Raw genomic sequence first — 144179 nt, forward strand, 5'->3', positions numbered from 1 at the left:
GTCGCAGGGCCATGCCCGCCGGGCCGGGCGGCTGGTCTTCGGCTGTCCCCGGCCGGCCGTGAGCGAGCTGTCTGAAGCCTCCTGCGACGCAGGGGCACCAGAGAGCAATTCCAGACCCGGGTTTGGATAGAGGGAAGAAAGACAAAAGAGAAACGAGGATGGGTGATGGGGGCGGGGGGGGGGGTGGGGAGAGGACAGAAGAGAGAAAAGAGAAGCGAAAAATTCGACAGGGGAGAGGAGGCCGCCAGTGCGGTGCACAGCGGGGAAGGGAGCCGTGGGAGGGAGAAGAGGAGCTAGCGGCGGCGGAAGGAATGCGCGGGGAGAAGGGGCTGAGGAAAAGGAGAGCAACGCACAGACAGGGTCCGAAGTGACCTGGAGTGCGCGCGTTCCCTGAGCACACGCCACGGCCCGAAAGGACAAGCGCGTAACGCTCAGCCCCCTCGCCGCGCGTCATGTCGCCGTGCTGTCGCTCAGGTCCGGGGCCGCCAGCGTTCCAAGCGCGCCTCGCAGTCCGCGCTGCACGTGGGGTCGCCCCAAGCCGCGCGCTCTCCGAACCGGTCAAACACGGTTCCTCGGCGGCCGCCTACAGCCCCGCACTTGCCTGGGGACAAATAGAGTCCCCGTTGTCCTGGGAGCGAACGCCGCGCTCCTGGACCCGGGACCCGGCCCGTTGCGCACCGGGTCCCAGCACCGTCCGCGCCCGGGGGAACCCCTCGGACGTGGCGCCGGGCGGCGGTGCCTGGGCTGAGCGGGGAGCCGTCCCCGGTCCCACGTCCTGACGGGAGACAAGCCGCAGGCTCACGCCGCGAAAGCAGGGGAGCGTGCTTGGGCCCAGCGCGGCGACCCCAGGGCCCTGTGGTGGGACGCTGAACCGCCTCTGCGTGGAGAAGGCGAATAAAAGAAAACATTTTTAAATGCAGAGGAGGGGAGCCAGGCAGGGCCCGCACAAACACTTCGGGACTGAAGCTCCTCAAAGACGCGTTGCGGGCCACGTCTAGTGCTAGGCCACGACTCGGCCTATTAATTTCTATTTTCTCCAAGTGCCTATTCTCCAGGTGTGGCCCTCCCGAGTTTAATCGCCGGCCCGGGCGCGCGCGCAGACTTGCTTCCGCGGCTACCCGGTCCCCGGGCACGCAGCTTCGCGGAGAGCTTGCAGAGACTCGCGGCCGCTTCCAGGTTGCGAGCCGCGAGAAAACGGCACCCCGGAGAAGGCCGTCCGCGTCTATAATGCTCAATGTTTCTACCGTGCGTTTTCCCTCCAGCCCCGTGCACGCCAATTCCGAGACAAAATCATGAAAACGGGCGCGCACCGGGCGGCTCCCCGCGACTGCCGGGCGCGGCGCAGGCAGCGGGAGCGGTCCCGGGCGCGGAGGCTCGGCGGGAGTCCCCTTCACCCAACAATTCCCATTGAAAACAAAAGTTCGTACAGATTTCAATTGAGACACACTCAGAGATGAGGAGACCGGAGGAAGAACGCAAACCACCCAGTAAGCACGTGTCTTCGCGGCTCCCCGAACCCTATCGCGCCGCGAGGTGCCGGGGAATGAAAGCCGCTTTGCCGGGAGGTTCGGGCTCTGGAAGCCCGAATGGGGCTGACTGCCCGAGGTCCCACTGGCACCGTGGAATCGCGCTGAGCTGGCCCTTTCCGCCGAAGCAAAACGTTTTACAGAGTTTAGACATAAAAAAGAATGCACGCTTTTATTAGTTACTTTTTTGCAGTTTATTATTGGGGTAACGGACAAAGCCAGGGTCATTTATGGTTCGGGATCTTGGTGGGGCGGTCAAGTTTGCAACCGCGGCGCAAACTCCCCCCGCGCGCTGCCAGCGCGCGGCCTCGGCGCGGGCCCCGGGGCTGCGAGCGGAGGGAGCGGAAGCTGCGGTCCTCGGGGTATGGTCCACGTGGGGCGGAAGAAAGACACAGCGGTTCTCGGGGGGCACCGGCGTTGTGGCCCGCAGCCTCGGGAGCCTGGAAAAGGATTCGACTTCTTCCTAGGAAGAGACCTGGACGTGCCCACTCGCCGGGTTGCAGGCGTTAAGTACCGGGCGGTGGCAGGATGGGCGCTAAGGTGCGCGCGGCGGATGCTGACCCGAGGAGCGGCCGGCCGAGGCCTGGGCCGCGGGCGGGGACGGCGCGCGCTCCCCACACCGCGCGCGCACACGCACGCGCGCACCCCGGCACACACACCTGGAGCTTGTCCCAGGAGGGGGGCGGGGAGGAGAGCCAAAGCGAGTGTCTTAAAATAGAGGCAGGCAGAGGAGCGCGAGACACCGAGAGGCGGGAGGAGACGAGTGACAGCGAAGGGGCACGAGGCGCGCCGGTCTGCGCGCGGGTCGTACAGGCGGGCGGGGGTGGGCGCCGACGCCCCTCGGCACGCACTCGGCACCCGGCCCTGCAGGAAGCGCGCGCTGATTGACAGCTGCGTTGTTCCAAAAAGGCTCGTGGAAGATGCTGATCTGCGGGTGGGTCTAGACGCGCAGCAGGCGCGCCCAGTGCCCGCTCCCCTTCGCCCGCTTCCCGAGCCCCGCAGCCTCCCCGCTGACGAGGAGCGGGGTTGAGGCCCCCGCCGGCGCGCCAGCCCCGCGACCCCGGCCGGCCAGGCACTCGCAGCCGCGCTCGGGCCGGCGGGCGCTCACCCCGGCTCACCATGCACTGCCACGCCGAGCTGAGGCTGAGCTCGCCCGGCCAGCTCAAAGCAGCCAGGCGGCGCTACAAGACTTTCATGATCGACGAGATCCTGTCCAAGGAGACCTGCGACTACTTTGAGAAACTTTCCCTCTACTCTATGTGCCCGTCGCTGGTCGTGCGACCCAAGCCCCTGCATTCCTGTACGGGTAAGACGCCCCGCTGGGGGATAAGTAGGCTGCGGTAGCTTTCACGCCCCGTGTCGGTCGCCTCTGTTTTCCTACCTGAGGGCGAGCGGAAAGGGCCAAGGGATTCTGTCCCTACACCCCTGCAAGGGGCCTAGACTCGCCAGCCAGCGGTGGGCATTGCAAAGGCGTCTGCAACGCGGCCAGGAAGGGCCAGGCAACGTGTCGATCGCACGGTTGGAGATAAAGGCAGCAAGGCCCTAGGAATGGGCCGTCCGTGCAATGCCTGGTTGTCCTGCTGGGAGGAGAACGCTTCCTCCTTCCTGGCACCGCTGTGGTTTTCGGTCAGAAAGTTCAAACTTGACCTGGTTCAGCGCCTAAATTGTTTCAGGAAGTGGTCTTGTGGGTTTCCACTTGAGCTTGGCGGCCTTGCTTTTCACCTTGAGTTAACTTGTCCAACCTCCTACTGTCTCCACTGGGAATTTTACAAGTAAATCACATCCCGAGGTTCTCAAAAATCCCGAATTCACTGAACTTTACTTAAAATGACCCCCCTCTGGAGAGGTAGTTCTGGAGTACGTTGGGTTTGTGGCACAAACTAAAGAGGTCAACCCCGCTTGTCTTAAGTGACTAAAAACAACAATTATTATAATTTTAAAAATCCTTAAATCTATTTTCCTTTCTCCACAGAACTGAGACCGATTGGAAATACAGAAAACTTAATAAATATATCGAAAAACTTGTAGGTTTATGTAGAAAGCCCAAAGTTACTTTAGAAACTTTGGATGCATTAAGAGAGCTCCAAGTTTCATAGTGCCTTGGCATTAGAATTTAGGCTATGGAAACTTAGGTATAGCAAAAAAAAAAAAAAAAAAAAAGAAAGTTGAGCAATTTTTATCAAAAAAGTTATTGACCGTGATTTCCAGTAAAGGTAAAGATGTAATACTTCCAAACCAAAATAATATATTTTTTTGAGGTTATGTTTGTTGCATGCGTGGCATGAAATAAGTTAATTAAGTTATACTTATTTTGAAAAAGTAAAAGACATTTTGAAAGACATTTTTGGAACATTCAGGCCAAAAGCTGCTAGTACATAATGCTCAGAATCCTATATTTTTTCTTGGTTCCACTGAAGGTCTCTATAGGATAAGTGATAATTATATAATAAGTACATACAGTGAAGGTCTTTTAAAATCAAGTTCCTACATATATTAGGTTATGAAATGAATATCATAGTTCAGTTACGACTTTTAAAAGTAAAATTAGCCTGCAGGGTGGAATTAGGCCTGATATCCTGTAACAAGTCTTTTAGAGGGATATCATGGGATACCTTGAATTTTAAAAACCAAGAAATATGTGAAACAAAACATTTTATGAACAAGATAGATATCCTTAATGTTGATATTTTTATACTTGTGTGTCTGCCATGTGTGGACCCTTGGATGATAAGGATACTTCAAAATGTACATGGAAAGATTTGTGTAATCTTTCAATTCTATTTTTTGGTGAGCTTTTTGAAGTACCCTCATGTATTGAATACACATGAGGAGAAGTAAGCTGAATCTTGTTTTGAGTACAAATAATCATTTGCTACAATAACTCAAATCTCTTTAAGGAAAAAGGATCTGTTTCAATCATAAATCTCAGTGCACCCTGCTCAGACATTGCATATGGAAGGACAAAATAGAACAACAGCTTCTAAGCACCTGGGAATAGCCTAGTGCTGTCAGAATGTTCAGTGACTTTGTGCCCTGCAGTAACTTGAAGGCAGCTTTTCCTGTTTTATAGGATTCACAGAATTGGATCATAGAAGAAAACATGCCAGAAAAAGAATAATAAATAGCCTCAGAAAATAGTCATCGAGTAGTCGAGGCTGAGAAAGTTCTCCATTTTATTGAAACTTGTGTGGGAAATAAGGAAAAAAAGATTCATATGTGGTTTTGTGAGTATTAAAAGTAAGTTCCACATATATCATGGACTAAAGTTTTGCTTAGTCTTGAGTTTTCAGAAGTTCATTGATGGTTTGCAGCAGAGGGTGGTGGTTGGCAATGGTTTTCTTGCCCTATTATTCCAGTGCTTTCTTCCTTCAGATTGTTCTTTTGAAAACATGTCATGATTTTGTTCTATTTGAGAGTTAAAGTATAGAAACTGGGATTTTCCAGTGGAATTAAACCCATAAAAACTGGCTACAATAGTCCATACTTTCAGATCATAAGCCTTCAGTGGGTTTACAATTACAGTTAAAGCCTTACGTGTATTAGATCATGGGAATCCCATTAGTGACTACACAGGGGTTTTGCAGATACCATAGTTTCAAAGCATTTTTTTGTTTTTAACAGTTAAGTTTAGGATCAAAAATCTTAGATTGGATGAATGTAATCTTTTCTTTTTTATTAATTAAAAAAAAGTTGCTGGTATCCATAATGAAACAATAATGTGTGTGTGTGTGTGTGTGTGTGTGTGTGTGTGTGTGTGTGTGTGTTTGTGTGCGCACGCTGGATAGAGGTAAGTGTTTAGCGCTTTTGGTGGAACCAATGCATGAAAAGGTCAAATCAAGTGAAAGGCATGAACTGAAATTAAAGTTACTGAACTTTCTCATCTTTTTCTTTGCTGATTTAAGGTTTACATAGCTGTAACAGAAGTGAAATGTGTTAGGTAAAATAAGGAAAACTAAGATTTAAAATTTTCTCAAAATTAAGAAAAGTTACCAGCACACACAATAAGTACATGAAATCAGGTTGGAAAGGATAAGCATTTAAAAGACCTGTACATAATTAAGCAGTTCATGTTGTTTAGATTTAGTAATCCAAATGTCAATGTATGATAACAAATCTACTCAGGCAGAAGAGCATGTATTCAAGTAAAGTAAGAAATGGAAATATTTTTCATCAGTCAGATAATCAGTAATTTACTATTAGACACTCTAACCTTGATGGCATACTTACCTTCAAAAAATTATTGTTTAACAGACTCATTCTTATTATAAATGCAGTAGTTTTAGTCCTAGAAAGTTGTCTCTAAATTTCTTTGTTTTCCAGTAAATCTCCTTAGTTACCTAAATTGAGAAATCCTTTCCTTTTAAGCCAAACTAAATCAAAGTTTATCATTAAATTTAAAATAAAATTTAAGAATTAAGCTCAAAAAAAGCTTCCATTTGAAGAAAGTTTGTTATTCAGACCTTTGTTTAGGTGTGGAATATGTTTAGAATGAATGTAGTATATAACATGTTTTTATATCTTACTTATATTTAAATCTGATAAGAGTAATCCCCATTCACAATGGAAATAGGTTGCCATTTAGAAATTGGTAACAATCTCTCATTAACATTAGAATGTTGACAGTGATTGAAGGCTAAAAATGAGATGCATTTTATGATACCATAAATACTATTTAACTTTAGGGTGCACTGTTTTCTTTTTCTGGTTGTGATTAATGTTTCTTGGTGGAAAAGTCATTTGACGAAAGCTGGATTTTCAGGATGGAAGAGATCCCAGAAGTATCGGCAGTCATTTTTGAAGGCGCTGCCTTTCAGTCTTTTCTTTGGAAACAGGCAGTTTCTGAATTTGAGGGGTGTTTGGGAAAAATTGGTAACTTGCTTCACAAAAACAAGGATATAACTACTCTAAGAGTTTTCATATAAGGATACTGATAAACGAAGCTCTGGTGCCAATGACTTATACGTTTATACATTTGCATGTGCACATTTGGGGGGAGGCGAGCATAGATATTTGGACATTTTATAACCTGTGACCAGTATGTGACTTATTATTCTACCAAGATTTGTCATCTGACTCCTTTCCCCTTCTCCAGCAGAATAGTCTGTTGAATCTCTCTGTGACCTTCAGCGGCCGTTTCTATAGTGCTGAAGGTTGAGTCACAGAGCTGGAAGGGGTCACGGAGATCATAGACCAATCTCCCCGGATAGAAGATCCTTTTTGCATAGTTCCAGGGTCACATCAGTGGTTCAGCATAGTTTCAGTCCACTCTCTGTGCCACTGTCTTTCCTGTTAGGGTACTCAGAAATCAGGAAGGCCTTTCCAACTTGGTTACACACCCAGGATAAACCCGTGCGGTCACACCCAGGGGACAGTCAAGCAGCCAATTAAAAGGGGCATTTGGGGAAGGGTGTTTATGTTAGGAGGTGGCATTGAGAACACTTTATCTTTTGGTGGGTCCAAGAGAAACAAGTTTTGGGAAGTGGTGTCCTTGGGTGCATTTTTATCACAAAGATTGGGTGTCATCCTAGTGAAAAATTAAACGAAATATGGATGTGTACAAAGACTTTTTTGGGAGTTAGGGAGTTACTACTTCTGCTTTGTGGAGTTGACTGTGGTGATTCTCCAAATCTCAGTTCGGTCTTTGGTCTTTTAGTCGGAGACCAAAACCCATAGGATCTTGGGAAACAGAGAGCTGGTCACTGGAATGTTAATGGAGAAATGTAAACTAGGGTCTGGGAAAATGATCGTTATCAATAAGCATTTGTATTTTTGCCAGAGCCACATAGGCTTTTATTAGCAATTACTCATAACCAACTGCTTCTCCTGTTCCCATTCTAAGGGTAAATAAATCAAAGGATGCACGGGATCTCGGACTCATCCATGGTCAGAATATATTTGGAGCTGAGCCTTTTTGGAATCCTTCGCTTTTATCTCATTACTCCTTAAGTTCTATAACTCCACTGTTCAGTAGAAACGCCAAAGGGTTTCTTAGGAATCACTTTTAACTCATGAATGGGTCATTGGTAGTTCTTCTCTGGCTCTGATTTTCTTAATAGCAAATGGAAAAATAATTAGAAATTTTGCTCAGAAGTTGAACTGCCTCTCCAAATGTCTGTAATCTTCAGTATCATTTAATTCCAAAAATATTTATATTTGCTTGATGATGGCACTGTCATTGAGTCCATTATTTTTAAGCGTATTCTAAATCTTGACTATCAGTTGAAGTGTTTTAAAAATCTCTCTAAACTGCTTGTAGAACCACTGCCAACCCCCTTTTTGTTGTTCTCTAGAGTGTGTGATGGGCAGTTTGGAATTGGGAATGGGGAACATTGTGACAGTTTAATGCTTTTGCTTACCATGTGGAGTTTTCTCTTTGAACTCCACCAGCTGAGTTGTCAAATTAACCTTGTTAAGTACAACTCAAATGAAACCGTGTTAACTCTTCTATGGGGCCAATTTCCCACAGATATACTAGCATTCTTGCTGGTTGTACTTCTGGATTGAAGACTGCGTTTGTGATATGAGCATGGACAGTATGAAGTTGTTAGTTCTAGCATACCCTAGGAATCAGTGACCAGAGGCTTAAGTTTAACACTTCTCAGGAATCTATATGAAAAGCAGTAAGGATGCAAAAGGTTGTTTAAATTGTAAAGAGAGATCAAAAGGAAAAAAAAAAAAAAGAAAGGGATAGGGAAAAAGAGAAAGCATTGGCCTTGTAGCACAGTGTCACTCAGAATGGGGGCACAGGCACAGAAAGGTGGCTTCTAGAATTCTCTTGTCAGTCCATGCATAGGAAATGGCTAAAGTTGATAATACTTAGACACATGCTGGGGCCCCTTGAACGGGTGAGACTCAGAGCCTGCCCGGCATGTAGCATTCACTGTGGAGCAATAAATGTTAAGCATTCTGAGGTGTTGTTTGCACTTTGTTTTGAGGTCAGGCAGGAGGAGGAACAGAGATGAAAAGCTAGGTCGGTCAGGTGGTCTGAGGCACCCTCGTTTGTATTAAGCTTGTGAACTTTTGTGGGTGTTGTGGAGCCTGCCCTGCTTCGGAATCGAGTTGATTGATGCAAAGTTTGTGGGGCCTGTGGCTAACTCACTGGCACTTCTTGCCTGGAGCGAGCTTCTAACAGGGGCTGCAGGGATGTGGATGGGTGTGTAGATTCCAGCCTCCTTTTGTATCCTCTTTGGGAGTACAGTTTTACACTCCAGTCTTGTGGAGTTAGTGTTTCTAGTGTGGCTTAAGAAGAGATGGTCTCACAGCTGGATTAGCTGCCGTCTCCCCAAGAACATGCTAAAGCCTGCAAGTGCCCGCAGAACGGTCACGAACCACACCACTGCAGGCGACACTCTTCTCTTGGAAGCAGCACAACAAAGAGAAAAAGAGAAGGATGGAGGGTTTTCACGTGAAGACTCCACCGGGCCTGCCTCGTTGGTGTCTGCCTCCGTTTTAGCTGCTGGAGAAGTTAGAATGGTGGTTTCTCCCTCCACTACACGGATGACAGAATTAAAATTAGCATTAAAATTTATTAACAATTGGGTTCAGATCAGGACCTTGTACAAACTTGGTGGCATTAACAAAATAAGTACTTTCCAGGAAGAGAGGTGTTCTGTTGTTTGTTTGTTTTTGAACCAGAAAACCTTTGCAAACCCTCAGGATTTAATTTATTTTTATTGCCTTTTAATAACAGAAAAAGAAAAGTCTTGTTAAATGCTCTAAGAAAAAACACAGTTAATTTTCCATTACAATGTCTAATTACTCATCATCTCCAGGACATTTTTATATGGCAGTTTAACTTCTTGAAAGTGGAAACTTGGCACACATTTAAGGAAGAAAGCCGTGCACCCAGATAGATATCAGAAGATGGTCTAATTATATTTGGGCTAGAGTCGAATCTTACGTATGATTGCTGTGAAGTAGAGAAGGGGAGAGAGAGCCTCTGTCCGTAGTCAGGGGGAGTCTCTGGTTTCTTTAGCGCCAGTTGAAATTGAATCCAGAGGGAGATGGTTCTGAGCACAAGGTGACGGACAAGGGCCTCTGAGAAGTGCCCCTGCCAGTCACCAGTTGAAGCTGATGTCAGGTCTACTTGATAGGCCTGGAGGGAAGCTATGTGTGCTTCCTGACTCAACTGGCAGAGTTCACAAAGATGAGCACAGTCTTCCTTCATGGAAGGGACAAAGGGCGACAGAAGAGAAGCCAACCTGGGAGCCTATCAACACCAAGTCCAAGCAGAGACACTTATGGGACTCTTTTTTTTATTGCATCTCTTCAGCTTATCAACATGTCCTTAGGAACATGTTCTTCTGGATATTGGAGATAGATAAGTGTTTTCACTGAAATATTTCATTGAAGAAGATTGGCTGCCATCTAGGTGATGTCAGTGTGCTTTTGGTCATTGTGTTTTAGAAAAAACACCTTATGTATTTGATAAATGATATGATGATTGTCCTTTTGTTTGTTCAAAGATCACTTATGATGTGGGGAAATGGAGTCTTGGGCCTGGTGGGATTTTATGAATTCATTGCTGTCTTTCTGTCCCCGGAAATACCTGGTAATGGTAGGTCCCTGATACCAATTAACCTGCCAGCCTCCACCACCCATCTCCCCCTTTCCTAGAGTTCTTTGCACATTGCTAAGTCATTTCATAAACGAGTTCACAGTCACACGTGCATTGAAGGAAGTGTAACTTTGATGTTTTAGCTTAAGCAGTATCTAGGGGAGTAGGCTTTGTGCATTTCCCTAATGGTAACCTATAAACAGTGGAGTACTGATATTGTCTTCTTGTCTTGGGGAGATATCCTGTGTAAGGAGAGTTGCTAAATCCTCTTTCTGAGTCCTGCAGTATTTATCCAAAGGGAGCTAGAAACTTGCGAGAAATGCTAGAAAAACTTTGTACTCTGAACGTTCCTATTCACATGCATAACAGTAATAGTAATAGTGGCCTTTTTTTTTTGATTGCCGAACATGTAATAGGCATTGGACTAAGTGCTTTTTGATCAGCTTCAAAACATCCCTAACATACGTATTATTATCTCCACTTTACCAATGGGGAACCTGGGACATTAAGTAAGTTTCCCAAATTTGTAGAATATATTGAGATCTCTTACAAAGCAATAAGAAAAAAGGCAAGTAGAAAAATGGGCAAAGGCTACAATCAGGCAGTTCATAGAAAGGAAGATCTAGATGGCCAGCAAACATGAAAGAATGCTCAGCCTCACTGGGAAAACCCAGGAAAACCCACATTAAAATGATATACCATTTCATACCCATCAGATAGACAGATATTACAGAATCAGACAATATCAGTTGGTGGCAAGGATGTGGAGCAACAGATATTCTCAAACATTGATGGTGGGAGTGTTATTTGGTATGATTACTCTGGAAAGCAATTTGGCAACACCAGGTAAAGCTGTAGAAATACATGCCTCACAGTGGAGCAGAGCCACTTGTGTGTATGTGCCTTGAGAAATCATTATATTGTGTGCAAAAGGACACGTAGGTAAGAGTGTTCATTTCTGTGTTGTTCAAGTTAGTGAAAAATCAAAAACAATCTAACTGTCCTTTCAGAAGGAAAAAGGATAAAATAAATATGTACTATATTCATTTAATGATATTCTGTGCAGTGATGAAAATAGATGAACTAGATCTACTTGTGTTGATATGGATGAATTTTAGAAATACAATGCTGAGAAAAACCAACATGTGTATTCATACCTATAGTCTGACACCATTTATATAGTGATTGAAAACATGCAAACTAATACTACATACTATTTAGGGAGGCAGGGGCATGGGATTTGGGAGCACTACCCATAGGTTTTTTTTTTCCTGTGTAATAATTTATTAAGAAAAAAAGGCCTAATGCCAGTAAATATGACAGAGCATTACAGTGTGACAAAACTTGGTCATGGGTACACAGATGTTTGTGACATTATTCTTTGTACTTTTCTGTATATTTGAAACTTTTCTTAACATAAACATTGGAAAGTGACAGTATGAGAGACCACACATACCCATGAAACTCTTAATGTTGTGGGACCTTTTTTTTGATGGCTTTCTTGATAGCTTTTCTATCCTGAAACAGAAGCTTTTAAATACAGAACTTGTTGTGCACTTTATAATTAGACCCATGTACAACTCACACTCAATCACTGTGGCTTCTGAAATTGGCTATTGAATCTTCCCAGCCTTCCCTGGCTGGTTGGGGGTATGACTTATCACCAAGATAATTGTTGTTCCCCCAGTAATGCTTTAGCATGTGAGTAAGTGGTCTTGGAGTTGGGTGCCCACTCTTTAAGGAATTACCGGTGAAGTGTTTGGTTCCCCCCACCCCCCACCCCAAATACACAGCAATGATCATGTGAGGGAGAGTTGTTAGGGTTTTTTTTTTTTTTTTTCCTTTTACGTAATGATGTTTAAAATCATAATAAACTGATACAGTGACATGCTGCCCTTGGTTTTTGACCAGCGGTCCATTGGTATTGACAATTTAATTTAAAAATTTGTCTAGGGATGGCTGTGATTGAATACCAAACAATCTAAAAATGTTAAACAGTAGCTTCTTAGCAGGGAAAAATAATGTTGATATCGGCATATTTTCTGTCCGAGTTCTCTTTATATTCTTTAACCGTGATTTGATTCAAAAACTTTGCTCAATGTGTGGTATCAGGGATTGTTGGAAGGGACAGGCCATTACTATGGTGGTTCCACTGAGAGGTGTCTGTTACCAGTAATAAATGGTTGTCCTGTTGTTTGGAGGAGTTAACCTAGAGCACATTACTCCGTAATGACAACTGTGGTGGCAGATGCTTTATTCAGCCTATCTTAACAGCCAAGACATTTCTCTTTTCTCTGCAAAATGGACGCAGTTTAGAAATGTTGCTTTTAGACATTTTTTGCAAAAATGTGGCCTCTTGAGAGCTCTATCTTCTGTGTCCCTCCAGAGAGAAAATGCTCCTTAGTGTGGTGGAAACAGTTTGTACAGTAAGAGTTTGCCAAAGTGTTTCGCCTCCCCAGACTGCCCCTCTCTGCCTAAATAAATACATAAGCAGAGAGACACATATTTCAAAGCGCTCTGGGGCCCTTGCCCCACCCAGACCTATAGCCAGTGTCCCTGCACTTTCTTCAGTCCTTGGCTGTGCGGCCACAGTCAGCAGGAATGAATGACCACCCCTAGAGGATTGTGGCCAAGTTGGGTGTGACTGAAAGGCTGGTGACCCTGTCAGATGTGTTGCCAGCACACAGACTTTCATGGGTGGCGAGAGAAGGTCGTGCATTTGATCTTACCTATACGGTTGTGCACGATGGCTGCGGTCAATTAAAAGGGCAGAAACTTTCACTTGTTTTGCTCTGTTGACCTCCTGGGTCTCTCCAGTGATACTTTATTCCTCATAAATGGACTAGCCAGGCTTGGGGCTGTGAATGGGGGAAACATTATCAAGAAATATACTCCAAAGAGCTGCCGTGCCACTTTATAAGTAAGAAAACACTGCGGAGAGCTTCTTCCTGCAATCCATGACAGTCTGCTCACTGGCCACGAATCTGATTAGATCCACTTTTGAATCTTCTCTTTGGAACTACTTGGGAAAAGACAAGTGAAGATTTAGGATATTTAGGGTAAATTTTAAGCAAGTTTCACGGAGGGAAAAAGGAAGATACTTTAATATGGTTCCAAACTAAGTCCTTTCTTTTTCATGAGTAAAATTTTTACTGAAATAATTGGTAAATCACCCCAGACGAGATTTTTGGGGGAGGGTGTTGTTAATTTTGTTATCCCTGGATATCATGGTAACTCATTAATGCTCTTAGCACATTAGACAGCTGTGTATATTGGAAGCATGTTTTCAATCATCAGTTTAGAGCACAGCATAAAGGAACATCTATTAGAATGCTAGCTTTTTGTTTTTCTGCTGGAAGGTTGGGCCTATGGCAGTTAGAACAATTAGCTGCCTAAACAGACTATGTTGCACTTTTTAGGGATCTGCAAAATAGAAATAACAATCATAATAAATGGTAGCTTTGTGCCAGGCACAGCACTAGGCACTTGTACACATAAAGGCTGTGAAATAGTTATTATTACCACCACTTTTCAGGTGAGGAAAGGGAAACTAAGAGAGGTGAAGAAATGGCATCAGGGCTCACGAGTAAGTGGCAGAGTTGAGATTGGAACACATGTCTGTCTCTTTCAATATGAAGTTCTGTATTATATGTGATTATATGAAAATAGGCAAATGTAGATTAGAACTCAAGCCTGTCCCTTTACATATAGGCTCCATGATATATTTATGTAAAGTCCAATTAATGTGCCAGCTCCATAGGACTTTATTTTGAACCTGTCAACTCCTTTACACATATTTATAATATTTAATGTGTGTCAGTGGTCGCTCACGTCCTGTGATGACTTGGGTTTCTAAATGATTCCAGAAAAATTCCAAGAGGCAGCGGGATTTTTGGAGGAAGAGAGGTCCTTGGGAGATTGTAGACCTGTTGCCGTTGGCCAGTTGACACTTAGTTTATTGCTTCTGGATATTGGTGTCCTTGTCTGCGTTACATTCGCTAAGACTCTGGTCCCTGCGCCTCCATGAGCTGCGATTCTTTGGAACTTTTCTGGGAAAGTCAAGGGTGGAATTCCCATTCATTCATTATTATGAGCTAGAGAGAAAATGCTTAACAACTAAAAGCCAACCAAGTGTCTTGAAAGTTAATCAAGACTTAGAATATTTTTCATGGAATACTCATTATTAAGTTAAATGGAAAAAAAATTTAAAAGCCTGGCCATTTATTTGTCATCACATAAATAAAAGAATAAGAGACTGTTTTTTTTTTTTGTTTTTTTTTTTTTTTTACATTATATCTGGCTGAGCTGGGTGAGTTCTGGGAATCTCTGTTATTAAAAACTTTCTCTGTGATTACAATGAAAAGTCAAGTTTAAGAACCACTGTAGTGTAGATAACAGCTTAAAGATGAGACTGATGTCATTTGTACCCGCGACTCAAATGTATGACACCATTTAGTGGAGTGATCCTGGTGCATAGGTTTTTGGTCAGACGGTCCTGCGTTTGTCTGTATTTTATTGTCTGCATGACCTTAGGCAGTCGCTTAACCTCTCTGACACTCAGTCTCCTCATCTGTAAAATGAAGATGATGATAACTACATAATAGGGTTAGTTGTGTAGGTTAAGTGAGATAATGTATATAAAGCTCTTAGCATAGTTCTTGGCAACAAAGTGCTCAGTAATTGATAGCGTCTATTAAAAATAATTACTTATAATAATAACCTCATCTTGGTTGACTGAAGCACAGCCTTTAGGGAAAGATTACTCTTATTGGTGAATTAAAGTCAAGAAAAATTAAACATGTTTAAGAAACCACTTTACTCCAGGGTATTCTTCTGGGTTTTGTCATTGTACTAGCTGCCTTTTAGGGCCCTTTGCAACCTGGGTGGTCCGTGAGTTGTTTGAGTTCAAGTCTTCATGAATAGGTATGTTTCGTTCTTCCCACGTTTCTGTTTTATAATGTGAATTCAGAATTTTGTAAGTTCATAAATGAGTGGCACAAACAGGTCCACACTATAGCATCACAAAATGTGCCTTGTGCCTTTATTTTTTATGAGTGCTGCTCAGGATTAATTGCCCCTAGGAAATGTTTCATCATGCAGCTGAAAGTATCTCAAGGACTGTTTTAGAAAGTGGCAGAAATTCTCAACAAGAAGTTTGATTTCCTTTCTTCTTTGAAGAGTACAGTTAGGGATAGTCTTTTCTTTTAGAAGAGAATAAGAGCATTCTTATTCTCTTACTTCAGAGCATTGAGAGAGAAACACAACTCGATGGAGATGATGTTTTCTAGTTAGGTGATGTGGGAAAACGTAGCAGTTTGAGGGCCAACCATGTTCCTGGTGTGATATTGGGCCTATGATTCAGAGTGAGTTCCAAATGAGGCCCTGATTTTACAACTTTTACATTGCTGGTGGGGCTAGCTTATGATCACATTTTAAGTGGTAATGACCATCGTTCTGCATGGAGTTTTCTGGTCTGATCGCGTCAACTGACCGCTTGATGTCTTATGAAGTCTAGTATCTGCTGATGAAATACTGTAATTGGTGAATCCTTTCCACAGTGTGAGAAAAATTCTCTTGAGGAGGAGTTCTCACCTTCTGTGGTATGAAGGAAGCCTCAGTGAACAGGGTGGTACCTCTCGCTGTCTAACCATTTATAATGATAATTCCTACAAGCAAACTAGTGACCTCATCCAGGTTCAGTGGTAGGTGAGGCCAGGTGGAAGGAAGCAGGTGGGATAAGACATGTGATGTGTCATCTTGGCTACAGCAGAGTAGGATTTATTTGTGAAGAGTGAGAAAACTGACTTAAGTCCCCTGAACCACAGAGTCTAAATTTTCTGAAGTGTTGAAATAGGACTCAGTAGGAGATATTGATCTTTGGCAGCTCGTTGCGAATATACTATTAAACCTATGGATTCAGAAACACAAAGTGCATGTGTTTGTGTTCCTGTAGGAGGGAAATGGGCAGGAATGAGGTGGGGGGTGGAAAGGAATGTTACTGAATGGAGAACCAGGAGTCAGGGCTAAGGAAACAAGTTAGTTTACTGAAACATGGATCCTTAGATGCTTGCTCAGTATTTGTTGTCCGCAGGGGAAAAACGTATTTAAAAACAAGAATGGAATATTTCATTTTGGAAATGGCCGTGTGAGTACGTGCTTACTTTCAGAGGCGTTCCTCATAACTGACAGCAGTCAGTGATTTCTGATTGGGCAATGGCCTGCCCAGCCACACATTTAGCCCAATTATCATATATATTAACAATGCATTAAAGAATTTCATCATCCTGGGTCACAAAAGATCATTATGATTGTATTATAATACAGTCCTGGTGTCCACACAGGGCCTCACAGGAAGTTGTGTGTACTCCATGTAAAGAGGCAGTGTGGGAGCAGGTGCAAGCTATAAGTCCTACCAGAAACCTCTCTTTTTGGGCCCTTCACTGACTCGTTCAGTGATGTATCAGTGCCTCAGTTTCTGCTGTTGACAAAACAAGACCTACCTCCTTAATGTGTTGGGGAGGAGTAACTGATTAAGGAATATTAATGTACTGCTTTGAAAAGATAAAAATATGATGAACATGCAGAGAATTAATGGGAGAGAAGCTGTGTGGTCTCCAGACAGCTAGACAACTAGTGTAGACAACTAGACAACTAGACTAGGGATTGACTAACTCTGGCCCACCACCTATTCTTCTATTGCCACGAGCTAAGAATGTGTTTTACATTTGTAAATGTGAGAAATATATTTCTTTTCAAAAAATCAAAAGAATATTTCATGACCTGTGAAAATTATATGAAATTCCGATATCAGTGTCCATACATAAAATATTTGGAGAGTTTGCCAACCCTTGAACTTGACTATTGGAAGCAGGGTTCCTCAGTTGTGAAATAATGTTATTACTGATCCACAGCAAATGATGTCATTCAGACCGAAAAACACCTGCTTTGATCCAGCATAGACTAGGGTTCTGTTATCATCCTGTGGTGTGTGAAAGGCTTGAAAGAGGGGGTCAAGTGGGGAATTTTGCAAGGATTCTCTTAAATTGAAATCAGGCTCTTGGGTCTAAGGATAGATTTCCAGACCTTTCCAGAAATAATGCAAAGTTTTTCTGCACTGAGAGAGAGGTCAAAAATATTTACAGTAAAGTGGTTGAGACTCAGTAAAGTGGTTTTGGGACTTACTCTTTGCTGCTCCAATTCTCACTGGATTTCCCAGAGGGAATCTGAGGATGACAGCTGAGAAGAGGCTGGGAGTATCAAAATTGCTGACATTTTTCAGTTTGAGAGTTGAGTAAAAGTTTATGTGCTTCTTAATTGACTTTAACTTGTTGCCCATCTCTAGAAATAATAATAATAATAATAATAATAAAAGCTATGCAATCACATTACCACAGCCCGACCCGGAAGGGGTTTGCATACCCAGTTAAAACACTTAATTGTGACCACCCATTCTGCTGTGGAAATTCACATCTACGGGCCTTTGCAGTTTTCATCTACTGAAGGTCAGGAGCTTCCAGACCTTCACCTTAACCAAGAACAAAGCATGATTCTCTAGGTGCCTCGATTGCTCTCTTATCTAACATTTAGGTACTTGGTCAGGGTGAGACAGCCTTTGAGCTAAAGAAGGCCCTTGGAGAGTGGCAGATGTAAAATTAATCTGATGTGGCTACAACTTCCTAGCACTGTTGGGTTTACTCAGCCAGTAGGCTGAGAACCGTTTAGATTTAGCCCTTTCCACAATGGAGTTGGAGAGATACAAGCGGAAGGTCAATTAATTTCAGAGGAAGAAATTAATGTTGGCAGGTAAAATTCTATCTCAGTGTGGTACATGCTACTCCTGACAATCTTACTCCAAATCAAAGATGATGTTCATAAAACAATTATGACAATTATAAACACATATAACAGCAGACACTTGTATAATAATTATGTTCTAGGCACTGTTTTGAATGCCTTGCATGGATTAACTTATTTAATTCTTACCATAATCACATGAAATACTATTATTTTTCTCAATAGACGAGGAAATAGACACAGTGAAAGAGGTAAGAGAGAGAGACCTCTTTTCTGAAGGGATAGTGTAGAAGAGGAAAGGATATAACATTCCGGGTTGTATAGAGGTGAACTATATTAAGAGATAATCTCTGGTGTCTACAATGATAATATTAAAAAAAAATTCAAAAAATATGAGTGGAGGAGCAGAGAACAAACCCAAACCATGTCACACTTAGAGAACTCTGTTGTGTAATTTGGAGCTTGGGCTCCTGAAGAGTTTCTTATTTTAAAAAGTCTGGTGCGGGGTACAGAGTAAATCCTCGGTTTTATATATATATATTTTTTTAATTCTGATTTTCTTTTGTTATTACTGATTTGATTGTCCTTATCTAGTTCTTTATTTCTAGGCTACATAGGCCTGTCCCTAGAATGATTCGGACGTCTTACTTTTCCACAGCTATAAAGTCCTGACATGGCTGAAGTCCTAGGGAATGTATTAGTGTCCAAATTTGCAAAGTAAGTTAATGACAGGGACACATTCAATATTTTATCCGTTCTGCTTCACTGCCTTAGGTACTGTTCCACAGTGGATAGGATTTAAATAAATGTTATCTTGACTGTTCATATTTTTAAAATTAAATATTAAGTAGGTAAAAATATTTATGAAATATATGTAGGATACAAAGAATATCAATATGATGAACACTTATGTATACCCACCACCCTGTGGAAGACAAAGAGCATTTTTTCTGGGGTTGTCCGTGTGGCCCTCTCTGACACCGTCTCCTCCTTCCTCGGCTTGGAAGTCACCGGTTTCTCAGTTCTCCGTTCCTCCTCTGCTTTTCTCTGTAGTTTTGCCATATGTTGTATCCTGAAATTATAATTGCTTAGCTTTGCTCGTTTTTGAACTTTATGTAAATGGCATCACACTGTAGGTATTTTTTGTGACTTGCTTTTTCACATGGCAGGACATTTCCACGATTCATATTTGCTGTCGTGTGTAGCTGCAATTCACACATTCTCGTTGCTCTCTAGTGTCCAGTGTATAAATATACCTCTCTCTGTTTACCAAAAGTCCATTTTATTGTGGACTTTTGGACTGTGTCCAGTTACTATTATTATAGATACTGCTGTTTTGAACGTTCTTGTTAAGTCCCTTTTTTAAAAACCAATGAGCAGGAGGACTCATTTGCATATAATAGGTTTTCTATGAGAAGGACAGTCCTACGTTTTAATGAAAATTATATCTACTCCTTGCACAGATAGACATAGTTTTTATTTTGGGATACATACCACCTATTAATTGGGTTTATGTTTAGTTGCTTTTTTTTTTTTTTCCAGAGCTGAACTATGATTTATTTTATTTTCTAAAGCAAATCAAGGCATTCATTGTATAAATTACTGGAAAATAAATCTTCCCAATTTAACAATAAAAAGTTTTATAAATATTTTAAGAAAACCAAATTAAAAATATTAAATAATTTTAGAATGTGAAGTACTTTCTTCTCTAAATTAAACATTAAATAAGCTTTTCATCCAGAGCAACAGACAAAAAATATTGCATTATAGAGGTAAGATGGTCTCTGCCTCACTCGTGTTTATTTGTAGTTTGGGAAAGAAATTTTTATTTCTAACATTTTTTTAGCTTAAAATGATAGACCTTAAAAACCTTTTGAAATTGCCTGCAAAGTTATACGAAGGCATAAAGGTTTAGGGCAGGCAAAAGTCTATAGTCTACACAGCTTTTTTTTTTTGACTAGAAAGAAAACCAAAGCCGTAAATTACTCAACCAAGATCACACCAAGCAATGCTATGCCTTTTAAATTCATCTTCTCTAACATACCTGTACGAATCTGGAGCTGTATTTCTAAATTTGAAGCCACAATATAATACTGTTGTCGTAATAATATTGTTTGCTTCAGTGCCTCTTAATTAAAATTATTTAATGTGATTTGGAAAACAAAATCGCTAATAAAATCTGCAATGACAGTTTGAGATTTGATTTTTAAAGTTGCTTTTCTCCACCCTATTGACTGTGCTGAGGCTAAAGAGATTTTGTTTAGTTCCCATAGCTTGGCTTTGGCATTGACAATATTTCCATTGTCTTACAACTCAGCTGTCGCCAGTGGTGTTCGAAGATGAGCTCTAAGCTTGAAGGATCCTGCTGTTGTGTCAACAAATAATGGCACAGGGATCTCTCCAACAGCTTGTCCACAAACTGTCCTGGGGCTTTCCCTCTTAAGGAAGCAGCAGCTTTGCAAGAGAGATCTTAACCGGGTCATCTGGATTAGACTGGGTTAGTGGGCAGTGAGTTCCATGCATTTAGGCCCGGGTGTGAGGCTTTTCATGTTCTTGGAATCTCCCCTGGCCCTCCCCACCACACCCCTCCAGTGGCACATCCATGCCCCATCCTGAAATAGCCATGGTTCAGCATGGAAGAAATTCAGTCCCCTAATCCCTTGTGAGCCAGTGAGCTCTGCATTTGCCAGGGGGTGGGCTTGGACTTTTTCTCCTTAAGGAGAATCTCTGAATGCTTCAAGAAGTCTGTTTTAAGAACATAATAAGAACACAACTGGATTTGGAGTTGGATGGTGCAGATTTGGCCTCCAGCTCTGCTGCTCAGCTCGGTGACTTGGGCAGGCTGCTGTGCTTTTCTCTCCTCAACTGTGAAATAGGTATAACAACACCTGTATAGGTTCCTGGGTTTGCAGCGGAGATTGAATGAGCTAAATCTCCTGAATCTTATGTGGACAAAAGATTTTACCTCTGAAATAAACTTTTTAAAAATTCTACACGTTTCTCTATGTTTCCGTAGAAAGCCAGGGAACACAGTCTGCAGGAAGCTGGAGGTGTTGGTGATCGCTGGATGCACACACAGCTGGCCCTCTCTCTCCTGTGCCTGGCAGCTCGCTTCGTTTGCCTGTCTCTCCGGGGGCTCTGAGCTTCCTTCCTTCAGGCAGGGATTGTGCCTTCTTCATCTTCGTGACCCTAGCACCTAGCATATTTTTGGGACTTAATAGGTGCTAAAAACTATGGTTTTGAAACTTACTAAACTGTTCAGAATTGTCTCTGCCTGGTATTTCTTTACGGTACTTTTCATACTGTATGCAATATGTTTTTCTCTTGCTCAACCTCTCCCTTCCTTCTCTGCACAATTGAACTTTCTCCTGTGTTGGGATCACCCTGACCCTTCTCCGTCTGCAGTCTTCAGATGTTGCTGTTCCTACCCCCCACCCTACCTTTTTTGGGGGGGGTCTAAGTATTTATAATATACAACTTGTCACATTTAGCTAGTAGACTATATTATCTGGAATGATCTGCTCCAGCTTGAGAATTCTTAAATGTAAGGCCTTATTTATAGATAGTAAAGTGTCTGCCTTTTTTTTTTTTTTAATTCTAAGTTCATTGTACTTCATCATGAGGGATAATGGTTCATTTCAAGTTAATCTATGAGACTAAAGTGTAACCTATTTGGGTGGGGGGGATAAGGGCTTAATGACAGCTGTTAAACAGTGCATAGCAACGCTTCACAACAGCTTAAACATGAAAAAGGAATTGGAGTAATAGAATATGCTGGAATTTGATGACACTGAGAACTATGGACGTGGGATTTGAACTTGCGGTTGTAGACAATGACTGTGTCTCCTAAGACCTGAACCCCTGAACCTTTAGCACCACGTTCCCTCAGAACAAAGGCAGGTGGAATTACCAGCAAGGGTCCCTCTTACCCCATGTTGCACATTATTTGGTCCTTTCTTAAGTTAAACTTCCATAAAATAGAGACAGGGTAGTTCTTGCCACCTTAGTGTCCCATAAAGTTGATGATAAGAATAATTTCAAAGCCTTTTAAAACTTTCAGAGATGAAAAGCCTAAGAAACTGGAAGAATTCAGTCACCTAATGCACTTAGCTGGTATGAAACATCTTTTCATGAAAGAATCTGTCCTACGCTAGCAGATATTGGAAAATGCCCTAAAAATGTTTATAGCATCATTTGAGAGTGCTGACCCATTTGGAAATAAAATAATGAGCTCCCTTGCTTCTTTTTGTGCATAGGAAATTGTATAGGTGGCTGTAATTTTTTTCGATTTTAGACAAAATCAGACTAAACAAGTTTATCAAAAACTTATTGTGTCTACATTAAAAACCTTAGTCAATTAAATTTAACCCTTAAATGATGCACTGATCCGCACTAAACATTCTGATTAAAACAAAGAAAAGCTAACAGCCCTTATTGTTTCAACTAGAGTTCATTAAAAGAAATTATTAAGCCCTTACCCCCCAGGCTCTGTGCTAGGACTGGAGAGATGACGGTGACATGAGCAGCAATGTCCCTGCTCTCATTCTTGGGAGAGATACAGATGAGTTGTGCAGTTACCAGTACAACATCGTGTGACAAATTCCATGGTGGGGGAAGGTGAGTGCAGAGTGGCACCTAACCCAGACTGGGACTTGGGGGAGCAGTTAGGGGCCCAGGGAAGGCAGCTTCTGAGCTGAAACTTGCATGATAAGCAGGAGGCTGAGGGAGGGATGCTCCAGTGGAGGCAGAACATTTCTAAAAGAGCACCTTCTCCTGAATGCTGTAATGAATATAATTGAACACTTTTTGATGGTTGAGGATCTCCTGACCTTCAGCGTAATTATTTTTATCACCAGTCTTTCTATAGTGCTGTAGATGTCATTGTGTGAGATGTCATAGATTAGTAGTGATAACACGATCTCAAATGCGTCTTTATAATCCAACCTAATATTTGGGTAGTAGAAGCATAATGTACATTGTTACAGTAATTGCGTATTTTTGTAGTTTTTGAATCCTGACTTATTGTTGCTTCCTAAATTCATAACTTTTTCCCCTTTTCATCATTGCTGCCTTGTAGGGTCCAGTATTATCCTTGTCTCTTGATAAAATTAGGGCTTCATGTTTTACCAGGAATACAGGCTCATTTTATGTACTGCGTTTACTTCTAATTTTTAAACGAGCTCCTAGAGTGACATGGGTAAGTTGTTTCCTTCTTTTGAGTTCTTTCTCTCTTTTCTGAACAGAGATTTCATGCTCATTGGAGAAGTACTTGGAGATTCTTAAATATCAAGTAGGAAACTTAGGAAGACACGAAGTATAATTATGTATGAATGTTTGCCTCTTCCAAGAAGATGCTCAATAAATGTTTGCTGAAATAGATTTAATTGAGAGTTTAAACATTCATGGTTCATGGCAAAGCCTTACAATAGTTGTAACAGGTGAAACAAAAGCCAAAAAACAAAAAAAACCCTCATTGCTGTTGCCATTGGAATTTTAGAGTTTCATGTCTGTGTTCTGGTTCATACATCATTTGTTTAGCTGAGTTTATCAAAATCATTTGGTTAGCTGAGTTTATCAAAATTCTCCATGGGAGGTCAGGAAATATTTTAGTATTGTCCAATACTTTGTATAGGACAAACACTGTATAGTTCAGCACTGTTGGTAAAAGCTGAGTTTGATTTCAGTTCCTATAGTTGGCTTCTGAAACCTCAAGAGAACAACTAGCTGTGATGAGGTACTGAGAGAAAGGGTCTATATAGCTATGAATTTGCTTGTCCTCGAAAGGCTGAGGATACCTGTGTTTTGTTCCTCTGTAGCACAGTGGCTCAGAGAAAATCATGCTGCACTTTTTACTTTACCTCCTCATACTACCATTTTGTGATTGCAATTCAATTCTAGAGATTTTGTCAGAAAGAGAAAAAGCATAATCACTCTTCTCAATAGCTGTTCAAGGTATATCATGACAGGCTATCGATATGATGGTCCTGTGGATCAGCTCAGGTCTGCCTAGTAGATTAGCCCATCAGTATTTGTAACATGTAGAGCCTCAGCTCTGTAGGCTTTCCTGGAGCGTAGTTGATTAGACAGCTTTTATTTGGATTACTGTGCTCATGGGAGGACCTTCAGGTTGAGCAGAGGGGCAGAGTGGGATGACGAATGGTCTGGAGAGCCAGCAGAGCACCTCTGGCTTTCAGCCTCTTCTCTTGAATCCAGGTTCTTTGATTAGAATCACAGACTCTAGAGTTGAAGGTATTTACTTATGACCATTCATCGAGGAAGCACCTTCACCTGGAAGACATAGAGGCTTAAGTCGGCTCTGAAAACATTCACTGAGTGCCTTTTTGCCAGGTTGAGGAAGCAGCTATAAAGATAAATGATCCCCCCAAAGAATTCGCTGAGTAGTAAAGGGACCCAAACATACAGAAGTCATTTTAAACACTCTGGAGAGTGCATGAAAGAGGAAACAAGCATGGAGGCCTGGAACGAGTGTAGAGCCGGGAATTTAGCCTAGTCCGTGGGGGACAGCAGGAAGAGGCTGGGGAAGATTTTCTGGATGAGAGAACCTGAACTGAGTCTTAAAGGTTGAATAAGAATTACAGAGGAATGAGACTCCTGGGATGAGCAGGGGACATTCTGAGAAGAGGGAAAGATGCAACCAAAGATAAAGTGGCTTGAAACAGCATAGTGTGTGTCTGGGAACTACGGGCGGGCCAGTATTAATTGAATGTAAAGTATAAAGGGAAGGTGTTGAGAGGTGAGATTGGAAAGGAGGGGACCCATGCCATGGAGGCTTTATTCTGGAGGCTCTCAAGAATCACTGGAAGGGTTTCAGCAAAGGAATAACATAATTGGATTTGGGTTTGGGGGAGAATCATTGTGAAGGATGACTTTGACAGGGACAAGACTGAAGGCAGGGGAGCCCATTAGGAGGCCGTTGCCATCCTCCAGGCAAGAGACGATGAACCGGGGCAGTGGTGGGAGTGGGTCAAGGACGGAGCCTTGGGAAATCCCAGCATTTAATGAGCAGGAGAGGATTAGGAGCCTAAGCCAGACCCCAGTCAGAGAGAGAAAAGAAAAAGCAGAAAAGAGTGTCAAGAAGAGGATTTCAAAAGGAATGAGTAATCAGTGATGTTAAATATAGCTGAGGGATTTAATTAGCTAAAAGTGTCCAGAGTGGTGCTACTGAGAGTGTGTCCGTGGACCAGCAGCACCTGGGAGCTTGTTAGCAGTGCAAACTCGTGATCCACACTTAGAGGCATAGTCTGGGTGTGGAAATGGTTGTTGATGACTTTGACAATTCATTTCCATTGGGATGGGGGACAGAATCAACATTGCAGTCAATTTAGGGGTCAATGGGAAATGAGAAAGTGGAGCTAAGAAACGTCTTGCAAGAAACGTCACTAATGTAGGAAAGAGAGGAACTGTTAGAGACAAATATAAGTCAAGAAAACACGTTTGTATGGGAGAGACTTGGTTTTGGCTTAAGGAAAGTAGAAAGATTGAGGTTTATGATGAACTTGGTTATGATTACAGGTCCTGGAGGAGAACAGAGGAGTGGGGGAAAAAAGATTACAATAAAGTGGCTTTATTTCTTTAAATTATTTTTAAAAATTTAGGCTTCAATAAGTTGATCATGCAGTTTTGTGGTTAGAAAGAGGTTGTATTGATTATAGATTGACATATGATGTGTAGAAACGAGATAGGAAGAGCTACTAACTCTAGCCTGCTGTTTATACATAGTGGTGAATGCAGGGTCGGTTCATTTAACCACAATTATCCAGGGCACCTTGTAGATAAAGGCTTGTGATGAGTGAAGCAAGCATTTAAAGAAATAAAGGCCAATTTCTAGCACACGTGGTTGACAATGTTTTGTTTTTGCAGAACAAACAAATGTGCAGAAGATATAACTGTCCCTGCACAGAAGTGTGTGAGCCAGTGTGAACCGTCACGGTGCCAGACGGTGTGAAATGACTGCTGCTCGGAGCCCTCACATTCAGCTTTCAGTTCTGGCTCTGTCTCAGGCTTCTTTGAGAAACATCACTGTTGGAGGCACAGACCTTGTTTGAATTCTCAGTCCCTCGCCTCTTAGAGTGTTAACTTGGGCCAGTTATTTAGATACTCTGAGCATTTATTTCTTCCTCTCTAAAAAAGGCACAATAATATCTGCTACGCAAGATTATTATGGTGATTAAATGAAAACGTGTGTATGTAAACTGTCAGGTGTACCGTTCTAGTATAGACATGATAAGCACTCACCGCTGTTTGAATGAGTCAGTGAATGGATGTAAAAACTAGCACTTGACTAGGCAGTTTGTTTAATATTGGAATGTTGGGATTTCCCCATTTGTAAAACAGGGCTAAATGAAAGTGCCCTTCCATTTACAGGTTTTTTTGTTGTTGTTGTTTTGTTTTTTTAATTTATTTTATTTATTGAATCAAAATTGATTATACATATTTTGGGGGTTGAACATTGAGATATGTTGATTAAATCAATATTACTAGCATATATATTGTTACAAATCGTAATTATTCTTTATGCTCCTTGTCCAATCTCTCCCCTTCCCCCACTCCCTCCCTCTCCCCACTCTACTTACCCTGGATTTCTTCTCTCCTTCTGAAAGAATAGTGGTTACTCTGTTAATTTGTTGCCTAGATGATCTGTCCAATGCTGAGAAATGTGATCAGGTCCCCCAATATAGAGCAGATGCTTCTTCTGTCACTCTGAAATGGGTTTTGTGGAAAGAGACATCCTCTTCTTTTCTTTGTCTCCGCTGGTGACTCTTCTTGTGTGAATGCACTCCAGTGGTTGGCAGACCATCTGCGTGATGGTTGTGGCGTCTAGACGCTTTTGCGTCAGCCATGGTTATTGTGGTGGCTGTGGTGGGCCACCCACGTGGAGGTGATGTTTTTGGTATGCTTCTTGGCACTGGAGGTATGCGTGGTTGTGGGGTGTGTTTGGTCCCCTTCTTCATGCCTCTGGTCTTCTGGACAGGCCCCAAGGCTCTGGCACCATGTGCCTGGTTGTGGGAGGGGTGGCCGGTCCCTTTCTTGATGCCTTGGGTCACCACGTGAGACCCAAGGTGCTGGCACAGTGTGCCTGGTTGAGGGAGGACAGTCTGGTTGCCTTCTCCATGCCCTGGGTTTCTGAGCAGGCCCCAAGGCACTGGTGCCATGTGCCTGGTTGTGGGAGGAGGGTCCGGTCCCCTTCTCCATGCCTTGGGTACCCAGGTGGGCACCAAGGTGCTGGCATTTTGTGCCTGGTGTGGGAGGAGGGCCCAGTCCCCACTCCATGCCTTGGGTCCCCGCGTGGGCCCCGAGGCACTGGCATGGTGTGCCTGGTTGTGGGAGAGAGGTCCGGTCCCCTTCTCCATGCCTCAGATCACTGGGCAGGACTCAAGGCTCTGGCTTGGTGTACTTGGTTGTGGAAGAGAGGTCTGGTCCCCTTATCCATGCCCTGGGTCCCTGGGTGAGCTCCAAGGTGCTGGCATGTTGTGCCTGGTTGTGGGAGAGAGGTCCAGTCCCCTTCTCCGTGCTCTGGGTCCCTGGGTGGGCTCTTAAGTGCTGGAATGTTGTGCCTGGTTGTGAGAGGGTGGTCCAGTCCCCAACTCCATACCCTGGGTCCCTGGGTGGGCCCCAAGGTGCTGGCTCAGTGTGCCTGGTTGTGGGAGTGTGTCTGGTCCCCTTCTCCATACCCTGGGTCCCTGGGCAGGCCCTGAGTTGCTGGCGTGGTATGCCTGGTTGTGGGAGGAGGGTCCAGTCCCTGGCTCCATACCTTGGGTCACTGGGTGGGACCTGAGGCACTGGCGCAGTTTGCCTGGAAGTGGGAGTGGGGTCTAGTCCCCAGATCCAAGCCTCTGGTTCCCAGGCAGGCCCCAAGGTGCTGTTGGTGTGCCTGGGCCAGAACTAATTTTTGTCCTTTGCTTCTAACACAGGGGAACTTCCTGTGGGAATCAGTACTTAAGTGTGTGGTTGTTTAAATTGCTACTTTGCTGCTGTTTCCCTAGGGAAGGCTTTTTGTGCAGCTCAGGGTTTAATGGTTGACCTTATAGGTACTTCCGGCTCTCCAGAGACCCAGTGGATCTGTGTTCTGTAGAATCACTGATCTGGGTCTGAGTCTTTTCATCAAACTGCACTCCATGTAATTCTATATTCCTGACCACTCTCCTTGGAGTGGTCCTTTGCTGATTGGGGGGCAGGTCGGCTGTCCTTGCTGTGTCCCAGTGTTCTCCCAGTGTTCCCATCTTGCCCACTGCCCATGCTCCGAACACTTCCCATGGGATGAGCCCTGCCCAGTCCTTTGCGTTGACTCACCGGCCTCTGAATGGCTCCCTTTTTTCAGTTGTTCTGGCTCCTCGCTCCTGTGTAGGTCCACAGGAACCCTATTAGTGGTCTTGCTGTCCTGGGGGCCGCCAAGGCCCTCTTCTCTCCTGCTGCCTCCAAGTAACTCCATCTGAAGGGCACAGCTGCAGCTTCTGCTGGCTCCTGCTCCATGTGCTCATCAGCTCCAGCCTTAAAGCAGCTGTGGCCCAAAATGCTCAGAGCAGCGTTTTCTTTCTGTCATCGTAGTTTCTCCTGCCTTCATGAATTCCGTAGGTCTCTCCTCCTCTTCCCCTGAGCTCCAGCGGCCCCAGCTTGGCTGATGTTACATTTTTATAGTTGTAAATTTGGTTGATTTGTGGGAGAGAGTGATGCTGGGAACTGTCTATTCCACCATCTTGACCAGAACTCCCCCATTTATAGGGTTTTATAATGAGAAAAATGAGCTACTTATGAAAACACTTTTATGAAATTTAATGTTTCAGAGGTTAAAGGAATAATTTCACTATGTTTATCAATCCTGAAGAGATTTCAGTGGTCAGAGGGTTAACTGGTTAACTCCTTTGGTCTCAGGTTCCCAGTAGATCCTCTAAAGGAGAAATCAGTTAATCAGTTAACCAACTGCTAACTGAATGCCTAAAGTATGTCAGATACCATTGTAGACACTTGAGGGAGATCCAAAATGAACAACAACAAAAACCCCATAATCAAGTCCTTGTCCTCAGTGAGCTTAAAGTCTATCAAAAGGTAAGTCATTCCAGGAAGGATGGGATTAGACCTAGTGAGGAGCCAGACAGCAAACAAATAAAGAGGTTGTTCAGAGGAGGAGGGCAGCACTTGCAGACCACTTTTCTATGCACATGTGTATTTGGAGAAATCAGGTGGAATCCTAATGTTGTCCTTGGAATAAGGTGCAAGATGGCCTCACCTGCAGCTGCTGCTGTACGGAGCTCGCAGTTCAAATGGGCTTTCAGCCTCTGCAGGCTCCTTAGTCAGCAGCTAGCTGTTTGGAATGGTGGCACTGTCATTTGTTTACTTAGAAGTTGCGTCTTCCTTCCCACTGTCTCTCACCTACAGAATAGGCGGTGGGAAAAATAGAAGTGAATATAGCAGAGCAGTGTTGCACACATAATATTTTGTCATGGAAATTGGGTGATCCCTGCACTGGATCTGGATCTGTCTGTGGATATGATTCCCAGCTCCTTCATGAGGCTGCTGCCAGGTTCTCAGCCTTCCCTACCCCCCTCAGGCCTCGGTCCTCCCTCAGCACCCTGGGAGTGGATCCCCAGCCAGTAGTAACGGTGCCAGGCATACCCGGCGACCCCCTATGACTGTCCATTTTATGTTTCCCATACAACTGACTGGCATTTCCTGCCATAGATTTCATGAGGAATTGCAGGTGTCTGGACATGAAAGCAGTCGCTTAGCCCTCACCCTGCTTCTTGCTGAGAGGAGCCCTTGGTTGCTTCCATTGCAGTTGGAGGTTGGATTAAATGGCAGTGCATGCTTTTCTGAAGGCACGGAAAGGTAAGTGGGTGTAAGGACAGCACTGAAACAAGGGACTGGACTGGAAACCCACTCTAAATAATGATTCAAACAAAGATTGCATGAGAGATAATCCAGTAACTGTTGTGCCATGAAATTTCCAAAATAAGAACTATTGAGACCCATAGCCATACATGCTACACACAGCCATTTTTGTGACAGTTCTGATTGCTATTGCCACATCCTAAAGTGAGCCCCAGTCAGCATGCAGAGGTCAGCGAGGGAGGCCGCAGGCTGGTGTGAACAATGCACCATTCACAGTTTACAAGGGCAGGCCTGTCTCCTGTGCCAACCAAAATGGTGCTGGGAATCAACAGCTCTGTGTGGTGACATTGAATCACCGTGCTTCAGATGATTAGAGCCAATTAAGAGGGTGACACCTCGTAGAGATGGGAAAGAAAACACAGAGGGTATCAATTTTTTCTCAGTGGCCCAAGAGAGAAAGCAAGTGTTTGCCATCTGCCGACTTCCCAAGTCCACTTGCAGATTGCTGGATAACCTTTAGTTTGTCAGTTGACCTTTCCAGACTCCCCCCTCCCCTCCTCAGCCCCCTGTACACCCTTCCCCCACTTGGTTCATAAAACAACAAGGATGCAACCTGCTTGGCGAGAGTGATGTTGTCTTAATAAACCTGGTAGGAGATGCTTTTCTCTTTCGAGAGACTTGCCGGAATCTGATGTTTCACTCCCAGGAAAACACAAAGCCCGTCCATTTGGTGTGAGCAGTGAAAGGGGGGCTCCAACAGGTGCTGCTGCAAGCTCTCCTGCGGAGGGGTGCTCCGAGGGATCATCCTGTTTTGATCTTTGCTCAGATGGAAGGCTTGAGTGGAGTGTTCTCTCAGGCCGGTTAGGGGACTCTTTGATCTCGCTGTGCCTAATAGGCAGAACTCTCGTCTCTGTTTCCTCTAAGGACAAAAATAAACAGAGAAGCTGAGTTTGTGAACAGCTGCATAAACAATGCAATTTGGAAGTATGCAAAAAATACGTGGGTTATATATACATTTGTACATGTATCCCCTTGATCCGTCTTTTGCATCCTTGTGACCATTGCTTTATCTGAGAGAGATTTCCATCTGATGCGATGAAATCTAGTCCCTTTTAATGCTCTGAGGGGTTTAAGCCTCAGATAATTTGGGCAAAAGCATTTCTTTCCCCTGGACATGGATCAGTTCTGAGACATTCCAACTAGAGCAAAGTCAAGTAATCCTCCTGAATATGCCAAGAGTAGGCTGCTCACACTCTAGAGGGTGGGTAACTGGAGTTGATTTTGGGGCAGATGTGATGAGTTCACACTTGGATGTTAGAGTTTGCAGGTCTGAAACCAAACATTTTTTTTTTCTACCCCTCCCTCCCAAGAAGCTCTTTCATTTATTTAATGGGATCCCGTTGGCCTCCTCACACAGGCACTGAGTTCTGGAATATCCTTCATTTGTCTCCCTTACACCGCTGCTGATCAGTCTGCATAAAGCCTGTGTCTTTTTTTTTTTTTTTTTGGTCTGTCTCTTCATAAACACTCTTAATTCAGGCCATTATTACCAGAACTAGTATAACAGTTTCCTGATTGGTAATCTAACTTTACATTTAAAGATTATAGATAAAATTCAATTCTTTGTCAAATTGAAAGCTCAGACATGTCCTTTGGGCTCTCAGGAGTAGAAGAAACAGTGACTTTCAAAAGGCAACAGAGGTTACAAGTTTAGGAATTCTGTTTTGCATTCTAATGCTTGTCTCTTCTTATCTCATGACTTTTCCTCCTTAACCTATCATGCATTTTTTTGTATTCAAGCCTCTGTGGTGATGTCCCCTCTACGTAGATGCTTGCATGCCTCCCTTCTGCCAATCGCAGTCCTCCCTGATATTCAGAGTCCAGCACATTTGCCATTGCCTTCCCTGGACACTCCAGGCAGGAGTGTTCACTCCCTTGACTGAATGTCTAGAACGCTTATATTCTTTATTCCACATTTATTGACTGCCTTGCTTTATAGGTACCTATATACATTACTTATCTATCTCCTTACTAGATTACGAATTCCTGGATGAAGAGCCTTTTTTTCTTAAACACATTTGTTACCTGCACAGCATAGCATAGTTCCTTGCATATGGTAACTCCAAATCAACACATGTAAAAAAAAAGATGGTACTAAACCATGATAATCACACATGCATCTGATATCCTTTGTGCTTATTATTTTAAGCAAATGTTTAAGGAGCTCTTCATTAATAAAAATCACACAGATCTTATTTAATTCTCACGGTAATCCTGCAGTATAGTTATTACTTTTGTCTTTATTTCACAGTTTAGAAAAACAGGGCTACCCAACTTGTTAGTGGCTGAGTCTGAACTCAAATTCAGGTCTGTCTGACTCGAAAACACACATTCATATTCCTGGGTGATGTTCATATTTCTGGGGGCATTCATCATCCCCCAGGTGACCTATCTGGAGATACAAGTGAATAAAGCACAGTTCCTGCCTCCCAGGAGCCTTCAGGGAGGTGCGGTGGTGGACCCGTGAGCAGCAGTTGCACTGCAGGGATGTAGCTGCTGCAAGAGGGGCGGCGCCTGTAAAAGCAGGAGGAGCACAGGGGAGAAAGGACAATGCAGGCGCCTCACAAGTGTTATGAACTAATATTCGAAAAGGGACGTGGAGAGGGTGGATACACAGTTGTTCACTGTGCTGGGCTAACCAGCCTCAATAGCAACTGAATCTGTAACTGTCCCTTTTTAGGGTCTTTGCTCAGGCGAGCCTGCATTTCAGGGTAAACTATGACATTGACCCTCAGACTTCAGATTCACGTAAATTAAATGATGGATAATTAGAGAGAAAGAGGGACAGAGATACCATTGGAGAGACTAAAGAAGTATATAGTACTTATAGGAATTTTTTAAAAAACCAAGTAAAAGAACTCAACTGTGAGTTTCCTGTGTTTTTAAGTATCCAAGCTGTGGAGAAAAACCAAGGAAGCACTGAGTGGGCATCTAAAGAGAAAAGCTGACAGAAGGGATGTTCTAGGATTTGCTCGGCACGCACCTCTCTGCGTTTGTTTGCTCAAGTGTAGACTCTCCGAGTCCTAGAGCTTGCTGGATGGAACCTGAAGAGTCACTTGGTTTAACCTCCCCCCTGGCCGGTGGGGAAGAGGACAGCTTCCTATGCCCTGCTCAGTCACATTAGGCCGAACTCCTCCATCTTCACTTAACATATTCAATACACCTAAGTGGAGCACCTATTTTGTGTCTGATGCTATTTACTGGGGATGCAAGGGTGAGTAGAAGACAGCTTTTCCTCCTCTTGGTGCTCATAGTCTAGTTCTGTCAGCAGTTCCTAAGATGACGTTGTTTCTAAAACTCACCCTGTTCTCAGCTCCCTGTTCTGGAGAGTCAAGGCTCATTTAAAGCCTAGCTTCAAAAATTGGACCCAATGCTCTGTGTTTTGCACTTTTGTTAACAAAGCCTTAGCTTAGGTTAGCTCTTCTTGAACTTGACCTTCCCAAATCCCACCTTTCACCCCTCACCACTCCATAGACAGCTATTAAATCAGATATTTTTCCATGTTATACACGTTTAATTGATTTATAAGTAAACCTTGAATATCTGCTAAATATTCAGCCTTCTACTAGATGTGGTTTTTCAGATACAGCCCTTAACTAAGATGCAGTTTTTGAATTCAGGTTCAGTGTAGTAGGAAGGACATATATAAACAGAAATTACCAATATAGTGTGCTAGGTGCTGGGGTAGAAGTGTATGCAGGAAGCCGTACAGTCACAAAGGAGGGACACTTACCCCTCGCTTGCAATGGAAGAGAGCAGGGAGAGAGTCAGAGGAGCATTTCTGGAGGATCTGGTGCTTCTGTTAAGGCTTGGGACATAAATAAAAGCTCACCAGGTGCAGAAGGAGGGCCAGGCAAACAGAACGGCATTTGTAGGAGCATGGGGCCTGAAAAGGTCCGGGGTGTTTGGGGGACTGGACGTATGACTAGAGCAGTCGGTTCAATGACGAGGAAGAAGCTAGAGATCTGGGTAGGGCTTTGCATATCCCTGCTAAAGAAATGAGATTCTTTTGTGAAAGTCATTGGAAGACATATTTAGATCTGTTGATTTTAGCCCATTGCCAAGCCTTAAAAATTCTGATTATGTTATCTAAAACACTCCTTTTTTTGGTGATGTGAGAAAATTTGGTAAGAATACCTTTTCTGTTTCTAGACAAATTTTAGATAAAAATACTGAAAAAGGAATAATAAAACAAGGACTTAGGCCCCTAACAAACCTCAGAAGATAGCCATTAACCACGTGCATGTGGACGGCCAGCAAGTGGCACATAGGTCCCCCGTGCCAGCTGGCCCTGCCTGACCGGGCCCTACCTGTCTCCCCAAACTGCTGTTGTGCATCATTCGCACCCGCCTTGCTCTTCCTAGAATGTACTAAGTTTTTCAGCCTTCAGATTTCCTCCAAAATGTCTCCTCTTCAGAGACCCTATCTACCTCGGCCTTCCTGCCCCCCAACCTTCCCCAGATATTCTCCATCACTCAACTCTGCTTATTTCTTTCATGGTACTAACCAAGTTGTGATTATATATTTGTTTATTGAACTGTTTGTTTCTTTTCTCTCTCTCTCTCTCTCTCTCTCTCTCTCTCCCTCCCTCCCTCCCTCCCTCCCTCCCTAACTAGACTGTTAGTGTCCTGAGAATAGAGACCATATTTATTTTTGTCTAGCACAGGTGCTCAATGCATATTTTTAACTGCTAATTATTTGAGAAGATTTTGATATGAACACCCATTGAATATGACTCAACATTAACCCTAGGAAATGGGCAGTGACCTTTGATTAGCACTTAGGCTAATCAGAAGGGAGTTGTATTCACCATCCAGAATCTGGAGTGACATAGAGGGTGGGGCCAGGAGATACAGGTGTGGAAACACAAGAGCTCTCAGAAAAGTCAGGAAGCTCTGAGTGACCTCTCTCGCCCTTTACTAACTTACTTTTCTTTTCTTTTTTTAAAAAATTAAAATATAGTGGAATTGCTTCCTCACCTCTCAAAGGACAGCATGTTCTGGAATTTAGTGTTCTCCCTGGAGGAGCGTTTGTATTTTTCGTCCTGCCTTCCTTTCTCTGTTTTGTGTTTAAGGATGTGAGAGATAGTGTGTTCTATCTACTAGTCTAGGCATGCTATGAAAAAGTATAGGAAATGAGCACTTGCTTTCGGTGAATTCTTCAGTTTACTAATCATCTTTTTTTTTTTTTTTTTAAGCTTAAGTGCTATTTTTAAAATTGTTCTAGAATCCCTACCATCCACACCACACCCCAGGGGCTTGTAGTCAAGTTGACTAAACCGTAGACTTGTTTTTCTTTTTTGAAAACAGGAACATCTCTTTAGTTGCTGCAGTGACAAGTGAACGTACTTGCTGGGGTAACTGCTGCCCATTCTCCATGTGCAGAATTGATAACTTTGGAAGAGGTGGTTAAAGTTAAGTTCTGCTTTAGATAAACTTATGCTGTAATCATATCTTTTATTATGGTATCAAAAGCACATGTGACCTTTAGAAAGTTTTAGGACTTTATTTCTATCCTTAGTTTTCTTTTTTTGTTGTTGTTGTTGTTTTTTCGTGACCGACACTCAGCCAGTGAGTGCACCGGTCATTCCTATATAGGATCTGAACCCGCGGCGGGAGCGTCGCCGCGCTCCCAGCACAGCACTCTACCGAGTGCGCCACGGGCTCGGCCCTATCCTTAGTTTTCTAAAATTTTAGAATAAGTATGTGCTTTGGTGAATCATTTTTCATTCATTGTTAAGGGCATCTGGTAGATCCATATAATTTATCTTCAGTTTAGAAACATTTTATTATATTCTTTTTTTTTTATAATTTCCTCTATTCCCTTTCCTTTTTTCCCCTTTTTGGAATTTCTGTTAATTGGATATTGTAAGTCCTGGATTGATCCACTAATTTCCTTATCTTTCTCTTCACATTACTTTGTACCTTCATTCTGCCATGTACTTTTATATAACCTTCAACAAGTTATTTAACTTCTCTAGGCCTTAATAGACTCATCTATAAAACGGAGGTGTTGATGGTACCTTGTTATAAGGATCAAATGTAAATGTACATTTACAAATAAATATAAAATGTTTAGAACAGCACCTGACACTATTGTTAATGTTACTATTATTTTCGACAAATTTGTGTTTTTGTTTACTATGATTAATATTATATTCTATATCCTTGTGCTTTTAACCTACTTTTTATGTTTTTCAACTTTATCTTCTGTTGTCTATTTTCAAAATTCAACTATCATATTTTTATTTTCCAAAAGTTCTTTCTTGTTCTCTAATTGTTTCTTTTTTTAGTAGCAACCAATTTCATGAATACAGTATTTTTTCTCATCTCCGAGGACGTTAATGATAGTTTTCTTTATAAATGTTTCTTCTACTCCCTGAATTGTCTCTGATCACACCAATTTCCTTCCCCCCCCCCCGTTTGTTTGCTTTCTCTTTCATGTTCAAAGCTTTCCTCAAGTGTTTAGTGACTTGGACTGTCTCTTCCTCCACAGGAATGAAACTCTAAGATACTTATTGGAGGGGTGGGTGGGGGTGTGTGCACACCCTGTTGGCAGTTTAATTGGGGGACCCATACATAGCAGTGCCAGTAGATCTTTTGCTGTGGCCATTTGGTTTCTCTGGAGTAGAATCCCCCAACTTTCTGCTGGCAGGTGGGCAGAGATATGTGTCTCCTTCTGGGATGTCCATTGAACTCCTCTGCCCTCTGCTGTGCCCCACTCTGCCTAGTCCAGAGCCTCTTTAGGTCTTGAACTGTCAAAATCGTGTTCTCTTCACAGTGTATGCTGTGTGGCCACATTATAGACAAGCCTGAATTATATAACAAGATTCTCTCCAAGGTCATTCTTGGACAGGCTTGAAATAGGTCTGTAACACACAGACTTCACATCTCTCTGTTGGTGTTCTGGTGTCCCCCATGTTGAGCAAAGTGTCTAAAGTGTAGCAGAGAGTGGGTATAACTGAGAATGACATGGACATGATGAAGTTATGCTCAGTAAATAGCACTTTTACTGAGTGGAGCTATGCTTATATGGCAATTCTGTAACTGAATTGTGGGTTAAGGAACTAGGTAGGTGGAATCAGATAGAGAACCATAAGAATTGGGATGGAGCCCGTGTGAGGGAAAGTTTAGCGAAAATGGGTTTATTAACCCAGAGACAGGAAGACTGGGTGTCTTCATGATAGTCCACAAGCATGCTGCTCTGGGTTGACTGAATTGTTTCCACCAAAGTACATATATTAGAAACTTAATCCCCATTGTAACTATTGAGGGTGGGAAATCCTATTATGGTTATTGTAAGGTGGAGCCTTGAAGAGGTGATGAGATTGTAGAACCGTGCAGTAGTGAATGGATTAAAAATGGTGGTCAAGGGCGTGGTTCTGAGGGCTTTCAAAGAAGAGTGCGTGAGGAGGTTACTCTCTGCTCTCTCTGCTATGCCATTTTTGCAATGTGATAACCTGCCACAACTGAAGTCACCACCAAAGATAGCCTTCACCAGATGTATTCCCTGGCTTTGGACTTCCTAGCCTCTGAAACTGTAAGCAGTAAATTTTGTTTTCTTACAAAGTATCCAGTTCCAGGTATTTTGTTATAAGCAACAGTAACAGACTAATACGCAGGCCAGTCAGTAAATCAACATGAATCTGCTGATTCGGAATTTGTGCATGGTGATGAGTTACTTCTCCAGGCCCCACCACAGGCCAATTCAATCAGAACCTCTAGGACAAGCATGGGAATTATTATTTTTCAAAAGCTCCCAAGGTCGTTTTAATTTGCGACTGAGATTGACACTAAGGCATGGAGTCTGTGTGGAAGAGAATCAGATATAAAATAGGACTTTTGTCCTTTCAAGGTGCTTGGTTGAAGCTTGAAACTTAATGTGATAATATAAGGTATTTATAAGTGCCAGAAGTAGTTTATAGACTATATGTAGATGAGCTTGGAATAGGGAGATAGTTTGGTACTTGCGGTAGTTAGGGATTATTAATTGAGTACCACTTATGTGCCCAGCTCTGAAATAAGTTCTGAAAAGAATACAAAGGAGAATAGCACACAGTTCATGTTCTCGAGGAACTTATATTTTAGGTAGAGGAAAACAAAAATAACAAGCTTGAAAAAAACAGAGCTAGTTGCTGCTAAGTTATGTTTGGAAACTTAAGTGCAGTAGGAATTTGAAGAGGTATTCTTAGCTATAGTTGGAAAAAGTTTCTAGTTGCAGGCAAAATTTGAATTTTGCTTTAAAGACCTGCAAAGGATTAATTTAATTTAGAAAGCAAACAATGCACCCATGCTACTTCCCAGGCACTGTGCTAAAAGCATTTTCGTGGATTATCTCATGAGCTATGTGTTATTATCATCTCTGTTTTATAGGTGGAAAAAACAAGTCTTACTGAGGTTAAAGAAATTTGTCAAAAGTCTTCGCTAGTTATTAAGTGGTGGAGTTAAAGTCTTCCAGAGCAGGGCTATATGGCTGGTGAGTCTGTAGGACAAGGGTGAGAGGAGAGAGGCCAAAGTGGGGAAGGGTATTTCATAGACATTGAATAAGTGGCAGGTTAGGTTGGGCAGATACTTGATTGGAAAGATGAGTTGGGACTTCAGTCCAGGGGTTTTGACTACCATTTTGTGGAATTTAACGTTATCTTCTGGGCACTGGGGAGCCTTTGAAGGTTTTTGAGGCACGGAGTGCAATGGTGAAAAGTATTCTTTAGGAAGACCGTAAAGTCTGGAGACATGGAGACAAGTTAAAAAATGGTCTCAGTGGTCAAAGCATGAAGGCTGAGGGGCCTGAGCAAGGTGGGTGATGCAGGAATGGGAAAAGATGGGAAAGTGTCTGGTACTTTGGAGAACAACAACTGTTCTTTGTGTCCAGAGAGAGCAGGGCGTGTGGGAATGGACGGCACCTCGGGGTTATTTAGGTCTGATACCAGTTGAACTTCCTTTACATCACAGTAAGGAATGGAGGTTTTGGAGTAGAGAATGTATATTCTTTGGAGACTTTTGAGAAAAAAGGCAAACGGTGATTTTTCTAAAATTACATAAGTGCTGACTACATTAGTTTTAGGTTTGCAAGGGTTGTGTGACCTTTGATTCAGGTCAATTCTGGATATGATTTAATTTAGGCCCTGTGACTAAGCTATTTTATAGGGCTTATCGAAGAGTTTTGAGATAAAGGGATTACTTAAGTACTGCAATCTTTGATTCTAATGTCGGACTCTGGTAATACTTCTCAGCATGCCAATAAACTTTCTCATTTCCCTGCTTTCTTTTGTTTAGTAGTAATTATAGTTACTAGGTTGAGTACCGATCTTTCTTGAACAACTTGAGGCCTTTCTCTGCTGAATGAGGTCTTCTCTAAATCTTGGATGAAAAACTTCCACAAATCCTTTCTGTAGGCTTTTGTAACACTGTATTTATACCTCACCCTTCTCTTCAAATCATATGTTAGCACAACATGCAGATTACAGCAATAGGGAGAAGCAGGGAGTGAATCAGAGTCTGTTTATAGCTCTGTGTTTAGAGTCATGTGTTTGCTTAACAAAACCCTTACGCCTTGATTACTAGTGTCAGAGGTATGTGAAGATACTACCTGAGCTAGCTGTGAGAAATTCAATTACTAATGATTTTCGTAAGGGCTAAAGAGTTTAGGCCAAAAATAATTAAAGTGAACAATAGCACTGTCAACAAAGCTCCCAAATAATGAGATAGCAATTAATGGGTGAATGGGCTCATTGTTCTTTTTGGCTCTAGGCATTAAACATCTCATTTTAAGCCATGATAAGTAGTACAATAGTACAGTTTATGCCTTTCTTTAATAATTTAATTTTACTTTTATTTTTTATTTAATCTTAAATCTTTTATTTTAATTTAAAAATTAGATGACCCCTCCCCCCTTTATAAACTTTGTGAGCAATAGTGGTTTTGGTACTTTTTAACTTTCTCGGTTCACTCCCTATAAAGGGCCCCATAATTAGGCTCTTAATAAGTGTTTTGATGGGGTTAATGATGATGATGATGAGTTTTAAATGTGCTCCTGTTGCCTAGTGAGACAGACTCTGTTGTTTCTGTGACTTCCCTGTGTGGGGTTAGCCTGGCCAATTGTTCTCCTCATGGCCTCTTTCCCCTTTTAGCCCCAGAAGCATCAGGAAAAGCCTTTCACCTTATTTTTTTCAGCAAAGCCTGCAGGATGCCATGGGAAATGCTCTTACAGAACTATGCCAGGCAGCAAGCTTTCTTTCCTCCAGCTGTCCAGAGATTTCAGATGAGCAACAGTGGTGGCTGTGCTGGGCCCATTGGCTAACTTAGTTGTAACTTGTCAATTAAATGCGTCTCCTGCTGCCTTCAGCATCTTTTACTTCTCCCCAAGAAAGACGAGATGCTTGCAGACCATTTCCCAGATCACAGAGCATTGGGTCCTGAAAACTTTTGGCACCTTTTTAGGAATAAACTGTTGAAAGAGTTGTAAGCTGGAGAATGAATGTATCCTTCATTGCACAAGATGTGTTTAGAAAAGACATATATCAAGACTTGGTTTAATAAACTCCTCTCCCCTACCCCCAACTTTCCTTTGTGTCCTCCTCCTGAAGAAAAGATGGCAACATGCCATCTTAAGTCTGATCTGAAGCCATACATGACCCTAGATAATTTTGAAGTAAATTGATAGCTTAAGTCCCACTGATTTCTTTGTATCTTCCAAATGGTACTGTCTCCAAATGGTACTGTTTCCTATGGCTCTCTTGTGACCTGGGCTTTTAGCTCCCTTCTTAGGCTCCTCAGAGTCCATGCCGAGAAAGACTCACCCAATTGCAGAGATGTAGATTTCTTTAGAAATCCCATGTCCTTCATTTTATTTTGGTCTCTTATAGGAGGTTTATTTTTGTCTCTTATAGGAGGGGCTGGATTGGATGGGCTGGCTGTTCTTGGTGTGGGTACTTGAAATGCAAGACCTCTGCATCTGGTCTGCAGGTGGGTTCAGTGCCGGGTCTGGTACATAGAATAAGTCTGAATGTGCTTTTTAAATCTTGACACTGTGACTCTTGAGTTCTGCCATTTCATCCTGCATTGTTTGAGTTCTGGGTCCTAGATTGTTTATCCAGCCTTGACAGATGGGTGACACTCAGTATTTGTTGTGGAGAGAAGAGGGTGTGGCTAGGGGTGGAGGCGGGAGCGTTGGTTAAGAAAGACTAGCAAATATTAGTGTAGTGAGAAGTAGGAGGAACAGGGCTTGGGTATGGAAAAGTTTTGCCAAGTCTCTTCCTACAGAAACTTTCTCAAATTTCTCAGGAGAAATAGTTGTTCAGTGTTTCCAATTATCTTTGGCTATGATGCCCACAGAATTTTGAAACAGTGTTTATAGCTCCTTGCTAGTTTAGGATATTAAGAAATTATGGAGTCCATCAAAAATACTTGGAGTTGATATGTTGGGGCTGATTATTTCCCCTTTGAACTCTGACCAGCCAGAAGCCCTAACCAATAAGTAAGTGGGCTAACAAGTTGTCAATGCTAGTTTATATTTAATTACTACCTTAGAAAAGTTACAACTTGAATCTGATTCTAACAATTTTATTATATGCCTCTAAAAACGTAAAAGATCAACTGGTTCTTCCTCTCCTGGGATGGATGGCTTCCACTGAGATTCTGGCTTGGTATAATTTGGCTGCTGCTTGAGGCTATTTTTGGAACTTTTGGAGTATCCTAGGAGTATATCTATGCAGTGTCTTTATTTTAACTTTAAAGGACATTACAGCACTCCTCCGTACTGAGTTGTGGGATACTAATGTGGACACCGCCAGATGGGAGAGGAACGCTGTTCTGTCCTGACTCTCTCTCAGCTCCACTTCCCGGGACAAATATTACATTGATGTGCGATAAGAGAGGGAAGGCTGGATCTGTCCTGAAGGGGCCAAGTGGACAGCTGGATGGCATGCCTGCAGGCTTGGGCCGTGAGAAGAGAGCCAAGGCCTGATTAAAGGGACCCACAGGGCATGCACCTGCACAGCAGACTGCATGTTTAAACTCTTGTCTTTTGGGGCCTAAAGGTTGCTTTTGTCAAAAAATCCTCTTTCTATGCTGAATCTGAATAGCAGAGCTGAATATGCATTGTAGTTGTTGGAGGGATATGGGTCTATTATAGAACCAGACTGTGTCTATACTGGGAGTTATTCTTGGTGTGGGAACTGGGTTTCCTAATGTTGACAGCAAGAAGGGAGATGTTCTGGGAAGGCTTGTGCTAGTCTAGAGGTCCCCTGTCAGGTACCAGCCTACATTTGTGCTGCCCTTTTCAGTTTATAATAGCGCCTATAAAGTGAAATATGTCAGATATTAATTACATTGACATAATTTTCATAAACTTTATAAATTTCCGTTTTCTGATAAAATTTCAAAACTTATTCCAATATTTCTCTTATTAAGTAGGCAGAAGTGATTCTAACTTTCAAAATATGTATATACTTATTTTAAAAATCTGGGCTTTGAAAGAATCTTGGTAAAATTCTACACTGCTGTTTATTGACTTTATTTTTTGTTGTTGTTCTTGAGTGAATGACAATTTTTGAGCCTGTAATCCTGAGTTTAGAACCTAGTGAGGAGAGGAAATGTTTATTTGCTTTTGCATTTAACTTTTCTACAGCATTTGGTAGCTTGTTAACTTCTGGGGAAGTAAATTTGACTTAAGGGGAACCCACAGTGTGTATATAGATATAGATATAGACATATGTCTCTAGGAATAATGGTTGCAAGTCTCTATGTCTCATGTGGTCAATGGGGAAATGGTTCATGGAAAATGAGAAAATACCTGAGCAGCTGGCTGCAAATCTGAGTTCTTTGCCCATGTGTGTGCCTTGGCTCAGCTCTTTGGACTTGGTAATGGGGTCATTATTTCTGTGTTAGAAGGATTTCAGAATGTCATGTTATTGCAACTCAAGCCGTTCCCCAGGAAACATGACTATTTGCTGTCTTCTTACCTGGACTGGAACCAGAGTGCCATCTTTGTCCCTGCCAGGGCAGAGGCAGAGCCTCTTCAAATAGGGCCTCCTTTCTCTTTTAGAAATCTGTGAACTTCACTGGTTTTTCTGTATGTGGGAACATACATAACTTTCTTTGGTGTATATATTTCTGTAGTTTTAAATTTTCTACATTAAAACATATTGCTTCCTATCAGGAAAAAAATTAATGTGATCTAAGAAGATATGAAAATATATCCTTTGACTTCCTCTTTCTTTTGGGAATTGGGCACCATGTCGTGAAAATTATGGGAGCCTTGAGATAAGTTTGAACTATTCTTATGCCATATAAGCTGACACCTGGCAGAGCCAATTAACACACCCAGAAGAAGCAGAAGGTTTTGACTGTGTCTGAATATTCATTGATTGCCTGGCGCACTAGACATCAGAAAGTCCCTGGTAAGCTGTATTTTCAAATTTTGGAAGGTAGCATGGTATAATTAAAGGAGCAGGGCCATGAAAGAAACGGACTTCTGTTCAAATCCCAGATACGTGACCTAGTCATTGGATAATTTTTGCAAGGAGTAGAAGAGGTATGTGTGTTCACAGTCTCGCCCATGGTGGTGCTCAATAATCTTTGCTTCCTTTTCCCCCTCCCTCTGTGCATTGTCTTGAGATTAGGAGTGGAATTTAAGAGACATGAGATTGACTTAGTGGCTTATCGAGCCTCTCTTCTTTGCAGAGATTGACCCTTCCTAAGGCCCCCCCCCCCACAAAGGGTGTGTTATTATCATTGTTACCTCCTAGTGAACAAATCGGTGTGTGGGCCAGTGGCTTGCAATGCAATCAAAGATCTACCCTTACTTTCCTCCTCTCTTCCTAAACTTACATTAGCCCCACTTAGGAGAAATTTCCAAGCAGTAGTTTTTTGGATTGGCTGATAATACATCAGATTATTAGCTGTGAATTTCTGACACACTCGCTTTCAGAAAAACAGATCACGTGCAGGATGAAAATAAAAGAGCCTGTGGCTAAATAGTGCTCAGCGTTTTGGTATCTCTTGCCTAGAAAGGCAACATGGTGATGGGAATAGAACATTTGTCCTCTCCTCTGGCGGTCTCAGTTGTGTTCCCAGTTCAGACATCAACTTTCTGTGTGACTTTGTTTGATGCCCTCTGCCTTATCCATCAAAGGCCAGGTTAGAAGAAATAATCTCTGTGTTCTGGTGTTCAGTGTGTCATTAACTATAAATCACACAGCCTCAAAGTCTTAATTGTGCATGGTGGGAATTATGCAATTACAGTCTTTTGCCTTTAGTATAGTCATGCACCTCATAACAATGTTTCAGTCAAAGATGGACCACCTATATGACAGTGGTCCCATAAGATTATGATGGCTATACCATATAGCCTAGGTGTGCAGTAGGTTATGCCATCTAGATTTGTGTAAGTACACTATATGATGCTCGCACAATGACGAAATCACGCAATGATGCATTTCTCAGAACATGTCTTCATATATAGAATGTTAAGTGACACATGGCTATAGTTACAATCTGGATCACCTTTGAGGATATCAGATAAGTAAATAGTTTATCACCCCACTTCCTTGTGAACTAAGAAGATTTAGTAGAGCTGGAGAAGTTTATATGCATGTACTAACATTCTTGTTCTTTGCACAGTTGTTTAATTCAGCTAATATTTAGTTGATACTTTGTGCAAAATATGGGAAGCACACTGTGGGAGACAGAAGTATAACGCAAAGACTTTAAATAGAATTGGGAAATATGAGAGACGCATTATCCCTTAGTGTGTTATTACTCATAAAATCATTGCATCTTTGTACCAAAAAGGGACCTTAAAAATCATCTAAGTCCTGCATTTACAGAGAAGGAATGTTCAGAGAAAGAGAGGCCTTATTGTGGACTGAAGTCTGAGCATGCTTAATGGAGTTATTGAGGGTAGAGCTGGATCTTAATGGACAGGATTTGGCTCAGTGCAGAGACAGGACTTTGCTGTAGGGAGCAACTGTGTTTGGTCCCGGTTGGCCTGTTGGGTACCATGATCTGCAGGATGGATGTTCACTGTGTTGCAAAAGCTTACTGCTTTTATTCCTATTGTTATCCCTTATTATGGTAGCTTTCAAGAGCTAGACTGAGACATGTGTAAATATTCATGTCTGATGTATAAAGTTCCCATGACTGGAGATACACTGGTTGCCACTTGATCTTGATGGCTTGACTAAAAGAGAACAAGAGAGGAACTCTTTTATTCTACCCAACAAGATTCTTCCATCAAACACTGAGCATCTCTTTCCTCCTCACTTCAGTGGGGTAAATTCCTCTAAAGTTTGAGTCTTTTTGGCAACTGACTGCATTAGCAGCATAGCCTTAAAAGGGTACACTTTTACCAGAGAATGATGGGATACCTAGAAGAGGAGATTTAGGAGATTTATCTGTAGATATCATGACTGCCTTCATGACATTGAAATATCCCAATGGCACTGCCCGTGTGGTGCATTGACTATATTTTTGGCCCTTACCAGACACTGGTTTGCTTGAGAGCGCTCCAGGTTAAAGACTTGCCTTCATGTTCCAGCGGACAGCTCTCCACGCTTGTCTTCACTCAGCAGAACCAATGTCAACATCAGAAATTCCTTAAATATTCTTCAGTAAGGCACAAATGCCTTTTCCTCTATTTTCTCTACTCCTGTGTTTTTTGGTTTTGCTTTTTTTTACACTTAGCATTTGGCAAATTTGTATACTTTTACGTCAGCTTACCTTAAACTTTCACCTTTTTATTGCTTGCTATTTTTCTCAGATTGGAATCTCAGCTAATCTCATCCTTAGAATCTCAGTTAAATGCCACTCTTTCAAGGGAATCCTGACTGCCTATATTTGGTTAGATCCTCCTGCTGAGTACTCTTTATAGAACCATGAATTACTTCAGTTTTAATCATCTGCCATCCTGGTTAGACCATAAGCTGGGCAAGGACCTGGTCTGTCTTGTATATTGTTTTATCCCAAATTGTGGGCAGAGTTTCTATACTAGGTATTCCATAATTCATTGAATTAAACCAAATTTTATTCTCTTTTATCCCACTTTGATTTTAATCCTGTGCAATTAAGGCAAGCAATAGAGATATTTAAGCTAGGATCAGAATGTGTAGGGGGAAGAATGAAATCAGACTGGGTTTCATTTTGGCGTAAGATGTTCTGAGTTTGGCGTATGTGTTCTCCTTCTGCATTGTCAGGGGCTTGCCTGTGGACCAGTTGGGGAAAGGGAATCTCCCGTGGCTTTTTCTGGAAACTGCCCAGTGCACATCTTCCCAGCCTGCCTCATGGAGATTCCTGTATCATGAATATGGGTCTGGAAGTGTCAGAGGAGGGGAGAAGGTTTCAAAACTTATGTCTAAAAATTTGTTACTGAGTGACCTTGTTGAAAGTTTATCATTCTTGAAATTCCCTTTGGCCATTTTCATTGGCCGGTGAAAATGTTGTCTTCTGCTTGTGCTGCTGATTCTTGGTCTTTTACGTCTGTCTCTTCCACTGGTTCTATTTCCTTCTCCAGCCCTGTTAATGAAGGTGTGCCCCAAGGCCCAGTCTTCATCCTCTGCAGTTCCTAAATCTTTCTTCTTGGGAGATGAATTCTACTTTCAACCCTTCAGGTCCAGTTCTGAGTAAACCCTACACATACATCTCAGAGCCCTTCTTGGGTGTTTGGGGGTCTGATGGTCACCTCAAACTGTAAGCCTCATCTTTTCTCCCCAAACATTCCCACACTGCAGACTTGCAATTTCTGTCCATGGTGCTCCAAATGCAGAAGTCACTGCCAAGGTCTTGAGTCTTCCTGCGCCTGTGTGTCTGCCTCTCTTCTCTCCACCCCCATCAATTGGTTTCCCAGATCCTGTTGGGTTTTCCTTGGTAGCCTCTGGAATTCCTTCCTTCCTTTCCTCCTCTTTTCACAACTCATCCTGCTGCTAGGCATCGTACTCTAGAACCCAGCAGTCTGTCCCACCCTGTGGTTCCTGTACCCCTCAGCATTTACCACATGCTTCTTTTCCTATGTACCTTTCAGTTTGGTGCCTCATTTTCTGAGTTGGATATTTAGCTTCTTGAGGGCAGAGATCAGAACTTGCTTCTTTTCCTGTCTCTACCAATTAGTACAGAGCTGAGGAGCTGTTTAGTGGAGTTCTCTGATGATGATGACGACAGTGAATCAGAGCATTCCTCCTAGTAAACTTGGTGGAGACTCTTCTCCCACACACACCGGGACCCCAGCTAGAAATTACTGAGCACAAGGTAAGAGGCAGGGGATGGATTAGGTTAGCACCAGAAAGCAGGGTTGTGACTTCTTAGTGAATGGAGGCATCTGTAAGGTATGCAACATTAGCTGGGTCTGCTAAATTGGGTGTTTGAGATCATTGGCGCCTCTTTTGGAATAGTTTGTCCTTGTCTTTCATACTTATTATCCATGCAATCCTCCAGTAAGCTTGCAGAGAAGTATTATCATTGCCATTTTTAAAGAACAGAAGCTTTGAAGTATGCTTGACCAAGGCCAGAGAGCCCAGTGGTGTCAGAACCATATCTTGAGCCCTCATGTCCTGATTCCAAGTAAAATCAGCTCAATAAGTCATGGAGTTAAAAGCCAGGAAGATGTGCTCTTTGATTTTGTCCTCACGAAGTTTGCAATCTCGTGAGAAACAGGTGGGTAAACAACTTACCTCTTAATGTAAGTTTTGAATTGAGTGAGGATGGTGAAGGACACAAACAAAATGCGTGGGTGCACGAAGGTAGGAGTGATTAATCCTGTCTTTGTACTAAACAGCAGCTGCTCTGGGCAGCTTGCCACCAGTGAGTGCTTGTGAGGTGTGGAGGAAAGCGGGTGTGGGTGGGCACAGAAAGCACAGTGGCTAGGAGAAAGACCACGCCATTTCCAGTGTGTTCCTTAGCTGCTGGGTGGATGATGACCACATTACGTGCTGTGACATTTTAGGCAGCATAGGGAAGGTCCATAAACCATCTGCCAGGCCACCTTAGTTGATCTCAGTCAGCTCCAGCGCAGCCAGTGTTTTTGTGGGCATCTACGGTTTTGATGACATTGCAGGTTGCCTGCGATAAGACTGGAAAGGTGGCATGGTGCCGTCAGCCTGCCATCACAGTTGCTCTGATGTCCTTTGCTTATTTTCCAGACTTTCTTCATTTTTCCAAATCCTCCAAATGTTTTTTCCCCATTCCACCTCTCTGCCTTTTATTTTTCAACCTTTGGGAACGTTCTTAAGCTTTTATTTAACTAGATGGCGATTCCAGAGTCTACATCATGACAATCTCATACAGATTTTGAAATAAATTTATTCCATGTTTCTAATTCATTTGCACTTCACACATCAGAATGCCCTCTCTCTCCCTTTTTTAAAATGAGGTGGTTGATGGCTAAGTTGGCCTCTTAAAGCATTTTCTCTTTTCTTTGGTCACACAAAACCATAACCTGTAAAGAGTGTATCTATTTCATTCACTCTTTCTGGGCTAGAAACTTAGTGTATTTCAAAGTTAAAAGGCCACTCAGAGCCTCTTTAATAGTTTCCCTCTCTCTATCCCCTCTTCTCCGTGCTTCCATACATGCGTCTGCATACATAATCATGAGCTTTCATGTCTGGTTACCACTGACTGTCAGTGCACTTTCCTCAGCTTGTTCTCGGCATAGGATGGGGCAAAGGAATTTTAACCCCCCCAGATCTGTTTCCCCTGCAGTTTTTGGAATTGCCTTTGGTTCTGTCTTGTGTCCCCGTAGCTCCATCCTTCCTTGCCTGTTACTAACCTTGAGAAGGGCTGTGCCTTGGGATTCTCAAGCTGCTCTGTAAATTTTTTTCTAACACGTCTGCAAAACCAAAGTAACTGTTTCTGGAGTCTTAGTAGTTCTTAGGAGGGGGTCCGGCCAGGTTAGCCCTTCCACTGATTGCTCTGACATCACTTGCTGCTATCAGTCTCTGTACATGGCTGCAAGGGCATTTGAAGACCTCCACTGGGCAAACAGAAACTGGCACTGTGGTGTTGCCGAATCCTGCTTTGCACATGAATGCACAGAGGAGAAGGAGATAGCATGCAGAGTTCATGAGCAGGTTTGCTTTCCTGATAAGGAAATTAATCTGCAGTAATTTGGCTCAGTCACAGAGCATCAAGCAACTAAAGTGACGGAGGGAAAGAAAGGCAGCTAATAGCAATCAGATGCCCCTGGACACCTCACACACATCAGTGCATCTAATCCTCACAGTCATCTATGAGGGAGATCTGTTATTGGTGTGACTTTGTAGATGAGGACACTGAAACTTCGAAAGTTTTGGTAATGTGTTCAAGGTCACTCCTTGAGTTAGTGGTAAAGGTCCTCTTCTTTCTACTACCCCAAATTAGCAGCCAGTTGGTAGGAATGGGAGCCTAGGGGAATCATTCGGTGTGGGAGATGTTATGATGATTCCTAGGAAACTCAGCTGTTGCTACCAAGTTGTTCCACTGCGTCTCTTTCGGGTTATCTGAATACAACTGTACCAATGTCTGTGCGTGTATGTCTCTCTGAAGCTTTTCGTGCATAGATAGGCCACACATTCCTGGAACATAAATCAGTCAAGCAGGCAGCTTAGAGATTCTTATCCACTCAGACCTTTTGCCCTTGCTTGTGTCAACCGGAAATGCGGGTGTGGGGAGTCAATGTGGGGACTGGTATGTTGGAGCAATGGGCGAGAAGCCCACAAGAGGTGTGTAGGAGCAGAAATTATTCCCTGGGGATTCTGCTCTGAGGCTCAAGTACAGCCATAGCTGGAGGGGATTGGCTTCTGCCATGAAAGAGGACTTATATTGAAGAGATGCACCAGAAATCAGTAACCCTGGACTGTGCATGTGTGTGGCCCAAGCATGTTCACATGCATGAGCTTACAGACAGCTTGCAGAATGAGCACAACTGAAAATTTTGTTTAGCCTACCGAATGTTCCACATCTCCTCAGACTCTCTGGATGTCCCCTGGCATGAGCCAACCACTAACATACGCAAGTTTTCTCATCCAAAAACAGACTCTCAAAAAGGCCAAACATTGGAGGGAAGTTTCTAGGCAGTTATGTGACATACATTCTATAGTGAAACAGTGCATTAAGGGGATTGGTTGAAGAAAAACAACTATTAGAAAATGCATTCAATGCAGTCACGTTTACACTCCTTTTGTCAACTAAAAATGTGTTTGTTTAAACAGTGTCTTTTGTTGATTACAGTCATCACTCCCTCTCAGTAGCAGATAATGTGCTGGAGTTTCACAAGTGTATGTAAATGATCCACGGTGGCAGGGCAGCTGTCTTCAGTCAACTTTCACATAGTGATAATTCTCACGAAAAGAGAAAGAATACCTTAGGCTTATATATTATTGGCCTTCTCAGTAACCAAAGTACCTCCTAATGTATGCATTAATTTCTAATTTTTTTCTCCATTTTTAAAACTAAATTTGATTTTTAGCCAAAATATAGATAATGGTTAGACTATTTCACAGTACTTTTGTGAGAGTCCAAAATGGTGGTGAAATGAAAGCTCTGAGCCAAGACTGTTTTTGTTGGTAATCGGGTCATATATTAAAACAAGAAAAGACAGCAAGCAGCTGGTTGACGTATATTCTGTCTCACTTTTCTGCTGCCCATGGGTTTGCCTTTCAGGAGATCCAGTGCTTTGTAGCACACACATTACCCACCGACTCCCATTCCAGCAGTGCATGTTCCTCCTGAACCTTTTGAGACACATGTCTCAAAATACCAAGAACTCAAGACAGTGCCTCACTGCAGTTCTGTTTATTTACAGTCATGGCCCTTTAGAGGCCCAAAACATTTCGCAGCACCACAGAGGTTTTGTGTGTGCACCTCCGACTTCAGGTGCTCTCAGCCAATGCCAAATTTTCATCAGGACATTGGGTCAAGATTTTCAAAATAATAGACTTTGGTGATTAGGAGGTTGCCTTAAATTACTATCATTGGTCAGAAGTTGTGGTGTTTGTTTTGTCCTTTTGTTTTTTAATGAAGGTTTTCATTAGGCTTAAGCTGTATGGAACCAAATTGCATAAATCCTCAAAAGCCATTTAAAAATAACCAGCAATTGCTTTTCAACCTACCAGAGGACAGGATCGTCAAAAGAATCGTCTTTCCCTAAATTAATCTGTAAGGTTAGTGTAACTCTAGTCAAGTTTTTAGTGGGATCTGCTTTTTTAGAGCCTAATAAGTTGATTGTCAAATTCAATTAGAAAAATAAATTAATAACAATAGCAAAGAAAATTTTGTAAAAAAAAATAAAGAGGAGAGACTTGTTCCACCAGATAACAAAACTCCCTAAAAACCCACAATCATTAAAGTGGAGTGATCCTATAATAGGATCATATATTAGTTCAGTAAGACAGAACAAAGTCCAGAAATACCCATATATACATACTATAACCCAAATATAAAGGTGCTTCAAAAAGTTCATGGAAAAATAGAATTAAAAGATTATATGAATCTTTCCATGAACTTTTTGAAATACCCTCATATTTCCAGGGCCCCATATGACCCATTGTATGTACAGAATTATATTCAAAGACAGCAGAAATCTGACTATAGAATCCTTGAAAATGAAGATCTTTATTCTAGTTTTTCTTAAAGGAGTATATTCATGGATTTTACATAGTAGGTCCCCTAAAATGTTTCCCAGAAAGCCTCTCTAAATAGCCTTCATGCTTCCCAAAGTTGCAGACTCATTGTAGCCTCTAAAAATGTGCCCCCCTCTCTCTGGTCCACATGATTTCCTGACTCACGCCTCACCCCCCCTCCCCGTTGCAACCACCCCACAGAGGGCAGCCCTTGGGAAGGGTCATTCTTTTCCCAGTTTGGATGCTTTTCTAGAGAGCAGAAGATTTTTAGAATTCTGGTGATGAAAATTCCCCAGCAGATTCCCAGAATTCTGATGAGCAAAAATTCCTAACTTCATTTCTTTGGGAATTTACTATGTCTTAAATCTGGCATTCTAAGTCACTGGACTAGTCAATATATGGTGTTAGGTTGTTGGCTATCCATTTAGAAAAAATAAAGTGACATATTTATATTCTACAAAATAAACATTTTGTAACTGTACAATAGATTAACATTTATTAATAGATTTGGAATATATGTATGTTTGTGTGTACACAGGAACAATTCATTAAGTTTATCTCTAAGATTGGGGTTGAAAGTGGTGAGGGAAGTCTTCTACTTTATTTCTGAGTTGTTTTAAATTTCTTTTATAACAAATATGTGTTATTTTGGTAATAAAACAAAATAGTTAAGATATTTGTTAGTCATTTTTCATTTATTTAAAAATTTTTTTAAAAATGTGTCTTCAGTAAAAATGCACTACAATGTGTCTACCACAATCAAGATACAAAACAGTCTCATCACCCTCCTACCCTCTCTCCCAGTTTCCTTGTGCTACCCCTTGGTACTCAAACTCTTCCCCCAACCTTAACCTCTTGCAGTCACTTATCTGTTCTGAATCCCTAGTTATGCCTTTTCCAGAATGTCTTAAAATGGAATCTTTCGAGTCTGGCTTCTTTCACTTAGCATAATGCATTTGGTATTCATCCACATGTTGTGTGTATCAATAGTTTGATCCTTTTTGTTTCTGAGTAGTATTTCATTGTATGTTTGTGCCACAGTTTGTTTATCCGTCTCCATTTGAAGGACATTTGGATTGTTTCTAATTTTTAGTAATCACTAATAACACTGCTACAACATTTGCATACAGGTTTTTGTGTTTTCTTTTCACACCTAGGAGCAAGTGTGTTGGCTGTGTTTAACTTTATAAGAAACTGCTCAACTCTCTTTCCTGAAAGGTTCTACCATTTTGCATTCCCACCAGCAATGTGTGAGAGTTCCAGTTGCTCCACATCCTCATCAGCACTTGATAGTGTCAGTTTTATAAAAAATTTTAGAACATTCTAGCAGATGTGTAGTGGTATCTCATTGTGAGTTTAATTTGCATTTTCCTAATGACTAATAATCTTAAGCATCTTTTCATGTGCTTATTTGCCATTGTAGATCCTCTTTAGTGAAGTTACTGGGTTAGTCAAACTTCTACTCATTTTTTATGGTATTATTTTGAAATTGTTGAACTTTGAGAGTTCTTTATGTATTATGGAGACTAATCATTTGTTGGGAGTGCAGTTTGCCGCTATTTTTTCCCAGCCTATAGCTTGTCTTTTCATTTTCTTAATAGTATCTTTTACAGAACAAAAATTGTTAATTTTGATGAAGACTAGTTTTTTGCCTTTTTAAAAATGTGTCAGGCTTTTTGTGTTGTAATTAAGAATTCTCTGCCTAACCCAAAGTCACAAAGATTTTCTCCTATGTTTTCTTCTAAAAGTTTTATAGGTTTGTATTTACATTTAGGTCTTTGATCCATTTTGAGTGAATTTTTAAAAATAATTTATGAGGTATAGGTCAAGGTTCATTTTTTCTTTTCACAAATATATGTCTAATAGTTCCAGCACCACTATTGAAATGACTATCATTTCTCTCCATTAAACAGTATTTATTTTAAATGAAAGAATGTGATTCAACCTAGCATGAGAACTCAAACATCTTCTACCATAAAGGGAGAAAATTCCTTAGACACTTTGATTCAGAAGTGACTGAGTCTCTTTTGCCCAAGAGGATACCCACAATATTTGTTTAACTAGCAGTGTCATAAAACTAACTATATTTTATACTCCATTGCTGGGATTTCTAAATTGTTTTTTTTTCTCCAACTTTTTAGGAGAATTTTAAATATTCTTGGGTTCTCACCCAATCCTGCTATTTGCTCAGTCTTTTCCATCTCAGTAAAGGGCATCATCATTACTCCAGTTGATAAGACCAAAAACCCAGACATCACCAGGCAACTCTCTCTCTCAGTCCTTCAGGTTCTTTCAACCCTGACAGTAAAATATACTCTGAGTCGGACCACCTCTCACTGCCACAGCCAACACCTCTCTGGTCTAGAATATGGCCTTGCCTCCTCGTTGGTGTCTCTGCCTCTACACCTGCCCCTGCAGTCCGACCTACACACAGAATCCATAGGAATTGTTAAAGACATGAATCAGATCATGTCCTTCCCTAGCTCAAATCTTGCCAGTGGCTTTTCATCAATCCTGAATAAAATCTAAATTATTTGCCCTGGCCTACGAGACCCTCTGTGATCTGGCTCTAGCAGATCTCACCAAATTTTTCCATCCCAAGACTTCTTCCCTTGATCACTCTGCCTTTTTCCTGTTCTTTGAATGCAAACTTACTTCCCCTTTCGGGCTCTGCACATGCTGGTGCTTGGCCTGGGCTGCTTGTCCCTGTGTCTTCTCAAGGCTGTCCTCTGCACGAGGTACTTACCTGCTGAAAGGTCACCTTTGTGAAGAGGCCTTCCCTGACCCCTCTATCTAAAAATACCTGGCCTGTTCTATCTTCACACTTGACTGTATTTTTCTTCATGGAATTTATGGCTACCCACTTTTATGTTATATATTTACTTGTTTATTTGTTTGCTGTCTGCCTCTGCTACTGGAAGGTGGGACTTTATATTCACTGCCACATCTCCAGTTTCCAGAGCACAGAATAGGCCATAGTAGATGCTCAGTGAGTATCTACGGCAGGATTGAATACAGGGTTAAATACACGGAATTTCTTTTCACTCTATTTCACTCCTATCCATTCCTCAGAGGTTATCACTGTTAACAGTTTGGTACTAGCATTCAGGGTTTTAAAAAAATGCGTTTATAAATGCAGACACAGATTTTTTTTTTATGACAATGCAAATTGTTTTGCACCATGCTTTTCCCTCTTAATAATATATTTTAGTTATTTTCTCTTATTAGTTTATCTATCTATATCAGTTTATATAGATATTTCTTTTTAATGTTTACATTGCAGTCCCTCCTGTAGGTGTATCACTATTTAATCGTTTTCCTATTGATAGATAAGTGGGTTATTTCCCCTTGTTCACTGTGATAAACAAGGTTGTGGTGAATGTGCACATTACATAAATCTTTATACATGTGCAAATGGAATTAGACTGTGCAATTGCCTGTCAGTAACTTGATAAGTATTGCTTAGTTTGTCCTAAAGGTTATGTTGTTTTATACTCCCATCGACAATATGTGAGTCCCTATTCCCCATATCCTTGCCAGCACTAGGTATTACCACACTTTCAAAATATTATTCAATTTTTGGTAAAAAAATGTTTAATTCTCCCACAAATGAGAAGGTTTGATAAAAGGCCTTATTCACAGGTAGGTAATTAGCCATTTCCTATACCAATAGGCTTCTGAATTTCTAGGTTATAAATTAGCCTGCTAAATAAAGATACTCCTTTTTGAAAGAAATGGCAGGATTAAAGGAGTAAAATGATTTGAGATGAGAAACATCTTATGCCTGTTTAAGAAGCTTTCAGACACTTTTTCAAGAAGTATCATTTCATAATGTGTCCTGGGAGATCCAACACCCCCCAGGTATCCTAATTTTCTTGCAATATAATGTCATTCCCAGATGCTGGGTTTTTTTTTTTTCTTAAAAAGAATCCGCAATACAAAACCTCAAGTGTTAGAGTTGGCTAGAGAATTAGTGGAAGTTGTAGCACTTGGTGATTTATTGTTTTTTAACAGCTTTGTGGTTTCTGCTGGGCCTTGCTGAAGTATACTCAACACAAAAGAGACGTTATCTGTTTTAATAACTAGGACTAAGGTCCAAAACAGAGGCCTGGGAATGAATAAGAAGAGAAATGGCAGTCCAGAGAAGAGAGCCAGAACACAAGGAGCCCCTGGTGCTCCTGTGACGTGAGTCTGCTTGAACCCACAGCTCGCATGAGCGCCAGCTGACTCCGAGGTCTGGCTTATGGTCACCTGTCAGGGCCGAGGCACAAAGGGCAGCCCCTGGTTCTTCTCTGTTTTCATCAGTCATCGAGTGGTGGGATGAGAGGTACTTTTGTGGCATGAGTGTACTAAAGTACAATGGATTCTTTGAATTTATCTACTCTTACTCACTGTACTGATGACAAAACTAAGGCCCAGAGAGAGAAAATGATGTGTGGAGGTAATGATCAAGACATCTAAAATCTGATGCTATTGAATAATGAAAGGAAAGAACTCTTTTACCTGAACTTAACAAATCAACAGATTCTTGAACAGAAAAGTACTCTTGCCTTGAAATTCCTAAAGCAGGAGCAGCAAATAACTGACGTGTACCACCGTAGCCCTCTCCTGCTGCACGCCCTTGGCAGACATTGCTCCTCAACCTCAGCACTCTTTCCTCAGCTGGGCTGGGAGCCACTCTCAGAACCCTCCTTAACACAGTGCTGTGGACACCAGTCCTAACTGATCTGAGTTTTCGTGTGAATGAAAATCTGTTTGCCCCCCTCTTCTGAATGATGTATCCACGTGATTCATGACATAGTGACAGGAGCACTGGACTTCAAGCCGGAAGAACTTGGTTTGACTCCTGAATCTGCTTTTTTCCTAGTTGTATCATCATAGGCAAGTCACTTAACCTTTCTGGAACTGTTTGCTCAGCTCTGAAATGAGAGAGTTGAGTTAAATAATCCCTAACTATCCTTCTAATGAGAGAGTTGAGTTAAATAATCCCTAACTATCCTTCCACCTCTGAAAAATGTCGTGATTCAAGTTGCATAGACATCTCAGGAGGAACTCATAGTTACAAGCATGTCTTTCTATAAAGACCACAGGCAGTTCTCAGGAGGTTTGAATATTACAGATCTATTTTGGATTTCTGAAGTGTGTGTCTCAACCTTTTTCTGACTACTACTTTTCATCTGTTCAATCCCATTAACCCATATCCCTGAAAGCAGAATATGGAGATTCAGGAGGGAGAGAGAGGGGGAAGATTCACTTAAATCCAAAGGATTTGCAGAAACCTCTTCTTGGCTATGGGGCTTGAATGTCTTTGCACACCAAGCTGAGCAACTCCCCTGTTGCCTGCCCACCCTGCAGCTGTGGGTCTCCAGTAGCTGCTGCATCTTCCCCGTCCTCCATTTATACCTCTTGTTGGGCAGCTTCCACCCCTGCTCCAGGTGGTGACTGCCTCCCCATTTGTCTTCCAGGCTCCCCTTCCCTTCGGGCATATCCTCTCCTCTCGGTGATCACGCGACAGCCCACGGTCATCTCCCACCTGGTCCCCACCGCCCCTGGAATTGCCCGGGCGCTCTCCCACCACCCGGCCGCCGAGGCTGCATCTGCTGAGACCCCAGGCAGTGAGGCTCTAGCCAGCAGCGAGTCGGAGACGGAGCAGCCCGTACCCCGGCAGAAGAAGCCCCGTCGAAGTCGCACCATCTTCACTGAGCTGCAACTCATGGGCCTGGAGAAGAAATTCCAGAAGCAGAAGTACTTGTCCACCCCAGACAGGTGAGGATGTGAGGAGCAGACGCTCACAGTTAAGGGCCTTGGGAGGGAAGACTCCTTTTGTTCTCAGTGTGGGACGTGGGACCACAGAGGACTGTTTTAGTGATGTGCGACACTATGGCAGGAATCTACTCCTTGGTGCAGGTTGTCTCAACCTTGGCTTAACAGAACCCAGCCCTCATGAGCCCGTCATGTTAGCCCCAGGAGCCTGCCTGTGGCTGAGCTATACTCATCGCCGTGCCTCCATATTTCACCGAACCCCTCCCGCATGACAAGCCAGGTGAAGTTTAGCCAGTGGTTGCCCAGGCTCCCAGCTGGGAAGCAGGATGGATGTGGAAAGCACTCACACTGAGGGTCAGATGCAGTGGGACTAGATCTCGAATTGGGACCTGTGATCTTCTCAGTCTTCTTCCTACCCTCCTGATTTCTAGCTGACACAGTTTGCTGGCCTGGCCCTTGCTTGGAAAGGGCTCGGTTGATCCAGTTGAGGTGTCAGATGTCTCAGTGAGTTGGATGGATAACGAATCAGAACCGCTTGGCTGAGGCTCAGGAGGACCTGGATGAGTCCCTTCTCTGAACCCCTTGAGTCCCGGTGGGGGAGTTTGTGGCTTTTTCCTCAGAGTCTACAATACCCTTTCTTTAGTTTACTGTCTTAACTGCAAAATAGGCAGGAGTGTGTGTCTTGCTTTTTTCTTTCAAACTCACTCTGGAGATGGCTGAGCTAATGTGTGAACCTATATATTGGGGAGATTTTCCAGGCCCTTTTTTTCTTCTTGTCCATATCAGCTTTGACCCAAGTCCTATCAAAGAGAAAGAGAAAGAAATTCAGATGAATCTCTGGAGCTATTTAGTAGCTGTGCAATAAATATTTAAGTGAGAGAGGAGTCTGCAAATCACCAGCTAAAAGGGAGCTTGTTGATTTAATGAAGCAGGCACTATTAGCTGTTTGCTGAGGGCCTTCTGGGTGCTGGGCACTATGACAGGGGTTACAGGTCTAGAAAGTAATGGACAGGGCCCTGCTCTGGAGGACAGCATGGGACGGAATGACTACAATAACAACAACACAGTGAACTGGGTACGGGTACCCGTATGGTGCTGAGGGCCACGGGAACCGAAGATCCTGTTGAATATGTCAGATGGGGTTAGGGAAGACTCCCCAGAGGAGTGGACACACAGAGGGAATGGCATGCAAAAGGCACGGAAGCACATCTCACTGGGCGAATTGAGGGAACTGCAGGTGGTTGGGTTGTCTCAGCTCAAGGTGTGAACAGGGAGGTGGTGGAGAGGAGGCTGAACAGGGGCGAAGGCCTCTCATGCCTGGCTGAAGAATGTGCACTGTGTCATTTAGGCAGTCTGCAGCCATGAAGAGCCGGAAGAAACATGACCAGACTTACATTTAGGATCTTCTCTGGTGGTGCCATGAATGATTGATTAGGCAAGAGATAGAGCAGGGAACCATTAGGATAGTCACCAAAGACCTGAGTTCAGATGGTGACAGTGGCACTAGAGAGGGGAGAAGAGATGGGAGGACAGCGTTGAAGAGGGAGTGGACAGAATTGACGTTGGAGGAAGAAGAAGAGAGTTTGGAATTTTGTGGCTCCTGGGCTGGCCCACCAAGTATATGTATATAGGGATGCCATTCACTGAAGTCAGAAGGTGTGGACAGAGTGGCGTGGGTGGGGAGTGAGTGAGTTCTGTCTTGGATATGGGCATTTGGCTGGACACTGGAGACCTGTGATTAATAGCTGTGATCCCCAGGATTTAAATGGCTGTTTTGATGCCCCCAGCATGTAGTTGTGCAGCCAGGTGGAGTGGTTTTATGGGTCTTGTGGTGGTATGTCGAAACAGCTTCGCACACATGGGTGAAATTTTAGGCTTATTTTTCAGAAGTCAGAGAGTATTTTTTACAGAAATGTTAGTTCTTAATAAATCTCCTGGGGCTTCCTGATACCTGCCCAGGCATCTCTCAGGTGACCTACACAGGATTGATTCACTCGCCTGGGGAGGAGGACACCATCTGGCTGGCATCGAAGCTGCTGCCTTAACCCGCCCTCTCAGATGTTCCTCGCCTCGGTACGTGACCAGGGCCATGAGCACTCCCTCCTCCCACAGCTCTCGGCCGCCTCCTCTGTGTTTGTTTTTCAGTTTCCTAGGTGACCCATTTAAGTGAATATGCAGAGAAGTGAGAATTTGTAACGGTGGCAGGTAATGAGAGAAAGCCGATGACAGTGAAGTGTGTTTCTATAGCCAGCGTGAGTCAGGGATGCATTTTTCCCAAGTGAGCTAACGCCACTTGCTAAGGCAGCGGCAGAGCTGTGAACTGAACCCTTCCATTGACTAATGCACCTGATGGCCTCGGGTGAACCGGGCTGTGGAAGCAGCTGGAGCCTGGGGAGGACCTGTCTCCAGGGAGGCCTAGGAGGCCAGGAGTCCGTGGGAATGCCCCCTGGGGTCTTGGTTCTTAATGAGTGACTGCTTGGGAAGCAGTGCTTCATTAGTGGGAAGAGCTAAGTGCTGTCAGCACTGGGAATTATGGGCTTCAGTCTGTTCATCACGTTCCATAAAACGGTCAGTTTCTAGTAGCCCTTCTACAGGGACGACCACATATATGTGAATGCAGATTTAAAACAGGTTCCAAAGTCCCTTGAAGGAAGGCTGTTTCTATTATTGGAGATTTAAATTGTGCACTCTGATCAGAACCGGGGTGCTGGACGGCTAAACCTGAGAGTGCTAAAGGTTAGCACCTGGAAGCTTCAGGGCCAGTGCCCATTGGTCTTCCTGATGGTTAAGTGGAAAAATTTACAGCTGAGAATTTGCACCTGAGGCTTCCCATGGCTCAAGCTTGTGGCTGTGCGGGCTGTATGAGACAGTGGGCCTTGGACCCACAAATGGCAATCCTCAGAAGCCTAGAGACCTTCAAAAAGTGGTGGTCAATGCCTAAACTGTATCAAGGGCAGTCATACCACATTGCTGCCTTGGATGTCCACCTTGCTTCAGTGAGCAGGGTTGGAGCTGCAGGGAGACAGCTAATGTTGGCTCAAGGAGGTGGTCCTTTCATTTGGTGCTCAGGTAGACATGGGGTTCTTACCACGTAGATCAACAGTTATAGTCTACTAAGAATCAGCCAAGTTCTTCTGTACAGGGCCAGATAGTAAATCCATGTGGCCTCTGTCACAGTTCTTCTGAGCTCTGACGTTGTAGCACAGAAGCAGCCATAGACAATATGTAAATAAATGGGCATGTCTGTGCCTCAGTAAAACATTATTTACAAAACCAGGTACTAGGCAAGATTTGACCATAGTTGCTGAGAGATTCTGATCTTTCCGAGCCTCAGATCTCTCATCTGTAAAATGGAAATAATTATACCTACCTCACAGTGTGGTGAAAGGAATAAATAAAATAACACATGTCAGGGGCTTAACCTGTAGCCGGGACACTGTGGAAATAGTTGCTGAGGAAATAGTTGTTGTGTTGCTGTAATTAGCCCCAATGCTCACTTCCCAGGAATGGCTTTGACTTTTAGGACTTTTCAGAAAGCTGCAAAGAAAGGCAGACCCAGGATTAGCAGTAGAATAGAAAGCAGTGTAACTACAGATTTGTGTCTTTTGGAATCTTTATAACATTTAATCATTTATATCATTTTACTGCTTGTGACAATTTAGGGCAGCTACAATGAATGAATCAAACCATCAAAAAATATTTTTGAGTCCTGGTTCTGGATTTAGCAATGTGATAGGCACCTTCATGGATATAAAAGAAGTGGAAGACATGTGCTGCTCTTGCTGCTGAGTTAGGGAGGCAGAAATAACACATGCAAAGTGATTAGAGCACAGTGGAGAACGTTGGTCCATCTGAGCGATTCTGGCCGGTGCAAGGGTGCAGAAGAGATGAGCCGAGGGAGCCAGGAGGCTTACCTGCCAGGTGGATCTGGAGTGATGAGTGGAATTTCATAAGGAGCACAGGCTTTACCTTTTGCTTCCAGGTTGAACTTTGGGTCAGAATCTTTGTTTTGCAGAAGGTCAGAGTAAAGGACCAGAATCAGGTCCATTGCAGACAGTGAATGTTTCAGGGTGGGGACTGCCCCAGGTGTCCTCAGGTGTGGCATCTGTTTCTTAGCTTGCTAGTTTCCTCCACAGGATTCTTGGAAGGAAAGAAAAGCCCTCTGGAGAAGAATTGGTTTAATGGGGGAGTTCCAAGCTTTGGTAGCAAGTGCCTGAAGCTAGTCAGCAGGACCCCATCTCTCCTGCTCACCCCCATCCTCCTCATCCTTTGTATCTTGTGTCTTTTAGGTTGGACTTGGCCCAGTCTCTGGGACTCACTCAGCTGCAGGTGAAGACTTGGTATCAGAATCGCAGGATGAAATGGAAGAAAATGGTAACAAAGGAGAGAGTGCCTGTCCTGGTGGGAAGAATTCTGACTACGGGGCTGTTGGGAGGTGGGAAGGACCATTCACTGGTGTGGACTACAGAGACTGGAAGAACTTCTAAGATGCTGGCTGAGAGGGAGGCTATTTGAATTGTGGGATAAGCTATTCCCCTTGACCTGGATTTCCTAACCAGATATCTTTTACACAGTTTCCTTAGAAATCAAAGAAAAAGAAAACCCACATGCTTCTCAGTTGCTCGTTTTAACCCCACCTGCTAGCCTTTTCAAAGAACTTCCTTCCCCTCCTACCAAGAGCTAAGAATAGAAGTCAGTACTCTCTGTTAATGATGACATGATGAGCACATCTGTTCTTTTAGCTGTGCGTCCTCTAATACAGTGATTCTCACACTTGAGTGGGCATCAGAGTCGCCTGAATAGCAGGTCAAAAAGCAGAACTCTGGGCCCCCTCCTAGGATTCTGATTCCAGAGCTCTGTGACAGGGCAGGGAATGTGAGTCTTAACCGGCACCCAGGTTATTCTGAAGCACATGGTACAATGACTACAGCTTCTGTAGTACTGCTCTAGTGCCTAGCTGATGAATATTGCCATCTTTGATGTTAAAGTGTACTTACTAGAGTACATGTCTCTATGTTTTGAGGAATGCAGTTCCGTTATCATTTATCCTTTTTTTTTTTTTTAAAGCAGTGTTAAATCCAAATTCTCCAAGGTAGTTGAGTGTTTCACTTCTGTTTTGTAAACCAGAAGGGACCAGGTTGAACCTCAGAGAAAAAGGAGAGGTGGTGAAGGGAGAGACCAGGAGCCCCCATGTTGCCTGACCCGGGCCTGTTGCAACCTTGCTGAGTCTTACTGGCTCTCTAGCCTCTAGTATGGACCAGGTGCTTCATGCCTTCCTGATGACATTCTAATTTGCTGACCCGTCTGGTCACAAGCAATCTTTTCTGGTGTTTCAAGGGCTAGAATATGACACTTTTCACAATAATCAAATAGCTGAAGTGTCTCCCTCCCCAGTTTTCAGGGGAAAAAAAATGTCAGTGGATAGGTGTTTTCTCAATTTTGTCTAGTAACTTTTTTCTTAAACCTTTCGTTCTTGCTTTTCCTTGCAATTGTCTCATAACAATGAGGGGAAAATAAATAAATAAATAACTTGCAAATGAATAGTAATAGGAAAAATTGGGGAAAAAAAATCGTTATATCTCCAGAAATGAATTCCTGGCAAATCTCATAGTTTCTTCTGGAGGGACCCGACCCTAAAATGGAAGGGTTTTCAAATGGAGGTAACCTAGCTCATGAATTGCTCACAAAGTAATAAGGAGGAGGTGCCAATTGCATGTGAATGAATCAACAGGTGTGTGTTCAGTGTCTCCTGTGAGCCATGCTTTGTCCTAAGGACTGTAGGAAGTAATGAAATAAACTCTCACCCCTGCCCTCGTGGAATTTATGATCTAGATGAGAAACAAGGCCAAGGAAGCAGCTAGAAGGCACATTGTGATCAAGTGCAGGTTGTTTATTGTAGATTTCTGAGGAGAGGTAGTGGAGAAGGGTGCAGGAGAAGTTGAAATTGAAGGATGAATGGGATTCAGTTAAATACAGAGTCATTCCAAAAACTCCACAATGCCAAGACACACTTGAAATGTATGATGGGAACCTTTTGGGGGATTGGCTGTAAAAGGACCAGATTTGGGAGTGACAGATGCTGGGTTGTGTTCCTATGCGTGCTCCTCCCTGGCCGACTTTAGGCAAGTCCCTTCACTGCTTTCTGTGCAAGTTCCACCACCCACCTCGTCAATCATCGTCATGGAAATCAATGTCTCCTGAGTAGCAGAGGCATTGTTTAAATTGGTTATCAGCAGTCTTTTCATGAGTCAGATGACGAACGCACTGACAACCAGCCATCTCTGCCAGTGCCGCCCAGTGCCCGTGGGACGACGCGTGTGCCTTCACCTCTGACATCACTTGTTTTTCACCAGCCACTGTGCTGCTGGCACAGTTGTGGGCCAGTTATAGGAGGTTATAAATGCTGTGTAAACCAAAATGGAAGTAACTCAGCAGATTTAACCTCACAGAACATTCTGCCGGACAGCTGAATTCAGGTCCCTCTTTATTTATCACTTTAGCTATAATTTATTGAGCACTTGCTTTCATCCAGCAATGGAGATACAAAGACAAGACATGACCCCATCCATTAAAACTTAAAATTAAAAAAAGGTACTCAGGGGATGACAGACCTGTAAACTAATAATTATACAGAGTGACCAGGGCAACAGCAGAAGGATTTATAAGGTTCAGAATCAGTATAGAGAAGGGAGGGCTTCACGGAAGAGGTACCAAATAAATTGGTTTTAGTGGATGAATGGACATGTGCAAGGGTGGGAAGGGTCTTGCACGCGGTAGTAAGGAACAGAAGTCCTTGGGGACACTTAAGTAGGTAAAAATGGCGGCAGCTAAAATGTGAGGGTTGTGTTCACTTGTGCATGTGAATTCTGACTCCCTGAGGACAGCAAGGCATTGTTGAGATCCTGATTGCTTCATACGGTTTCCCGGCAAAACTCTTTCAAGGCCATCTCTTCAGGTACTGGGGAGGAAAAGAAAAAGATAATTGGGTAATAAAGATGTCTCAAGGCTAGTAACCTAATTGGAGCTGGGAAAAGATTAGCACTTGACTGTCAGACCTATTCACATGACTGCCAAGGACAGCCTTGCCAAAACCAAGATAGCATCTCTGACTAGTTTTGACTGGTCAGCATTGGAAACCTATAGCGGGTTGGGTAAATTTTTTCTTGCACATAAATGGGGACGCTCACGCTCTATTCCACTGCTGTTGGCTTTAGTTGCATAGAACCTACAGTGTTTTGCAAGAGGATTGAAAGTGCCTCGTTATTCCCTGGTCTGTTTGAGCTCTGAAATACAGTTCTGTTCCTTGAGAAGATCCAAATGGATACCACCTTCCTCTCCCAGTCATAGAATTGGGTGGACCACATACCACACATCGTCATTCCCCTTCTCACCAAAAGTCAACATTTCTGTGAAATTGTTCCTGGTTGCTACCCATGTAATCTTGGGCAGGTTACTTAATCTCTCTGCGCCTGTTTCCTCATCAGTAAAATGCTTAACATGTACCTTATAGGACTTGTAGTGGTATCTGAGCTAATCTCTGTAAAACACTTAGAACAGTGCCTGCCGCACAGTTAGTATTCAGCCAGGAAATGTTGGCTGCTGTGATCACTACTGTGGTGGTTGTTATTCTCCTAGCCGCAAAATCTGTCTTCAGAGAATCCAAACTTTTGGAAGCCAGGACAGATAAACCGAAAGTGGATTCTGCAGTTTTCTGGGACTCTGAGCTTTCCTTTTGGTGAAGAGCAGCCCTGGTGTTTGTCCTTTCTCATTCCTTGCTGCTCAGCCGTCTCTCAGTAAGAGCCTCAGTGTGTGGGGCCCTGCGAGAAGTACAGCAGGACATCCATCTTCAGGCTGAGAAAGTCGGCTAATGTGAGCAGCAGTGTCCTGGGAGGGGATACATGCTGGAGAATCGGACTTGTTTCTCAGCTTCATGGAAACAGTCATCAGTTGTACAAACCCCTCACTGAGTTTAGAGAGAGAGAGAGAGAAATGAGCAAAAAGCTCCCAGTTAGTGAGTTTACTGCCTGGGGTTTCCGGGGAGGCTGGGTAATTGCAGATAAATCGCCGACACAGGACGAAGAGCACATTTTACATATTCCACGCATATTATGCAGAATGAAATACTCGTAGGAGTGTTAGATTCAAATGGTCAGGGGTTTTGTGTTCAAATCCTAGCTCTGTCCTTGGCTCCCTCTATGACCTTGACAAACCCTTTCTGTCCACTCAGTTTCCTGTCTGAGAAGTGAGGGAGGCAGAAGGTTCCTCCCTGTGCTGACATTTCATGCTCTCTAACCAAACTGCCTGCACCCTGGGAAGGAAGCAAAAGGCCCCGTTGTGACATCCTCAGCTACAGGATATCGGAAAACCTAGTTGCAGAGTTCAGGGGAGGGCTGCCGGCACACATGGCTAATAAAAGTAGATGGTGTGCTGGGTGTTTTTCTGAGAGGCAGAGAGAGGCATGTGACCTCTCATGCAATGGGTTGTGTGGCCTCTCTGGACCAAGGGGACTAAATAGGTTCTAAGAATAATTGGGGACGAGGGTCCTTGGGAGAGAGCCACAGGGTGCATGCAAGCATGAGGTTCTGCCGTAGTGTGGTTTGGAGGTAACTGAGTGTCTCAGGTGTGCTGGAAGGCATGGGGCCAGAGGTCGAGTGTGGAGAGAAGCCAGGAGGGTAGTTATCTCCTAATTATTGCTTGCACTGGAATGTTTTCTTCCATTTAGAAAATGGTTTGATTGTTTTGATTTTTTTTTTTTTTTTTTTTATGCTGCAGGAAAACAGCCAGGTGGGGTCTATCCAAGCCGTGTGGGTGGTGTTTTCTAATTACTGGGCTGGACTTTCTTTTGCCAATTAGGTGGCTTAGACCTGCCATTTTCTAACTGGATTACTACATGGGGGAACTTACTTTTGTATAACCTCTTTCATACTGAGTAAGAGCTGCTTTCAACGTGTAAGTAAATTCCATCTTGGCACGTTTGGGTGCTTTCAAAAGCCTGCTCTCAGACTGAAATCAAAATCGGATACTGACTTATGTGAAAAAGAACACAGGGATGTCTTCTCCCCAGAGGTGTTTTCTTTCAGCATCTCTATCTCATTTAAGGTCCCTTCACATTTGTGTGTTAGCTGTTTGGGTGGAAGGTACAGTGGCTGAGGAGATTCCCAGATAAAAGGAGGTGTTTATTGATAACTGATTGTTTTCCTCACACCACACACAAGAATTAACTCAAAATGTATCATAGACCTAAATGTAAGAGCTAAAACTATAAAACTCTCAGAAGAAAATACGAGTAAACATTCATGACCTTGGATTAGGCAAAACCTTCTTAGATATGACACCAAAAGCACAGGCAAAAAAAAGAAACAATAAATTGGACTTAAATTAAAAACTTTTGTTCCGTGAAGGACATCAACAAGAAAGTGAAACACAACCCACAGAATGGGAGAAAATACAAATTTTATGTGTGATTGTCGCACTCTTTTACCTGCCCGTAATCCTGCCGACTGGGCCAATTGTTGAGCTAGGGCTGGGTCTGGTGCTCACAGACCCCTCAAGCCCATTCACAAACTGGGTCACAAACCCTTCACATGGCAGGCTGGGTTCCCAGACCCCTCACACGCAGGTCTATGAGCTAGGTAACCAGCAAACAGGTCCTTGGAAGCTGTAGGTTTACCAGCATCACCTGCACGGTGCAGACACCCAAGGCAGACACCAGCCAAGCTGCGGACGGTGCTGCACATGCGTACTAACTCCACCCCCACACAATTTGCTTACAAAGAATGCACTGCATCACCCCCAACTGTACCTAAGGTGAGGGGCCTGATTAAATTATTCTATTTTCCCAACAATCCACCCCTTCAGGGTCCCTCACCATACAATCCATGCATTAAGAATCTTCTGCAATGTTCCCTTAGCAAGGATAGACAACCCTTAAATTCACATATTACACATTCCATCCCAGTCCCAAAAGTCTTTAGCTTGTTGCAGCACCAACTCAAAAGTCCAAAGCCTCATCTGAGACTAAAGGCAAAAGTCCTTCCAGCTGTGAACCTGTAAAGAGTCAAAAGCAAGTTTATCTACTTCCAAGATACAGTGGGACTGACGTTCAGTAAACATTCCCATTCCAGAAGGGAGGAATAGAAAGGAAAAACAGGCCCCAAACAAATCTGAAACCCAAGCAGGCAAACATTAAGCACACTGGGGCACCTGGACACCTAAAGCGTTGTGCAACCTAACTCCTACAGCTCCGCCAAGTGCAGCCCATTGAGCTGCCCTGGTGCCTGCAGCTTTTCCAGGCTGGCACTGCACATTGCCAGCAGCCCCACGGTTCTGGGCTCCTGGTGGCAGTCCCACCATCCTGGCTCCACTACACATTTCCTCAGTGGGGGTTCGCTTTTCTGCTCCACATTGCTCGGTAGATGACCTCTGCAGCAGCTCTCTCCCTGCAGCAGGTGTCCATCTGAATCCCCCAGCCTTTTCATACATCTTCTGAAATCTAGGTGGAGGCTGCCCTGCCTCCACTGCTCTCACATATTGCTGGCCTGCAAACTTAACACAATGTGAACACCACCAAGGTTTTCACCTTTTGCTCTTTGGAGGTGCTGAGGGAGGATCGCTCCAGTCGGAGCACCTGGGATGCAGGGACCAGTTTGCCAAGGGCAGCAGTACCCCAGGTCTGTCCTCCGGAAAAACTCAGTTCTCCTACGATTGAGAAGGGTGCTCTCCCAAACTTCTCAAACGCCCTCAGGGCCTGTGATGGGTAGGGCACCCATCCAGACTTCTCAAATGCCTTTAAAGCTTTTTCCCCATTGTCCTGGGTACTTAGCATCTGGCTTCCCCATCCCCAGCTCCTGAATTATTTCAATCAGCTCAGCTTACACCAGCTATTCACTCAGTCTCAGGCAGTTCAGCAGTGTTCACTCACACAGTTCAAACAGCTGCATTCGCACAGTCCATCAAGGAGTGGCTGCCCTGCCCCTGTGCACATCTGCGGCTCTCCTGAAACTGCTGCCACCAAGACAGGTGCGTAGTCACAGAGACTAACTTTTCCACCTTTTCACCAGGTGAAAACATAACTTGAAATTCTGCAGGGGTACCCGTCCTCGGGTCATCTGCCCGTCTGCATGTGGCACTCTTTTCTTGGGTTTATACTTCACCCGTCAAACCATTGGGTTTAAATGGCACCCTTTGAGCCATCTGCCTTCTGATAAACACAACATGCATTTACTACATCGTCTCCAGAGCATGTTACACCATCCACCCCTAGGTCCCATAGTTGCAGCAGCCAGGGGCTCTCCCTGTTTCTGCTGCTTTACTGTCTCAATTTCTCGTGCACAACAGGTCATGCCTGGAGACGCACGGTTTCCCTCAACTCACCACTGGGTTGGTCGTCTTCCCTGGTGTGAGAAGCAGAAGTGGCCAGTCACTGCATGTCATCCTCCAGGATAATCATCCTTGTTTCCAAGAACTCTGCTTTCTGCCACAAATCTCGATAAGTTTGCAGCATAGTTAACAGCAGCCAGGCTCTGGTCCACAGAAAAGTGGCCACCGGGCACCACATGCTCAAGGATAGCCACATTTCCTCCCCCTCCCAAGGGGTTTTGCATTGTAGTACCTTGTCTATGCTGTCTTGCAGTACAGTGTGCAGCAACCAGATCCCAGTCAACAGGAAGGTGGCCATAGGGCACAGCATATTCATGAGTGGCCACACTTCCTCCTTCTTCCACCGGCTTTCAGCTCCTGTACCTGCTCAGAATCCTGTCGCAGACTATGCCAATTGTCATGCTCTTTTACCTGCCCATAATCCTGCTCACTGGGCTAATTGTTGAGCTAAGCCTGGGTCTGTTGCTCACAGACCCCTCAAGCCCGTTCACAGACTGGGTCACAAACCCTTCACACGCCAGCCTGGGTCCCCAGACCCCTCACACACCAGGCTGGGTCCCCAGACCTCTCACACACCAGGCTGGGTCACCAGACCCCTCACACGCCAGGCTGGGTCACCAGACCTCTCACACACAGATCTATGAGCTAGGTAACCAGCAAACAGGTCCTTGGAAGCCGTAGGTCTGAGAGCATTGCCACGCATGGCACGGATGCCTGAGGCAGATGCCAGCCAAGCTGCGGTGGTGCCACGCATGTGCACTAACTCCACCCACATACACAATTTGCTTACAAAGAATGTGCCACACTACCCCCAACCGTAGGCAAGGTGAGGGGGCCTGATTAAATTATTCTGTTTTCCCAACAGTGATCAGGAACATGTATCTAGAATATTTAAAGAACTGTTATAGCTCAATAATTTGAATTGGCATTTCTCCAAGGAAGATATACAATTGTCCAATAAGGACGTGAAAAGGTGCTAAACTTCATTGGTCATCAGGGAAATGCAAACTAAAACCACATGATGAGATATCATTTTTGCACCCACTGGGATGGCTGTGATCAAAAAGACACCAACAAGTGTTGGTGAGGACATAGAGAACGGGAACACACACTGTTAGCTGGAACGTAACATGGTGCAGCTGCTTTGGAAAACAGTCTTCGAAATGTTAAACACAGACTTTCCATATGATCTAGCAATTCCATTTCTGGGTATACATCCAAAAGAAGCAAAAAGCAAGGACTCCAGCAGATATTTGTACATCCACGTTCATAGCAGCATTATTCACAATTGCCAAAAGGTGGAAACCACACAATGTCCATCAACTTGCAGATGAGTAAACAAAATTTGGTATATCCATAAATGGGATATTATTTACTGACACACTCTACAACTTGGATGAACCTTGAGAATGTTATGAAGTGAAAGAAGCCAGACACAAAAGTCCACATATTATATGATTCTGTTTATGTGAAATATCCAAAATAAGCATATCTGTAGAGAGAGAAAGCGGATTAGTGGCTGCGTAGAGCTGAGGGTGGGGGTTTGGGGAGAAGTGGGGAGTGGCTGCTAATGGGTATGGGGTTTCTTTCTGAGGTGATGAAAATGTCCTAAAATTGCACTGTGATAGTTGCACAACTCTGATTATACTGAAAATCAATTGAATTGTGCACTTTAAAATGGATAAAATATATAATAAGGGCATTATATATCAAATCTATTTAAAAATAGGACTTATGGTTTGCTGACTTAGCACCTGGAGGTCTGCTGCTTCTGAAGGAAAAAGTTATAGTCAGTAGATACATAGTGACTGCAAAGAAAGTGAGCTGGAAGTTAGATGCTTGGAGCACAGAGGAAAGGAGAGGTGCAGGATTTGCCTGCAAGAAGCTTATGTGAACAGAGGGAAGGTGACATTAAGTTAGACATGTAAGTAGCAAAAATATCTCCCACCCCTAATGGTGTCCTCCTGAAGCCCTTCTCACTAGTTGCCCAGACTGCACCAAGCCGATGGAGGAAGGAGTGTCTGTCACATTCCAAAGTAAAATATAAATATTTAAATAATTATCCCTGCAGATCTCAAATTGGGATAAGAAATGTGCTTCAGCGTCTTTGGAGTCAGCAAAGGCCATTTGGGAACAGTTATTTTGCTTGCTTTATCTCTTTCTTCAATTCTTTGGAAAGGTTCTGAGAAAAAGGTTAGTTCAGCTGACAGCGGTTGTTGAACACCTGCTGCATGCAGGGACAGAGTGGAAGGACCAGGCAAGGAAACATGCGGGGACATTGTGTATGAAAGGTGCTCTGGCGGGGAGGGGGCGTGGGGTGCTCCTGGGCACATGGCGGAGGACATTTGACCTAGATCTGGGAGACCAGGGCAGGCTTCCGGGAGAAGTTAGCCAGGTGAGGAGTGGGAGGCGTGTTCTGGGCAGAGGAAACCTACCATCCAGGAACAGTTCTGGCCCATTCATTTACTTTATCTGCTGTTCACCTTCATCATCACCCTGTGAGATAAGGTATTACTATCCCCACTTTACAGATTAGGAAACAGAGATTCAGTCTTTAAAGGACTTTCTCAAAAAACAAAACTAAGTGGCAGAGTTGGAATTTAACCTAGTTTTCCTACCTTCCAAGTTTGAGCACTTTTTACTATGCCTTACTACTTCTGTGAACAATACAAGGTGATATGATATAACATAACATCATTTTCCTAATTATAGAAATACAGATGATCATTGTTGAAAACTTAGAAAATAAAGAAAAAGCATAAAGAAAAAAGAATGATCCTGACACTGAAGACAGGTGGTGTATAGTTGTCTAGCCTCCAAATTGGATTATGCTGTCTAATAAACTGTTTTTCACAAAAATATTTTAATATTTCCCATGTCATTAAACATTCTCCTATATAATAATTGTAATGGTTATCAAGTATTTTCTCTTTGCTACTATGATTTCTACCCAATTACATGGCTGAAACTTTAGGATATTTTCTTGCCTAACTCTTGCTCTTATAAGCAAATATTGTGATGGACACTTTTGCAGATCAGTCTTTGTCTAAGATGACTTTTTAGAATTTAGCCGAAGAAATTTCAGTGTCAAAAGAGGTATATATGTTTTAAGGCTTTTGATTGTCTTGAAAATGTACTAATTTCCACTTTGACACTAGAGCATGTTTATTTTTCTGCTTGCTACAAATATTGTTGTCCTTTTAACTTGTCACCTGGATAGTTACCACATTAACATTTTCATTTCTTTCCTTATTGCTGAAGTTAAATTCTTTATGTGCTTATGATCATTTTGTTAAATGCCAAAACATGTGACATTGACTAAAAAGCTCATTGAGCATTTAAAGAATGAAGGTGTCTTTATAGACCAGAGGTGATAGGTTGAGAATACATTTTGCCAAGTGCTGTGACTTCGCTGCTGGGACAAAATGGCTTAGATGCTGTGTCAGGCTGTACTGGGGAGCAGGGAAGTGGACAGGAGTTATCTCCTAGATTTAATAACTGTTTCCTTTCTCACAGGTTCTTAAAGGTGGACAGGAAGCACCCACAAAACCCAAAGGTCGTCCCAAGAAGAACTCCATCCCCACGTCAGAGGAGATTGAGGCTGAAGAGAAGATGAACAACCAGGCCCAGGGCCAGGAGTGCCTGGAGCCCTCCCAGGGACAGGAGGAGCTCTGTAAAGCCCAGGAACCCAAACTGCACACTGTCCCCTTAGAGATGGCAGAGCCACCAGGCCAGCCCCAGGAGTTACCAGCAGCCTCTTCAGAACCCGCCCCCCATTAAGCTAAACTAGAACTTTTTGTGGGGGAAGGGGGAGACTGGGAAGAAGGGAAAAGAGAGAAGGCAGGGGGATCAGGGAGAGAACAAGTTCCAACAGCCTGGGGAACCGGGGAGACGAGCTCCGCCACCTCCTCCTCCCTCCCACAGTCCTCAGTGGCATTTTCATCACCAGCATCCTGCTTGTCTTGGCCTTTCTCTTCCTGGAAGGCTGCTTTAGCCACGGACGCCCTGGATTAAGGGAGACAGTGCCTGGGAGCTGCGTGCCCCCGCTGGGGTGATGGCTTTGGGGCAGGGGACAAGCAGCAGGCCTGTGCTGCAGAGCCAGGCCTGGCAATCGGAGGTTGCCCCGCTGTCACCATCACCGGCCAGCCCCAGGCAGCCAGGCGTCGGTGCAGAGAGATGCCGAGGTGCTCGGGCCCCACGCCCAGGTCCGCTGCTGACTCAGCACTCATTTCTGTAGCTTTAAAAGAGAATTTAATGTTTTGGGGGTTTTGGGGGGGGGTTGGTGAGGGCAGGCAAAGAAAGAGTTGGAGGAAGGGAGTCCAAGTTATTAGACATGTTTCTGAATCAAGTCTGTTGTTTGAAGACCCGTGTGCCTTTGTACCCATCGTAAGACATCAGGTGACCTGAGAGCTGAGAAGCTTTGCTTTCCTTGCTTTGCTACGCTGCCATCGCTGAAGCTGCAATGCAGATGTGTTAAGATAACTTTTATTTTTTAATTAAAAATAAATCAGAAGGAGAGAGTGTTTTGTTTCTTCTGGGGAATGTAGCTGACCCTTCCTGAATGTGTCCTATGCGAGAGACAGCCAGCCAGGTGGCCGGGCCTGCATCTGTCCGTCTGCAGGGCAGAAGACCAGGCCAGGCCATTGGTGTCCAAATGCCGGGAGTGTGGAGGCAGCACGAGGCCCCGGGCTGAGCAGGGAGCAGAGCGGCTGGGCTCTCCCGCTACCCCTCCGTGCCTTCTGCCAGAGCAGCTCCTTTATGTTTGGGGCTTTAAAAACAGTTTTACTCTTTCGAAGAGGTTATAAATTTATGTGCTTCAAAAGCCAAAACTCTGTAAAAAGAAGTCTTGCTTCCACCCCATTCCCTCCTTACTTTCCCATTGCTTATAGGTAATTATTTGTATTGGTTTTTTGTTTATCCTTCCAGTATTTATTTATGAAGTATCCATTTGGATGATGGGCTCTACAACTTTTAACTAAAGATCTAAGAATTATTTGGCTAATGTGCTTGGTGATTTTAAATTTAAAAATGATGTCCCACTTTTTAAAAGACCAGGAAAAAGGCAGGCTCCAAACTTTTTAAAGGGAGGATTCTGCCTCTGTTTTTATCCAATTCTCCTGCATTCTGGCTCAGAGGCTGGTCTTACAGGGGTCACCTTTATGATGGCTTCCCTGGCATGCTCAATTCTATAGGGCAAAGGGCAGATTTTGTGGACTCTCCATCATTAATGACACAGTAACTCTGCAAGTTGTGAGCTTGGAGAATACCAACCAACTCTTAACCGTCACCTCAACTAGGAAGCAAAACCTGTTACTAATTGTGTAAAGCAATCATAAAATTCATTTCAAAGCTAAATAGGAAAGATCTGTGTGTTTTCAGTCACTTGGCTGCCGGCTTTTTTCCCACTAATATGGATGATCAGAAAGTGACTGCAGTGTTGACTGTGCCAGGGCAGTGCTTTCATTCCCTCTTAGCACAGAGAAAGCAGTCTTTTTCTTAAGTCTTGTGAATAGACAAAGGAGTTAAAGATTTGGCCTCTGAGAACCAGTTCGTGCAGACCACACGTAGCTGCCCGTGTGAGGTTTCTCATACCAAGCCTGCAGAAAGCTGTCTCCTGCACCTCTAGCCCACCCCAGAGTACAAGTTTATGATCTCCCTACCAGGTGGTGTCACAATGGGCCAAAGAAGGAACACAATGGCCAAAGGAGGCAGGTGGGTTGGTGCTAGGTGAGTCTCACTCCTAAGGAACTGTTCTGTCCTATTCACCCCACCCAGCAAAGCCTTTAATCTGGAGGCTGGTGTGCTATGATGGTTTCTGGTCTCTTGTCCTGGGCTCTTGTGAAGTCCTTTTCTGAGATGTCTGACAGTGACTGTTACCACACAGGTATATGTGGACATGCGTACAGTGGTGTTCCTGCACGCTGGGGGCCGGGTGCTGTTTCTGCCTTGGCCTGTCATCTGGTTTCGTTTCCTGCCCCTGGGGGCTGAAGGTATTTCATTCACTGGTGAATTTAAGACCTTGTATTATCTTTCCCTGTGTTTTGGAAGGCCCGAGCCCGGGTCACCTCCACTTACAACCTCTGGCCTCAGTGCTACATGGCTTTGCCTGGTGACTCAAAGAGGGGCCAGGCTGGGCTTTTTAAAAAAAAATATTTTTTAGTTGATGAATAAAAATTGTACATATTTATGGTGCACAACATGATGTTTTGATGTATACACTGGGGAATGGCTAACTCAAGTTAAAACAGAGGCATTACCTTACTTATTTTAAGAATACTTATAATCTGATCTACTCTCTTAGTGATTTTCAAGTATACAATACATTATTAGCTATAGTCACTGTGTTGTACAATAGATCTCTTGAACCTATTCCTTCTGTCTAACTGAAAATTTGTATCCTTTGACCAACACCTCCCCAGTACTCCTGCTCCAAGCCTCTGGTAACCACCATTCTATTCTCTGCTTCTGTGAGTTCAACTTCTTTTACATTCCACTCACTAGTGAGATCATGTGGTGTTTGTCTTTCTGTGCCTGGGCTATTTCACTTAGCGTGATGTCCTTGGGTTCATCCATTTTGCCACACATGACAGGATCTCCTTTTTAATGGTTGTGTAGTATTCCATTGTGCATATATATACCACACTTCCTTCATCCATTCATCCATCGATGGACACTTAGGTTGATTTCATATCGTGGCTATTGTGAATAGTGCTGCAGTGAACGTGGGAGTGCAGACATCTCTTTGACATTCTGAGGCGATTTCCTTTGGATATGTACCCAGTGATGGGATTGTTGGATCATACGGTAGTTCTATTTTTAATTTTTTGAGAAAGAGTTGGGCCTTTTGTAGGCAAACAGAGCACTCTGCTGTCTGTGCCTTGCTTGAGAGCCAAGCCCCATTCCTCCTCCAGCTCCATCTTTGCTTCTTCTCCCCGTTCCTAGGACTCAACGACTGGCGCCCAGAAACCAGCTTCACAAGTTTTCTCTGAAGGTGGTGACTAGGAGGTCATTCTGGGTGGGCTCTGGGACAGATTACTCAGTGACTGCCGACATGCAGCACACTTTTCCCTCTCTCTCATCTTCTTTCTCAGGCTTCTCCACTTTCCTTCTCCGTCGTCACCTACCTTGGTGGGGCTTGCTAACCAAAAGCATTCTCTCCCTTCTCTGGCATTTGGGATGCTGACCCCTGAGGATTCAGGGTCTTATTTGAGGGTCTGGTCACCTGCCACTTTTTGAAGATTTTTGTAGTCAAGGAGAGAGCCTAGGTAGATCCTTGTGACTCTCGACCTCCAGAGCCAACCACATGGAGACTCTGGCCCTCCTCTCATTAGGGAAGCTCCCCTGGGAGCCTGGAGAGCTCTTTTACAAGCACTTTGACTTGCTGCTGCCCCCTTGGGCTGTGAAATGGGCTGTTTCTTCCAGTTTTACACAAGCCCGTTAGCCAGAGAGCGGTCAGTATCTTCCCCTGGGTTCTACAGTTGCTCAGGATCTGTGCTGAGAACCAAGCCCAGGGGCCAGATTCCCTGCAGTGAGCCTTCATCACTGGGAGGCCTTCTCTCCTTCTGGACCCTTCCTTGTCGGTGGAAAAGCTGTCTGCCACAGGCCACTCCCTGCACTCAGCTTTCCTGCCGGTGCGGGGTTTTGGAGGGGGCTTCCCTGCTGCTGTTCCCACCACCAGTCTCTTTTCTGTTAGAGAGCAAAGGATTCCTGGAGCAGGTCCTGCACTCTCAGGAAGCGTCCAGGTATGCTTGTCTAACAACGAGTTCATGTTCTGGGTCATTGTGCCCTTGGGTTTGCTAAGATGCAACACTCAGCCCAAGCTTAACTCAAACAACCAAATGGGTCTCATGAGCCACAAGCCCTCAAACTAGTCTGAACAGATCTGTCAGAAACCAGCCTTAAAGAGGTTGGTTTTAAGTTTTTCTCAGAGACCAGTCAGTTCCAGAACTGTCTTAAAGAGGGGGTCTGAGGACACTGTGTGTCTTCCTTCTTGTCCACAGAGTGCTTACAGTTCACACGCCCTTCTCGCTACCTTTCAACTTCATTCCACCCTGGCCTTACCCCATGCTCCTGGGCTGGGTCTGGCTTAGAACTGGACTGGAGTGTACAAAGCTCTGTCCTCAAAAGAAACAGTGCTTTGTCAGCCTGGTCTAGTGTGGTCCACTCAGCAGAAAATGAGCAGGGACTTAGCAGTCTGCATTAAAGACTGGCCACGGGTTTCTCTCCAGTATCTCTCCTGCCTGGACCAATTACTAGGTAAATCATCTGATCCTCTGGCAATATTCTCTAGGTGCTACCTAGATATTACCTCTTCCCTCCCATTACATTTGAAAGGAAACTTAGAAGGGCAGGAAGCGTTGGACTCAGAGAGCTGAAATGTGCTTTGCACAAAAAAATTGTTTGTCAGGGTCTCCGTGCACTTAATTGCCTGTTTGCCTAAAGCTCCAGTGGCCGCTGTTGCCCCCTGTGTAAATATCCCCCCTTCAAAACCCCTCACTGCTCTCTTCTTGGGCGCATTTGCTGAGTGTCACCTCCATTCCAGGCACAGAGGTGTCTCTCCTCTTATGAATCTTTGAATTGGCTCTGAGAGGCTGTGCCCCAGAGTGCTCTGTGCTGAAGAGAGTACCTGCCTCAGCTCTTCTCGTCCTTATGCTTTCAGCATGACAGTTTGAAGTCACCTCTTCCTGCATGTGTTCCTCAATTAATCCCACCTCTTCTCCAGTTGAACCTGTTAATTCTTCTCTCACCTCTTCCTCTTAATGCATCTTTTGTAATTATCATTGTGGCACTGCCATATTTCCAAGAAGACACGGATTAGTTTTGTTTTTTTATGAGCACGTAAGTTCCTTGAGGCTGTTTTTCAGTTTATATGTTCCAGGTTCCTTTTTCTCTTCAGAGGTCTCCAAAGGCCCAAAGATAGGCAATTAGAGGATGTGGATTCTCTGGTCTCCTACTGACATCTTTCCTGGAGGGCCAGAGGCTTTGCATTCTCAGCAGTAGGGTGGGCACAGCTCACTGTCATGAAGTCTTGAGGCCCCTGACCGTAAATTGACTCTCCTGATTATTGACCATTAGCAGAGCAGCTCTTGTCTTCTGCAAGCTTGGGGTTGCCAGCACTTTTCAGAGACAAGAAGGAAAGCTGAAGCACAATATCTTTGCTGTCTGCTGAAATATTCCCAGCATCCAAGGGAAACAATGCTGGGCCAGTTTCCCCAGTGGAGGAGCCAGGGTGATCGGGAAGTCTGTCCTTGAAGGCCCTTATTATGGTCAAGGCTCAATTTGCCACCCGTTTTGCTAATTCCTTTTGGGAAAAGGTATTGACAGGGCTCTGAAGAAAATGCTTTCACAGGATTTTCCGTCAAGGGGATCCCAGGCAGTGTAGCAGCGGGCAGCCTGGAAGGAAAACCACATCCACTGAGGCATCTGCCTAACACAACAATTAAAGTCTTGTCTAGACCAAAGTCACATTTGGCTGCAGGTGGTGGGTCATGAGGCTGGCCTGGCCTGAGACATTAGGAGGTGGCAGAGAGATACAAAGTGCATCCTAGAGTGTGGTAGAGTGGCCCGGGGCAATAGCCATACCTGGGGCTCAGCTTGAGGACTGGAGCCAGATCTAAAAATGGGCAAAGGAACTGAATAGACATTTTTCAAAGGAAGACATGCAAATGACCAACAGACACTTAAAAAATGCTCAACATCACTAATCATCAGGGAAATGCAAATTAAAACCACATTGAGATATCACCTTACCCCAGTTAGACTGGCTATAATCAAAAGGATGGAGAATAACAAATCCTGCCGAGGGTGTGGAGAGAAGGGAACACTACTGCACTGTTGCTGGGACTGTAAGTTAGAACAACCACCATGGAAAATAGTATGGAGGTTTCTCAAACAACTACAGATAGATCTTCCATATGATCCAGCAATCCCACTTCTGGGTATATATCCAGAGGAATGGAAATCATCATGTCGAAGGGATACCTGCACTCACATGTTCATCGCAGCTCTGTTTACAATCGCCAAGATATGGAACCAACCTAAATGTCCATTGATAGACTATTGGATAAGGAAACTGTGGTATATACACACCATGGAATACTACTCTGCCATAAAAAAGAATGAAATTCTGCCATTCACAACAATGTGGATGTGCTTGGAGAAACTTACATTGAGTGATAAGACAAGCATAGAGGGAAAAATACCACATATCCTCACTCATAAGTGGGAGCTAAGAGAGAAGGAAGGAAGGAAAAAAAGACCACAGTGGTGTGGTTGACTTGCAGAGGGAGAGGGCAGACCTAGGGATACAAAGTGGAGTGGAGGAAAGGGGGATGGGAGGGAGGTTGGGGATAATTGGGTGGGGGGACACAGGGTATAATCGCAATTTGTGGTAATGGGCATGCTGCCAGTATGGATCTGGCCATCCCATCTTGGGCATGAGTGGTGACAGTCAGCTTTGTACCTTATGAATATTCATAATCAATAACAAAAATAAAAATTAAATTTAAAAAATTAAAACTTTGATGGGTGATAGTCAGAGACAGCCTTTCCGTTTTGCAGAGGGGTGAACCAGGAGAGATGGCAGTGACTTCAGAGAGGGCTCAAGGCTGGCCAGGGAAGGAAGCCAGCGCATCCCTGCTCTTGGACAGCAGATGCTGGAGCTTCCTACCCAACCTTTCAAGTCTACAGGTACTTCCCCAGCATCTGTCTTGTGTCTAGCCCTGTGCTGGGGTTGAAGGGCGGGGGAGAAGGGGACAAAATATCATGACCTGCCCTCAAATAAGCTAAACTCTTGTTGGAGAAATTTATAACCTAATGAGTTTGGGGGTGGGGCCATGGCTTTTTGTGATAATTACTCCTCTTATCCTGCAAGATGGTGTTCTCTCTGGGCAAGGAAGGTGATTCATGGAAGATACATCCCTGAGCGTGTCCTCACCAGGCCAGGCCTGCTAAGGGAGGGCTAATGTCTTAGATAGGCCCCTTGTGCACCTGGAAGGGTGATTAACACTGGAACAACAGGTGTTTGCTAAATTCACCCAAATATGCCTCTAATCCCAGATCGTCACCCAAATCCTGGGTGGAGGGTGGTTGGGGCCGGGCAGAAAGATCCTGGTAACGCCATTTGTAACCTGGGTGTGTCCCCTGAAGGGGAAGGGCTCAGCACCAGCCTGGTTTTGCTTCCTTGCATTTTGCACCAGCCTCCACAGTGGGCAGGAGGTGGGCAGTGGACAGAGCGGACTTCCTGCTTCCTTCCCATCTGCTGGTGACATCCATCCAGGTGAGCTCTGGAGGTGGCCCCCACCTGCCTCTGTCACATGGGCAGGTCAGCCGTGGCCCCGCTGCCTGCCGAGGGGGCTTTGTAAATCACCGTGACAAGCGCCTTTCATGCCTGCCAGCCTGACCTCCTTTCTTTCCCGAACCTTCTTCCTTTCTGTTTATTTTTGTTGCAGATTTATTAGACACACAGTTAAGTGCCCATTTAGCTCTGTGAACTGTCATCATGCCTGCTTCATGAATAAGATCATTCACTGACAAAACCCTTTAAACATTTTTTAAAAAGAAGGTGGGGGAGGAACGGGGGAGAGGAGAGGAGGAGGAAACAGTGCCCCAGGTCAGCAAGGAGGCCAAGAACAACCGAAACCTGAGTGCAGCCTCTCCTGCAGCTCAAGAATGTAGCGAGGCCCTCAGAGCAGCCTTCAATTTACCCTGTTCATCAAGACATGTGTCATCGCTCCTGCGGGGATCTGGGGTCTAGAGTTCACTCCTGTGTCACAGCTGCCGAGAGCACACGGTGTGGGGCAGGTGGGGCACTGAGCACCTGCTCGGATGGCTGTGTCAGGCCGAGGCCTCGCCCCGTCGGAGACTCGACCAACCTCCTCCATCTGAGCCCTCCTGCCTCTGCCAGGGCTTCCCTCCGTCAGGTGGCATTTCTGCCCAAGCACCTGGCTCCTTAAGCACACAAATTGCTCAGGTGAAAGTAGCAAGACCCTGGTCCAGGGCTTTTTAATGCATGCTGACTCTGCGCCAGGCACTGTATCAGGGACCTTCTGTATCCATCGCCTGTTATCACCGCAGCAGCCCTATATAGCAGGTACCATGACTAGCTCCATTCCAGGGGTGGGGAAGCTGAGACAGAATGTGGTCAGGTAGCTCACACAGCTATGCAACACAGCTGAGAGTTCTGCCTTATCTCCATACTGGGACTGTGCTGCTTCTGAAGAGGCAGAGTTGACTGAGCCTGACCGCAGAGCAAAGCGTGTTGCAGCAGGCCCTGGGCCCCTCGGCCTGCCCTACAGGGCCCCTGCCCCTGCCCCCACACAGCTGCAAATGGGGCATCTTTCACAGCATCCTCTCACAGTTTGGGGTGCAGTCTGCCCCTTGAGTGTGAACGATCAAGACCTGCATCCACCCACCAGTACCAGTAACAAGCCAGGTCCCTCTCACACCTCTTCTCAGCATATTTGGGGATATTCGGGCTCAGGCATATTTGGAAGTGTTGGAGTGTGTCATCATTTGCAGTGACCCAGGAAGGGGGTGCTAGCATCGGGAGGAACTCAGAGGGAAGGGTCTCATCTGAAGCACAGTAACAGGACAAGGTCCTCACTGCGGAGTGGCAAGCCGCATTGGGAGACACGGTCTTCCCCACCAGAGTGGGAGGGGCACGAGTGGAGCTGCCACGTGGGCTCTGCTGGAATGCTGTCTTCTGTTGCAGCTACGGACACGGATGCTGCTCCTTCTCAGCCACTGTTGGAGTAACTCTGAGGTCTAAGCAGCCTTAGTTTCCCGGCCCTGGCCCCAGGATCACCTTGCTTCTGCCCCTTGGAGGACTCCCATTCCCTGCCCCTCCCCGCCTCCTCTTCTTTCTGGTTTCTCTTTCAGCCATTTATTTCTTTTTATCTGCATTTTGTTTTGTTTGTGTTCAATGTAAATAAAGTCCGTAATATGAAAAAGTTACTATGAATACATCATAATTACGCACACACAACGCACAAAGACATGTTCTGCATGCAGATACAAAGCAAGAAGGGGGGTTCTCTCAAAATACAAAAGCGTGAGATGTGTTGGAGCTGGTAGTTGTGTGTTGCTTTCTAGGGATGGCAAACATTTGTTTTCATTATCAAGGCCCTATGCCCATCTGCACCCTGGAACGCCAGTGTGTGGTCATGGGAATCAGAGACTTTCAGGAAGTGCATATTTCTAAAAAAGTCTTCTGCACCCAGGAGCAGCTGTAAAAAACTTACTTTCCAGAATCAAGCTGGTTTTAGACTTAGTGTCAGGTTCTAACTATTTTAAACGGTAGTTGGCACAGAGTGCTCAAAAGGCAACTAGCTTTATTCATAAAAGTGAAAAAAAATATTTACAAAAATAGTCTAACAGAATTTTTGTGAGCTCAGTTCAGGTGAGTTTTCAACATTCATTTTACCTTATTTTTGACTTATTTGAAGACTTGTAAATATGTATTCAAAGTAGATCATTTGCAATTTTACATATATGTAATAAAAAGTACTAATTTAAAGTTATTTGAGGTCATATTCCTGTAGCTAAAAGAATGTGACTCTCTTTTAGTGAATGGGAATGTGTGAAGAGAAATGCCCAGCCCTTAGTCTTTTTAGCATATAAGCAAGGTTTAACGATTATCTTGGATTTTGGGTAGTTTCCAGTCCATTGTTGCTCTGACACATGTCAATTGCTTACAGCAAGTCAAGTGCAAAAATCCTGGAGAAGATGATTTAGTTCCCAAGAGAACAATGAGAGCTCAGCAGGGGAAAGCTTTCCAGTACATCAGCACTAAATTAGTGCTGCTGAAACAGTACACAGAGGATTTACAGTGGAACTTGGAGGTTCCTTCTACTGTACCTATTCACCGAAACGTGGACGCTTTTCATATTTTCTGGTGATTTTATAATCTTCTAGATTTCATGAGTCAAAGTGAAAAATGAGTCTCCGTTACACACCCTATCCTTTTACTCTCAATCCAGGTGAAAACTTTTTATTCCCAAGGTACAGATTTTAGCTGTCCATATTTCCTAAGCCATATTTAATAAATTTCCATCTCTCTTTAGTCTTGACTCAAAAATTCCATTTTCCAGATTTAGCATCTCTACTCGAAGATGGGTTAGGAAGTGTAGCTCTTTGGGGTCTGTCTGTACCAAGGGCTTAGCCTGAGCTTAGGAGCTGCTATGTCCCCTATGTCTCTTTTTACCTATAGGTTTCTTTCCCATTACTCCAATCCCCTTGCAATTTATTTGTAAATTGGATGTATTGTTTCTATAAATGTTAAAATCATTGACGTCCGTATGAATTCATGATATATTTTATCCTTAAAAAAAAAAGTGTTTCCTAGCTCTGCCTTTTGAAAAGACCAACAAACAATGGTTAACCCAATGACAATGAAAACTTCTGGTCTGAGATGATGGCCTCTAAATTCTATTTCCCACTCAAAGGAACTAGGACTCCTTGCAGAATTGACTCCTTCCAGGGCTGGGTCAGGACTTGTATAAGTTCAGCTTGAAATGTCTTGCGAAGCTGGAAAGCACTGGGGCTGTCAAACACTACTAGGTCATGTCGGAAGGATGTAGGGGACATGGGAACTAACTTAGAAAAGCTTCCACTGACTAAAAGGGGACAGTGCAAGTGTCAATAAGAATAATAATTGCAATGGGTTGAAGCATATCAAATATGTATAAATTCATGTGTTCAGCTTTTAAAAAATAAACTAACTCATCACCTTTGGAGGGAGGCTAGGAAACCAACTCATGATGTCAAAAACTAGTAAATAAAAGGAAAGCATCAAGCATTTATCCTACATGAACTTTGTCTCCAGGTAACTAAATACTTGATGAGTTTCTCTTTATAGAAGATAAGGGAACAAGAAATGATTGACTTAGAATGTCACCATTCGAAACCTCATTGAATTAATGAGCCTGGGTGATGATCACTAACATATGTTAGCACCCCAGAGAGACAGCCAGAGATTATGTATGTCTTCATAAAAGCACACCCCCACCCACAAAGGAGTCTCACAAAAGAAAAAAATATCAAACCTGAACCTGATCAAACTTCTTGATCAAAATATCAATTTATAGGACATAAAGTGACAGAGAACATTTTAAATAATGCTCTAAAGGTGCAGTTGGCAAAATCCAAGCAATCTTTCCAATAACTCATCTATATGGGCTTCCTTAACTTCATCCCACAGGGCAAGTCACCCTCAGTGTCCTACTGCAACAGTCACACTGTGAACATTGTCAACATCTGAAGTTTATCCAGCTTAGAAGCTACTATTGCAAACATCTTATTCCCTGATCACAACTTCCAATTCTTCCCATTCTTAATTCCACTATTTCCCCTACAACTATTCTGAAGTGCCATCATAACCCGCATTCTGTAGGTTAATTTTCTCACAAAATATTCGCTTTCTCCTTTCTTCATTTCACTCCTTATGCACCTGAGGGCTCATGCCCCTTGATACTCTGAATGGAATTTGTCTCTATCCTTTGCCATCATCGTCTAGCAAAATCTCCAATCCTATGTGAAGGAACTATCTGCTTCCTCGGTGTCTGCACAAGGGCACCTGATTGCTGCTGGAGGAGAACACAAGGACGGATGGACGGAGGGGCACCGCGACCCCTTCCTGCTGGGCAACCTCGGCTGTGTCCCAACACCTCCAGGAAACCACTCTTCTCTTTGTAGACCCACTGCACTTCATCGGCAATGACTGTTCCCAACCGTCTCCATCTCGCTCTCAGCAGATCGTTTTACCTACTTTCCATTAAAAAAGAGAAGCTGTCTGAAGGGGGACTCCCTGAACTCCCTGCTACCAACTACAAACCTATACATCTGCCTCCAGCTCTCCTGCGACTGAAGAGGTGTCCTTACCCTTAAACAAAACTACTTCTTTGACCTGTATTTTGGATGCCCCACCCCTGACTTCTGGAAACTTACCATGTAGATTATATCTTCTCACTGCTTCCTCTTCAGTCTCTGTCTATCTTATAAGCATTATTTTTTAAATAGCTTATGGAGGTATAATTGACATACAATAAACTCTCTATATTTAAAGTGTATAATTTGACAAGTTTTGACATATGTATGTACGTAAAACCATGACCACAATCAAGATAGTGAACATATTCATTATCCTAGAAGGTCTCCTCATGCCCTTCTAATCCTTTCCTCCAGCCCCTCCCTGCTCTCCGTCCTCAGGCAACCACTGATCTGCGTTTGTCACTATAGATTAGTTTGTGTTTTCTAAAGATTTATATAAATGAATCATACAGTATGTACTCTGTTTTTGTCTGGCTTCTTTCAATCACTAATTATTTCGAGATCCATCCATCGTGTATATAAGTAATTCATTCTTTTCTATTGCTGAGTAGTATTCTAATGTATGTAAAAACCAAAATTCGTATCCGCTGTGGATAAGGGGGAACAACTGTATATATTTAAGTTTTCCCCATGTCTTGATAGCTCATTTCTTTTTAGTGTTGAGTAATATTCCATTGTCTGTGTATACCACCCTTTATTTATCCATTCACCTACTGAATGACAATTCTAAGTTTTGGAAATTATGAATAAGACTGCTACCAACATCTGTGTGCAGGTTTTTGTGTGAACATAAGTTTTCAACCCATTTTGGTAAATACCAAGAAGTGTGATTGCTGGATCCTAAGATAGGAGTATGTTTAGTTTTGTAAGAAGCCTCCAAACTGTCTTCCAACACAGCTGTCGCATTTTGCATTCTCCCCAGCAATGAATGAGAGCTCTTGTTGCTCCACGCCTTTGTCAGCACTTGGTATTGTCAGTGCTTTGAATTTTCACCATTCTAATAGGTATGTAGTGGAATCTCATTGTTGTTTTAATTTGAAATTACCTAAAGATGTATGATGTTGGGCATGTTCTCATATTCCTACTTGCCATCTGTATATCTGCTTTGGTAAGGTGTCTATTCAGGTCTTTTGCCCATTTTTAATTGGGTTGTTCATTTTCTTATTGGAGAGTTTTCAGAGCTCTTTCCACATTTTGAATAACGGTCATTTAGAAATGTCTTTTGCAAATATTTTCTCCAAGTCTGTGGCGTATCTTCTTGTTCTCTTGACAGTGTCTTTCACAGAGCAGAACTTCTTAATTTTAATAAAGCCCATCTTATCAATTATTTTTTTCATGGGTTATGCCTTTGGTGTTGTATTTAAAAAGGCATTGCCTGACCCAAGGTTATCTAGATTTTCTCCTATGCTATCTTCTAGGAGTTTTATGTTTTTGCATTTTATATTTTAGGTCTCTGATCCATTTTGAGTTAATTTTTGTGAAGGGTGTAAGATCTGTGTCCAGATTCTTTTTACATGTGAATGTCCAGTTGTTCAGAACCATTTGTTGCAAAAACTATCTTTTTCCCATTATACTGCCTTTGCTCCTTTGTCAAACAGCAGTTGATTAAATTTGTGTGGGTCTATTTCTGGGTTCCCCATACTGTTACATTTTTCTATTTGTCTGTTCTTTCACCAGTACCATGCTGTCTTGATTATTGAAGTCTTACAGTAGGTCTTGAAGTCAGGTAGTCAGTCCTCCCACTTTTTTCTTCTGCTTCAATATTGTGATGGATATTTTGGGTCTTTTGACTCTTCATATAAACTTTAGAATCAGTTTGCCCATGTCCACAAAATAGCTTGCTAGGATTTTGAGTGAGATTGCACTGAATCTATGGATCAAGTTGTGGTAATTGCTTTCTTAAAAAAAGACAAGGATAACATATTAAGAGGAATATCAAGCATTGGTCTGTTGGAAAGTTTTCAGGGAGTACTAGTGGCCTCTTAGAGACCTGTTATGTTCCATTAAATTTGATGATGGGAGGCCATAGTTGTCTTTATTGTTAGTTAAGTGACTGATTCGGTGGATGCAGACCTTAGGGCAATTGCTCCTGGCTCTGAGTGTGGAGCTTGCTTCAAGAAGAACCTGTTCAGGATTGCTGTTGGTGGGACTGTAAATTAGTGGAGCCACTATGGGAAAAACTATGGAGGTTCTTCAAACAACTACAGATAGAGCTACCATACGATCCAGGTATGTACCCAAAGGAATGCTGGGTATGTACCCAAAGGAATGGAAATCATCATGTCAAAGGGATACCTGCACTCCCATGTTTATCACAGCTCTGTTTACAGTAGTCAAGAGTTAGAATCGACCTTAATGTCCATCAATGAACAACTGGATAAGGAAAATGTGGTATAAATATGCAATGGAATACTACTCAATGATAAAAAAAGAATGAAATTCTGCCATTTGCAGCAACCTGGGTGAGCTTGGAGAATATTATGCTGAGTGAAATAAGCCATGCACAGAAAGAGAAAGACTGCATGTATTTTGGCTCTCATTCATAAGTAGGAGCTAAAAAAAAAATAAACAAATACATAAAAAAGAAAGAAAGATACACCAATAAAAATAATATGTTGATCTTTCAAAAGGAGAGAACAGAACTGAGGTTACCAGAGATGGGAAGTGGGGAGCAGGAGGGGGGTAAGGAAGAACTTGGTAAAGGGCCACAAAAAATGATGACATTGTGTGATGTTGAATGTACTAATTATCCTGATTTGAGCTCACCTATTGCACACAGGCATTGATATTCAATGCAGTACCCCACAGGTATGTGCAATCAGCTATTTTTCAGTTAAACAAAAACATGTTGGCCCAGCTGTGCTCCCCTCCAGCTATTGTTCTTATTCCTCCCCTTCAGGCTGAGTTTCTCAAGGTATCTAGACTCACTGTCTCTACATCTTCATTTCCCTCCCATTCTAAAATCCACTACATTTGGTCTTCTGCTCCCAATACCTTGGTGGTCAAAATTGTTGCTGAGGTCAAGAGTGACTTTCAAATCCACTCATCCTGTCTGGCCTCTCTGCAGTGCACAATATCCTTGTCCACACTCTCCTTCCCAAAACTCTCCCTTTGGGGCCTCTGTGACCCATACTCTCCTAGTTTTCTTCTTCACTCTCTAGCAACAGCTTCTGAGTCTCCTTCTTTAATGATCTCCTTCTACTTAGCACATTAAAAAGAGGCTTTCTCTAGGATCCCACCTTAGTCCTCTGTCTACTGAATTATTCCATTCTCATTCAAGGCTTTAATTCTGATTTACGTTACAATGACTCTCAAGTCAACAACTTCAGTCTGGATCACTCTCTTAAGAGACTCTATCTCCATCTGCCAATGAGATACCCTCACCTGAATGTCCCATAGGTATCTCAAGATTGAGATCATTCTTTTTTCCTTCTCCACCCCTACCTCGGAACCTGTTCCTTTGTCTGTGCTTTCTGGTGAATAGGACCACAATCCATTCAACCACCCATATCTAAATTCTCCCCTCCTCTCTCCTCACTATGCTTTCACATCCAAATTGCTACTAAGTGCTGTCGGTGGTTCTTAAGCATATCTTCTTCAGTTGCTGGTTATCACATTCAACCTGATGAAGGCCGTCATTATATTTCACTGTTACATAGTCTGCCAATGTGTCCCTTGGCCTTTGGTCTCAGTTCCTCCCCGTTTATTCTTTACATGGCCTGTTTTAGAACACTTCTGTTGCTTATAAGAAAATACCTGGAACTGGGTAATTTATAAGGAAACAAAATTTATTGCTTACCATTCAGAGGCTGGGAAGTCCTCGAGGAACACATCTGGTGGTGGCAACAGTGACCCAGGAGGCTCACATTGTAAGATGGTGGAAGCAGAGAGAGACTAACCTCTCATGTGCTCTTCTTTTAAAGCCCTCAAAATCACTGCCATGACCACCATTTTTAATCCATTCACTACGGCATGGTCCTACAATCTAATCACCTCTTCAAAGCCCCACCTTTCAATTACCATAATAGGATTTCCCACTCTCAACAGTTACAGTGGGAATTAAGTTCTAATATATGAACTTTGGGGGACATAATTCAGTCAATCCACAACATGGCCCCAAAAGTTATCTTTCTGAAGTACATATCTGGACATGAAACTCAAAGCTTAAATACCTTTAAAGCTCCTAATAATGTCTAGACTCCCATGCATGGTCTCCAAGGCCTTCATGAATTGTCTCCTTCCTGCTCCCGGGTTTATATACTTCTCCTACCCCTCCCCACTCCTCAAAGACCATCCCATGTTCCAGCCACACTAAACTACTTGAGGTTCTCTGAACACCCCATGTAGTATCAGGCCTAAGTTGCTTCTCAATTTCCTCTTCTTAAGATACCAAGCATGCCTTGCATACCTGCTAGGCTCTGCTATGTCTCAGAATTATTTATTTACATGTCTACATCCTCCCCCCAGTTCCCATCAAGACTGGAAACTCTTTAAGAGTCGAAACCAGTTTTCAAATTCATTTTTGTTTCCCAAGAGCCTATCCTGGTGCCTGGAAATGTTTGTTGAATGAATAACGAATGAATAGAACAGGGTGACAGTAACACTCTTTACTAAAGAGAAAAGTGATGTTGATGTAAGATGAGAGATGATAAATTATTTTGGGCAGAGGTGTGCGAGGAGCACTGGGAAGAGCATCCCTCTCTTACCTGATATATCCCACCTTCTAAATCCAGTCACCGATAGGGTGGAAGGTGGCCTGGTGTAGCGAGGCAGCCAGGACACACACCACAATCTTAGTCCTGTTTCCATCTAAAATTGTGTGGAGTATACTAACATTTATAAAGCAAATGTATTTCACAGGGCCTAGTTTCCAAAGCCCTATAGTTTCAGGTTTAACCTAACCTTTTAAAATTACATATAGAAATGTTAAGCTTGCAAAAGACAGGAAACTTTCCCCAGGCTAAAGTCTCTGTTGTGGATATAGAGTTGAAACACAGCAAAATTGTTGGCTCTCAAGGACAGATGTCCTTGGAGCAAGTTAACCTACTGATTGATATCTTAAGAAAGTTGCTTTATTGTTATGTAAAAATACTGGTGAAACTGCTGTAGGAAAACATAGTATTTGCTAAGAACAAGTTTTTGTTGGTGGATTGACTTAACCTTTTGCAAACTGCATTATGGAATGTCACTTTGTTATTTCACTGATTTTACCAGCCTCTATTGTTAAACTATACTTAGCCATAACTCCACCTATGTTCCTTTTCTGTAACTTTCTGGCCTGGAGAATAAATACTGAGGAAGAACCCCAGTTCAGGGTTAATTTCCCAAGGAGGAATGCCTCTCTCTTGAGGGTTCTGGGAAGTTAACCCCTTCAGGGTGTCTCACTGCTCAGAAGAGATAGGCTTTCAGTAATCCTTATTGCATCTCTGTCACCCCGTGTGAGGCAAAGCAACAAAATTGTACTGTCATGAACTATTTGGGGGCCTAAGATTCCTTGTTTGTAAACTAAGGGAGTTGGGCCAGCTAATCTCTTAGCTCCCTTTCAGCCCTAATAGTTTGTTTTTCTGTAAGTAGGGATCAAAATGACATGGAAGGAATAAATGCAGCTCTGATGTGAACCATTTATAAAGGTGAAGAAGTTAGCAAGGAAAGGAAGGAGGGGAGGGATACATTATAAAAGTTTGATTTTTTTTTTTTTTTTTTTTTTTTGCCTGCAGAAGACAAGGGAATCCTGGAGCAAGAGAAAGAAATGGTTCGAATTGAGGAAAGATGGCTTTAAGAGTAGACTCATAAAATACTATTCTGCCATAAAAAAGAATGAAATTGTGCTATTCGCAGCAACATGGTTGAACTTAGAGAAAATCATGTTAATTGAAATAAGTCAGGTACAGAAAGAGAAATACTACGTCCTCACTCATAAGGGGGAGCTAAAAAATAAACAAATAAATAAAAATAAAAGAAAGACACACCAATCACAATAATATGGTGAACTTTGAAAAGGAGAGAACAGGACTGAAGTTACCAGAGGTGGGGGAGGGGGCGGTAAAGGAGAAATTAATAAAGGACTACAAAAAATGATTACACTGCATAACGTTGAATGAACTTATTATCCTGATTTGAGCATCACATATTGCACATAGGTATTGATACTCAACTCTGTACTTCACAGATGTGTGCAATCAACTGTGTTATGAAAGAAGAAAGAAAAAGAAAGAAAGAAAGAAAGAAAGAGAGAGAAAGAGAGAGAGAGAAAGAAAGAAAGAAAGAAAGAAAGAAAGAAAGAAAGAAAGAAAGAAAGAAAGAAAGAAAGAAAGAAAGAAAGAAAGAAAGAAAAGAAGGAAAGAAAAGAAAGAAAGCAGTTAAAAGAGTAGACTCATAAAGGAATTTGAGTTTTGAGAAAAGGAGAAAATAGTAGTTCTGCGGAAAGATGGAGAAAATGTTAAAATGAGCAGATCGTATGGAAGAAAAGCCAGTAGCTCTTGGAAGTTTAATCAGTTAGAAAGACCGAGGGATCTAGCAGCAAACACGGATGGAATTCCCTGATGTTGTTTGTTGTGGAAACAGCAAGGCTTGAAGAGGGGACCAAAGAGCAGGCTCTTCCCTCCACCCCAGACACCCTGCTGCTGCCTTGAGTAGCGATGAACGCAGAGTGTCACGCGTTTGCTGCTGGCTGCCACCTCCTAGGGCTGTCCTCTCTCATGGTGGTCAGAAGAATGCTGCAGATGGAAGAATAAAAGGCAAGCTTACACAAATATTCCAGCAGAGCCAGGTCCCTGAGGGTCACTGTACGTGTCATTACCACTTACAAATTTTACACTAATATGAAAGAATAAGATCACCCTGAGCCAGAAAAAGCTGATTTGCCCACAGCTCTACAGGAAACATACCCACTAATCTACGGCCACTCTTTGTCTCTCTGGCCTCACTTTCCACATCTGTCAAAATGTGTTAAGAAGTCAATGAAATGACTCTCCGTCCTAACATTTGGTGAAACTAAGAGGTCACAATAATTAACATATCCATTATAAAGGGGCAGTTGGTCACTTTTGAAACTTGCCCCTAGAGACCCAAGTCTCAGGGCAGATCAGGTAACGCGATGGCCGTAGAAACTTAGAACCAGGTATTTAGAAGGCAGAAATGCTTTAGTCTGCTTAGGGACCACCTTCCTGAGGCCTTTGAAAAGCTCTGGGTTGTGCCATTTTTGCTAGTTTGTTCAGAATCAAAAGAGAAGGGCTGCCAAAGAGGCACAGAAGTGAGCGCAGTGGCGGGGGAGAGGTGAGGCATTTCGGATGTTAGACTCTAGCTTCTCATGAGTTTACTGAGAGCCGTCTCACAAGCTCCCCCCACTCCATTGGAATTCTTCTCAAATTACGCCACGATTCTTCCAGACTTAAGGCAGATTTGAAATGGAGATCAAGTTGAGCAGCAAAGTGAAAAGGAAAAAATGAGAACCCTGCGTATTAAGACAACAGATTCAAATGGAGATAGGAAGCCAACGGGAGACCAGCAGAGAAGGGTCGGTGCATGGAGAACTGGAAGAGGGGATCCCGTTGGCCTAGAGATGGTCTTCACACCTCAGCGATGCCGCCTGCTCCGGCGAAGCCTCACTCTCACCTGATTATTCTGGGGGGGTTTCCTGAAGCCCCAGATCCAGGAGGCCCTCCAGTCTTCTGTGAATGAGGCCTTCCAGTCTCTCATGAACTGAAAGCATTGGTTAGTCTGTGCGTCTGACCAGGTGGTACACTCTGCCTGGCAGGGGTATGTCCTCCCTGAGCGCCGTTGCATGGCCCCAGCAGAAGCTCAGTAATATAAGTTAAGTGATGGAAGCCAGGAAGGAAGGACTGCCCTCAGCTTTTGGCATGCTGCAGCACACCGAGGAACATGTTAGAAGCACGTGTAACAGCCCGTTACCCTCACCTTCTAGATCAAAATCTTTGGAGGGTGTGGCCTGGGTATCTCTTTTTTTGTACAGACCATAGTTTTATATTTTTCAAGAGCTATAAGAAGAAGGAGATGGAGGAGGAGGAGGAGGAGAAGAAGGGAACGGGGGCTATACATGACCTACAATGTCTAAAATATATACTATCTAGCCTTTTACAGAAAAAAATTTGCCAACCCCCTTAGAAAAAGCAATCTGGAAGTTTAGTATATGCATTTTGGAATGTTGGGACACCTACCTCTATAGTTTTAAAATTCTGTGCCTCAGTTTCTTCATCTGAAAAATGGGATGATAGTAAACACCTCAGTGTTTGTTATAAAAATTGTCAAGTGCTTAGAAAAGTGTCTAATGCAGAGTAAATGCTATATAAATGTTTGATGCGTGGGACATAAACAACAGTGAGTCTCTGTGATAATGAATGTGTCAACCTGGCTCGGCTACGGTGCCCAGTTGTTTGGTCAAACACCAATCTAGACGTTGCTGTAAAGGTATTACTAAGATGTGATTAACATTTCAATCAGTAGACTTGGAATGAAGTACTTTACCTTCCATAATGTGGGTGGGCCTCATCCAATCAGTTAAAGGCTTTAGGAAAAAACACTGAGGTCCCCCCAGAAAGGAAGGCATTCTGCCTCCAGTCTGCCTTTGAACTCAAAGCTGAAACTTCAACTCCTGCTGGAATTTCTAGTCTACCGGCCTGGCTTGATTTAGGACTTGCCAGCCGTTACTGTTGTGTGAGCCAATTCCTTAAAATAAATTTCTATCTCTCTCTCTCTCTCTCTCTCTCTCTCTCTCTCTCTCTCTCTCTCTCTCTCTCATATATATGCATATGATCTCCTACTGTTCTGTTTCTCTGGAGAACCCTAGCTGACACAGACCCCAAGTCCCTTGCACAGCCCCCAGTTTGTTGCTGCCAGGGGAAGAGTTTGGCTTTTCCATCCTGCACTGTCTCTTCCCTTCCTCCTCTTTTCTTCTTTTTGTTTGTTATGTCTCTATCTTCATGTTGGAGAATTTCCTCAAATGTCTGTAATGCTTGACTATCTACATAAGTGATGTAGCAATAGTTTACTGGGAACTGTAGGTAGGATTATAAGCTAGTGGTCTTTACCATAGGGTTTTCAAGCATGGATCTGGGTGTTTATTGGGGAACCTATATTTGTAAGTTGTTTGGAGTGAAGGAATTTATCAAAGAAATAATATAAGAACATTTCCAAGAATTTAAGGACATTAATTTCCAGATTAAGAAAATCTACTGTATGCCCAGCTCATGAATGAAGAAAAGGCCAATATCAAGGCACTTGTCATGAAAGTTTAGAACGCTGAGAATCTAGAGAAGATGCTCGCACGTGTCTCCTCGAGCATGTTTACAAGGATCTCTACAAGAGACACCTAGAAGTAGAACCGCCAGTGTCTGCTGGAATTCACGTCTTCAACTTAATAGCTATTGCCACATCGCTCTCCAGCGTGTACCAATTGGCAGCAGTGTTATCAATCTAATTGGTGTAGGATGGTATTTAATTGTCATTTTAATTTGCATTTCTCTGTTTATTAGTGAGGTGGAACGTATTTTGACATATTCATTGTTCAGATTTATTTCTCTGTGAATTGTTTGTAAACACCCTTTGTGCATTTCTCTTACTGATTTGAGTAGTTATATTTTATGAATACTAGTCCTTTTAAAAATCGTAATGTATTGCAAAAGCCTTTCCTAGCTAGTGGCTTTTCTTTTCACTTTATGTTTTTAAAGTTCTCTACATTAAAAAAAAAATTAAAAAATAAAGTTCGTTGCATTATTTTCTATAAGTTTTAAGTGTTTCTTTTGAAAAACTTAATATCTCTGGATTGTACTTTTTTCTGTATCATGTAAAGTAGGGATAGTTTCCCTCTTACATGAATAAGTATCATTCAATTAACAGCCAATCTACAGTCACTGATTTTTAATGACAGCTCTGTCATATACCAAGCTTCTCTCTATGTCTAAGTGTGTGGGTGGGCTCTCTGCTCTCTTCATTTCTCTTTTGCCTGTCCTGGTGACATTACCGTGCTCATTTAATTACTTGGATTTCTAGTGTTTCTACCTGGTAAGATTAATTCCTCTCTATAGTCTCTTCATCTACACAATTGTTTGGGATACTCTTAAATATGAAATTTACAATTGGCTGATCAAGTTATGTGAGAAGAAAAAAACACCTACCAGTAATTTGATTGAAATCACATTGAACTTGTATATTAATTTGAGGAAAATAGTCTTCTTTTTAAGTTCTTTAAATTTAAGTTCCTTTTAAAATTTTAAAATATTTTCTCCACATACGTCTTTTGCATCATTGTAGAATTATTTTTAGGATAGAGCTGCCCACAGGAAGTATCCATTTTACTCTGCCACTTAAGGCTGTAAAATTGACAGGAAACTGAATTTTGAACTTTTTTTTTTTTTCTGTCTTTTTTTCGTGACCGGTAAGGGGATCGCAACCCTTGGCTTGGCGTCACCCGTACCGCGCTCAGCCAGTGAGTGCACCGGCCAGCCCTATATAGGATCCAAACCTGCACGGCGGGAGCGTCGCTGCACTCCCAGTGCCGCACTCTCCCGAGTGCGCCACGCGGTCGGCCCTGAATTTTGAACTTTCTCAGGAGAGCATCTGGGCTTTGGAGTTCCTACCAGCTACAAATTCCCTAAAATCTAAAATATGGCTCCCTGTCAAGAAGGTAGAATAGACAATTCCTAGTGTCGCTCTCTCCCACAAATCAACCAACTTACAACTATTAAAAAGTAACAACAGGGGCCCAAGAGCTGTGCTTGAATAGGCAGGAGCCCCAGCCCAGGCCATTTCTTGCCACCCAGAGACGTGCGAAAGCTGCTGGGCCCACATGCCTCAAGTCAGCCTCACTGGAAAAGGCAGGAGCCATGGGAGCCCCAGCCCAGGCCAGTCCCCACCACCCAGAGAGGTCTGAGAGCTGCTGGGCCCACATTCCCCGAGTCAGCTGTGCTGGAACAGGCAGACACCACAGGACTCCCAGCCCAGGCCAGTCCCCACTGCCCAGAATTAGCAGTCCCTTTGGGATCCAGGCCAGACATCAGAGTGGAATGAGTAGACCATGATAATCCCTCCCACAATGACTAAACACCAAAGGAAAGATACCAGAAATATTAAAAATTAGGAAAGTATGACACCACCAAAGAAAAATAATAACTCTCAAGCTCTAGATCTCATAGAACAAGAAGTCCTTGAAATGACTGACAAGGAATTTTGAGCAACAATTCTAAGGAAACTAAATGAGATACAAGAAAACTCAGTTAGACAATACAATGAAATGAGAAAAAATATACAGGACCTGAAAGAAGAAATATACAATGAAATCAATGTCCTGAAAAAAAAAAAATGTAGCAGAGCTTGTGGAGCTGAAGCATTCATTCAGTTAATTACAAAACACAACAGAGAGTTTAGCCAGTAGTCTAGAACAAACAGAAGAGAGAATTTCTGACCTTGAAGATGGGCTGTTTTAATTAACACAGGTGGATGGGAAAAAAAAAAAAGAAAAAAGAATTTTAAAAAATTGAATAAAATCCAAGAGAGGTAACAGACAACCTTAAGAGCTCAAATATGCAAATCATGGCTATTCCAGAAGGGGAGGAAAAAGGAAATGGCATTGAAAACATATTCAATGAAATAATAGCAGAAAACTTCCCAGGTATAGGGAAAGTCATAGTTCTTCAGATTTGGGAGGCCCAAAGACCCCCAAACATATTCAACCCAAAAAGGTCCTCTCCAAGACACATTTATAGTCAAGCTGGCAAAACTCAAAGACAAAGAGAGAATCTTAAAAGCTGCAAGAGAGAAGCATCAAATCACCTATAAGGGAGCCCCAATCAGACTAACATCATACTTTTCATCAGAAACCCTAAAAGCCAAAAAAGAATGGGATGATATATTCAAAATACTAAAGGACAAAAATTGCCAGCCAAGAATACTTTACCCAGCAAGGCTATCCTTCTGAAATGAAGGACAAATAGTATATTTCTTGGACAAACAAAAACTCCAGGAGTTCACTATCACATGACCAGCCTTACAAAAAATTCTCAAGGAAGTACTGGGTTTGGTACATGAAAAACAACTATCACTGCCATGAATACTCAAGAAAGAACAAAATCCACCAGTAAAACAAAAATGCTAACAATAAAGAGGAAAAATAGTTTATCTACCACCCAAAGAAATCAACAAACACAGAGGACAAATAGAAAATCAGAAAGAAAGGAACAAAAGATACTGAAGACATCTAAACAAAAATCAATAAAAAGCTAGGATTAAATCAACACCTTTCAATAATAACTCTAAATGTAAAGGGATTAAATTCCCCACTCGAAAAACACAGACTGACTGACCAGATTAAAAAGATGGGCCCAACAATATGCAGCCTTCAAGACACTCACCTCACCTGTAAAGACACATATGACTAAGAGTGAAAGTATGGAATAAGATGTATTATGCAAATAGAAATGAAAAATGAGCTGGAGTAGCTATTGTTGCACCAGATAATATAGACTTTAAACCAAAAACCATAAAAAGAGATAAAGAAGGCCACTATACAATGATAAAAGGATCTATCCAACCAGAAGACATAACAATCATGAATATATACTCATCCTATACTGGAGCAGCCAGATTTATAAAGCAAACACTATTTAGACCTAAAGAATGAGACAGACACTAATACCGTAATAGCAGGGGAACTGAACACTCCACTCTCAATATTGGACAGATCATCTAGGCAAAAAATCAACAGAGAAACACAAGGTCTAAACAACACTTTAGACCAATTGGACTTGGCAGATATCTACAGAACATTCCATCCAACAACCTCAGAATATTCATTCTTCTCATCAGCACGTGGAACATTCCCTAGGAGAGACCACATGTTAGGTCACAAAGCAAGTCTTAACAAATTTTTAAAAATTGGAATTTTTCCATGTATTTTTCCAGATCACAATTGATTAAAATTAGAAATCAATAACAAATGAAACTCTGTAAACTATACAAACACTTGGAAATTAAGCAACATTCTACTTAGTGACATATATGTCCAATAAGAAATTTAACAGGAAATCTAAAAATTTCTTGAAACTAATGAAAATAATGACACTTCATACCAAAAAACCTGTGGAATACTGCAAAAGCAGTACTAAGGAGGAAATTTATTGCATTAAATGTTTACTTCAGAAGAATGGAAAGATAGCAAGTAAACAACCTAACGCCTCACCTTAAAGAACTAGAAAAACAGAAAAAATCCAAACCCAAAGTTAGTAGATGGAAAGAAATAATTAAAATCAGAGTAGAACTAAATGAAATAGAACACCCCCCCCCAATAAAAAACAATACAAAAGACCAATGAAACAAAAAGTTGGTTTTCTGAAAAGATAAATAAAATTGACAAACCTTTAGCAAGGCTAACTAAGAAAAAAAGAAAGAAGACCCAAATAACAAAAATTAGAAATGAAAAAGGTGATATTACAACCAATACCTCGGAAATACAAGAGACTACTATAAACAACTATATGCCAACAAATTTGAAAATCTGGAGGAAATGGATAAATTTCTGGATGCATACAAAACTGAGCCAAGAAGAAATAGAAAATCTGAACAGACCAATAACAATAAAAGAGATTGAAGATATTATCGGAAGTCTCCCAACAAACAAAAGTCCAGGACTGGACATGTTCACTGCAGAGTACTACCAAACCTTCAACGAGGAATTGATACCAATTCTCTACAAACTATTCCAAAAGACTGAAATAGAGGCCATTCTCCCAAACTCATTCTATGAGGCAAACATCACCCTGATACCAAACCAGACAAAGATACAACAAAAAAAGAAAACTACAGGCCAATATCTTTGATGAATATAGATGCAAAAAGCCTTAATAAAATAGTAGCTAACAGAATACAGCAACACATACACAAAAGTATACACCATGATCAAGTGGGATTCATCCCAGGGATGCAAAGTTGGTTCAACATCTGCAAATCAATAAATGTGATACACCACATAAATAAAATCAAAGACAAAAACCATATGATCATCTCTATAGATGCTGAAAAAGCATTTGACAAAATTCAACATTCATTCATAATAATGACTCTCTACAAGTTAGGTTTAGATGGAAAGTATCTCAACACAAAGCCATATATGATAAGCCCACTGCCAATATCATCCTGAATGGGGAAAAGCTGAAAGCTTTTCCTTTAAGAACAGGAACTAGATAAGGATGCCCACTCTCACCACCCCTATTCAACATAGTGTTGGAAGTACTAGCCAGAAGAATCAGAGAAGAGAAGGAAATAAAGGGTATCCAGATTGGAAAAGATGAAGTCAAACTGTCCCTCTTTGCAGATGATATGATCCTATTTATTGAACAGCATAAAGCCTCTACAAAAAAACTCTTAGAGTTGATAAATGATTTCAGCAAAGTTGCAGGATACAAAATCAACACACAAAAAACAGTAGTATTTCTATACTCCAACAGTGAATATGCAGAAAAAGAAATTAAGAAAGCTAGCCTATTTACAATAGACGCCAAAAAAAATAAAATAAAAAGTACTTAGGAATAAAGTTAACCAAGGATGTGAAAAATCTCTACAAAGAGAACTACAAAACACTGTTGAGAGAAATTAAAGAGGACACAAAATGGAAAGACATCTCATTCTCTTGGATTGACAAGATTTAACAAGAGTTAACATTGTGAAAATGTCCATATTACCCAAAGTGATCTACAGATTCAATGCAATCGCCATCAAAATTTCCAATGTCATTTTTCTCTGAAGTGGAAAAACTATCCAGACATTTATATGGAATAACAAAACACCACACATAGCCAAAGCAATCCTGAACAAAAAATATAAAGCTGGAGGCATAACACTATCTGACTTTAAACTATATTACAAAGCTACAATAACCAAAACAGCATGGCACTGGCATAAAAACAGACACACTTATCAATGGAATAGAATAGAGAACCCAGAAATCAACCCATACACCTACAGCTATCTGATCTTTGACAAAGGCACCAAGTCTGCACAATGGAGAAGAGACTGCCTCTTCAGCAAATGATGCTGGGAAAACTGGATATTCCTATGTAGGAGAATAAAACTAGATCCATACCTCCCACCATATACCATAAGTACTCAAAATGGATTAAAGAATTAAATATACATCCTGAAACAATAAAATTCCTTAAGGAAAATATAAGAGAAACACTCCAGGAAGTAGGATTGGGTACAGACTTCATGAATATGACCCCAAAAGCACAGGAGACTAAAGGAAAAATAAACAAATGGGATTATATCAAACTAAAAAACTTCTGCACAGCAAAAGAAACAACCAACAGAGTGAAAAGACAACCAACAGAGTGGGAAAAAATATTTGCAAAATATACATCTGACAAAGGATTAATATCCAGAATATACAAAGAATTGAAACAACTTTACAACAAAAAACAAGTAACCCAATTAAAAAATGGGCAAAAGAGTTAAATAGGCATTTCTCAGAGGAAGATATAGGAATGGCCAACAGACACATGAAAAAATGCTCAACATCACTCAGCATTCAGGAAATGCAAATCAAAACCACTTTGAGATACCACCTCACTTCAGTTAGGTTGGCTAATATCGAAAACGCTGAGAATGATGAGTGCTGGTGAGGTTGCAGAGAAAAAGAAATACTCATACGCTGTTGGTGGGACTGCAAATTGGTGCAGCCTTTATGGGAAATGGTATGGAAGTTCCTCAAACAATTGCAGATAGATCTACCATATGACCCAGCTATTCCACTGCTAGGAATATACCCAGAGGAATGGAAATCATCATGCTGAAAGGATACCTGTACTCCAATATTTATTGCAGCACTATTTACAGTAGCCAAGAATTGGAACCAGCCCAAATGCCCATCATCGGATGAGTGGATAAGGAAACTGTGGTATGTCTACACAATGGAATACTACTCTGCTTATAAAAAAGAATGAAATACTACTATTCATAACAACATGGATGAACTTTAGAGAAAATTATATTAAGTGAAACAAGTCAGGCACAGAAAGAGAAATACCACATATAAATGGTGTGTGTGGGGAGCAGGGAAGAAGACACAACAATCACAACGATTCCTTGAACTTATTAAGACAAGTGAATAGACATGATGTAGATGGTAGGGAGAGGAGAAAGGGATGGAAGAAAGAAGAACGGGGAAAGGGACATGAAAATCAACTACAATGTATATTGAGAAGTTAAAATTTTTAAAAAAGAAAAAAAAGAATTATTTTTAGGATACTTTTGTTGATGTTGTAAGTAGTATTTCTTTTATAAATTATATTTTCCATTTAAAAATTGTTGGCCTAAAAGAAAAGTGATGATGTTTGTGTGTTGTTTTTACATGCAACTTTGTTAAATTTCCTCACTAGTTCTAATATTGGAATTGTAGATACTCTCAGATAGTCTAGGTAGACAAGTACCTCTGTGAATAATGGTAGTTTTATTTTATTCCTTCCAATCTCCTTCCTTACTTCTTTTCTACCCTCTTTTCTTTTTTTCCTCCCTCCTTCCTTCCTTCTTTTGTATTCTAGACAGGGGTATTAAAGTGATGATAGCAGGAATTCTTGCTTTATTTTTGACTTTAAATGAAATATTTATAACTTTTACTATTAAGTATACTGGTGTTTGTAGGGTTTTGGTGTATACTCTTTAGCAGATTAAAAGTTTCTGTTTTATTCGTATTTGCTAAAAATTTATGTTTTTTGTAACATGTACAGGTGTTATACTTTATTAGATCCCTTTTTTAGGGGGTAATCACATTTTTTCCCTTTTATTTGTTAATGTGATGAATTAGGTTAATGGATTTTTAACATATTAGACCATCTTTGCATTCCAGAGAGTAGCCCACTTGGACATGACTCATTTTTATATGCATCAATGGATTTGATAATGTTTTATTTGAGATTTTGCATTTATTTTCATAATAATATGATGAATTCATAATGATATGAGCTTATATATCTTTCTGAATTATTATTTTTTGAAATCAATGTTATATTAGCCTCAAAAAACACGAAGTTATATCTCTTTCCCACTTTTTCTTCTCTCCAGAAATTGTTATGTAAGATAGAGATTGTTTCTAGACTATTTGGAAGAAATTTACTGTAAAATCTTCTAAACATGGTGTAGTGGATAGAATTATGTCCCCCCCAAACTCACTGAAGCTTGAATTGTGTCTACCAAGTTTTGCATGTTAGAAACTTAGACCCTGGGCTGACCCCATGGTGCACTCCGGAGAGTGTAGCGCTGGGAGCGCAGCAGTGCTCCCACCAAGGGTTTGGATCCTATATAAGGATGGCCGGTGCGCTCACTGGCTGAGCGTGGTGTGGCCGGTCACAAAAAAGACAAAAAGAAAGAAAGAAAGAAACTTAGACCCCACTGTGACTGTTGAGAGGGTGGAAAATCCTATTACAGTAATTGAAAGGTGGAGTCTTGAGGAGGTGATTAGATTGCAGGACCATGTCGTAGTGAATGGATTAAAAATGGTGGTCAAGGGTGTGGTTTGGAGGGATTTAAAAGGAGAGTAATTGAGGAAGTTGTCCTCTGCTCTCTCTGCTTCCACTATCTTGCAATGTGAGACCCCTGGGTCACTGTAGCCACCACCAGATGGACTTTGGATTTCCCAGCCTCATAAACTGTAAGCAATAAATTTCATTTTCTTTACAAATTACCCAGGTATAAGCAACAGAAATGGACTAACACACATGGTGAATTTTTTTGTGCATAAAAATCTAATTACTGAATGAGTTTTAGTGATTATAGGTTGATTAATATTCTGTCTTTTCTTGAGTTCGTTTTTAAAAATCTCATTTTCCTAGAAAATTAACCATTTTGGCTAAGATTTTTTTATTTCTTGGTTTAAGTTTTCACAGAATTCTCCTAAAATTAAAAAAAAAAAAAGTTTATCTGCATCTACTTTTACTTTTAACTCCTGATATTACTTATTGTACTTAAATTTTTTATTTCATCAATATTTGCTCTGACCTTTCCTATACTTTTTTTCTCCTCTATATGTCTATTGTGTGTTTTATTCTTTGCACCATTCCTAACTTTTTGTCTATGTATCTTATTAATGTTTAGAATATATTTCACTTAAATATATGTATGTTAGTCTATGAATTTACTTCTAAGTATTGCTTTACCAGCATCCTATAAGTTTTAAGATATGCTGTTTTTATAATTTAGTTTTAAATATTTTATAATTTAAATCTTAGTATTATCTTTGACATATGAATTACTCAGAAGTATATGTTTTAAATATTAAAAAATACTTCTAGCTATGTTATTAATTTAATGCAACATTATGGTCAGAGTAAATGGTTTTTGTGATATCAATTCTTATGATATGTTGCACAGTAAAGGGGTGGTCAATTTTTAGAAATATTCTGTGAGTAATTAATAAGAAGGTATTTGTCTAATTTTTAGGTGCTATTTCTTACATGTCTAACTTGCTAATTGTATTGTTCTATAAAACATGATAAACACCCATGAATTCATCACCTGTCCTCAGTGGTGAATTCTTTCATTTACTGTATGTGCCTCCCCCATTCTGATTTCTCTTCCTCCTCCCCACCCCCTTTCAGAGGTAACTCCTACCCTGAGTCTTACGTTTATCATTCCCTTTCTTCAAGTAATACATAAACATATATGCCTGAGCCTGAGCATGATATTATTCAATTTAGCTTGTTTTGAGCTTTATTGAAATGGTACCTTACTCTAAATAGCCCCCCAGGACTTGCTTTTTCACTTAATATATGTTTTTCTAAGATTTAAACATGTTGTAGTGTTTAATTGTAGTTCAATTATTTTCACTACTGTATATGAATATATTATCTTCTATCCACCTCTTGTAAATGGATATTTGGGCTATTTTCAGTCTTGTCAGTTCTTCCTCTCATTTCCAGGGCTTCTGCTCTGGTTCTGACACTCATTGGTTCTCATTCCGATAGTTCCTAGTTTTTGTTCTGCTTGTACTATCTCTTTTCCCAATCTCTACCCTAGAGCTAAAATTTGGGGGCTGTTTTAATTTAAAAGTTTTAAAAATCAATAAAGATTTCTTGCTCCCATAATAAGTCACAGGTAAATAAGAGTAAGAGTAATGGGGCATCTCAGACCAATAGAGTCTTTTAGGGAACCAGGCACTTTTCATGTTGTTGCTCTGCTATCCCATAGGGGATGGTAGGAAGGTCACCACAACACGCAAATATAGGGCCCAGTTTTTATGTAGCCCTGGTGCTGGTAGGGAAGGGAAGAAAGAAAGTGAAAAGCAAATAATTTCTTTTATCCAGATGACAAAGAAGTCATGCACATCACTTCCACTTACATTTGACTGATGTGAATTTAAACATATGGCCATACCTAGCTGCAAGGGAGGCTGGGAACTGTGGCCACTGTTTGAGAGACTATGTGCCCAACACTAGGAAGAAGTGGAGAGAGGTTTTAAAAGACAACTACCACTCTGATCTTCCTGACACCAAAGGATATGCTCTTTATCTTTAGATATTACTGTTTCCTGGCTACACAGAGTATTGAGTAACCTAAAAAATGTGTGTACTGATTTGGATGTTTTCTGTGTGATTCTAGAAAGCAGAACTAGGCTTGTTGGGTAGATGAGAAATGGATGCTGGTACAATAGAAGTGAGTTAATCAGGGTAGGTCAACTTGTATAACAAACCCTTAAATTTCAGTAGCTTGATGATAAATAAAAGTTTTATTTCTCATCATGGCAACAGTTCAATGGGGTGTTTCTGGCTAGGCTGCCACTGCTGCTGTCCTCCAGTGGAGTTGCAGGGACCCAGGCGCCTTTCTTCTAGTATCACCAAGGGCTCACGAGTCCTCTAGGAAGAAATATAGCTGTGGAGGATAACATGTTTAATGGATCTGGCTTGGAAGTGACATAAACCAGTTCCAACGACATTCTATAGGTTTTATCCATTCATCTGTCAGTTGACACTTAGGTCAATTCCATATATTGGCTATTGTGAATAATGCTGCAATAAACATGGGAGTTCAGATATTTCTTCAACATATTGAGTTCATTTCCTTTGGATATATACCCAAAAGTAGAATTGTTGAATCACATGGTAGTTCTATTTTTAATTTTTTGAGGAGCTGCCATATTGTTTTCTTTAATGGATGTATTAATTTGCATTCCCACCAACAGTGTGCAAGTGTTCTCTCTTCTCCACATCCTTAACAATATTTGTTAGTTTTCATCTTTTGATAGTAGCTATTTTAACAGGTGTGGAGTGATATCTCATTTTAATTTTCATATCCCTGATGATTAATGAAGTTGCACATTTTTTAATATACTTGTTGGACATTTGTATGTCATCTTTTAATAAATGTCTACTCAGTTCCTTTACCCATTTTTAAATTAGGTTATTTATTTTCTTTCAATTGAGTTGGTTTTCTCATATATTTTGGATTTTAACTCCTTATCAGATGTGTATTTTATAAATATTTCTCCCATTCTGTAGGTTGTCTGTTTGCTCTGCTGATTGTTTCCTTTGCTGTGAAGAAGCTTTTTACTTTGATAAAATCCCATTTGTCTATTTTTGCTTTCATCCCCTCTGCTTTTAAGGTCATATCCAAAAAATTATTGCGCAAACCAATATCAAGAAATTTTCCCCTATCTTTTCTTCTAGTAGGTCTAAGTTTCAGGTTTTACATTTAAGTCTTTAATTTGTCTTTGAGTTGATTTTTTAATATATGGTGTAAGATAAGTGTCCAGTTTCATTCTCTGCATATGGATGTCTAGTTTTCCCCATAGCATTATTGAAGAGGCTGTCTTTCCCCACTGTGTCTTCTTGTCACCTTTATCAAAGATCAATTGACTGTACCAAGTGCGCCACGGGCTGAGTGCCGGTCACAAAAAAAAGACAAAAAAAAAAAAAAAAAAAAGATCAATTGACTGTAATATATGGATTTATTTATGGGCTCTGTTCTGTTTCATTGGTCTCTATGTCTGTTTTTATGCCAAAACCATGCTGTTTTGATTACTATAATTTTGCAGTATATTTTGAAATTACGTAGCATGATGCCTCCAGCTTCATTCGTTTTGCTCAAGATTGCTTTGACTATTTGGGGTCTTTTGTAGTTCCACATGAATTTTAGGATTTTTTTTTCTATTTCTGTGTAAAATGCTATTGGAATTTTGATAAGGATTGCATTATCTGTGATCTTGGGGTAGTATGAACATTTTTACAATTTTAATTCTTCCAGTCCATGAACATGGGATATGTTCCATGTATTTGTGTCTTCAACTTCTCTCATGGATATTTTAGAGTTTTTTGTACAAATCTTTTACTTCCCTGGCTAAATTTATTCTTAAGATTTTAAATTTTTTTAAATGTTATTTAAAAGGAATTTTTTCTGGATTTTTTGCTTTTCAGATAGTTCGTTGTTACTGTATGGAAACTCTACTGATTTTTGTGTGTGGATTTTGTACCCTGCAACTTTACTGAATTCATTTATCAGTTCTAACAGTTTGCCCTTCTATTCTTAAGGCTAATTAGCTGTTTAAGTGAAGTCCTCACAGTGATTAGAGGTAACAACAAATATTTGATGACCCTGGCTAGACTTGTGAATTTCAGATGAACTTGAGAAAATGTGAGCACACTTTTGTTTATTATTATCTATAATCAGGTAAAAATATTTACTTTAGTGGATAATTGCCTCCAGGAATGAAAGTATAAACTAAAGCACAGTAAATACATTTGCTAATTTCCAGGCTTTGCTGGATCTTTAGCCACGGTATTAACATTACCCTTATGAGTGAGACCTCCGTTAATGCAGCAGTCTTTATATTAACCTGTAATCACAAAATGTCAGGGTTCTCATAAACAGAATATTATCTTTCACCACCCTGAAGACTTGAGTGTTTTCTCTTCTTTAAGGGGATTTATCATTATAGTCTTCACCCTTAATTCTCTTGAGCGAACTTCCTTTTTCACATGAAAAGTTGATCATTAAGGACTCAGTCAGCCATTAAGGACACAAGAAAATATTGCAAAAGGGAGAATTTCATAGAAGGAATAGAAATAGTTACTACCATTTTATAGTATTTTACACTATATATATTTATAGATTTTATGTAAATTATTATATTATTTATATAATACCATGTATTACATGATTTACATATTAAGTATTATAGAATTAATATATTCTAATATATTATTTATATGCTATTATGTATATATATTTAGTATATAATATAGGCTATATTATTACATTAATATATAATAATCTTATAAGATATATTATTATTTATATGCATCGTATAATATATATATTATGAAGCACATTCATTCTTTCAGTCATTCAACAGATATTTATTCAGCTTTTAGATGTACCAGCCAGACAGTACATTAGGCACTAGAACTTAACATGCATAAGACATAGTTCTTTATTGGAGGACTTTTTAGTCTGGTAGAAGGACAGAAGCATGTAAAAAGATGTGTTAGAAGCCACTACGCATTACAATAGGGCAGGAAAGGTGAAGTGATGACTCGCAGCTCGGGTATCAGGAGGCTGGAGTCAGAACAGGTTCATAGAAGGGTCATGGTAGAACAGAGTCACTCATCTTAGCTAATTCCAACAACATCCCTGGGAGGCAGATGTTAGTCTCATCATTCAGATGAAGAAACTGAGGCTCAGTGAGGTCATGTGACTCATCTGAGCAGAGCTGGGAGTGGAACTCCCCGCTGCTCCTCTACGCTCATCCAGACCTTACACAGGTTGCTAAGCTATAGGCACACAGCAGAGTTACAGAGCCCAAGCTTAGAACTTAGCTGTTAGTGCTGCTATCTCCCTTTAGTTCCCTCCTCATCGGGACAGTTAAGTTCTTGCTCAGGACAAGGCTCATTAAGTTCTTTAGAGGAGACAGGCTCTTTCTGGCTGGTGGTACTCATCCAGACTGCCCCCTTGCCACCACATCAGCTCCCTCTCCCATTTTCCAGGTTCCCATTCCTGGGACTCAGCTGGGGTCCCACTCCTCTGTGAAATCCTCTACTGAGACCCCTGTCCCCAAGAGCCAGCCCCTGCTTCGACCTCTCTAGCGCTGCTTGAAATGGGTTTGAATTGTTCTCCACTTGGTGATTCTTACCCTGTGCTCTCACCCCTCCCAGGCTGGGACCACCTTACAGTGTCCTCCACTACTCAGCACCTGGGCCAGGGCTGAGCCTATGCACCGGGCTCCTTAAGGTAATGCTTATGGAGTGATGGTTTTATCCAGGAGACGTAAAGAGCAGTATCTTTTTCTTCTGGTGTTTTCTTATGGAGCAAAAAATAAAGTCGGCAGCCTATAATGAGTCCCTCAATTGCGTGTGTGTGCATGCACATGCATGTGTAAATCTTATTGGTCATGAAATCTTAAAGTCTGGGATCCATAGCTCTTAAAGGTGGTTCCTAAGAGTGAGGAAAATGGGGTCGGTATAGTCAGGCCTCCTCACCTCATATCCGACTGGGTAGGATACAGCACATTCGTAAACAAGTTATATAAGAGTTGTGTAACTGTGCATGTGTGCCCATATACTCCTTTGATCCTTGCCATTGCTGTGTACTTTTAGTATAAGAGGCAGTGGCTCTGCAGAGCTCACGTTGGAATAAAGCACGTTTATCTGTTATCGGCCACCAGAATATTTTTTCACTTACCTGACTCACAACCTGCACAGGACAGGGCAGAGGGGTCTGTGATCCAGCCCGAGACTAAGTCTGCAGGACAAAATAACCATTTGGGTCCATCAAAAATACAGATTCCTGGGCCTTATCCCAGAACTAAGGAACTGGGAGATGAGAGCCCAGGGAATCTGTGTTTTTAACAAAGACCCACAGATTGTTCTGATGGTGGATGGCATTTAAATTATGCTTCAAACAGTTGGGAGAGTTTGAGCAGATGATGATGGAGGGGAGGTAGTGGCAGGAAGAGGCTTTCAGACTATGAACGGTGTGAGCTGCAAGCTGTAGGAATGACAGGTGGGCCGGGTGGGGTAAACAGCCCACAAGAGAGAGGACGGGGTTCTAACTAGTGGCAAACTTCAACCTTATGCTGAGAACAGTAGCACCTCCGGAGAAGGATGGGGCCAGAAAAGAGAATTACTGAAATACTAATAAGCAAAAATCATCGTATTTGGGCAGAACAAATAATGTCCCACTTAAATATGTATTAATTTGAACGGATGTAGATGCTGCTTGGATTAATAAAAGGTAACTTAATATAAAAGATTTCCTGAATTATAAGAAGCTTTTGGTTATTTTTAGCAGGTCATAAGAGTGCAATTTCTATCATGTGGGAGGCTCTGAATTTTTTTAACCAAAAGGTTGAAAATGCTCCTGTAAGCAGAAGCAGTCCCTGGAGGTTTCTGAGCAGGAAGTAATGGGTGCTCAGGGGGGACTGAGGAAGGTGGAGACACCAGCAAGGAGGCTGTTCAAATAGCTCCAGGATGAGGCGGCAAGGACCTGGATGGAGCTGAACAGCGGTGGGTGTGATGTCGGCACCAGATTTTGTGGTCTGCCTAGGAGTCAGTTACTCTCTGCTCTTCTTCGGCAAATGTCCGTCCTGTACAGATCTGTCCAAGCCCATGTCTGTGTCGGGTTATTGCCCTGAGGCAGGGGATGTGCTTCCTGCTTCTCTTTTACAGAATCCTGGTGGAGCAGCTGGTAATAAGTTCTTTTATGAGTGGGTCTTGCTAATGACAATCTTCCCACATATCTCTACCGGCTGGAAAAGATTCTCCTGAACCCAGAGATCTATTTCGCTGGATCAAATTATAGTCCCAAATGAATGATGGTAGAAAAATGGGCCAAATAATACCCTACTTCTAACTCTGAGAGAGATCAGATTTAAAGAGGCGGCAATCCTTTAATCCCAGGTGATGTTGCTTCCGCTGCAAATCCTGAGGTCCACATCACCACACAGAAGAGCCCTGGCTGCAGTCTTCAGCCATCTGATCCCCAGAAGGTATAGAGAACATTAGCTACTCCAAAAGTGGGCTTGATGGGCTGGCCACTGGGGGTCAGGTGGGGCTGGCCACTGTAATTTTAGCCTCAGCCTGCCTCTGTCTCTTCTGGGAGCAATTGGTATGACCGAGATGCAGAGAACCCTAATCCTATCTTGGGGCAGAGGCAGCCTAACATTTGCCAGGGCTCTCCTACCCAGAAATTCCGATTTATAAATAGAGAAACCAGTACACAAAGTTGCAGCAAGGATCACCGAAGCATATTGCATGGTGACAAAGTGATGGAATTTCCAGGAAGCAGGGGGACATTCTCAGCACCAGATCTAGCCTTCCTGTCTCAGGCAAGACTGCACTGTAGACTAATTTGGCTTCTTTCCATATCACCTGCATTTGCACTTAAGTGGAAGAAAGTAGTGTATATAGAAAATCTAAATTGAGCATTTTACTGATCTCCAAAGTTCAGAGAGCTTTGTACAACTGAAATTGTAAGTCTGTGTGTATACATACAAGTGCATTAACTCATAAGTGACACTATGGGTAACAGTGGCTATAAATTCCACAATTTTAAACTCCTCCTTACGTTTTGGTAACTTCCTGTATTACAAATTCTCTCTTGCCAAAGGAGAAGCCAGAAAATTCACAATTGAAGACCTTACATAGCTAGAACACAGTCATATAATACATGTCCTGGCAGTCAGACATACCCTCATAAGACCTGGGTTCAGAAGCAAGCCATATGAGGAGATGGCCACATATGAGTGACCAATCTTCAAACAGGTACACTGGCAGAGGTCTCCAGATGTTTGGGAGTGGCAGAGGTGGAGTTCTTGGCATCCAGCAAACTGTTATGAGACCAAGAAGTTGGACATAATTTCTGGCTGCTTACTTTCAGGTTCTGGCTCTCTTGGTCTCCAAAAGATTCTATGGCTTACCTAACATACTTAAACCATTCTTTTTCCTGCTTAAATTGCCAGACTAGATACTGCTATTTGCATTTAAAGAACCTGACAGATGCACCAATTGGTACTTGGAATGTTATCATCAACAGATCCTCAAGGAAATGGGGACTTGGTGGTTAGTTATCTGAAGTGGTTGGGTTTGGAGGCAAAGTAATGATTATTTAATTAGTATTAGAGGATGGAATTCTGGTAGCTGATGACAGACAGTGATGAAACAATTACTTAAATTATCACCTGACCTATCTACTGAAGACTTTGGTGGTCTCCATGAGGGAGGGACTGAGGAATGCAAGTATTATGAACTGAACTTGCTGCTTCTAACTCTGTTGGGGTTTTTAAAGAAAGAAAATGATAAGAAAAAAGTTAAAAAATTTAGCTCATGAGGCTATCCTACCATCAGGTAGCTTCTATGCTATGTCTTGCAGTCACAGGGCTGATGTAGCTGAAAAACAAATTCACAGGATGCTAAATTATAAACAGGTTGAATTCATAGCCTTAAGAGGATTCTCATGTGGAAGTTAGGGCACTGACTGGGAAAGAGTGAGATGTGGAGAACTAGTATGGGGACATTTGAGGGCATGTCAATTCCCAAAGTCTCAGCAAGGAGAAACCCTTTCTTCCTTCATCATTAAGGATGTTTCTTCCTTGATCAAACATCTGTAATTACCTTGTTAAATGATGTTATCCTAGTGGCAGAAGCCAATTTTGTCCTCATGCACTGTATTTTTGTCTCATTGCCTTCAGACCTGTACCTAAAGTCAGATCCCAGGATATGCCAGGGGGCAATTACAAAGTCAGTCTGGTGAAGTAAAACAAAATAATTAAATTTTGTTAATTTATATGGCCCCAAACTTGGAAATATACATGGAAATAAATGATAAGAGGCTGAATGAGAGCAGAAGGTAGAAACAGAATTTTATTTTTATTTATTTATTTATTTATTTAAAAGATGACCAGTAAGGGGATCTTAACCCTTGACTTGGTCTTGTCAGCACCGCACTCTCCCAAATGAGCTAACTGGCCATTCCTATACAGGGATCCGAACCCATGGCCTTGGTGTTATCAACACCACACTCTCCCAAGTGAGCCATAGGCTGGCCCTAGAAATAGAATTTTAGATTGGTTCATTAACATGGGTTCACCCACTGGAGATTTTGGATTCAGTGTGCTAGCTCAAATAGTTGGGAGTAATTCTAATGGTTTCTTGTTTGGTTGGCTAAAACTTAGTTTCATCAGAATCTATGCCAAATGGAAGCTGAGAGGCTAGATAGTGTTAGAGAAAATGTAGAGAGGAAGAAACCCAAGACTTCAGGAAGAAAAAGAATGTTGGAATGGATTTAATACATGACCCACTCACACAACCATTAAATATGTCCTTGAGAGTATCAGAAGAGACTCCATTTTCCAAAGCCCTGAGATATAATATTCGTAAAGGGAGCACAAATAGACTGGTGTTGTATTGTAGCAGCTGTTTTCTGTAGGCTGGGGATGCATTTGAAAGATATTACCATTGAAATCATCTCCCTGGTTGGATGAAGATGATGGGATACTATGGTGACAGAGGTCAAGTAGCAGAATTTAACCAACAGAGGCAAAGCTGGTACACACACACACACAAACACATATACACACATATACACATATACATACACATACACATACACATATACATATACATATAAACACATATACACACACATATACACATATATATATCAGTCAAGGTTCAATGGCAGATAAGAAGGACTTTGACTTCAGGCTAAGATGGAATAGTAGGGACCAGATTTACTTTTCTACCTGAAGTATCTAAGAAACAAAGCAATACATAAGAAACAATTGTTTAAAAAATTGAAAATCATGTGATGAAGGAAAGTAGTCCCTGAGAGATGAAAAATAATGAGGTGGGACCCTATGATTATACAACTTACAGCTTAGAGAGTTTCTGGAGAACTCTCCCTGGGTACAGGGAGGGAGAACACATACAGAATTTGGCAGTATCGTGTCTCCACCCAGAAACAGGCAAGAGAGCATGCCCAGGGTCGTAGGCAAGGAGTAAAGAGCTGCAGTACCCTCTGCCCAAAAGCAGGTGAGAGTGCATGCCTGGGGTCCTAGGCAAGGAGCTGAGAGCAGTACCTCCACCCAAAAGCAGGCAAGCGAGCACACCAAAAACACCACTTCTGTGCAGGTGGCCTACCACAGCCACTGCCATAGCCATGGCTGCCAGATAAGCAGCTCAACACCACAACAAGTAGCCACAGCCACTGTGCAGGTGGACCACTGGACACATGAATGCATTGACACAAGGAGAGTCACCAGTGGAGACATGAAAAAGAAGAGGATGTCTCTCTCCTCAAAGCCCACTCCAGAGAATAGAAGAAGCAACTGCTCTACCAGATGACCAGACATCAATGTAGAGATACTACAAATATGAAACCCCCCAAAAATATGACAACACCAAAAAAATACAGTAATTCTCAAATGCCAGACCCTATAGAACAGGAGCCCCCTGAAATGACTGAAAAGGAATTCTGAGTAACAATCTTAAGGAAACTCACTGAGATATGAGAAGACTCAGTTAGACAAAATAATGAAATGAGAAAAAAAAATCTGGGATATGAAAAAGGAAATTTACAAAAAGATTAATACCTTAAAAAGAGGTGTAGCAGAATTCATAGAACCAAAAAATTCACTCATGAAATAAAAAAACACAACCGATAGTTTAAGCAGCAGGCTAGAACAAGCAGACAAAAGAATTTCTGATTCTGAAGATAGTCTTTTAGAAATAAGCCAGGTGGAACAAAAAAAGGAAAAAAGAATTGTTTAAAAATGAAGAAAATATGAGAACTAGCAGACAACCTGAAGCATACAAGCATTCAGTAGGACTTACTGAATAATGGGTGTTCCAGAAGGGGAGGAGAAAGAAAAAGGCATGGAAAACCTATTCAACAAAATGGTAACAGAAAACTTCCCAGGTATAAGGAGAAACGCAGACCTTCAGATCCAGGAGGCTCAAAGATCCCCAAACAGATTTAATCCAAAAATATCCTCTCTAAGGCACATTATAGTCAAATTGGCAAAACTCAAAGACAAAGAGAGAATCTTAAAAGAAGCAAGAGAAAAGCATAAAGTCACCTGTAAGGGAGCCCCTATCAGACTAATAGCCAAACTTCTTAAGAGAAATTCTACAGGCCAGAATAATATGGGGTGACATATTCAAAATGCTAAAAGAAAAAAACTGCCAGCCAAGAATACTATATCCAGCAAGACTATCACTCAGAAATGAGGGGAAAATAGTGTATTTTGCAGACGAACAAAAACTGTGGGAGTTCACCACCACACGACCAGCCCTGCAAGAAATTCTCAAGGAAGTCCTGCATCTGGAATCCCAAAAATAATAATCACTACTGCAAATACACAAGAAAGAACAAAACCCACTGATAGAACAAAAACACAAATGAGAAAGGGAAAGAAACTAAATCTTACCATCACAAAAGACATAATGACAATGTAATAATGACCCTACTTTATTTCTGGTTTTAGTAATTTTGGTCTTCTCTCTTTTTTTTCTGTCAGTGTAGATAAAGGTTTGCAAATTTTGTTGATCTTTTTAAATAATCAACTTTTGGTTTTGTTCATTTTCTCTATTGTTTTTAAATTCCCTATTTCATATATTTCTGTTGTAATCATTGTTATTTCCTACTTATATTTGCTTTTGGTTTAGGTTTCTCTACTTTTTCAATTTTCTTAAGATAGGGTTTACATTACTGATTTGAGATTTTTCTTATTTTTAATATAGGTGTTTACAAGTACAAATTTTCCTCTAAGCACTGCATGAGCCCTGCAGCCTATAAATTTTGATATGTTGCACTTTGATCTTTATCTCTAAGTACTCTAATTTCCCTGTGATCTTTCTTGTTACCCATTGTTTATTTAGGAGAGTGTTGTTTAAGTTACATACGTTTGTGAGTTTTCTAAATTTCCTTCTGTTATTGTGGTCAGAGAACATATTTTCTATGATGTTAGGCTTTTAAAATTTTTTTTAAAAAAGAAAAATTTAAACAAACAAAAGAAAAAGTTCATGGAAAGATTTCCATTATCTTTCAATTCTATTTTTCCATGAACTTTTGAAATGCACTTGTGTTTATATTCCATTTTATTGATTATTTAATGAGATTTATGGTGCTAAATTTAGATATTTACTTTCTGTTCTTGATTTCTTTTTATTAAGTGGACTTGTTGATTTGCTTAGAAATTAATTTGCCTTTGAAAAGTTTACTCATCTTCCTCTGTTGAAATTAATTTGATATTTGCATGCTTTTTGGAAGACTTCAGCGAGCTATTTCAAATAAGTAGAGATTATAAAATGAAATATGTAAATTTTAATAAGTTTTATATCTCCAGTTTTTGTGAGAATTGAAGTCCTACTTTCTACAAAGTATTTTGTTATTCATCTGTTATCCAGTTTATGTATTTGTTTTTCAAGCAAATAAATGTGCATGTCCTTGTTATATTTAAATAAATAAGCATATACATACATACATACATAAAGAATTTGGTGAGGTTTTTGAGTCGAGGAGACAAAGCTGGGGTGTAGGGAGAACAAGATGATTAGAGTTTACAGAGCAAAGTACAAAGAGGAGAGAACTGCATGGAGAGAAAGAGCTGCAGATCTGCAGAGGATCCCTCTTGAGTCTTTACCACAGTAAAGATTGGTGAATGCATGTGGGAAAACTACTCAAGGACAGAGAAAGAACCACATTAAAAGATTAGAGTGAACAACGTTTGGAGCTCACACAGGGCTGAAAACAGTTCTTATTTTTAGATGCCAGAGTAGAAAACTTTATAATTTGAGGGGCATCAGATAGAGAATTTGGAAGGGTTTTGCTTCAGTAGTAGGGAAAATTTATTCCTAAATTAAATGCTGCTGTGATACCACCAAACTAAATGTAAAAGGAAGACTTGAGAGGATCAGATTATTTACAAAAAGTTTAGGTGAATTCCAGAGCAAAGCTACAGAATATTTATAAACATATAAAAATATTCAGCACCAAAATAAAATATACAACATCTAAAATCCAATCAAAACTTACCAGACATACACAGGAGTGGAAAAATATGACCTGTAAAGAGAGAGCAAAGAAGAAAAAAGAATCAGTGAAAAGAAACTGACTCAGAAATGACACAGATGATGGAATTAGCAGACACGGTTATTAAAACAGTTATAACAGTCATAATGTCTGAGATGAGAAATTCACTGGATCAGATTAACAGCAAATTAGACACTGCAGAAGAAAAGATGAGTAAACTTTTAGAAATGGCAATAGAAGCTATACAAGATGAAACATTAAGAGAAAAGACTGAAAAAAATAAAAACAAAACTAGAGTGTCAGGGAGATGGGGGAAAACTTCAAGCAGCACAATATGCATGTAATTAGAGCCCATGGAGGAAAGAAGGAGTGGGTAGCTGGAAGAAAAATATTTGAAGAATAATGGCCAGAAAATATCTTAATTTGATGAAAACTTTCAGTCCACAGATCCAAGAAGTTCAACAAATCCTAAGCACAAGAAACATGAAGAAAACTATACTTAGGGATAAGGCACATTATAGTTAAATTAATTCAAGCCTGTGATAAAGGGAAAATCTTAAAAGCAACTAGAAAAAAGGAAATATCATTTTGTGCAGAACAACAAACATAATTATTGCAAATATCTTACTGGAAACATTGCAAATCAGAAGACAGTGGAGTAACATTCTTGAAATACTAAAAGGAAAACAAAACAAAACACTTTCAACTTAGAATTCTACACCCAGCAAAACTATCTTTAAAAATGGAGGTGAAATAGTCTTTTTCAAACATCCAAAAGCTGAAAGAATTCATCACCAGCAGACCTGTCCATCAGGAAGAAGAAAAATGAGACGTGATAAAAATCAGGATCTATACACATATATATGAGCTTTGTTATTAAGCTCATGAATTTGTAGAACCGTCTTGACCTCTGTTGAATTGACCCTTTTATCATTATGAAATGACTCTCATTTGGAATCACAGAAATAATCTAAAAGAGACATCAAAAGAGGAAAAATGAAACATAAACAGCTGGAACAAATAGAAAACAAATAGCAAGATGAAAGAGTTAAGTCTAACCACCAATTAAATGTAAATGGTCCCAGCAATCCAATTAAAAGAAGAGATTGGATTAAAAAAAACAAAAAAGCAAGATCCAACTATATGCTGCCTATAAGAAACCCACTTCAAATACAAAGATACAACTAGGTTCAAAGTAAAAGAATGAAAAATGATATACGATGCTAACACTAGTTAAAAGAAAACTGAAGTGCCTGTATTATTATCAAGCAAAGTAGATTTCAGACCAAAGACTATTACCAGGAATAAAGAGGGTTTGCTCATAATATTAAAAGGGTCAGTTTGTAAGAGGACATGATGATCTCCAATGTTCATGTATTTAATATAAAATAGCTTTAAAACATATGAAGCAAAAACTGATAGAACTACAAGGAAAAATAGACTAATATACAATTATAGTTGGGGATTTTAACATGCCTATTTCGATAACTGATAGAGGAAGTGGACAGAAAATCAGTAAGGCTATAGAACACTTCAACAACACCAGCATCCTGACATAGGGGCATTTATAGAACACTCCACCCAACAGCAGCAGATTACACATGATTTTCAAGATAAGCCATCTTCTAGGCCGTAAAACAGCCTCAATAAATTTAAAGGAATTAAAATCAATAGATGTTTTCTTCCCAAATGTAATTAAATTAGATGTCAATAACAAAAAGATATTAGGCGACTCTCCAAATATTTAGAAACTAAATACACAACTAAATAACTCATGGGTTAAAAAAGAAATTACAAAGGAAATTAGAAAAGTATTTTGAACTGAACAAAAATGAAAATACAACATATCAAAATTTGTGGGATGCAGCTAAAGCAGTACTTAAAGGGAAATTTACAGCACTAAATGTCTATGTTAAAAAAGGTTCAATGGCAAATAAAAGAAACCACTCTAGCTATTTTAAGCAGAAAAGGATTAAATACAAAGATTGGGTGCTTAGGAAAATCCTTGGAAGGGCTGAAGGAATGACTTTTAGAACAATACTATAGTCAGGTGAGTTTTTACCTTTTCAAGAAACAGGAAGACAGGGAATCAAGAATCCACCTCTATAAACGATGCTTCTAGAAGGATAACACCTTATCCACCATTCACAGAACAGTCCGCCACCATTAGGCAAGAGTTAACTCTAAAATCAAATGATGTCTCCTAGACACAGACTAGCAAAAGATACATGCCCCACAATCCTGCCTCTTAACAACCATGAAGTTAAGGATTGGATACTAGGAATCCTGCCAACCCTGACAAAACAAACAAAAAAACAAACAACAACAACAACAACAACAAAGAACAAAACTCGACACAACCAGGACTATGCTTACTAGGAGAATCAACAGAAAGAGCAAGAACATGTCCTCCACTTCAATTCTGTTTCCAAATCTTATGCAAGAGTATCAGATTGATGAATCCTAAATTACATCCTGAGACATAGTTGCAAAGGTGTCTGGGAAAAGTTGTTTTTAGTTTTCCAGACTCTGTCGTACAAGAAGAGTAGTAAGATTTCTTGTCTTGGCAGCCAGCATTTTTGAATATCCTTTCTATATTTTTCAAATTTCTTGTATTTTAAGAACACTATTCCAAGGTAGAAACCAATTAAGTTTGCAGGCATGTGATCTAGGTCATACCAATCAGATCCTCCCTGCTGGGACTTGAGTTCAGCAGTGAGCTATGTGAGGAGGTGGCCACAGGTGGGGGCATGATCATCTGGCAGGCATGTTTGCTAAAGGTAGCTGATTCTTCAGAAGTGGCAATGGAAGAGTTTCTGGCATCTGGTTCCAGGCATTATGGATGCCAAGCAGCATTTGTAGTGATGATTTTGCTAGAGAAGCCTTGAGTGTGGTTGATGCCTAGCCTGAGAGAATCTGCCTCTCTGGCCCTCCTGAAAATACGCTGAGTTACCTAATATTCTTTATGAAATTCCACACACTCCTTTTTTGTATAAACTAGCCAGGGTGCATCCTGTCGTTTGTAAACACAAACCCTGCTGATACAACAAGAAACCCTCAGGCATGCATTTCGAGCAGGCTCCTTAGTGGAACTAGAGTTTTATGGCTTTCATAGCAAGGAGAAAAAGAAAAGAAGAAGAGAAAAATCCTCAGAAAACAAATGCATAATAGGAGTTAGACAATAAGGAGATTTCAGAGTATGCTTTGGGTTTGGTAGATACTTAGCGCAATTTTTCAGCTATCTACATAAATTGGGTTTGCAGAGAGAACACTCAGCGAAAGGCCACTGAAACTCTGCAAGATCCTCCACCATCAAAGAGAGATTTGGGATATAATTCTTTTGTCAGATATATGTGTCTTGCATTTTCTCCTAGTCTGTAGCTTGCTTATTCATTTTCCAAATGCTGTCTTTGTTGAATAGGAGTTTTAAATTTTAATGAAGTCTAATTTATCAAATATTTCTTTCATGGTTATTGCTTTCTGAGTCTTGTTGAAAAAATCTTTACCAACCTTTTGGTCACAAAGATATTCTCTTTGTTTCTTGTTAAAGACATTTTACATTGGAAGGAAATAATAATAGGTATCATTTAATGAGCACCAACCATCTACCAAATGTTATATATATATATATATATATATATATATATATATATATATATATATATATATATATATCATCATCATACTGAATACCTGCAACAACACTATGAGGAATATTAACATTCCCATTTTACAGATGAGGAAATCAAGGCTCGGGTATGATTAGCTTAAAAGTCTATGCTCTTTCACTCTAGTACATTTTCTCTGCCCCGTTTTCCCCACAAAGATGAAGACAAAGTGATGCAAAGGGATTCTGGAGTCAGAATCTTTTTTCAAAGTGACTGTACTATTTTACGTTCTCACCAGCAATGTTTGAGTGATCCAGTTTCCCTGCATTCTTGCCAGTATTTGGTACTTTCACTACTTTTTATTTTAGCCATTCTGATAGGTATGTGGTAGTATCTTGTGATTTTAATTTACATTTCCCTAATGGCTAATTATGTTGCACATCTTTTCATACGCTTATTTGCCATTTGTATACTCCAGTGAAATGTCTCTTACGTACGTTCTACTGGATTGTTTGCTTTTTAACGATCAAGTGTTTAGATACTAGTCTTTTGTTAGATATGCTGTTTGAAAATATTTTTTGGTACTGTATAGCTTGTCTTTTCATTTTCCTAAAAGAATCTTTGGCAAAGCAAAAGTTTTTAAATTTGATAAAGTCCACTCTGTTTCTCCTTTTACGGACCATGCTTTTGGTCTCAAGTCTCTTTGCCTAGTTCTTGATCCCTAAGATTTATCCTAATTTTTTTTTCTAAAAGTTTTGTACTTTACATTCTATTTTAAACCTGTGATCTGTTTTTAGTTGTTTGGATAAGGTGTGAGACAGGTTGAGGTTCATAGTTTTGCCTATGAATTTCCAATTCCTGCAGCATGATTTGTTATTTGTTTTAAATTGCCTTTTTGCCTTTGAAAAAAATTAGTTGAGCATATGCATGTAGGTTTATTTCTGGGTTTTCTATTTTGTTAATTGATGTGTCTTTTCCTCTGCCAGTACCACATAGTCTTGAGTAATGTAGCAATATAGTAAGTCTTGAAATTGAGTAGACTGATGTCTCCCACATTATTCTTTTTCAAAATTGTTTTAGCTATTCTAGTTGCTTTGCTTTTCCATAGCAATTTTAGATAATCTTATCTATATCTACAAAAAACTTGCTGGGATTTTGATAGAAATTGTGTTAAACCTGTATATCAATTTGGGAAGAATGTCCATTTCTACTATGTTGAGACTTCTAATCCATGAACATAGTATGTCTTTCCATTTCTTTACATTTTCTTTGATTACTTTCATCTGTGTTGTGTAACTTTTAGCATACAAATCCTGTACATATTTTATCAGACTTATACTTAAATATATAATTTCTTTCAGTGATCAAAATGTTACTGTAGTTTCAATGTTGGTGTCTATTTCAGTGCCATCGCTAGTATGTAGATATACAATGATTTTTATATGTTTATCTTGTATTCTGTGTCCTGGCTGGACACACTTAATACTTCTAGGGAGTTTTGTTGATTCCTTGGGATTATCTATGTAGGCAATTTTGTAATCTGCAAATAGGAATATTTTTCTTTCTTTCTGATCTTTATCTTTTTTTTCTTTCTTTCTTTCTTTTTTTTTTTTTTTTTGGCCTTATAACCTTGCTAGAACATCCAGCATTATGTTAAATAGCAGCAATAGAAAAACGTACTTGCCTTGTTTCCAATCTTCGGAGAGAAAGCATTTAGTTTTTCACCACTAAGAAAAATGTTAGTTGTTGGGTTTTTGTACACGCTCTTTATCAGGGTGAGAAAGTTCCTGTCTATTTGTATTTGTATTTTTCTAAGATACTTTTCTGCATATAATCATTTGATTTTTCTTCTGTAGCTTGTTAATGTAGTGGGTAATGTAGATTGATTTCCTAATATTGAACCAGCCTTGCATCCCTGGGGTAAACTCCACTTGGTCATGGTGTATAATTTTTTTTATATATTGCTAAGGTCTATTTGTTGATATTTTGCTATGGATTTTTGTTTCTTTATGAAAAATGTTAGTCTTTATTTTTCATTTTTTTGTACTGGCTTTGTCTGGTTTGGGTATTAGGGTAATACTAGCTTTATAAACTGAACTGGGAAGTGTTGCTTCTTCAATTTTCTGGAAAAGATTGGGTAGAATTGGTAATAATTCAATGAAACCATTGGGCCTGGAGTATTTAGGGAAGGAGTATTTTAACTACAAATTTAATTTCCTTAATAGTTATAGGGGTATTCAGATGATCTTTTCCATATTGGATAAGTTTTGGTAGTTTGTATATTTTTATGAAACTGGTCTATTTTATCTAAGTTGTCAAATTTATGTGTGCAGAGACACTTGTAATATTCCTTTATTTACCTTTTGTTGTTCGCAGGCTTTTATAGCATTGCTGACATTGGTAATTTGTATCTTCTCTTCTTTTGTCCTATCTTGTTGCTGGTTGCTTGAACATTTTTATAATTTCATTTTGATTTATGCATATTGTTTTTAGTTTATCTTTTTGTATAGATTTTTTGGTAGTTGCTTTAGGCATTACATCATATACACATAACTTTCACAGTCTACTGTTGTTTTCATTTTGTCAGTTTGAGTGAAGTATAAAACTTTGCTTCCCTTTATGTCCCTTTATCCTCCCCCATTTATGACATAGTTATCTTAAACATCTATTCTAAATACATTTAAAGCCACATCAAACAGCATTCTAAATTTTACATCAATTGTCAAACATAATTTAGAGAACTCGGAAAGAAAAGAAAAGCTATTTATTTATTTCTATTTTTGCTTACAATGATCCTTCTTCTTTCCTGATGTTCCAAGATCCCTTATTTTATTATTTGCTTTCTTTTTAGAAAACTTCCTTTGGTCATTCTTTTGAGGTATGTCTATTACTTGAAAGTGTCTTGATTTCCCCTTTATTCCTGAAGGATATTTTCACTGGGTATAGAATTCTGGGTTGACAGTTCTTCTCCTCTGGCACTTGAAAAATATTGTGTCACTTCCTTATGGTCCCCACAGTTTCTGATGAGAAATTTGCTGTAATTTGAATTGTTTTCCCCCAAAAGTTAATATATCTTTTCTCTCTCACTGCATTCAAGATTTCTTCTTTTTCTTCAGATTCAGAAGTAATTGCAATATATCTGGGAACTGATTTCTTGGTTTATCCTGTTTAGGCTTTGCTCCACTTTTTGAACCTGCAGATTTATATTTCTCCAAATTTGGAAAAATTTCAATCATTGTTTCCTTGAATATTTTTTCAGCCTCGCTTTCTTTCTCTTTCCTTCTAAGACTCAGATGACATGAAAGTTGGCTCTTTGGTTATCATCTCACAGGCCTCAAAGGCTCTGTATTGTATTGTTTTGTTTTGTTTTGTTTTGTTTTTTCCCCAGCCTATTTTCTCTGTGTTGTCCAGATCGGTTGGTTTCTACTGTTATATTTTCAAGTCCACTGATTCTGTTTTCTGTCCCTCCATTCTGCTGTTGAGCTCATTCACTGAGCTTTTTATTTCACTTACTGTATTTTTCAGTTCTAATACTTCCATTGTTCTTTGTTACATCTCCTATTTCTTTGCTACAACTTTCGATTTCTTTGTACAGGCTTGATGTTTTTTAATTTGTTACAAGTGTATTTGTAATTTCTTGTTGAAGCATTTTAAGAAATTTTTTGACATATTTTGCTTTTCTCACAAACTTTGATGGTACTTTCATACCTTGGATTTTAACGTAATACAATGTAATACACTTTAAGATAGTGCGTTTATATTGTGTAAGCCACAGATTTAGTGGCAGGCTTCCATTCTAGTACATGTTGGTTACGTAAATGATACAGATTTTGAATATACCTAATAAATTTTTATAGACAATAAAGTTACTGTTTCTCATAACCTGCAGAATTTAGTTTCTTGACTAGTAAATAGGCTGGATTGGTCTAAATGTGAAGTTTGTCTGTTTAAATAATAATTGTATATAAATTGTGAATTTGAAGCACTTTTGAGTCAGTTACTTTTGAAAAAATAATTAACAATGATTCATTCTTCCTGGTGACAATAAATAGTTGAAACCTTTTTACTGCTTTATAATCTGTCTCATAATTCCAATATCTCCATCATCTCAATGTTGGCATCTATTGTTCTTTTTGTTTCATTCAGTTTGAGATCTTGGTTTTGAGTATGACAAGTAATTTTCAATTGAAATCTAGACTTTTAATATTATATTCGGACACTGTGGCTGTCATTTAAACCTTTCATTTTAGCTGGCTTTTCCTGACACCACTCTGGCAGGGGCAGGGGCTGCTGCCTCAGTAATACCAGGTGGAGTCGGAAGTCCAGGTTTCCTACTCAGTCTCCATTGACACCTGAGGGGAGGGGTACTTCCCATCACATCCAGACAGGAATGGGAGCTCCAATGTCCACTGTGATCTTTGCTGACACTGGTGAGGGTGGCCCCATTACCACTGCAGATGGTGAAAGTCCTGACTCTTCAGTAGGCTGCTCTGACAACATCCCAATGGAGAGACAAAGGGGATGTCGCGTCACTGCCAGATGGCAGTGGAAGACCAGACTTCCTCCATGGTCTCAGTGACCCCATGGTGGGGGGTGGGCAGGGCTTGTTTCCAGCTGGTGGGGATGAAAGTCTCAGCTATCGACTTGGCCTTCTCTAATACCATCCCAGCAGGGGTTTTGAGACATCTCATTAAAGAGTTGCAAGGGTGGATATCTTTGCTGGTGTGAGATGGCACCAACGTTGCATGTGTGTGTGTGTGTGTGTGTGTGTGTGTGTGTGTGTGTGTGTATTTTGGTTGGAGTGTAGTAGTCATTGTCTAAAAGTTTTCTGTCTTGCTAGGCTGCTCTTGCCCTGTTCCTTTGGTCAGAAAAATCAGACTTTTGGGGAACTTTTTTTGGTCTGCATCCACTGGCATTTCCAGGTTGCTGGCTTCTTCAGATCCAATTCTGGGATACATGAGGCAAAATAAAACAATAAGAACCCGCTTCTCTGGTCTCAAGGTTCCTACTGGTCTATTTTTTCTTCACATTTTAGAATCTTGTTTTATATGTAATGTCCAAGCATTTTAGTTCTACTTATCAGAAGAAACAGGGGAAAGTATATCTACTCAATCTTCCTAGAAGCAGAAGTCTGCACTTACTTTTTAAGCGGTGGCACCATAGTTCGAATATCTTCAAATCTCATCTCTCTCCCCCCACCCCCCGAAAGTGACAAAGCTGTAGAATACAAATTAAAAACCCATGGACAACATCTACTTCAGAATTAATTACACGTCTTCTAGCAAACCACAAAAATACAAGCAGGTGAGGATAAGCCATCTGGAGCTACAAGACCCAGGTGATATCATCATTTGTGTGAGAGGTAGCAAAGTATCAACAGAACGGCACCTGATGACCCTGAGAAGAGAAGAACCCCAAATCACCAACAAGTATGCACTGAAAATTCTGGCAGAAATATCTGAGATAGCAACTCAAACTGGGAGAAGGTTGTGCAGACTCCAATTCATGACTAAATTCAAGGGGCTTATGTATGCAGAATAATGACCACCAAAGATGTCCATGCACTAATCCTCAGAATTTTTGAATACATTAATCTTACATTGCAAAAAGGACTTTGCAAATTAAGGGTATTGTCTATGAGATGGAGAAATTATCCTGGATTATCCATATGGGCCCAGTATAGCCAAATGAGTTCTCAAAAGCAGAGAATTTTTCTTGGATGGGTAAAAAAGGGATGCAAAGATGAGTCAGAAAGATGGGATATGAGAAGGACTTGACCCACTATTGCTGACACTGAGGATGGAAGAAGGGTCTGTGAGCTTACAAATGCAGGCAGTCTCTACAAGCTGGAAGAGGCAAGGAAAAATTCTCCCCTAGAGCTTCCAGAAAGGAATGCAGCCCTGCTGACAATACCTTGGTTTTAGCTCAGTGAGACTCATGTCAGACTTTTGACCTATAGAAGTGTAAAAGAATACATTTATACTGTGTAAGCCACTAAGTTTATGATGACTTGTTGCAGCCATAATAGAAAACCAAAGCAGGATTCATGGAAAAGTCTGAAGATGTTGGAGTAACCTAGATCCTATGAATTCTTGAAACCAACAAATCAATTAGCCCTTTCAGGACAAAGCTCCTTACTGAGGAGGAAGTGGTGGGAGAATAATCCAAATTGAGCACAACAGGAACAATAAGAGCAAAGGGAAAAGAAGAGCTAGATAAAAGCAGGAAGGGTAGCAGAGGAGGGAGAACTCAGAGAGAATTATAAGGCAATTAAAAATCATTTTGGGAAAAATATAGAAGGGAAAATTTTAGAATCATGAAGACAGAAAAGCAATCCTGATTGACCCCTCCATCCTAAAACTAGAGAAAAATTCTTTCACTTAAAAATATGCAAGAGAATAGGAACATGGATAAAGTCCCACCAAATTATTGTAAGACACAAAAGAATAAGGAGTTCAAAGACATCCCTACAGTCAACAAAAGAATGCCAGATAAATATGCCCATTGAACAGTGAAAAATTCCAATCTAATATCTCAAAATAAGCTAAAAGAAATTAATAAAATGATGGGCTCTATGAAAGAACAATTTAAACCTAAATAGAAAAAGTTAGAAATGAAGTGATTGGAGAAAAGGTGATATGAAAATGAGTTGAAAAAGCAGAATTATATAAAAGAAAATAATTTCAGAAATACAGACTAAACTACAAAGAATAAGAAAAAGAAAACTTGACAGATAATTCATAAAATGAGTAAAAGTTTACAAGAGGAAGTGGTAAACATAGAAGTCAGGCAAAGAAGAGCCAACATACTTATAATAAAAGTCTCTGAATAAGAAAACCGAAATAGGCAGCTTTGGCCCTGCAGTGCCAGCACATGACCCAGGAGGTAGGCCTTGCTGCCGCCACCTGACTCCATCCCCAGCCCAGTTGATTGTGCATGGATCAGAGAGGTGTCCAGCTGGAGAAGCGGAAGTTCTGTGGAGACCACACACCCTGCGGTGCCAGTGTGCGACTCAGCAGGTAGGCCTCACCACCACCGCACGACTTTATCCCCATCCCGGCCCAGTGCGTGCGGAACAGAGAGGCGCCCAGCCGGAGAAGTGGAAGTTCCGCAGAGACCACATGCCCTGGGGTGCCAGCATATGACCCAGCAGGTAGGCCTTGCTGCCCCCGCCCCGACTCCATCCCCAGCCCAGCTGAGTGCATGCTGACCAGAGAGGCACCTCCCTGGAGAGGCCCAAGACCTGAGGCGACCACTCACCCAAGGCACTAGTGAGCAACCGAGCAGGCACTGAAGCAGCCATTCCAAACTGGCAGCCCCAGCAGCATCCTAGCCAGACAATAGTGTCAAATCAATGGACCATGAAATCCACTGCCACAATGACTAAATATCAAAGGAAAGATACCAGAAATATGAAAAATCAAGAAAGTACACCACCAAAGGGTAATAACTCTCAAGCTCTAGATCCTATAGAACAAGAAGCCCTTGAAATGTCTGACAAGGAATTTTGAATGATAATTCTAAGGAAACTGAATGAGATACAAGAAAACTCAGCTAGACAACACAATGAAACAAGGAAAAGTACACAGGACCTGAAAGAAGAAAGGTACAAGGAAATCAATGCCCTGAAAAAGAATGTAGCAGAGCTTGCCGAGCTGAAGAATTCATTCCATGAAATAAAAAACACAACAGAGAGTTTAACCAGCAGGCTGGCAGAAGCAGGAGAGAGAACTTCTGACCTTGAAGATGGGCTGTTTGAAATAACAGAGGCAGACAAAAAAGAAAAAAGAATGAAAAACATTGAAGAAAATCTAAGAGAGATATCAGACAACCTTAAGGGCTCAAATATCTGAGTCATGGGTATTCCAGAAGGGGAGGAAAAAGGAGATTGTATTGAAAACATATTCAACAAAATAGTGGCAGAAAACTTCCCAGGTATAGGAAAAGAAACATATCTCCAGATTCAGGAAGCTCAAAGATCCCCAAATGTATTCAACCCAAAAAGGTCTTCTCCAAGACATGTTACAGTCAAATTGGCAAAACTAAAAGAAAAGAGAGAATCTTAAAAACTGCAAGAGAGAAGTGTCAAACCACCGATAAGGGAGCCCCAATCACATTAACATCAGACTTTTCATCAGAAACCCTAAAAGCCAGAAAGGAATGGGATGATATATTCAAAATACTAAAAGACAGAGATTGTCAGCCAACAATACTCCACCCCGCAAGGCTATCCTTCCGAAATGAAGGGCAAATAGTATATTTCTCAGACAAACAAAAACTACAGGAGTTCAGTACCACATGACTACCCTTACAAGAAATTCACAAGGGAGTACTGGGTTTGGTACCTGAAAAATAACTACCACTGCCATAAAAACCCAAGAAAAATCAAAACCCACTAGTAAAATAAAAATGGCAATAATGAAGAGAAAACAAACAAATAAAAAGTTTATCTACAACCCAAGGAACCAACAAACACAGAAAACAAACAGTAAATCAGAAAGAAAGGAACAAAAGACACTTAAGATATCCAAACAAAAATCAATAAAATGCTAGGAGTAAATCAACACCTTTCAATAACAACTCTTAACGTAAAAGCTTAAATTCCACAATCAAAAGACACAGACTGGCTGACTGGATTAAAAAGGAGGACCCAACTATACGCTGCCTTCAAGAGACCCACCTCACCTATAAAGACTCACATAGACAAAGAGGGAAAGGATGGGAAAAGATTTACCATGCAAACAGAAATGAAAAACGAGCTGGAGTAGCTATTCTTATATCTGATAAAGTAGACTTTATACTAAAAAGCATAAAAAGAGATAATGAGGGCCAATACATAATGATACAATGTTTGATCCATCAAGAAGACATAACAATCATAAATATATACGCACCCAATGTCAGAGCAGCCAGATTTATAAAGCAAACTCTATTAGACCTAAAGAAGGAAATAGACACTAATAGCATAATAGAAGGGGAAATGAACACCCCACTGTCAATATTGGACAGATCATCTAGGCAAAGAATCAATAGAGAAACACAAGATCTAAACAACATTCTAGACCAATTGGAATTGGCAGATATCTACAGAACATTCCATCCAACACCCCAGAATATTCATTCTTCTCATCAGCACATGGATCATTCTCCAGGATAGATCACATATTAATTAGGTCACAAATCAAGTCTCAACAAATTCAAAAAAATTAGAATTATCCCATGTATTTTTTCAGACCACAATGGATTAAAATTAGAAATCAATAACAAATGAAATTCTGGAAACTATACAAACACATGGAAATTAAACAGCATTCTACTTAATGACATATGGGTCCAAGAAGAAATCAAGCAGGAAATCAAAAAATTTATTGAAACTAATGAAAACAATGATACATCATATCAAAACCTGTAAGATACTGCAAAAGCAGTACTAAGGGGGAAATCTATCACATTAAATGCTTACTTCAGAAGAATGGCAAGATGGCAAGTGAACAACCTAACACTTCACCTTAAAGAACTAGAAAAACAAGAACAATCCAAACCCAAAGTTAGCAGATGGAAAGAAGTCATTAAGATCAGAATAGAACTTAATGAAATTGAAACCCAGGGCCGACCCCGTGGCGCACTCGGGAGAGTGCGGTGCTGGGAGCACAGCAGTGCTCCTGCCATGGGTTCAGATCCTACATAAGGATGGCCAGTACACTCACTGGCTGAGCGCAGTGCCACCGGTCACAAAAAAGACAAAAAAAAAAAAAAAGAAAGAAAGAAATTGAAACCCAAAAAACAGTACAAAAGATCAACGAATCAAAAAGTTGATTTTTTGATAGGATAAATAAAATTGACAAACCATTAGCATGGCTAACTAAAAAAAGAAGACAGAAGATCCAAATAACAAAAATTAGAAATGAAAATGGTGATTTTAACTGATACATCTGAAACACAAGGAATCATTTGAGACTACTATAAACAACTATATGCCAACAAATTTGAAAATCTGGAGGAAATGGATAAATTTCTGGACACACACAATCTACCAAAACTGAGCCAAGAAGATGTAGAAAATCTGAACAGGCCAATAACAATAAAAGAGATTGAAACTGTTATCAGAAGGCTCCCAACAAAGAAAAGCCCAGGACCAGATGGATTCACAGCAGAATTTTGCCAAACATTCAAAGAGGAATTGACACCAATTCTCTACAAACTATTCCTAAGGATTGAAACAGAGGCAATTCTCCCAAATTCATTCTATGAAGCAAACATCACCCTGATACCAAAACCAAGTAAAGATACAACTAAAAAAGAAAACTGAAAGCCAATACCCTTGATGAATATAGATGCAAAAATCTTCAATAAAAGGCTAGCTAACAGAATACAACAACATGTATGCAAAATTGTACACCACGTTCAAGTGGGATTCATCCCAGGGATGCAAGGTTGGTTCAACATATGCAAATCAATAAATGTGATACACCATATCAATAAAATCAAACACAAGGACCATATGATCATCTCTATAGATGCTGAAAAAGCATTTGATAAAATTCAACACTCATTCATGACAAAGACTCTCTATAAGTTAGGTATAGATGGAAAGTATCTCAACATAATTCAAGCCATGTATGATAAGCCCACTGCCAATATCATCTTGAATGGGGAAAAGCTGAAAGCTTTTCCTTTAAGAACAGGAACTAGACAAGGATGCCCACTCTCACCACTCCTATTCAACATAGTGTTGGAATTACTAGCCAGAGCAGTCCGATAAGAGAAGGAAATAAAGGGCATCCAGATTGGAAAAGATGAAGTCAAACTGTCCCTGTTTGCAGATGACATGATCTTATATATGGAACAGCCTAAAACCTCTACAAAAAAACTCTTGGAGTTGATAAATGACTTCAGCAAAGTAGCAGGATACAAAATCAACACACACAAATCAGTAGCATTTCTTTTCTCCAATAGTGAACATGCAGAAAGAGAAATCAAGAAAGCTTTCCCATTTCCAATAGCCACCAAAAAAATAAAATACCCAGGAATAAATTTAACTAAGGATGTGAAAAATCTCTATTATGAGAACTACAAACCTCTGTTGAGAGAAATTAAAAAGGACACAAGAAGATGGAAAGATATCCCATGCTCTTGGATTGGAAGAATCGACATTGTGAAAATGTTCATACTACCCAAAGTGATATCCAAATTCAATGCAATCCTCATCAAAATTCCAAAGACATTTTTCTCAGAAATGGAAAAAACTATCCAGACATTTACATGGAATAACAAAAGACCATGCACAGCCAAAGCAATTCTGAGCAAAAAAAATAAAGCTGGAGGCATAACACTACCAGACTTTAAACTATACTACAAAGTTATAATAACCCAAACAGCATGGTACTGATATTAAAACAGACACACCAATCAATGGAATATAATAGAGAATCCAGAAATCAACCCACACACCTACCGCCATCTGATCTTTGACAAAGGCACCAAGCCTATTCACTGGGGAAGGGACTGCCTCTTCAGCAAATGGTGCTGGGTTAACTGGATATCAATATGTGGGAGAATGAAACTAGACCCATACCTCTCACCATATACTAAAATCAACTCAAAATGGATTAAAGAATTAAATATACATCCTGAAACAATAAAACTTCTCAAAGAAAACATAGGAGAAACACTTCAGGACGTAGGACTGGACACAGACTTCATGAATATGACCCCAAAAGCATGGGCAACCAAAGGAAAAGTAAACAAATGGGATTATATCAAACTAAAAAGCTTTTGCACAGCAAAAGAAACAATTAACAGAGTTAAAAGACAACCAATGGAGTGGGAGAAAATATTTACAAAATATACATCTGACAAAGGATTAATATCCAGAATATATAAGGAACTCAAACAACTTCACAACAAAAAACCAAGTAACCCAATTAAAAAATGGGCAAAAGAGCTAAGTAACCATTTCTCAACGGAAGATATATGAATGGCCAACAGACACATGAAAAAATGCTCAACATCACTCAGCATTCGGAAAATGCAAATCAAAACCACTTTGAGATACCATCTCACCCCAGTTAGGATGGCTAAAATCCAAAAGACTATGAATGATAAATGCTGGCGAGGCTGCGGAGAAAAAGGAACTCTCATACATTGTTGGTGGGACTTCAAAATGGTGCAGCCTCTATGGAAGATGGTTTGGAGGTTCCTCAAACAATTGCAGATAGATCTACCATATGACCCAGCTATCCCACTGCTGGGAATGTACCCAGAGGAATGGAAATCATCAGGTCGAAGGTATACCTGTTCTGCAATGTTCATTGCAGCACTATTTATAACCAAGAGTTGGAACCAGCCCAAATGTCCATCATCGGATGAGTGGATACGGAAAATGTGGTATATCTACACAATGGAATACTACTCAGCTATAAAAACGAATGAAATACTGCCATTTGCAACGACATGGATGGACCTTGAGAGAATTATATTAAGTGAACAAGTCAGGCACAGAAAGAGAAATATCACATGTTCTCACTTATTTGTGGGAGCTAAAAATAAATAAATAAATGCACAAACAACCTGGTGGGGGGAGGGAAGAAGCCACAACAATCACAATTCCTTGAAGTGGACACGACAAGCAAACAGAAAGGACATTCTTGGGAGAGAGGGGGGAGAGGGAGGGGGGAGGGTGGTTTCGGTGATGGGGAGCAATAATCAACCACACTGTATATTGACAAAATAAAATTAAATTAAAAAAAGAAAGAAAACCAAAATAATGCAATTATTTGGAAAAAAAAATACCAAAAACTATAATTTCAGAAATCTTTCCTCAAATTAAACAATTTGAAACTATGTATTGAAAAAGCACATTATGTACCTATGGAATTGACCCAGAACTATCAAAGTTGAGATTAAATTTTTTTTTTAAAGTTTTAAAGAAGTAGGCAAGTTATTTATCAGGGTAAGAGAAACAGATTGTTATTAAAAGTTTTGACAGCAGCACTGTATGCAAGAAGAAAATGCAATAATTTATTTAAGATACTCAAGGAAAGAAAATGTGGGTCGGGGATTTCATAACCAGCCAAATAGACTTTCAGAAAAAAAGGCTACAGACAAAGTGTTATAAACATGCAAGAACCCAGGGAATATTGTTCCTATGTGACCTTCCTGAGGAATCTGCTAGAGAATGAGCTTGAGACGACAAAATGACTAGAGAATCACTGATACAAGACTAGTGCTCTACGAAAGGACAAAAGCTCCAGGCTGCTGTTTTCTTCTCAGCAAATGGCCCGAGGCTAAAATTTGTCAATGAAAGTCTAATTCGTACCAGTGCATTGCTTTCTCTTGGAAATGTTGGCTCCTTCAATTATGGTTGGTTTTGTTTTTCTTCGGTGCCATAAAACAGCTTAGTTCCTTTTAAAATTCAACTTTCATAGTTGTCAGTGACACAGTTTCTCTAATACAAGACACTTCATCATAGCTACACAAAGTATGGTGTAAATTTGGATTGGAAGTATGATATAAATGGTTACATATTTTATCTTAAAAATTATTTCCTAGCATTACTCACCAAAAGGGCCTAGAAATAATGACCAACTTAGTATTGATGTGCATCCTAGTGCACAGATTGTCATTTCTAAATACTATTTACAACTAAATAGAGCCAGGGATCCTTGGAGAAATGGTTTGCGCAAGTCTGCAGAATTATGTGTACACGATGAGCCTCAGATATTTTGTCACACCAGAAAACCAGAATGTTGTCCAGTAATAATTGTGCTAAAAGGCCTCGCGCCAACATGTAGCTCCCACTAGTCATACATAGGACAATTTGACTGTAATGGATTGAAACATATCACATATGTGTCAATCCATGAGTTCATTATGGAACAAACAAACAAACAAAACTTACTGGTACATTTCCAAATCACTATTTGGAAAACTGGTAACTAAAGGTAAAGTATCGAGCATTTATCTTGCCTCAAATTAACCTGAGTCAACTAGCTGGAAATTCTCTTTATAGAATTGTGAGAACTAATAGATGAGGAAAAAATCATAGAATTAGAATGGAACTCATTAAATTAATGCACCTACACAATGATTACAAAACATCACAAAAATACAGACATCATCTATCTCGTGAAGGAAGACTATACCTTCTATTAGATAGTCTGGCAGAGAAAAATTAAACCTAAATTTGATCAAGCCTCTAAGATCTAACTATCAATTTATAAGCAATAGAAGGGAAAGATATATATGTTAAACCATACCGCATAATTTTATTCCTTCACACAACAAAAATAGAAATTGCAGGATAAAAAAGAAAGGAATTAAATGAGATTTAGAAGGCACATGAAGCAGATTTAGATCTTGATTCAAGCAAACCAAATGAAAAAAACAATCAACCTACGACAAGCAAACAGAAAGGACATAGTTGCGGGGGAGGGGGTAGGGAGGAGGGAGGGAGGTTTTGGTGATGGGGAGCAATAATCAGCCACAATGTATATCGACAAAATAAAAATTTTAAAAAAAAATCAACCAACAACAAAAAATAACCTAATGCAAACACTGATAGAACATTTGATGATGTTAAGAAATTATTTTGGATTTTTTGTGTGTAGTATAGATGAAATGAAATGATACCTGGGGTTTACTTCAAAATAATCCATAGAAAGTGGGGACAGAGTGGATGGGTTACAGGTGAAACAAGATTGATCATGACTTGATAACTGTTGAAATCCAGTGGTAAAGGCATGAGAGTTTATTATACCATCTATTTGTGTATATTTTAAATTCTCCTATAACAAAAAGATTAAAAAGGAATATGAGGTTTTTTCAGAGCTTATATTCTACATGAGAAGATAAATGTATAAGGAAAAACTGTAACACAGTAAAAGATCTGCTATAGTAGAGATGTACTTAGAGAATGCTTGGGGGACACTGAGGAAGAGAAAAGGCAAGTGTGGGAATGGAAAGGGGACTAACAGGGAAGGTGTGCATTTCATACCTTGCCCTTTGCATGTGTTAAACATGGCAAAAAATATTGAGATTAGTCAATATACGCTGAATACCTTATAAATAACTTTTTTTTTTTTTTTTTTGGCTGCTGGCCCGTACAGGGATCTGAACCCTGGACCTTAGTGTCATCAGCACCACCCAAATGAGCTCACCAGCCAGCCCCTATAAATAACTTAAAAAAAATATGTTCATGTCAGGTATTTTAATTGCACTTCTATTTATTGTTTTTAATTTTAATTTATTGTTATTTTTAATGACACATAATAATTGTACATATTTATGGGGTACAGAGTGATATTTCAATACATGTACACAATGTGGGATGATCAAATCAAGGTAATTAGCATATCCATCACTGCAAAAATGTAGCAATTCTTTGCGATGAGAGCATTTGAGCTCCTCTCTTCTAGTCTTGAGAACATACCATACATTATTGTTAATTATAGACACCTAGCACTACTGTGGACAATTAGTAGTTGCACTTTTATAAATGAAGAAATTGAAGCTCAGAGAAGATAAATCACTAAATAATAGTCGTGAGAATATATGCCAGACACTTCACATGCATTGTTGCATTTAATCCTTACAATAATCCCAGCAGGAAAGGATTATTATCCTCATTGTGCTGATGAGAGAGGGAAGCTTATGGAGGTGCAGTAACTTGCTGAATGTTTCACACAGCTGGTAGTTGGGAGAACTGGGATTTGAACACAGGATTATCTTATTCTAAGTCCCAACCCTTTCCACAAGTTCTGCTAGAGCAGGAGGAGAAAGAGGAAGCTGGGATCCTTCACAAACAAATGCTGTACAAGCTGGGCTTTGAAATTTCAGGACGATTTAGTCAACTTGAGGGTACGTGGGCAGTCAGCTGGGGGAGGCATACCAAGCAGTGTTAACAAAAGATCAAGACACAACAGCACTTGGCACCTTTAGGGAACTGTAAACAGAACCCAGTGGTTCGGGTTCTAGGATGCAAAGAAGGCAGTGGGGGGGAGGATGAAGCCAATAACAAGTGGTGGGACTGGATTAGGCAGGTTCTTGCAAAGTGTGCTCTTCGTCTTGTAGACAATGGGTAGCTGCTGCTGGATTTTAGTAGATCACTCTGGAAGTTGTATGGAGGGTATACTAGAAGAAAGAGAGACTGATAACAGAAAGAAAGTCAACAGTTACCATCATACATAATTCAAGCAGAAGAGAATGGTGGTTTAAGCTACGTTGATAGGACATCCTTGCTGGCCAGAGTGGACTTGGATGCTTCTGAGAAATGAAATTGGCCCTTACCTGCTCACCCCAAAGTTCCTAAGCGTGTGTTCCAGTGTACATAGAGCTCCTTCCCTGTACAGAAAAATCATCCAGGAAAAGGAGCAGGAGGCTTGGGGAAAGAAGAGGGGACATTGAGGAGAATGGTTGAATGGCCTGACAGCTGTTTGTTGGACTGTTTGGGAGATGCTGGGGGCAAAGTAGTAGAGCTAAAAGGTAAAGGAGCCATTTCCATGAGGGCCTTTGTTAAACTCCAGGCACAAGCTGTGACCAAGTACAGCACAGTGGGCAGTGGACACTCTCCCCTACTCTGCACAGGATTCAGCATCCTCCAGGCAAACATGGGCATCCTTACGGGAAGTATTAGAAGCAGGGCCAGGGAAGGGCAGTGTCTTGAGAAGATGCTCTTTCTATGAACACACATGGCAAACCCAGAGTCCTGGATACCCAGGGAGGCTTGGGGAAGAGCTGGATATCCTTGTGGCAGGTGGGCATTCAGACCTGGAGAGAGTAGGGTTCTGAGGTAAATGTGTCCTCACCTATATTCACAGACTTGAGAATCCTTGGGACAATTCACTGAGGTAGTGGCAGAAAAGGGATGGGAAGTGGAGATGGAATCATGAAGTGTTTTAAAGCTGGAGCCCACAAGGCTTAGTGACCACCGGATGTTCCTGTTATCCAGATATGGCTGAAGATCTCAGAGGTCTCCCTTAGTGCCCAGACATGAAGTGCGTCCTATGCTTGGTGGCCATAGATGTGTGCACCTCAGACTTAGGCTTCTTGAGGGGTTGCTTGTTATCTCTTTCGAGTCTTGGGTGGCCTCATTTCTCGACTCAAGCCTGACTTTGCTGGATATAATCTACTGGATTCTACATTCCCCAAACCCATCTTCGCAAAGAACAAGTACTAGGAATCAAACTGAAGATAACTCTTTTGTGCTCCAGCCAACAGAAATAGTCTAACTAAAACACCAAGGTCTGGAAAAGAAAGAAGTAAGAATTATAAGTCCAACAGATCTGAATTGGAAATAGTTTCTGTTTTTTGTTTGTTTGTTTTGAACGAGAGAGAAGAGAGGGCAAGAGATGAGCATTTAGCTATTTCGTGCCACCCAGAAAGTAAAGTTACCTGTTCAAACACCAGTTGCTGTGGATTGATTGAATTGTGTCCCCAAAGTTCATATATTAGAAGCTTAATTCCCACTGGAACTGGTGAGGGTGGGAAATCTTATAATGGCAATTAAAAGGTGGGGCCTTGAAGAGGTGATGAGATTGTGAGGACCATGCCTAGTGAATGGATTAATAATGGTAGTCAGGGGCGTGGTTCTGAGGGCTTTAAAAGAAGAGCATGTGAGAGGTTAGTCTCTCTCTGCACAGCCATTTTCTGCTATGTGTGACCCCTGGATCACTGTCGCCACCACCAAGGACTTCACCAAATGTGTTCCTGGGACTTTGAACTTCCCAACCTCCAAAACTGTAAGCAATAAATTTTGTTTTCTTTATGAAATACCCAGTTCTGTGTATTTTGTTATAAGCAATGGAAATGGACTGATACACCTGTCATGCCTAGGAAAGTAAAGGAGGGCGGGGTCAGAGCTTCATGCTTCCTGGCATGACACAGGCTCATGTTCTTTAGTTCTGGTTGGATCCAAGCCCAGCTAGATGAGATTGGGCTTACCAGGGAACAAGTCACCAGCCTTCATCAGCCTTTTTCCAGCATGTTTCAATAGGTGACTTTGCCTGGGTGTCTCTGTGTTGTCTAATGTCAGGACAGCTGGTGAAGCTCCTTTAGCTGATCCAAGCTTACACTGTGTGTCCCTAAGGCACAAAAAGTGATACTCTCAGATCCCTACAGCAGGGTTTTTCCTGATAGAAAAAACAAGTATCTACTAAGGCTTGGTTTTCTCTTTGGATCTAGGGTTATAATAGTAATGGTCCCTTGCCCTTAAGAGGCTTGCCAATGAGTTGGAAGTCAGTTGTAAAGATGAGATAGACAGACACAGACATGAATATTATGCTTGAGAGAGAACTTGGAGGCCATCAGTCCAATTACATCACTAAAGATGAGAAATCTGAGTCCCAAAAAGATTAAGCAACTTTCCCAATGTCACGGAGCCAATGAGAGGCACAGTTCAGACTTGACCTGGGGCTGGTCAGCACAGAACTCTTTAATTACACCGGCTTCCATGTATTGAAGAAGTGCCATGTGCTAAGTACTTTATAAGTGTATTACCTCATTTAATCTTTACAACAACCCCCTTCAGTAGCCATTATGAATTCCACTCTACGATGAGGAAATATAGTTTAGAGAGAGGTAAGTAAACTTTCCTAAGACTACCGGCCTTAGTCTGTTTGTGCTGCTATAACAAAATATCATAGACCGGGTGACTTATAAACAACAAACACTTATTTCTCACAGCTCTGGAGGCTGGGAAGTCTGATGTCAAGGCACCTGCAGGTTTGGTGTCTGGTGTGAGCCCACATTCAAGTTCACAGAGGTTGCCTTCCTGCTGTGTCCTCATATGGTAGAAGGGACAAGGGGTGTCTCTGGGGTTTCTTTTTTAAGGGCACTGATCCCATTCACGAGGGCTCCATCCTCATGACCTAATCACCTCTCAAAGGCCCCACTTCCAAATACCATCACCTGGGGGTTTAGGATTTCACATACGAATTCTGGGAGAACACAAACATTCAGACCAAAACACCACCCAATGGATAAATGACAGTACCAAGATTTGAACCCACTTGGGACACCTGATTTCAAAGTTCATGCCCTGAAATGCTCCTCTGTGCTGCCTCTCCAGCACTGTCTGCCTCTTTCTGTTAAACCTGACACCAAGAACTCATACGTGATGGAGAACGTAATACCAGCTGTGTAAGCACCCTGTGCCAGTTCCTTTCTTGGGACTGGTTATTTTGTACCCTAGCCCGAATGTCACCCATGTCAGAAGTCCACAGTGCCTGCCCGTAAAAGGGGAATGCTGTGGGCCTGGGCAGTGAGGGCCTCCATTTAAATACTCCTAAAATATCCCAGGCTTCCAGAAAGACAGAGCCCACTGGTTTGAACACTGGTGCTCAGTCCAGGAGTGAGCACTGAGCATTGCAAGGGAGCCACACAAGGCCTGCAAATGGACTTGATCACCTCCTGCATACTTGAAACTAAACCATTGACTTGAGAGTACTGTGTGGATCGAGGAGCCTGGTATAGTAGAAAGAGCACAGGATTTTGAATGAGTCCTGGCTTTGAATTTATCTCTGACCCAACAAGTGCCTTTTTTGGTACAGTCAATGCACTATGAAATGCTTCAGGGAGGGAAGCATTACATTCATGCCAGCCTGAGAGAATGCCTAGTGAAGACACAATCAGAGCAGAAACAGGAACAATCAGGAGGGCTTCCTTTAGGAGGTGAGTCTTATAAAAGACTTTGAAAGTGCTAGACCACTCACCCCAGAAAACACACAGATGCCAAGGTTACCCCAGAGGCGACCAGCAAGTCCCCATCCACCCTGCACCCCTCACGGAAGCCACCATCCCATCTGGGTTCAGCCTCCTTGGCTCCCAGTGCAGGCCTTTGGGGAGAGGTTGACATTAACCAACAAAGGGATCCTTTGAAAAGCCCAGGAGCCCAGAAAGAAAAGCACAGGCTGGACTCTTGATGTGCCTGCCTGGCTGTTGTGTAAGAGCTGGAGGGGAAGAGGAGTGGCCGGGGCAGGGAGGCACACAGTGGTTGCAGTCAGCCTCCAGCTGCAGAGGAGCCAGCTCCTCCGACAGGCCGGGTCTCTCCCACAGGTTCTCCCTGGACAAGACAAAAGCGGAATAAAGAGCAGGAAAAGGGCGGAGGCCTCCAATAAAAATTAATTAACACTATTATTTTTCTTTCTTACTCTAAAGTTAATTTCTTAATCCCTAGAACTGGGATTCATGTGTGCCCCTTGGTCTACAACCAAAAAGGCTTCCCTTTCAGAAGAAATCCATCGTATTCACAGTCTCACCTATTACATTTCCTTTTCTCAATGGCTCTTTGTGTGGCAATCTCCTGTGCAGTATAATCGACCTCTGACCAAACTGAGACAACTATGGCCAAGGTTAGCCATCACCAGGAGTTTCGACGTGGACAGACCGGAGCTGCAGGGGAGTTGGCACATCGGGTCTTGAGTTGCCAAGGGGGAAGGGGGGCAGTAATCTTTTCTCATCTGCCACCCACATAGCTCCTTATCCCATCAGTCAGTGTCTTCTACACCCCATCAACCCCACCCTTCCCTCTGCCTCCGCCCAGTCACTGTTTTAGGGACTGAGAAATCATAGGCCTTGAAACTGGAGGATCCTTTTTGAGCTGTTTTCGTCTAGACTCCTGCACGGTGAAGATAGAAAAGACTTGGCTGTCGTGGTCTCCATCATCTGGAAGTGGAGAGAAGGAGGAAGAAATGGGATGACAGGAAAGAATACAAGAGCAATTTGAAACTGATTGGAAATTGGGAAGCTACTGCCATTACCCTCTACCCAAGTGACAGCCCCGCCATCCACTCGGTTGCTCCAGCCAGACACCTGGGAGGGCCTCACTGGTCCCTCTCCTCGTCCCCTCTGCCTCCACAGCCAATGATCTAGGCCATCAGGATCTCTTGCCTGAGTTACTGGAATATTCTTAATTGATATTCTGCTCTAATATATTGTTCTTTTATCCAATTTGAAATCACAATGATGATTTTCTAATGCACAACCTGATCATGAGTCTCTCCTGCTTCCCTGGCTTCCTATTGCCTTCAGCATAAATTCTTAACTTCTAAGTACAGTATTCACAGCTCTGCATGGTCAGGCCCTTGCCTCTCCTGCTGTCTGTCTATCCTCAGCTCTCAGAGCCTACTGAGTTTGTAGCACGTGCTCCAACTTGCCTCCTGGACTTGGCGTATCTTGGATATGCCTGGATTATCCTTTTCCTCACTTTGGCTAACTCTTATCCATTCTTCAGGTTTGGGGTCAGTTGTTTCTTCCTCTAACAGCTGAGGACCCCTCCTATACTGGGTTAGATACCTATTCAATGGGCTCTTGTGACCTTTGTTCTCATCTCTATAGTAACAAATATGCCCATTGCCCATTGCCAGTCTGTCACCGGACTAGGCCGTAAGCTCTTTGAAGGGGCTTGTGGAAATAGGGTGGAAAGGCCTTCTTCCTGTTTTTAATTTGCATGAATCCAAGTGCATGACTATATCAGAGAGAGGGAAAGAGTAAGGAAGGGAGAGAGATCAATTGCGATCTCAATGATACAAGCAAGCCTGAATGACATTCCACTTGGCATCACATGCACCCCCACATAGTGTGTTGGTGAGATGATATGAGTCTGTGCTTTACGGGTTTTGAGTGTTTGCTTTTGTTTTGTTGTGTATCACATGTCCACTGAATGTAATCCACAGGCATCAGCCAGGGGGGAAGCAACGATGTGCTCCAACACTGGAGGAGACGCTGGTGGCTTTGGACTTTTTGGGACACTGGATTCCATTCTCTAATATAGTGCATTCCTCAGGGATTTTCAAGGGTAATTTATGCTGCACTTAACGTTTGCTTTTTGTGTGATTCTGGAATGAACAACCCTGTAGAGTACAGCTCCACCCTCTCAGCCACGCTTGTCCCTTTCTCCTGGCAACTACATCCTCATCCATTCTCATGGCTGCCATGTCTCACCTTACCCCAGATGAGCCAACAGATTCCTTATTCTCCAAGATAATTAAATTTAAGATCCAGATAATTGAGGTCATTTCCTCTCTTGTGAGTGAAGCTGTAAGATGTGCTGGCTATATTTTCCAGCATATGGCAAAAGCCAATCTGCTAAAACCAATAGACAAGATGCAGAAAGAGGGGATCTGAAACAGCCAGGGCTGATCAGCAGGTGTGTGTCCTTGTCACTGGAGGGTCATAAGCAAGGGCTGGAGTTGGGGAGGAGACCACTAATTGGGTGTAGGCTTCCATGGCATAGACCTCAAGCATATGAGGTGGTATGGCTGCCCTCGTGAACTCTCAGCTTGTCCAAATCAGGGTCTGTGTGATTCAAAGGAGTGTGAGAGTAGGCAGGGGCAAGCTGATGTAAAGAGTGAGAGCTGCCTGGGTGGCAGAGGAGGGTGGAAAGGAACCACAGTGAGTGAAGATGGCAGAGAGCTGAGTTAGTTAGAACAGGAGACAGAGCAGAGTGAGTTAAGATTGAAATATTTAGTCTAAGAGCTACCCTTGGCTGAAAAGTTAGAAAAAGAAGGAAATTGCACCTCAGAGAGGTTAATGACCCCAACGTTAAGCAGCAGCAAAAGTAGCAGAGCCCAGATTTAAGTTGCAGCATGTGTCACTCTAAGGTCTAATTCCTTCTCATAACAGATGAAAACAATGAGGCCTTGAGAGGTAAAGTGACTTGCCCAAGGACACCGAGATATGTCTAGTAAAACCAATCCTAGAACCACCAAAACCCCGTCAAATATTCCTTCTAGGCCATTCATTGCTTCCTCCCATGAGAGAGGAAGAGGAAAGTCACTGAATCCCTGCAAGGTTCTGAAAGAGCCTCCTCCATCATCTGTACCCCAGTCAATCCCTGGTAATCTAGGGAGGATATTGACAAGGTGTTACGGGGAGTGTGAGACACTTGGAAAATACAAATCCCTCTATTAGCAGAGTCCAAGCAACTATGTACTTGCCAATTTAAGAGGGTAGGATAGGATTAACTTAAGCTCAAAGGATCAAGGTAAAAATAAAGATGTAATTATTATTATGTATAATGATAATCATTTATTAATCTGCAGATTCTATATAAACATTACTCCACCATCAAGGAGCTTATACACTATAATAGGGAATGAGCCAATGGTGCAGGTGGGATGGGAAGTAGAGGTAACTGGCAATGAGGGTCAGAAGGTAGAAGACTAAACTGGGTAAAGAAAGCATGCTGATTCCTACTGATGGAAGGTTGAAGGTAGCCTGAAAGGCAAGATATTTTATAGTAAATCATAAACTACTTGTATTAGGGAAGATCTTTAGACACAATGGAGCCCAAGTTTTTCATTTTCCTTATTAGGAATCAAAGACAAAAAAATGTTAAGTAAACTGCCTTACACTACACGGCTTGTCAGAGGCAGAACTTGGACTAGAACCTGGATCTTTTCACACTTAGTTCTGTGCTGCTCAAATAACAACCCACCTGAGTACTAGAGATAGCAACTGATTGGGAGAGGGAGAAATACCAAAAGAAAAAATGTTGGGATATAGGTCAAAGGAGCCAGCCCAGTAGGACCAAATGCCCATTTCTCCTTTCCATACACCTGCCCTCCTACCAACACACTGCAAAAAACATAAGAGGACCCAAGTGTGAGGAATAGCCTTTTAACCTCCATATCTGGAGCTGCTCCAAGTCAAACTAGGTGTGGGAGTGGTGGATAGGTCATAGTGTGCACTGTGTTGGCTCACCATGAGATAATGAGGTATTAGTATTGGAGTTTTTTCTTTTTCCAGAAGTGAGAATCCACATAAATGAGGAAGAAAGTAGAAAACCCTATAAACAAATAAATGCCTTCTAGTAATTGTGCACCCATCATAAGATTATTTTACACATTTCTCATTTATATCTCACAACTCCCTCCATTCCACAAACATTTGTTTCTGACCTACTATGTATGAGGAACTATGCTGGGCCCTGGAGTTTTACTGATAAGCAAAATAGACATGATCCTTGCCCTTATGGAGTTTCTAGACCAGTGGGTAACATAAACACTAAATAAAAATTATGTAAGTGAAATACTCGAACCCGTGCCAAGGTGAGACCAGCAGCAGCAGCAGCAGCAGCAGCAGCAGCAGCAGCTTCGGCACCACCCAACTAGACACGGCCCCTCCCCACTCCCTGGATACGGAGGGCTGAGCACCAGCCCACCCGCCCCATGCCCTGGAACCCGTGCCAAGGTGAGCCCCGCAGTGGCAGCAGCAGTGGCACCATGAGGCTAGATGCGGCCCCTCCCACCCCCTCCCCCGTCCTTGGTCCTGGGGGGAGCACCAGCCGGTGGGGTCTGTCCCACCGAATTGTGCCCAGCAGAACTGAGCAGCGCTAGGAGCTCCTTCTACAACCACGGATTCTGGAACAGGAATCAAGGTGGTTAAACATCACCACCACCATACCTACTGTCATGCAAAGACAATTCACCACCACAGTAGCAACCAGGGCCACTCCACAGCCAACTTCAGTGTAATAGAAGAAGCAAAACCTCTACCAAATGATCAAACATCAGCGAAAAAATACTAGAAGTATAAACAATCAAGAAGAAATAACACCACCAAAAGAATGCAGTAATGCTCCAAAATCAGACTCCATGGAACAGGGAATCCTTGAAATGTCAGAAAAAGAATTTCAAGCAACAATCTTAAGAAAACTTGAAGAAATAAAGGAAGATTCAATTAGGGAACACAATGAAACAAGAAAAAATATCCAGAATATGAAGGAGGAAATCTACAAAGAGATTAATACCTTAAAAAAGAGTGTAGCAGAACTTCTAGAAATGAAAGATTCACCCAGTGAAATAAAAAACACAATTGAGAGCTTGAGCATCAGAGTAGAGCAAGCAGAAGAAAGAATTTCAGAGATTGAAGATGGTCTTTTTGAAATAACTGAAGCAGACAAAAAAAGAAAAGAAAAAAGAATTAAAAATAATGAGGAAAATCTAAGAGAGATAGCAGACAACCTCAAGTGCTCTAACATCTGAATTGTGGGTATTCCTGAAGGAGAGGAGAAAGGAAAAGATATTGAAAACCTGCTCAAGGATATAGTCCAGGTGTAGGGTGAGATACAGACCTTCAAATCCAGGAAGCTCAAAGGTCCCCAAACAGATTCAATCCAAAAAATCCTCCCCAAAATACATTATAGTTAAATTTGCAAAGCTCAAAGACAAAGAGAGAATTCTACAAGAAGCAAGAGAAAAGCATCAGGT

At 41.5% G+C, this 144179-nt stretch overlaps 1 protein-coding gene across 2 annotated transcripts; it reads left to right on the top strand.

Moving 5' to 3' along the window:
- Nucleotides 1-2261: 2261 nt before the first annotated feature.
- BARX2 (BARX homeobox 2) lies at nucleotides 2262-73025 on the top strand. Of its 2 annotated transcripts, none has more exons than XM_063093451.1 (4): nucleotides 2262-2832; nucleotides 56836-57136; nucleotides 61423-61507; nucleotides 72029-73025. In XM_063093451.1, exons 1-4 carry the CDS (start codon nucleotides 2646-2648, stop codon nucleotides 72290-72292), a joined length of 837 nt encoding a protein of 278 aa, XP_062949521.1. In that variant the 5' UTR covers nucleotides 2262-2645; the 3' UTR covers nucleotides 72293-73025. The 2 variants fall into 2 exon arrangements, with proteins under 2 accessions (XP_062949521.1, XP_062949522.1); XM_063093452.1 differs by lacking the exon at nucleotides 2262-2832 and adding an exon at nucleotides 40680-40748.
- The last annotated feature ends 71154 nt before the right edge of the window (nucleotides 73026-144179 follow it).

This window comes from Cynocephalus volans, chromosome 4, assembly GCF_027409185.1.
Source record: "Cynocephalus volans isolate mCynVol1 chromosome 4, mCynVol1.pri, whole genome shotgun sequence".
Taxonomy (NCBI): Eukaryota; Metazoa; Chordata; class Mammalia; order Dermoptera; family Cynocephalidae; genus Cynocephalus; species Cynocephalus volans.

Excerpts from the sequence above, each read along its gene's own strand:
- BARX2 (XM_063093451.1), top strand. The coding sequence starts at position 2,646 with ATGCACTGCCACGCCGAGCTGAGGCTGAGCTCGCCCGGCCAGCTCAAA. Across the intron at positions 2,833-56,835 it reads GCCCCTGCATTCCTGTACGG|GCTCCCCTTCCCTTCGGGCA; the intron begins GTAAGACGCCCC and ends TTTGTCTTCCAG. Across the intron at positions 61,508-72,028 it reads GGATGAAATGGAAGAAAATG|GTTCTTAAAGGTGGACAGGA; the intron begins GTAACAAAGGAG and ends CCTTTCTCACAG.